The sequence below is a fragment of the Helianthus annuus genome, chromosome 11 (assembly GCF_002127325.2).
Source record: "Helianthus annuus cultivar XRQ/B chromosome 11, HanXRQr2.0-SUNRISE, whole genome shotgun sequence".
NCBI lineage: Eukaryota > Viridiplantae > Streptophyta > Magnoliopsida > Asterales > Asteraceae > Helianthus > Helianthus annuus.
The window spans coordinates 185466826-185600670 of NC_035443.2; the positions used below are offsets into that span (position 1 = coordinate 185466826).

Sequence of the window (133845 nt, forward strand, 5' to 3'; positions counted from 1 at the left end):
ATCCTGCGGACAAAATGGTTAGAGATAAAGAGAGTAATAACTAGACTATCATGATGAGGATCCTGAATGTTAATGCGATCATCCTCATCAAACGTTATCATCTTCCCTTCTGAGACACTTGATGTCCTAATAGGCCTTTCTCCATTATCCATTTTTGACTCCTTTGCATGTCTTTTGGCCGCCGAGAAGGATGTACCACAGATGTCTGATCCTCCGGAAATAAAGTTGATCACTTGTGCGTTTGCCGGGGGTGCTGGAGCCTTTTCAGGGATCCTTTCAGGATCCTGAGTCCTTTGCTTTTTTCTTCCCAATAATTCTTTTAGGTGCCCCTTGCTTAACAGATATCCAATCTCTTTTCTTAAAGCTATGCATTCTTCAGTTAGATGCCCGAAATCCTCATGGTATGCACACCATTTTGACTTGTCTTTAGTCCCGGATGGTTTATCATTCTTCCTGGGCCACCTAGCTTTTTCGCCTAGATTCTGCATTGCAAGGATTAGTTCATGATTATCAACGGAAAAACAATATTCTGAGATTGGAGGATAGTCTTCATCATCCTCTTCTTGGTCAACAGCATGCACATTCTGGTTCTCATTTCTATGGTAGGATTTGAATTTGTTGTTCTTGAAGGAGGATCCTTGCTTCTCCTGTTTTGAGGATCCTACTTGTCTCTCCTGGATCCTCTTGTCATCCTCTAGCCGGATGAACCTGAGTGCTCGAGTTCTTACTTCATCTAGATTCCTGCATGGTGTCATAACAAGATCATCATAGAATAATGAATCCTTAAGCAGTCCCATTTTGAAGGCTTCAACAGCCGTAGCCATATCCAAGTTGGGAATGTCCAAGGATTCTTTACTAAATTTAGTTATATAATCCCTTAATGATTCATTATGATTTTGAGTTATCCTGTACAAATCACTAGTTAATCTTTCAAATTTTCTACTACAAGAGAATTGGTTATTGAATAAATTAACTAAATTGGCAAATGAAGTAATAGAGTAAGGGGGAAGACTTAGCAGCCACTTAAGAGCTGATCCAGTAAGAGTGGATCCAAATCGTTTACATAGGCATGCTTCCTTCAACTTTTCTGGGATAGGATTGATCTCCATCCTCTCCCTGTATTGTGCTATATGCTCCTCTGGATCCGTTGTGCCATCATACAGCTTCATAGTAGGGATATGGAACCTTTTGGGTACCTCTGCATCACAAATTGGTGGTGCAAAGCGAGATACCTTGTGGCTTCCATCTGCAATCTCCGGGATAGGCTTGACTACCCCCGGAACACTTGAGATCATATCTTTAAGCTTCTGCAATTCCCTGGCCATAGCATGATTGACACCTGTATCCTGCATGAATCCATGGTTAGTGGTAAGATAATTATTTAAAGTGTTACCTCCCATTGGGTTCAAGTTAGTGAATCCATATTGCTGGGATTCTGGAATAACGGATGGACCAGTGGAAGCAATGGTCTGCATTGGAATGAAGTCTCCTTGATGGACATCTAGACTTCCTGTTTGCAAACTTTTTAGGGATCCTGGCATCTGGGAGGATCCTGGTATCTGGTATGATCCTGGAACGAAGGAGGATCCTTGAACCTGGAATGATCCTGGAGCAAAGGAGGATCCTTGACCCTGGGATGATCCTGGAACAAAGTAGGATCCTTGAAACTGCTGTGCTCCCGGATAGGCTCCCGAATTTATGAAGGATCCCATATGCTGGGGATAGGATCCTGCCGGCTGAAAGTGTGAGCCTGATGCCTGAGTCATTGCTGTCGAACCGAGGTGCAATCCTCTTGATTCTCCCATAATTTGCACGTCTGGAATTCCCGATGGCTGAGAAGTGATCATTGGAGTATCAAAGCTCAAGGATTTGGGCATCAGTGGGGAATGATCCTCTGCCGTTCTCTTTTGTGTTTTGAGATCTCCAATTTCCCTGAGGATCCTATCATTAGTTTCATCCTGCCGCTGCATACGATCCTTCATCTGCAAAATCAAAGTAAATACATCACTAGTACTGGGAATATAAGAATTCATAGGAGAAGAAGATGGAGGTTTAGAGTTAGTAGGAGTTTGTCTCTTCTCAGCATTCTTCTGGGATCCTGCCGGTGGAGGAGGTAGAGTGCTTTGAGACGAGGTGACTGTAGACATCGCCGTGGACATGTTTTTCAATGATGAAGCCATGTAATTCTTTGAAATGATTTCGAACAGAAAGTTTTCTTATGAATGAAGCACCAATTGCCCCACGGTGGGCGCCAAACTGTTTTGGTCAAAAATCACACAAGGATAATGTAACCAAACTTTATGTAAATGGGGTATGATGCTTGGTTAATTATAAAAGTAAAGGATCACTTTTATGAGAAATATGCAAAGACACAATGATTTATACGAGGAAAAAGCCCTTGATCAATATATGATCTCCGGCATAAAAAACCTCGGGTGATGGCAACTACCGATCACCAAACTTCAATATAAGAACAAAATGGTTACAACTTCGGATGATAATGAGCTGAGTACAAGGATCACTATTGTTTCGAGTGTCTAAGTGTGTGAGAGTTGCGTTGTATGTCGTGTGTTCTTCCAAATGAGGAAGAGTGGTATTTATATAAGTGTAGGTGACCTATTTTAGGTAAAAAGACTAATAATCAGCTCATTACCCCTTTAGAAATAAAAGACAATCTAGCCTAAATTGCCGCCCTTAAATCAAGCTAAGTTTCCATATCCTTTGCAACGTCTATCTCCGATTAAGCTAATGCCATAATTGTGAAGACGCGTCCCTTGATTATGATGCTAAGAGCGTATCCTGCTAGATGTTCCTGCAAAATAACATTGTATTAAACGAAGGTAACCGTTAGCATGAGGATCCTATAATGGTCCATGATCCTGATCCTGAAGTCTTGTTGAGGATCACTGTCTGTCAAAGAAACAAGGATCACTAGTTAGGATCACGTGTAAGGATCATGCATAATAAAAATCCAGCCCTAACAGTGAGTACCTGGATTCAGCATCAAATAAACTCTTACTTACATAATAGATAGGATGTTGTGTACCTTCGTGATCCTTAACAAGGACTGCACTTACTACGGTTGAGGATACCGCCAGATATAAGGATAACACATCTCCTTTGCCGGGTTTCATTAAGGCCGGAGCTGAGGACATATATTCTTTGAGGGCTTGTAAAGCATTCTCGTGCTTTTCAGTCCATTCAAATTTCTTGTTTTTCCTTAGGATGTCATAAAATTCTTTACATCTTTCTGAGGATTTTGATATGAACCTGTTTAGAGCTGCTATCCTGCCTGTTAGCCTTTGCACATCCTTTGCGTTGGCAGGGGATTTGATATTCACCAATGCTTTAATCTGTTCCGGGCTTGCTTCAATGCCCCTCTGAGTTACCATATATCCTAGAAATTTACCTGCTTTAACGCCAAAGTGACATTTCGAAGGATTAAGCTTCATGTTATAATTATCAAGGATATAAAATGCTTCCTCCAAGTCCCTTAGGTGATCCTCAGCTTTCTTTGACTTGACTACCATATCATCTAGGTATACTTCCATAGTTTGTCCAATTTGATCTTTGAACATCATATTCACCAGCCTTTGATATGTTGCACCTGCATTTCTTAGTCCAAAAGGCATGGCAATATAACAATATAAACCGGTTGGGATCATAAAGGCTGTATCCTCTTGGTCAGATGGCTCCATCTGAATTTGTTGGAATCCAGATGATGCATCCATAAAGGTAAACAGTTCATGCCCCGCTGTTGCATCCACCATGGAGTCAATGTGGGGTAATGGGAAAGGATCCTTGGGACATGCCTTATTCAGATCAGTGAAATCGACACATACCCTCCACTTTCCGTTTTTCTTTTGGACAACAACCACATTGGCTAACCATTTTGGATATTTTACTTCTCTGATCATACCTGCTCGAAGTAGTCTTTCTACTTCTTCCTGGATAATGGCATTCCTTTCTGGTGCAAACTTCCTCCTTTTTTGATGGATTGGTTTGATCGACCTGTCAATGCCAAGTTTATGGGTGATAATATCCTTAGATATACCTGTCATATCTTCGTGTTTCCATGCAAAGGTAGATTTTCTTCTTTTGAGGAAGGATATTATATCTTCTTTCAACTTGCCAAGGATCCCTGATCCGATATAGATTTTTGATTCTGGATCCTGAGGATCCAAGAGGATTTCGTCCACATCCTGTTCCCTTGCCTCCAAGACATTCCTTGGAGGATACTGTAATTACTATTGCTCCCTTGGCTTCGAGGTTGGCTTCATGGATGAGGTATAACAATCCTTAGCCTCCTGCTGATCACTGTCGATCTTGATTATCCCCCATGGGCTAGGGATTTTCACACATTGATGGTAGGTGGATGGGACTGCTTTCATATCATGTATCCAGGGCCTGCCAAGGATAACATTACAACAAGATAAACAGTCAATAACACAAAATTTTTAATCCTTCCACGTAGATTGGGAGTTTAATGTCCCCCAGAGTTTTCTTAGTTTCTCCACTGAATCCCACAAGCACGGATGATCTTGGTGTGATGTCTGATTCCGGGACACCCATCTTCTTTAGAACATCAAGCTGGATAATGTTCACTGAGCTTCCTCCGTCGATAAGGATCCTGCGGACAAAATGGTTAGAGATAAAGACGGTAATAACTAGACTATCATGATGAGGATCCTGGATGTTAATGCGATCATCCTCATCAAACGTTATTGTTTTTCCTTCCGAGACACTTGATGTTCGAATAGGTCTTTCTCCATTATCCATTTTAGCTTCCTTTGCATGCCTTTTAGCCGCTGAGAAGGATGTACCACAGATGTCTGATCCTCCGGAAATAAAGTTGATCACTTGTGCATTCGCCGGAGGGGCTGGAGCCTTTTCAGGGATCCTTTCAGGATCCTGAGTCCTTTGCTTCTTTCTTCCCAACAACTCCTTTAGATGCCCCTTGCTTAGCAGATATCCAATTTCTTTTCTTAATGCGATGCATTCTTCAGTTAAATGCCCGAAATCCTCGTGGTATGCACACCACTTTGACTTGTCTTTAGTCCCGGATAGTTTATCATTCTTCCTGGGCCATCTGGCTTTTTCTCCTAGATTCTGCATTGCAAAGATTAGTTCATGATTGTCAACAGAAAAACAATATTCAAAAATCGGAGGATAATCCTCATCATCCTCTTTCTGGTCAACAGCATGCACGTTCTGGTTGTCATTCTTATGGTAGGATTTGAATTTATTGCTCTTGAAGGAGGATCCTTGCTTCTCCTGTTTTGAGGATCCTACTTGTCTTTCCTGGATCCTCTTGTCATCCTCTAGCCGGATGAACCTGAGTGCCCGAGTTCTTACTTCATCTAGGTTCCTGCATGGTGTCATAACAAGATCATCATAGAACAATGAATCCTTAAGCAGTCCCTTTTTGAAGGCCTCAACAGCCGTGGCCATATCCAAGTTGGGAATGTCCAAGGATTCTTTACTGAATTTAGTTATATAATCCCTTAATGATTCATTATGACTTTGAGCTACCCTATATAAATCACTAGTTAATCTTTCAAATTTTCTACTACAAGAGAATTGGTTATTAAATAAATTAACTAAATTAGCGAATGAAGTGATAGAGTAAGGGGGAAGACTTAGCAGCCATTTAAGAGCTGATCCAGTAAGAGTGGATCCAAATCCTTTACATAGGCATGCTTCCTTTAACTTTTCTGGGATTGGATTGATCTCCATCCTCTCCCTGTATTGTGCTATGTGCTCCTCAGGATCCGTTGTACCATCATACAGCTTCATAGTAGGGATATGGAACCTTTTGGGTACCTCTGCATCACAAATTGGTGGTGCAAAACGAGATACCTTATGGCTTCCATCTGCAATCTCCGGGATAGGCTTGACTACCCCTGGAACACTTGACATCATATCTTTCAGCTTCTGCAACTCCCTGGCCATAGCATGATTGATACCTGTATCCTGCACGAATCCATAGTTAGTGGTATGATAATTATTTAAAGTGTTACCTCCCATTGGGTTCAAGTTAGGAACACTGGGTGTGAATCCAAATTGCTGGGATTCTGGGATGATGGAGGGACCAGTGGAAGCAATGGTCTGCATTGGAATGAAGTCCCCTTGATGGACATCTAGATTTCCTGTTTGCAAACTCTTTAGGGATCCTGGCATCTGGAAGGATCCTGGTATCTGAGATGATCCCGTAACGAAGGGGGATCCTTGAACCTGGGATGATCCTGGAACAAAGAATGATCCTTGAACCTGGGATGATCCTGGAGCAAAGGAGGATCCTTGAACCTGGGATGATCCTGGAACAAAGTAGGATCCTTGAAACTGGTGTGCTCCCGGATAGGCTCCTGAATTCATGAAGGATCTCATATGCTGAGGATAGGATCCTGCCGGCTGAAAATGTGAGCCTGATGCCTGAGTCATTGTTGCCGATCCGAGGTGCAGTCCTTTTGATTCTCCCATAATTTGAACGTCTGGGACTCCCGATGGCTGAGAAGTGATCATTGGAGTATCAAAGCTCAAGGATTTGGGCATCAGTGGGGAATGATCCTCTGCCGCTTTCTTTTGTCTTTTGAGATCTCCAATTTCCCTGAGGATCCTGTCATTAGTTTCATCATGTCGCTGCATACGATCCTTCATCTGCAAAATCAAAGTAAATACATCACTAGTACTGGGAGCAGAAGAATTCATAGCAGAAGAAGATGGAGGTTTAGAGAAAGTAGGAGTTGGTCTCTTCTCAGCATTTTTCTGAGATCCTGCCGGTGGAGGAGGCAGAGTGTTCTGAGACGAGGTGACTGCAGACATTGCCGTGGATGTATTCTTCAATGATGAAGCCATGTAACTCTTTGAAATGATTACGAACAGAAAGTTTTCTTATGAATGAAGCACCAATTGCCCCACGGTGGGCGCCAAACTGTTTTGGTTAAAAATCACAAAAGGATAATGCAACCAAACTCTATGTAAACGGGGTATGATGCTTGGTTAGTTGAAAAAGTAAAGGATCACTTTAGTAAGAAATATGCAAGTGACACAAAGATTTATACGAGGAAAAAGCCCTTGATCAATGCATGATCTCCGGCATAAAAAACTCGGGTGATGGCAACTACCAATCACCAAACTTCAATATAAGAAAAAATGGTTACAACTTCGGATGATAATGAGCTGAGTACAAGGATCACTATAGTTTCGAGTGTCTAAGCGTGTGAGAAATGTGTTGTGTGTCTTCCGAATGGGGAAGAGTGTTATATATACAAGTGTGAGTGGCCTATTTTAGGTAAACAAACTAATAATCAGCTCATTACCCCTTTAGAAATAAAAGTAAATCTAGCCTAAATTATAGCCCTTAAATCATGCCAAGTTTCCATATCCTTCACAACGTTCATCTCTGATTAAGCATATGCCAAAGTTGTAAAGACGCGTCCCTTGATTGTGATGCTAAGAGCGGATCCTGCTAGACATCCCTGCAAAGTGACATTAAATTCAATGAAAGCAACTGTTAGCATGAGGATCCTATGATGGTCCGTGATCCTGATCCTGGAACTCTGCTGAGGATCACTATCTGCCAAAGAAACAAGGATCAATGGTTAGGATCACATGTAAGGATCATGTATTATAAAAATCCAGCCCTAACAGTTACTATTTAAAATAGTTGTGCTTAGAAACTTCATCATATTTTAGGTACAAAAATATAATAATACATTTTTAAAAATAATCTGTTCAAACTAGACTTTATTTTAATACGTCAACTTAATTGTAGTGTTATCTAATGGGTCACCATGTGAGTTCTGACAACTAATTATTAAATTTAAAAACAAAAAATGAATACTTAAATGAGCATGAATGAAAGAACCTATAGCAATGTCATCTTTTAACTAACATACCAGAAGCCCAAGTAATGGGAACAGAGTCGGCCCATTAGTGAAAAAAGGTAGGGCTTTGGCCAGTGGGTTTGGCCCAATAAACGATTATTTGTTTGATTCTATTTCATCTCACCCAACACCATTCATATTTATTAGATTTTGTGTTCATATTGATTATGTCAACCTGCTATGCACACCATTTGTATGATGAAATGCTTTAATGAAACCCCCTTCAATGAGATATGAAGTATCCATTGTATTGTTTTGAACCTGCTTTAAATCTACAAAATGCTTCTATTGTTTGTGTGATGTTCTTAAAAGGACAGTTCAACCTTCTGAAATTGGAACCTTCGGTTTCATGAGATGATATAAAATGTTTTATAGAACTTTGCATGCTAAATATTTCTTTTTGTCTGTTTAGGTTTGATCGTTGATGTCAAACTAGTTCTTAGGTTGTAAGGAGCGCTTCCCTACCACAGCCAATCTTCTCTACCTCACATTTTGCACTCAAACATTAGGGGTGCTCCCCTCGTGCGGAGTCCATTTTTTTCTTTTTTTTTTATTTTTAAAATTTATGCATCAATAATTAAAACATTTTTTAAACAAAATAAAAATACTTTATAATAACAAATACATTGCATTAAATTAAAAAAAGGCATTACATTAAATTAAAATAAATAAAGTCACAATAAACTAAACTAGTAAAAAAAGAGGCGTCCACTCAGGTTTGAACTCGATCCTCGACTAGCCAAACCTTTTTTTTTGGCATCACCCTTGTTTTGTTTATCTATGAAATTTGTAGTTTGGTTATAAATGTTTTTGAGTTATGAGAAAATGAAATATGAGAGAGGAATTAAAAAAAGAAAACAAATTATTTTCTTTTAAGTTATAACGCGTATAGAATCATTGGAGATGAACAACGTTAAAAAAAAGCATGGATTCTGTGCGGTGACTAACATCCGAAGAGGCTTGTTCACCGGTCACCGATGGGGTCGGTAGCGGTGTCGGTGTGCCCGCGCTGCAAACCCACTCACCGAACCCCCTCCCCGAGAACACCCCGGGTAACTCAATCAAAAATAAGAATATTGGCACTGCAAAGGTCTCCTAGAAGTGCATGTATTTTAACCAGAAATCATTCTTGTCGTCAAATTTTTCCAAATTAAACCTCCAACTAATATCATCATCATTGGCAGGGTGACCTTGAATGCAATTTCAAGTCTTATAGTTTCGAATGGTGTCGTCATTTATTAGTGACGTTTTTTTTTCGTGATATATGGAAGTATATTTAGGTTTTTTCTTCACCTAAATGGTTAATCTTTCTAATCTACACACGTTGAACAAATTATTATAATATTGAAAAAATACATATCTATCATTTTATATTAGCCTAAGTAGGTACTCTCAAAAAAACATTATTGGAAGCTCACCTCATGATCCCCACTTGGAATCAGGGAAGAAAAACAACAAAACGTAAGCATCACTAAAATATAAATATTTATGGATTGTGACCCGTGAAGACTTTAGTTATGAAGACTAATTTGTCCTTCCAATGTAAGCATCAAAGAATGATAAACTATCTATGCATTGATTATGATTTGTAATACTATATTACTTGATTGTTTGTACATGACCGACTTGTTTGTTTTGTTAATTTCAACACCAGTGGCACGTTGCACCATAGTTGACCAACTAGGAGCCAAAGTTACAGCTTTTGAACACAGGTTTAGAGTTTGTGCGCATATCAAAATTCGGGTTTGTGTTCCGCATATCACCCGGACAGAGATATCAAATGATTGTTAATAGTAAAACATTTGAGATCTGGAATGTATTGAGCAAAAGGTTATGCAATCGAGAGGAGTATTCCATTAGTGAAACTAATAACCGATGGTTTCATGGATGGAATCTATGTAACACGTGCCACATGAACTTTAAGAATTGTGTTTAATGGAATAAACAAAAGTAACAAAATTTAAATAAAACGTGTAGTTTTTGACACATTCCATCCGTTACAATTAAGAGAATTGTTGTAGCTCAAATAAAATAGTAAACGTAGCTGCCTATTTTTTAGTGATTGACATATGATATTAAGTCATATGCTACCATTAACTATTTATTGTGTAAATATCATCACTACTTGATCAACACGAATCTCTAGTGGATGATATATGTTCTTTTAGTCTCATCTTTTTTTTTTTATTTAGGTGATTAAAGACAAGACTGATTATCACTATGGATCCATGAAATATCACGAAAATACAGTTTGAAGACAAAAGTTCTGGGTGGCTTTCTTTTAAATGTCTTGGTATTTCTTGGATTATAAACTGTTAAAACCAATCAAAAAAACAATATCTTTTAAAAACTAATATAATGAACTCACAATCACAATAATTTAATTCTTTTAAGTTTCTAATTACCTACTACACAAATAATTTAATTCTTTTATGTTTCTAATTACCTACTACTTAGAAAACATCAAAACAAATAGTGTAATAAAAAAATCATTTGAAAACAAGGAAGGTTTCAATGGTTTCACAATACAAAATGGTCAATTTATAATATTTAAGAAAAAAAAAAACTTTTGGGTGGTCGACCTACACTTGAGCCACCTATAATACAAAAAAAAATGACCGGTCAATAGTCAATTTATAATATTTGAGGGAAAAAAACCTTTTTGTGGTTGATTGACACTTGAGCCAGTTATAATATTATGCTGATAGGTTGAGACAAAAAGCAAAGTGTGTCTGATCACAGATTTTAGCGAAACAACTTGTTGGCCATTTACCTTCTATTTTGATTTAATTTCCATTTGAAGACCCAATTTGACACAAACATGTTGAAATCCAAGGAATTTATATAAAATCAAGATAAACATTACAGAAAATTAAAGAATTACAAGTATACTAGCTTAATTTTGGTCTTCTAGAAGTGCATGCATGTTAACCCGAAATCATTATTGTCATCAGTCTTATCCAAATGAAACATCTTTAATCCCATTATATATCATCAGCAGTGATTTTGTATGCAATTTCAAGCCTTGTAGTTCTGAATGTGTGGTCAATTGTAAGTGACGCCTATGTTGTGATAAATGCAAGTATATTTATGTTTTACCCTTACTTGAATGGTTAATCTTTCTAATCTACACATGTTAATCAAACTAATGTTACCAATTACTAAAGTTATTACCAATGTTGTAAAAGTCGCTAGGCGGTCCCTAGTCGGCCGATTGGGGAGTTGGGAGTAATCGGAGTACTCGGAGAGTACTCGGGGAGTACGCGGACATGGTAAATATAAAGAAAATTAATTGTTATATATTATTTATGTGTTAAAATAAGCATAATTCATGTCAACTGAGTATAATTTAAAATGAAACATGTTTAAAGTTCAAATATTTCTGAATACAAGTCCGACTAGTCTGAGTACAAGGCCGAGTAGTCCGAGTACAAGGCCGAGTAGGCCGATTTTGACCGAGTTTGACCGATTAAACGTCAACAAACCACGTCGTCCACCTAGACCGACTAGGCCGACTACGTCCGACTAGGCCGACTAGGCACCGGGTAATCCCGAGGCCGACTAATTGAGACCGCCTAGGAGGAAGTCGCCTCGGAGGGGGTCCGAGGACCGAGTACTCGCCGAGTACTCGGCCGAGTAATCCGACTTTTACAACAATGGTTATTACATATCCACGTTTATATATTAGCCAGCCTGAGTAGGTACTCTCCAAATAAAATTATAGGAGGCCCACTTACCATAATCACTTCATAAACCAAAGGAAGGAAAACAGCCAAAACGTAAGCATCACTAAAGTATAAAATAATTATGGATTATGACCTTAATCTACTACACACATAACATTGAAGATAAAAGTCTCATCGTAAATCATAATAAACATATGGACTTGTAAGCGGTTTCACATTAAAAAAATAACAATGGACTGATCAATATTTGAGACTTTGTCCATTTAGGCTGCAGGGTATGGTTGGAGCCCCTACAGCTCCATCGTGCAACCTTAGTGCCACATCACCAATAGAGTCCCTCTTTAACATCCAAGCTACGAGATAAAGCTCCGTTTTCATCAATCCCCCCCCCCTTTCATTAATACTCTCCAGCTTCTAACATAAACACAACCTCATTATTGCACGCTATTCTAACCACATACCACCAATATCGCCCCCATTAGTGGTGGCAAAATGGGTGGGTTGGACACGTTTGGGTAATGGGTTAGGATGGGTATGGGTTAGGATGAGTTTGGGTTTGGATGAGTTTATTAAGAAATGGGTTAGGATGAGTTTAGGTCAAGATGTGTTTTTGTCAATTTGGATTTGGGCATGATAGACTAAAAATATATATAAATAAAAAATATCAAAAACAATTAAAAAATAAAAAAAATCAAAAATAAAAAAATAAAAAAATAAAAAACCGCCTTTTTATCAGTTAGTTATTCGTGTAAATTAAGTTCTTAAGCCATTAAACACCAAGAAATCACTGGAGATAGACATAATCTTTTTATCTAATTTCTAAATAAACAAGCAGCAATATTTGTGAAGGGAAAAGATCAAATAGGAAGTTAATTTTCGCTAGGAAGGATAGGAAGCCATAGGATTATGACATGTGGCAAATTTTAAAATAAAGAGAAAGGGTATTTTAGTCAATCCAACTCCTTCTTCTTCCTTTTTAAAAACCCAGTAAATTCAAAAACCCACCATTTTCAAAACCCACCATCTTCAACTATTTCTTCACTTTCTATCTCAATAATCACTACATTATAGTGCGATTTTCATCACCAATCAATGATTCAGAACCCGATCAACGTGTTCTTTAGCTTTTTTTGAAGAAAACCCAGTTTAATTTCATAAAAAAATCTCGTTTTTTCCGGTGATTTTGGAGATAATCACTCGATTCGTTCGATTCGAGCGTTGATAAGTGTTTCTATCATTCAAAATTTGTCAATTGATGAAGAAATCGGCTTCGATCCATGTAAGAAATTCTTTAATTTCATTTTCATGATCTGGGTTTTTGATTTAGTCATTGCGTTTTACAATCTTTGCGGGGGTCCGGGGGCGGCAGCCCCCGGTAGCGGGGTCCCAGGGGCGGCAGCCCCTGGCGGGGTCCAAGGGGCAGAGCCCCTGGCTGGGGTTGAGCTGCACTAAAAACGCATCAGAAAATTTTTTTTTTTCGATTAAATTGCTGTACTAAAAACGCATCAGAAAAATTAATTTTCCATAAATTGGCTCATTTCGAAGACAGTAATTCGTAGACAATTCAGACAGTTCACAGTGACACATTTTTTAGGTGTTTTCAGTCTATTGCGTTTTAGAATGAGTCATTTTTAAGTGTTTTCTGGCCATTGCGTTTTACATATAAGACATTTCTTTGTGTTTTTGGTGCATTGCGTTTTAGGTAAAACACATTTTTATGTGTTTTCTGGCCATTGCGTTTTACAAATAAGACATTTCTGTGTGTTTTCTGGCCATTGCGTTTTACAAATAAGTCATTTCTTTGTGTTTTTGGTGCATTGCGTTTTAGGTAGAACACATTTTTATGTGTTTTCTGGCCATTGCGTTTTACAAATAAGACATTTCTGTGTGTTTTCTGGCCATTGCGTTTTACAAATAAGTCATTTCTTTGTGTTTTTGGTGCATTGCGTTTTAGGTAGAACACATTTTTATGTGTTTTCTGGCCATTGCGTTTTACAAATAAGACATTTCTGTGTGTTTTCTGGCCATTGCGTTTTACAAATAAGTCATTTCTTTGTGTTTTTGGTGCATTGCGTTTTAGGTAGAACACATTTTTATGTGTTTTCTGGCCATTGCGTTTTACAAATAAGACATTTCTGTGTGTTTTCTGGCCATTGCGTTTTACAAATAAGTCATTTCTTTGTGTTTTTGGTGCATTGCGTTTTAGAAAAATGTCATTTTTTAGGTTTTTTTTTTCATTGCGTTTTACGTAACTGGTGGTTTTTCTATTGCGTTTTACGCAACTGGGTTTTAATTTTTTTTTTTTAAATATAGCAATAGTATACTCGTTTTAAAGAAAAAAAAACGCTCGTTTTTTTGGTGCAATTTTTATAAAAAAATAATGTCGTATGAAAGAGTTATTAACGTTTAAAAAATGGGGGGGAATTGGAGGAGAGAGAAACTATTGGCTTGGATTGACTAGAATGCCCTTGAACAAACTCACGCGCCTCTTTTATTCTTTTCAATTTCCCTGATTTAATCTTAGCCCTTGATTAACTTAATGAATGGTCAAGATCACTTCCTATCCTTCCTAGCCAAATAAACTTCCTATTGTATCTCCACCCTATTTGTGAAATAATCCCCTCTAGCTTTCTATCTAACTAAAATTATGTAGCGCAATGCACATTATCAACCCGAAAACTTATTTTGTCCTACTTAATAAATCAAACAACCTTAGAATTGAACCTTTGTAACATTTACAGAATCAAATCACCTAGACACCTAATCTGATAAAATAACATTCATTAAAAAGTAAACAAATACTTTAAATTCTAATAAGCTTAAATTTCCGTACGTCTCAATGCACAATATTAACCAGAAAAATTAATTTTCCTACTTAATAAATCAAATAACCCCAGAATTTTAACCTTTGTAACATTTACAGAATCAAATCATCTGATAAAACAACATCCATCTCATAATCCACATAAAATTAAACAAATAAACAAACACTCTAAACCTAATAAACTTAAATTCCTGTATGTCTCAATACACAATAGCAACCAGAAAACTTAAATTTCCTACTTCACAAATCAAACAACCATATAATTTCAATCTCTGCAACAATTACATAACTAAATCACAAAATCTGACAAATATAACATTCATCTCACAATCCACATAAAATTAAACGAATAAACAAACATTTGAAACCTAAATCACCTAATAAATTAACATTCATCGTGCAATCATATCAATAATCCAAAAAAATCCACAAAATAATAGAAATTAACACAATATACCTCAAGAGAACAACCGATCATCGTAACAATCGCTGCAGTGAGATACGATCAAGTGATAACCTAAATCGCTGCAGAAGTTATTGTTAGGCTCGACCGAATGCAGTCTAATTTGGTTATTTAGTTGGACTGAAACGAAGGCGGCGGGCTGGCGGCGATGGTCGTGAGCAGAAGTAGTGGTTGATGGTCGGAGTATGGTGGTATGGAGGTTGTTGGATGGTGGTGAATTGGGCGTGGGAGATGAGAAGAAAAAGGAGGTTTACCCAGGGAAATCCAATTCTGACCCACGATGTTATTTTTTTATTTTTTAAAGTTATCAATCTTGACTCTCTTAACAATTCTTGTTAACCCAAATTAACCCATCTACTACAAAAAAATAATACTCATCATAACCTAAAGTTGAATGTATGTGTTGATTTTGCCACGTCTAGCCCCCATGAAAGCACTAGTGGTATGGTCACGAGTACTATTAGCCTTTTTCGGCTGAGGTGGCATGGGGGTGGCGTGACGCCTCATACTGCGTAGCCTTATAATAGTACAATGAAAAAAAAATATGGCATTTTGGTGTTGATGGCGGATTTTGGAGTGCAACGGTAAAGGACTTTTGGATTTAGGTGATGATTTATATGCTTATTTTTTTTAATTTGAGCTTTTAGTTTATAATTTCCTTGTTGACATACTTGTACTTGTAAATAAATAATATTGAGAGTTAAATGCTTGGTTGGTCCTTGTGGTTTGCAAAACTTTCATACTTGGTCCTAGTAGTTTACTAATTACACGCGTGGTCCTAAAAGTTGTCAAAAATGAACTCGGTTGGTCCCCTGACCTAACCTATGTTAAATTTTTCAGTTAACTATGTGTGAAATTACTATATTACCCTTAAACAATTAAAAGAAATAAAAAATATATATATATAAAGAGCCACTACTCATCTTCTTCAACCTCTCTCTCTCTGAAAAATACTCTAACACCATCTCCTGCTCCACCTTCACACGACCAATCAAGCATTTAACTCTGAAAATTGAAAATGAAAATATCAATTCATATTTCATTTGATTCAATCAAACATTTCTGCATATCCCCAATGATCACTCCTCCAGCAACACTTTCTAAAACCCAAACCCTTCAATCTCCACCAACAAATAAAAACTTCAAAATTCATGGAACCACAATCGCACCAATACCCTAACACAAACCCTAACCACCTCCGATCGTACGGCAATGATCGGACAACCACCACAACAACGGCGGAAATAGACCGGCAACTGTCACACCACCACTCTGAAACCGGCCTCACCGCCGGCGAACTTCCGGCACTCGATTGTAACCTCACGTCGCTCTGTGATCATATTCAATCGGAAGGTTTTAATCACGGATCGTTTCCGGGTGTAATTGTTAAGGCTATGGGCGCTACGTATCATCTTCACCGTTAGATTCTCTCTCGCAGCTCGTATATTAGGTTACGGATTTTCAGTTTTTGAAGTTTTTGTTGTATACAGTTGCATTAGGTTGTTGATTGTTTATAATTTATATGCTTTTATTTAGTGGTGATTAGTAAGAATTTATACAATTTGTGGTAGAGGTTGTTGCAAGTTGTGAAGCGGAGGAGGTGATGGTGTTAACACTCTGTTCCCGAGACTCATTTAACAGGGGGGGAGGGAAAAGAGATGAAAATATGAAAAACCATGTTCCTGAGTTTCATTTAACAGGGGGAGGGGAGGGAAAAGGGAAGAAAATATGACCATATATTCATCCTCCCAAATTGGAGAGATTGGGAGAGAAAATTTTTCTTCCCCTCACCTCCCCCTGTTACATGACTCGGGAACATAGTGTAAGAGTTTTTTTAGAGAAAGGGGTTGAAGAAGATGAGTAGTGGGCCTTTATATGTTTTTTTTATTTCTTTTAATTGTTTAAGGGTAATATAGTCATTTTACATATAGTTAACTGAGAAATTTAACAGAGGTTAGGTTAGGGGACCAACAGAGTTCATTTTTGACAACTTTTGGGACCGCGCGTGTAATTAGTAAACCAGTAGGACCAAGTATGAAATTTTTGCAAACCACAGGGACCAACCAAGCATTTAACTCTAATATTGAGCTTGATGTTTAAATAGCGTTTTTAGGATCTAAAATTTTAAATCATGAAGTGTTAAAATGTGATCAAACTTGTTGCCCTTGATTTATTAGAGCTACTTATAATAACATGCCAAGTGCATAAAATCGAGTATACACTAAGGTGTGTTTTTTCATCACCTGAATGGTTAATCTTTTCTAATCTACACATGTTGAACAAATTCTTATAATATTGAAGAAATACATATCTATCATTTTATATTAGCCTGAGTAGGTACTCTAAAAAAAAACATTATTGGAAGCCCACTCATCATGATCCCCACTTGGACTCAGGGAAGAAAAACAACAAAACACAAGTATCACTAAAACATAAATATATATGGATTGTGACCCGTGAAGACATTGGTTATGAAGACTAATTTGTCCTGCAAATGTAAGCATCAATGAATAATAAACTATCTATGCATTGATTATGACTTGTAATATTATATTACTTGATTGTTTGTCCATGATTGACTTGTTTGTTTTGTTATTTTCAACACTAGGGGCATGGTGCACCATAGTTGACCAACTAGGAGCCAAAGTTACAACTTTTGAACACATGGTTAGTGTTAGTGTGCATATCAAAATTCGGGTTTGTGTTCCGCATATCATCCGGACAGAGATATCAAATGATTGTTAAGAGTCAGTGGCTGTTAAGAGTATAACCATTTGAGATTTGGAATGTGTAGAGCAAAAGGGTATGCAATCGAGAGGAGTATTCTACCAGTGAAACTAATAACCGATGGTTTCATGGATGGAATCTTTGTGACACATGCCACACTAACTTTAAGAATTATGTTTAATAGAATAAACAGAAGTAACAAAATTTAAATAATACGTATACTTTTTGACACATTTCATCAGTTAGTTACAATTAAGAGAATTGTTATAGCTCAAATAAATAGTAAACGTAAACTGCCTATTTTTTAGTGATTGGCATATGCTATTAAGTCATATGCTACCACTAACCATTTATTGTGTAAAAATCATCACTACTTGATCGACATGAATCTCTAGTCGATGATATATGCTCTTTTAGTTTCATCTTTTTTAGGTGATTAAAGACAAGACTGGTTATCACTACGGATCCATGAAAGATCACCAGAATACAATTTGAAGACAAAAGTTCTGGATGGTTTGCTTTTAAAAAGTCTTGGTATTTCTTAAATTATAAACTGTTAAAACTAATCAAAAAAATATCTTTTAAAAACTAATATAATAAACTCACAAGTCATAATAATTTAATTCTTTTAAGTTTCTAGTTACCTATTACACAAATAATTTAATTCTTTTAAGTTTCTAATTACCTACTACACTCTTTTAAGTTTCTATTTACCTACTACACAAATAATTTAATTCTTTTATGTTTCTAATTACCTGCTACTCAGAAAACATTAAAACAAATAGTGTAACAAAAAATCATTTGAAAACAAGGAAGTTTTCAATGGTTTCACAATACAAAAAATGACCAGTCAATTTGTAATATTTCAGAAAAAAAGGACTTTTGGGTGGTCGATTGACACTTATAATACAAAAAAAATACCAGTCAATGGTCAATTTATAATATTTCAGTAGAAAAAAAAGACTTTGGTGGTCGATTGACCCTTGATTCACTTATAATATTATGCGTGTCTGATCACAAATTTTAGCGGAACAACTTGTTGACCGTTTACCTTCTATTTTTTGCTTTTAAAAAGTCTTCGTATTTCTTAAATTATAAACTGTTAAAACTAATCAAAAAAATATCTTTTAAAAACTAATATAATAAACTCACAAGTCATAATAATTTAATTCTTTTAAGTTTCTAGTTACCTATTACACAAATAATTTAATTCTTTTAAGTTTCTAATTACCTACTACACTCTTTTAAGTTTCTATTTACCTACTACACAAATAATTTAATTCTTTTATATTTCTAATTACCTGCTACTCAGAAAACATTAAAACAAATAGTGTAACAAAAAATCATTTGAAAACAAGGAAGTTTTCAATGGTTTCACAATACAAAAAATGACCAGTCAATTTGTAATATTTCAGAAAAAAAAGACTTTTGGGTGGTCGATTGGCACTTATAATACAAAAAATACCAGTCAATGGTCAATTTATAATATTTCAGTAGAAAAAAAAGACTTTGGTGGTCGATTGACCCTTGATTCACTTATAATATTATGCGTGTCTGATCACAAATTTTAGCGGCACAACTTGTTGACCGTTTACCTTCTATTTTGATTTAATTTCCATTTGGAGACCCAATTTAACTCAAACATGTTGAGATTCAAGGAATCAAGGAGGAAAATTCTTCATAGCTTCAAATTGCTATAAAATCAAGATAAACATTATAGAAAATTAAAGAATTACAAGGATACTAGCTTAATTTTGGTCTTCTAGAAGTGCATGCATATTATCCCGAAATCATTCTTGTCATCAGTCTTATTCAAATGAAACATCTTTAATCCCATTATATATCATTAGTAGTGATTTTGTATGCAATTTTAAGCCTTGTAGTTCTGAATGTGTGGCAATTGTAAGTGATGCCTATTTTGTGATAAATCTAGTTTGGTAAATGTTCATGAAAAGTTCGTGAACACATGTATTTCTTAACAAACGAACACGAACAAGGTCTTGTTTGTGTTCGTTCGATTTGTTGGCAATCCTTACCTTATGTGCCTGCTTCAATAGTTTCATGCATGGCTCATATTATTGAAAATATAGTCATTAAAATTTTGAGATAATATTTATCTTTAGCAATAACAGTTCTTTTCCCCATTCTGAATTTGAATTCCCAATTGACTTCCCGCAAGCCTAGACTAAGAACTCAAGCAAGTAACACTTACATACCGTACATAGTATTGAAAACATCCTCAGTAAAATGTTGCTTATGTTTGTGTGCATTGTGACAATAGAGATTAGGACCTAACAATGTAAGTGTTTTCATTGGATGTCTTATATTGTTGGAATATCATTATCTCCGGACAGCTTAACACTTTTTAATAATTGCAAGTTACCATTTTATATTTAGCTAGGGTATCCATCATGTGCTAATCAGCAACTTTATCTAATGTACACTATGTTGGTACGTTTATAATAATCGTAGTTGTTGCGAGTAGACTGTACATTTATATTATAAAATAAGAAAGGCATCTTGTAGTTGTTGGAATATAATATTATATTTATCTCCGACTGTGATAATTGCACGTTACCATTTTATATTTCTACATCATGTGCTCAGCTCCAATAATGTAAAAAGTCATATCATTATAAGATATAACGTAAATGGATTAGGATCCAGTGAACAATTAACATAGTCACAAAGATGAATTTAATTATTCATCTCTCTTTTTCTTTCCTTTTTTTTGGAACGGAAAATTTGGATCAGTGACGGACCACTAGAGTATCATCGTGCCACTAGCGGAACCACCCGATTATATATATCTACACTAGGCATAATGTCTATACATCAATTCAGGAGGAAACCCAATAGGAAAAAACCCCCTGTGAGAATCGAACCAATGACCTATTGGTCCCAAAGCTTTATCCCACCATCAAAATGCCAATAGCCATAGGCATTTTTATTCCGATTATATTTTGACATTTTTCAATGGAAAAATTAATTCATTGGTATATAAAGAAAAGTTATTTAACATAAACACATTTTTAATCTCGTTTTCCATGCAGAATGGTCCGTCTGTCTTCCCAAAAAAAACGCCTTTCTAAGCCTGGAAGAAACTTGAAAGAGATGATAAAGCTAAGAGAGTTAAGAAATGAGAATTTAAGAAATTAAAAGTAGTTAAGAAACTGTTACAAGAATTGGGGAAGGTAGACAATACAAAAAATGAGTAAATCCACCAAAGAGCAATATTGGAGCCGATCATTTTTTTTCAACTTGGCTTCTTATTTCTTAGTTGAACAAAAGGAACAATAACTTTTTATTATAGAACTAATTAATTCTCTCAACCACTAATCTATACGTTATCTAATTTTTTTATTCAAGACAATAAGAAACACACACACACATATATATATATATATTTAGAAAACAAACGCACTTGCGAATTTATCGCTTGAGCAAAAATAAAAAAAACCAAAAATTGAATATATTCATAGAAGAAAAAATCAAAGTGAATTGCTTATTTGGTTTTTGGTTGGGTTATCGGTTTCACTAATTTTGCTAAATAAAATGCATAATAACGGGTTTAATTGGATAGCCAAACAGAATAAGTCAGTTTAAACAGATGAACACGTTTGATTATACATACATCTACTTTGGATCGATTCGATTATACCAAAAAAAAACCACCGTAAAACACCATAGCTACTTAACAGTGGCAATAACTCATCTTCCCATTTTAAAATTACTTATGTGACGAAAGTACCTACCTATATGCTAACGAAGGGGAAAATTAATTGATTTTTTTGGCAACCGATTTGCGTTTGTATACACACACCATTATATAATAGACGTCCCTTTCAAAGAAAATTGTTAGAAAACTCCACTGATAATCCCCACTTACATCAAAGGAAGAAATAAAACAAAATGTAAGCGTCACTACATAACATTATAAAACTTTGCATAAATTATTTTGTATTAATAAATAAATTCATACCTAATTACACTAACAAATATGAAAAAGTGATTAAATTGTTTTTATTAACTCATACATGATATAATATATCTCTGTTAGAAGACAAAAAGAAACACATATATTTTAAGAAACACATTTCCTTGTCGCATGACTCATCTTTCCACTTTGGAATTATGTATTCGACCAAAGAAATTACGTATATAATTGTAAAAGTGAAAATCACGGCAATTGGTGAGATAGAGTGATTGGTGAAAGAAGGCTAAACTTCTATTGGTTTCACATTGTTATTTCTAAAATGGTTAAATTTGATTATTAAAGGCACACAAAAGGACGCAAGAAGGAAATTTCTACTTTTAGAGATCTAGAGAGCACAACTTGGCATGGATATGCTAAGGGACGCAAATTGCCGTTTACACTAGTTAAACACTCTAACTAATTAACGCAAATGTAGAATACTAAAACATAAATTTAATATCTACTCATCATCGTCGTTGAAGTATGAAAACTTCCCTCAAACTTACGGATACAAGTACGTGTCAAAGCCCCTAACGAGATAAAATAATACTTTATTTTGAAACCAGTTTTCAGTAATGTTTATAGCAGAATATTCACAAAAACAAAATTTAACGACATTGTGTATTTAATTTTTTTTTAAAGAGCTAAAGAGCACAAGTTATTGAAGAAAAATAAAATCAACTAATAACTAAAATATTACTGAAGAAACCATTCAAAATTTCTTTCTACATGACTACACTCATAGTACTCACGCTATTGTGGTGTGATGTCCACTCTATAGCTATGAGGCCACATCATTTCCCATGGGTGTCGTGATGACCGCGCTAAATACCCTAACATACAACCTATATTGGAAAAAAATCAACCAAATCAATGACAATAAATAGTTTTTTCAACCACCATGTACTAAATCGACCCAACTGTTACTACTAGCCATTCAATTGTTTATGTTCTATGCATCTCATTTCGCTTCTACCTAAGGCTGCTCAGAATGTAGGACAAGATAGGAATGATGAAGTGGAGCTTGGGTACTGAGTGCAACATCGTCCAGTCCCATATTATATAATAGCAAACAAAACCATCATGGTTCTGGATGGCCATCATGTTCATCCTTAATCTCTTTCTTTCTCTTGATTTATATATTTTAATTATTAAATCCTTAATCTCTTTCTTTCTCTTGATTTATATATTTTAATTATTAAATCCTTAATCTCTTTCTTTCTCTTGATTTATATATTTTAATTATTAAAAGAATGGTTTTAGAATGTCTGGGATTTTGAGTACCCATTTCCATGATTTAAGGATGAAAAAATGGTTTAGTGGACCTAATGTTGACAAAAGATGGTGATGGTGATTTTGTCATTCCTAACAAGTAACACTTATTTGCAAGAGATTAAAGAAAAGGACAATTTCTATAGCCTACACCAACTTTGAATTAAGGCTATGTGTTATGGGTTTAATATTTTTTTGTCTATGTCACTGTTACGTATACAAGAGTTCTCATTCACTTGTTTTCACCTTTAGTGTGTAACGGTTTCATAAATTTTCACTATCTTAACACATTAAGAAAATATTTAAGTTATATAAAAATATTGCTTTTAAAAAAAGAAATGTGTTACAAGGTGTGATGTGAATTTTTGTGATTGGAACATGAAATTAACTCCTGATGTGGATTTTTGGTGTAGTAACCATGAAGCTTCACGTTTGAATTCACAAACCTTAGGGACGGTGTTTGGGCGTGAGTGAGGGTTAACTATAGATTCAATATTTTTGTCTTACCAATTTGACTCTTTTTTTTCAAATAGAACGATATCTATAAATAATTAAAATTAAATCCATATTATATTATATTATATTATATTATATATAAACTATAAAACAAAAGTTCCATCCAACTAAATACACAACAATCCTTCAAGTTTTCAACTTAACCAAACCAGTCCCTGTCTCTAAATTTTAGACTAGGGATGAGTACTCGGTACCGAAAGTATCAGGTACCGAAAACGAAAAAAGTGGGTACCGGTACCGAATATACCGGTACCGAAAACGGAAAAAGTGGGTACCGGTACCGAATATACCGGTTCGGTACCTGTATTTACCGGTGTTTTACTCGTAAACAATATAAATTCACGTTTTGACGTAATTTTTTTTTAAACGAGTTTGGTCAAATATAATACGTTTTCATGCTTATTTTTGCGTATGTTTTCGGTTGGTCTATGTCTTGACGTAAACTGTGTGTGTTCGGAAACGAGTCTATTCAAATATAATACATTTTCATTTGGAGGTATAAATTTGAGTTATTGTACGTTTTGACGTCACTAAGTCTTGATGCAAAGGTAGTGGCGATGTAGTGGTTAGGTGGAACACTTACTAAATGAACCAACCCGGGTTTAATTCCCTTTTTTTTGTAACCTTAATGTTTTAGATCGGATATGTCGAAACACACGTTTTTAAATGGTTAATGTATCACATAACATGTCTCAAGCTATAAACAACTAAGTCGTCGCCGCGGTAACGCGCACTGTTTGCAACAATCTAGTAAAAAGAAAAACATAAAAATTAAAATTGTATTATGATATTAAATTTGGAAAATTGCAGGAAGGTACCTGCAACACTCCAATACTCGTGATGTGATGTCCTATTTAGTACCATCATTTCCCTGCTTTTTCATTGACCAACTTTGCCTTTTCCCCATCATTCCTTTCATCCTCTCACATCCTTAACCTGCCACTTGATCACTTGCTTGCCGCTGCAGTTACAGATCCGGCTGTTGCTGCTGCTACAATACATTATCTACTTCTCTTTCACCACCCCTCGCTGCTGCTATTCAGATCTCGTCCGCTGCTGCTCGTTTTCATATCCGTTTCTACTCATCACCAGGTTCAACCCATTTTGACCCCGGATTACAACACTTTTGAAATCTTAAAGAGAATGACATCATCAACTTTTTGAAATCTTAAATAGAATCACATCATCAACTTTTTGAAATCTTAAAGAGATTTCATTGATAGTCTGGTTGCTCATATGTATAAGTTACATTCTCATTCATTTGTAAGTTGTAGTAACCCACTCACTGATTTCTCACTCTTTTTTTTTTTACTTTATAAACAGAATCATGACAACAACAATTCCCAAGTTTGCTCACTTACTAATCCCACTTGAAGACGTACTAAAGGCCACCGACAACTTTCATCAGGATAACATCATCGGACGCGGTGGATTGGGACATGTATACAAAGGACAACTCCAGCGGTCCGGGGAGTTGATCTCGATTTCTGCGCTGAGGTTAAATCATAAGCACCGTCAAGGAGTCGTCGAGTTCTGGACCGAAGTTTCAATGCTTTCTGATCTCAAGCATCCAAATATAGTCTCTATTGTCGGATTTTGTGATGACAAACATGAGAAGATCATTGTGACCACGTATGAGGCCAAAAATGGAAGTCTCAGGAAGCATCTAAACAACCGGAACCTCACATGGACGCAAAGATTGAAGATATGTGTAGGCGTGGCTCATGCGTTGAGTTACCTCCATTATGACGCGGGGCGTGGCTATGGTGTTATACATCTTAACGTCAACAGCTCCACAATTTTATTAGACGAGAACTGGGAACCCAAGTTATCCGGTTTTAAAGTTTCGATCAAACAATCACTTAACCGAATGGACCAGGTCGTCCTTTCTGAACCTATTGGCACAATAGGGTATTTGGACCCAGAAATTGGAAAGACCAAAGGTGTGACCTGCAAGTCGGATATCTACGCATTCGGTGTTGTTTTATTCGAAATATTGTGTGGGAGGAGAGCATATATTAAGGCGGGGGAAAATAAGTTTCTAGCTGGATTGGCCAAGTATCATTATGAGAACCAAACATTGCAGGATATTATCCATCTTGATCTAAGGAATCAAATATTCCCGGGATCACTTAGAAAATACTCAAAAACGGCATATTCTTGCTTAATGGAAGATAGAGTACAACGCCCGAATATGCTCAATGTTGTTGATGAACTTGAGAAAGCACTTGAGAAAACATTGAAGTTTCAGCCACGACATGAATATTTTGTAAGTCCCTTTCTATTATTTTTTTTCTTTTACGTCTATTACTTCCCATCGTTTTAATTTGGTTTACTCTAAAGAATAGCACTTTAAGAAAGAATAAAGAAACCAAAGTTATCATATAACTTCAGTTAACTTTTACCCAATCGATATGTAGTTAATTATACTTAAAATTATTTGTTAGTTACATTTAAAAATGAATTTTGTTAGTTACATTTAAAAATGAATTTTAATTCTAGTTTACGGTAAACTTTCCATATAACAATTGGTTACTATAAAAAAAAAAGCATTTTATCTTTATTCTTTAGTTATCAGTATTGATATAAGTAACTTCTAAAAATTGTTATATTTTTTTTCCTGAATTGCTTCTCTGTATTATGAAAATGTGTTTGGTACCCACCCATATAACAACCACCTCACCACCGCCACTTACCACTACAAACAAATAGAACCAAAACACATTATTTTTAGAGTAAATTTCTGTTTTCGTCCTGAGATTTGTCAATTTTAACTACTTTAGTCCAAAAATCTAATTTATAACAAATCCAGTCCTGAAGTTTGCATTTCTTAACGCTTTTCATCCCTAAGGGTGTTTTTTCATTTAATTCTCAGGAATAAAAACGTTAAGACATGCAAACCTTAGGGATGAAAAGCATTAAGAAATGCAAACCTTAGGGATGGTTTTGTTATAAAATGGACAAACCTAAGGGACAAAAACAGAAATTTACTCTTATTTTTAAGAAAAAATTTCATTCTATATTTGTAAATGTACCTTTTGTTTACCAACTTGAAGAATTATCCTTATTGTCCTTTTACGTTTAGTTTGGTAGATGGACTTTTGAAGGGGATGCTAAATGCTTTCCGTGATTTTCACTTAAAATTTCAACACTACTTCCCTTATTGCACCATTACCCCCTTGCTAGTTTTCAAAATTATACTTAAGAAACCTCAACTCAATCCGAAAAACTAAACGAAAGTAACACCACCTTCTGTCGAAGTTAAAAAGCAACACTTGGTCAGGAAGTTTCATATTATTTGAATTAAGACCGGCAATAAAAACCTATTTGGGTTTTTTGAGTTATTTTAAAAATGAGTATGGGTCAGGATGAGTTAAAAATAATTAAGGGTGAGTCAGAATAAGTTATATGATATCTTTTTAAAATAATTCGTAGGTTAGAATGGGTACTACTGGGTAAATGGGTAACTCAAAAAAGAGCATTATAGGCAGATTCTTCATCCTATTTGAGTATTGTAGACGTTGGCCTAACAAATAATAAAAATTTTAAAAATAATAAAAAAAAAATAATTTTCTAAAAAGTTAGAAAGATCAAAAAAATCTATAAAATAAAAAGAATAATAAAATTCTAAAAAAAACAAAAATAATTAAAAATTCCAAAAAATTCTAAAAAATTAAAAAAAATCTAAACAAATCAAAAAATAATAAAAAATTGAAAAAAATCTAAAAAATAAAAAAATAACAAAAAATCAAAAAAAAAATTTAAAAATTTAAAAAATAAAAAATATAAAAATATAAAAATATAAAAATCCTAAAAATTCTAAAAAATAAAAAAAAATTCTAACGAATAAAAATCTTAAAAATAAAAAAAAAATCTAAAAAAATCCAAAAAATTGTAAAAAAAAAAAAATTAAAAAATCAAAAACCCATCTTTGACCTGAACCCATTTCTTAATATACCCATCCTAACACAAACCCATCCTAACCTATACCATCCTAACCCATTACACAAACCTACCCAAACCCATCCTAACCCATTACCAACCCATTCATCAATACCACAAGGATCTGAAATTTGGTCTTCAAAGCTTCAGATCCTTGTGGTGTTGATGAGTGGTCAGCTACAACTCAATCATCTTGATCTTCTGATTGCATCAATGTCGTGTCATAACTTCACAGATTGGTCAGCTGACGCATTCTCTTTGCCTTTAGCTGGTTCGGATGCCGCATCTGTAGACACAACAGAGCTAAACGCGTAATGAGAACAATCGCTAGGGATTTAATCAATCTTAGAGAGTTCTCAAATGAAAACCTCACTAAGAGTTGATTTCAAACAATATAAGCACACGACACACATGTGATCAACTCTCAAACAACTACCAACCGACAACATTTTGAAAGTTTCAAAATTGTTCAATTTTAGATCTTTAACTTTCAAAACTTGTTAACTTCGACCGTTTATGAAGATGCAATTGTTTTAGGCTTTTAATTAGGTTTCGGGTGGAATAGATTCAAGTTCCAACATCAGTCAATCAAAAATAGGATAGAAGCAAAATCTTTTTGGCTTTTATAAAAGTTTATATTAAAACACACATAATTTTTTTTTGTTATTTTTTAATATTTCAAATGTAAAGACGGAAAGCAATAAATAAATATTTACAGACATGGAGACATGCAGAAACAGAGAAATATAAATAAATATTTATAGACATTCTTTTTGCGAGTTTCTAGGGTAAAAGAATTATATCAGTGTACGGTCATGCCAAAACACTCTTGTTGTTCAATAAGTTAACATTTAGATAAGTATCCTATAACGATTATCGGTATTGTTGTCCACTTAAAATATACAATCAGATGTAACCATGTGACTTGAGGATACGTTAAGGTATGATTTATACTTACCGACCTGTGTTCATCCACTCACGACACATTCCCGTATCAAGGTATGCACGAGAGTTCATCTTTCTTGTGAGTATACCATCTATCATCTGTTTTGACATATAATAATGTGAGAAACTCACTTATTTTGTGGATGAAAACGAGCCCTATGTGATAAAATCACTTTTCTGTGCGGAACTTGATTTTCGGATGGATGCAGGGCGCGAGAGCAAGTCCGTGAACAGGTTAGTACCAACGTACCGACAAAGAGACGAACTTGACTCTCGGATGATGGATGTGATATAAAATCACTTATTCAGAGATGGGTGTGATATGTTCGGCAATCTATCAAACAAAATTTCGATACCAAGGCCACATGCCAATGAGCGGTTCCCACACGGTCTTCAATCGATTATGTTTATATCACTCTGCACACTTTAAAATGATTGTGAGCCTACTAATACATCTTATATAGAGCTACTTATTGTTTTTCATTTTAAGTTCAAAGAGGTTTCAACAGACCACTGATTTACTATCATTTTCTCTTTTACTTATCTAGGAAACTTTTTTTTTTGTTTTTCTATTGTTTTTGTGTTTTTGAAAATTTTCAATGTTTTTGTATTTTTCTTGAAAATTACTCCCCCTGAAATGCAAAAAGTAAGATAAATTAAAAACACAAATAGGTATTTACAAAAATGAGTTCCCGATGTGGATTAACTCATGTTTTACCTCGATGTCATTTACCAAAATTAATTTAATAAAAAATGATTTATCAAATTTTGGAAAAATGAGTTGGCACGTTGGTAATCGGTGTGGACCAAAACAAGATTGACGAGTTTTGTAATGAAACAATCACGTGTGAGGTGATATTTGAGATCAACGTGTCTGGCCAAGGAGTGTTGTACGAGATGTTAGTTGATGACTGTCGTGAGTGTCATGCAAAAACCTAAATAACCTAGATAGCTAGGGTAAGCAGGGTATCGAATCCAGAGGAGTATGGTGGAAAGTGTTATGAATTAAGTATTAAAACTAATTGCAAAGTTCTAAATCAGTTTGTTTGATGGTCTGATTAACTAAGAATTACTAAGAAAATGAATTTGTAAACAATTGGGAAAAAGGTGATTCCTCCAAGCTTCAGATTCGAAGTAGATTCAAGTGATTGGTTTTAATTGAGAAAATCACATAGACATGATTCAGATAGTTAATTAGCTGATTGTGATAAATGAGGGCTAAGTCCCAATCCCTATCTAATATATCCCCATAAGTAGAACTCTCGGGAATTGAAAGAATCAAAACTATGTTATAAGTAAAATCAATCGTTTACAATCAAACTAATAAGTCAAAAAGCAAAAAGCATCGAATGCTTAGATTCCTAGTCTCAATTACAAAGCAAAACCAAAACCAATCATCCACTTATCGGAGGAAACCACGAAAGAATTAGCCGCTCATCTCGATTATATGATCTTCGAATGCTTGAGAAACGGTTAAATTCATCTTTAAACTAGTTAATTTGATGGAAAGTGTGATGATCGGAAGTGAAATGTACCAAACTTTAACCCTTGAATCTCCTAAAATCGTCCCCAAGAAGTGTGTATTTGTCACACCCCAACCGATGGCGGAAACGTCGAAGTGAGACGAACGAGATTGCTCAAAGACTTCATAACATTATGTGACAATAAATTAAGTTCAAAACCGATTTCATTCAGAACCATAAATTGTTAAGTACAATGAAAGAAGTACAAGTACAACATCAAATGACAAATACAATAAGTTCAACACAACAAAATAACCAAATCTAGTAATTCATGTATATTTCTAAGTCGTCCCTAGTAGGATCATTTTGAGCATCATCATCAACCTGTAACACGTTAAAAATATGGTTCAACGCAAAAGCATTGGCGACTACGCAAGTGTTAAATTATGTCCAACAACAAGTTTCACGTGTTTTTCCGTAACCCCCACCATAACCTACGGTGCCTGGTTATGGCTCAGACCTGCTGTTTTTCTTGTCTGGCCGGACAGTAACCTACAGTCCTAGACCTTAAACTACGGTCTAGAGCTGTTGGTCATTTTTTTTGCTTGTTAAATCTGATCGTAGGTTACAATCATACAACCATAGCCTACGATGGGATTCTTCAACCCATTTTTCTTCATACACAACTTTCATATAATGACCAAATGGTCCCTGGACTTCATTCTTTCTCATTTCTTGTTCATCCAAGGTATCTTTCAGCCCGAAACAAGTCTCGAACACTCTCGTTTGTGTCACACCCCAACCGATGGCGGAATCATCGGGGCATGGCACTGAGCGAAACAGATTGTCCAGAAGTTTCCACAACAACTATCATTACTATTCAATTTATATAATACGTCCCATACCGTACCTTAAATAGTAAACAAATTATTACAGATAACATCAAGTCAAATATTCTGTTCCGACAACTCAGATTTCAAATATAAATATTGTTCAAATGCTTCTTGAGACTTGATCTGCAAGATCTACAGACAACTATGCTCTAGACGCTTATTCTAAGCTCACCTTCCTAGTAGATAAGCATCCTAATTGTCTGTCACATACGTTAAAATAAAGTCAATACATAAAATGTAAAGGTGAGCATACAAATTTGATAATAGCATAATAGAGTTCGAAATAGTTTACGCGTAACCAGCACGTATACCGAGGAAAATGAAGCATGTTAATTATTGACATGGATCTATCGATACCAATGACTCCGGTTTAACTGCCCGAGGCAGTTCGCAATACATGATTACCACCGTAATCCATGCAAGTAATTGTCCTTAACAACCCCCGTGTGAACGGGTACTGAGTCCAAACTATAGTACTATCTTCGTTAAGGCAGGTAAACATCATTCCACGTGTAAACATAACAACAAGCATTCATTTAGTCACGTAATACATGCGGTAACAGTTAGCGTTTAAAGTAATTGAGTAGTGTGTTCGATTGTGATTTAGAATAAGTACGTATGTAACACCCAAAAGTGTTGAAAGCAAAAAGGGGTCGAGTATACTCACAGTGATTGATGGATTGAAGGGAGCACTTGAGAGTAGGGTTAGCCTGAATAGTTCGATAGTATAACGATAAGCAACGCGTAATCGGAAAACAAGTATTGGAGGGTCGGACAGCTGGTCGATCGGACGGTAGTCCGATCGGACAGCTGACCGTTCGGACAGTTGTCCGGTCGGTCGGTAGGCCGATCGGATGGCTGTTCGAGTGGATTGTTTCTTCCTTTGAGAAGGATGTGTTTGTGTATGATGGTTTGAGCTTTCGAGGTTTTCGTTGTAGTATTTGAAAACATTGAAGTATCTTTACCTTTCAGGTCGGTCGATCGGATGGTTGTTCGATTTAGCAGCTAAGTTCTTAGCAGGGGGTCACCTGATCGGACAGTTGTTTGATCGGGTGGCACTCCTAGTGCATTGAACACGTTGAAAATCGACCAAGTGTTGGAGTATAGTATCTCATGATCCGAAGAGTAATTCAAATCGGACGGTTTGACCAATCGAACAGCAGTTCGTTCAATACTAGACTTCATGAAATTGTTTTAAGTGTGGGGCCATGTGCTAGCCAATCGGCTGGCCCGGTCGATCGGCTGACTGTCCGATCGACTGGCTGTCCGGTCAGACAACAGTTCGATCGGTCAGCATCCTGACCTGATCAGCCTGTTTGTCTAAAACTTGGCTGTTCTGATTATTTGTCGTTATATCGAAGTGCTTTGACAACAAGTTGAACCATATAACCCTCGTTCTTACTTGTTCCTCCTGATCGGACATTAATCACCCAAATCCGGCCGGTGAACCGTTCGGAACAGAGTTTAACGTTCAACCCGAAGTCGGTGAATCTCGTGGATGGAATCCGGATCTTGAGTCATGCAACCACTGGAATGATTAGCAAAACGACACAAGTTTCGTTTCTATTAGTTTTGAAAGCATTGAGTGTAAAAGAGCTGAAAGAAAGTTGGAAAACCATCTTTTAATCCTTTTCACCGTGTAAATGTTTAGTTCTATGAAAGATCTTGTTTGTTTATGTGGAAATCGGCTAGATCCAAGTGATTCTTGGTGGATTGAAGCCAAAACATGAAGTTCTTCATGAACACCATGATGACATCATCCTAGAACACTTGAATCTTGATTATTTCACGGTTAGAATTCAAGATTCGAAAGATAGAAAGGTGTAGGAGTGTGCATAGATCAAGAAAGTACAAGATTTAAGACGAAAACTTACCGAAATCGAGAGAAATCTGAGAAAAAGAGGGGAGCACGAGCTGGTTGGTCAGAGCTTTCCAAAAGGAGAAAGTATGACAATGACAGGGGTATTTATAGGCTGCCAAAAGAGGAAAGGGTTGGCCGATCCGATCGGACAGCCTGTCCGATCGGAAAACAGTCCGATCGGCTGGGCTGTTCGATCGGCTGAGAGCCTGATCGTTCAGCTGCCTGATTCGAGTGTTCGGTGCGACGATTTTTGATATTTCGATTGAGGACGATGCGTGTACGATAGAGTTTCCTATTCAAATTACTTTTAGTCCCAACCACTATATCTAACATACAATCATCTATATCTCGCACTGTCTCTTCTCCACCAATTTATCATGATTCGATTTTGATTGAGTTTCGAGTTTCGATTGATTACCACACATAACATAAAGTAGACATGCACAAGTAACACATAAGGCACACACACACGTATAGTAACACCAAAATTCGCGTGATTCGAGTCTCGAGTTCGATGATGACTAGATTAGCTTGATTTTCTATTAATTGACTTTATCGCATTGTTACTTCCTATTATTCACAGTTGTAAAGCGATTCGTATCGATAACTAAACTTCGATTAATTCGATTTTAGCATATACTCCACATAATACAACTAACGTAACATAAACATAAAATAGACTAACCACGGTTAAAGGAGTCAATTTTGACTTTGACTTTGACTTTGACTTTGACATTCGGTAACACGGGGTGTTACAGTTTGTCTTGTTTATCATCCATGGATGTTCCACTTTGTCTCTAACCACTTTAATTTCACCGAATTAAGTGATTAACGTGTAAAGCCGTAATTTTATGTAGTTAACACATTCAAAGCACATAATCACTTAAAACGCACAAAAACACATAATATAAACACTTTAGCACTCGGATTTCACCCTCTACATCATTAGTAATTTGTAAGGAAACTTAAATAATGACAAGGATAAGAGATTAGAAATTCAAAACCGTAATCCTGCAACTGCTTCGTGCATTGCAAGGAATCTGAGGGCTCTCCCAAACTGGATATCTACCTGGTGTGGATTTCAAGGTCGATTTTGCAGCTGCCTCAATTAACTCAAAAATCTCTTCACATCAACAAGATGATAAACCCCCTAGCCCAGCTGGTAAGTGGCAAGGGAGCATGTAGGAAAGCTTGTACACATCATCATTGGTCGGTCCATACATGATGTCTTACACATGCTTTTGTACTAGCAAAGGTCTTTGTCTTTCTCCTTGAGAAGTAGTGTGCGGTTGTTCAATCCATGCCAAAGTATCCACACACCCGGTTGGTTTGTTCAGTAAACACATTTTCTTCAACACACCGTAGCGAAAAGTACACTGCACATTCATCTTGTTGGTCTTAAACTTCTTGTGGAAGAATAAGCTACGAATCTTCGAAAGCTTTCAGACGTGCGGCAAGCATGTAGATTTCGTTGGAATCTATCCTCTTGACCCGATCAAAACCTTGAACAATCGAGTTTTGACACGTTTTGCATCTTGTCCAAGTTTTCAACTTCATTCATCTACATTCTTTCACCATCCTTCCTTCACCGGACATTTTGTCTTATTTTCCCTCCATCAATGGCAACATAGTCTCTTTAATTTGATCATTGTGTCGGAGTCACATGTTGGCGATCAGGTGTTGGATGCTCCACTATCAATAATCCTACAACTATCAGTAGTTCCTCCTAGAACTTCCTGCACACTCACTGAAAGATCAGTTGGAGGGAGGGGGGACCCAAGCCTTCATTGACTTGGGTCGTTAGACATCATCGAGAATTGTGACATCGATTTCCCGATGATTCGGAATTGACTAAGCTCCCCCTAAAACTATTACAGATTTTGGTTTCCAAATCTATTTTTGTTTGCCATTTTTAACATTTGGTGTAACAAACTGTGTTTGGACAACCTTAGGTTTTAAAACCTTTTCAACTTCCTTTCATTGTTTTCTTTTCTGTTTCAGTTTTCTTTCTTTTTGAAATCGAAAGTCTTGTTTCGGTGAAACAGATCATGATCTGTAAGAGTTTTCATAGGGGGCATCAACCTTTCCTTTTCCCTTGGTGAGATATGGACAGTTCTTGACAATGTGTCCATACTCACCGCATTCAAAGCATGATCTCCACTCAACAAACTTTGGAGTATCATAATTTTAAGAGCTTGATGAAGAACTTCATGATCTTGAGGTACTTGGCCCTACATCACAACAGTTTGTGTGTTGTGTGTAGTTGTTCTGACTATTTCTTCTCAAAATATGAACTTGTTTAACAAAATCCGTGTTGGATTTCTTTTCGAAAGTTTCAATTTTATCAGTCCCCCGAGATTTCACGAAGTTTATCTTTTGAAACTGCTTCTTGTTCTGAGCTCTTTTGCCCTTTCGACCCTGATTCGCTGACTTCTGAGCCACTTGATGTGATGGCTTGTTCGATGGTTTTCTTGTTTAATTAGTGCGATCTTGATGATTTTCCTATGTTGGTAACTTTTGGTTTCCATATTGTTTTTGAATTTCAGCTTTTGGGATTGGAGGACATTGTGTTACCAAAACTCATGCACTTGACTTTCCCAAAAACTTACCGGTCGATTCCTCAAAAACTTTGCTGATTAAAGATTGGTTTACATTCTTAATTGGAATTTATCTGAATATATTCGATCATCTTCAACCAGAGTATACAACATATTCACACCTTCTGATCCTTGCGAAGAAGTTGACTCTACCGGAATTGTCTTAGCAGGTTTAACTGGAGTATCACACAAAATTTGATTCTCAAGAGGAATATTCTCCTCTTTGGTCACTGCATCGGACTGCACCGGTTCGTCATCTTCTGACTCATCATCTGATGAATCAGCATCCTCAACAATTATTGGAGGATCCTGATCCTGTGCAGTGGTCGAACATTCTACATCAACAGATTGTGCCTAATCGGAGTCGTACTGTGTCGTTCTCTGAGTCGTATGACAGCGGAATGTCGCTATGCCGCTTTTGAACCGAACCGTGCCACATCCACACAAAAGTGTATCAACATTACTACAGCATCAAACTCTATACTATTGTTCGCTGGGGCGGACTTAGGTGAAGCCCAGTGTGGACGGGCGCACCCCTTAAAAAAAGTTAGTGTATTTATTAGGCAAAAAACCCGACCTCACCTCTTAAAAATATCCTTGAACCACTCATCCACACCCCAACATATAATTCATATAATTCATGGGTCCGCCAGTTATTGTTCGTTAGGGGTTTTCCTTTTTTTTTCTTTTTGGTTTTTGTCTTTTTGCATAACTTGGGTTTTCCTTTTTTTTTTTTTGGTTTTTGTCTATTTGTGTAACTCACCCAATCAACTTTCATCATTGTCACCAACAACCCTCAACTCTCTAAAAGAAAAACGTTATTTTTTTACCCCCTCAAGTTTAGGTGCTTATTTTTTGTGTACACGCAGATACAAATTTAAGTTGGTATACATTTTGACGTAGACTTTTTAGTGTATAAATTCAAGTTGGTATACGTAAATTTTATCCCCCGAGGTTTTTCGCAACTTCACCCTTCCTCTCGGACTGGGGCTTTTGCAAACCCTAGACAGTGACGCCATCATGAATCTGTTCACCAGTTGGATGATGTCACAGAAATGGCCTAATATGAAGCAACTGTTTGAGTTTTGGATTTGACCATATAACGAAGGGAAACCTAGTAAGCCTAATGTTAGCTTGTATAATCATTACCTGAGGGCTAATCCTATGCCGGTGAATTGTTGGATCTGGTTGCACAAATAGAAGACTATACGATTGAGTCTAATACGGCGTCATTCAATTTGGTGTTCAAGGTCTTGTACCAGGTTAAAGAGTCTGAAGTTGCTGTGAAATTAATCTATACATAATTCCTGATTTGTTTGTTAATGTTTCTCAGATTGTGAATATCCGTTTATGAGCAATTATAATCCCCAAAGTGTGATGTTATGGTTCACTTATATTAGTCTATAGGTCATTCTAAGCTATGAATATTGATTAAAATGGTTAAGAACAACAAAGATTCTAACCTAATGGTTTCCCGATGTAAAATTGTAAAGCTGATTAGGACAATGCTACACTTACGGCTGTTTGGATGTGTGGTTAACTGATTAAGCAGCAATAATTAGTTTTGGGGAAAAGTGATTATAATCATGCAATTTTTTTATTAGGCTACGTATTTAGAAATGGATAAATTGTTAGGTTTTTTACTGAACCTGATTATAGCTTTAGTGAACTGCTTAACTAGTTATGATTCTTGAAATTAAAATTATCACGTATAAAATACACATCCAAACCCAAGTGCAACGCGCGAGGTGGACACCGTAGCGCAACATGCCTTTGTTGAAACCACTAGTGTTTATTAAATGTGCAACTCAGAACATAGATTGGGTATCTGGGCGGGTGTAGCCCACATGCAACAACTATTTGACAATTTTCTTTAATTAAATTTTGTTATTTTATGTTATTTTGTTAATTTTGTGATCTTTATTAAATAAAATAACATGTATAAATTCTAGTGCTGTTCATGAGCCGAGCCGAGCCGAGCTAGTGCAAGCTCGGGCTCGGCTCGATTATAAACCGAGCTGTCTCGGTTCGGCTCGGATTTGAAACCGGGCTGAAAATCTAAGCTCGGGCTCGGCTCGGCTTGGTTTGTCTCGATTTTAAAAATAAAAATTAATACATAGCTCTTAAAATTCAGTATTCTAAAATATGGGTCAAGTTATTCTACAAAGACTTCTAATTGTAAGAAGTGTAAGAAGGATTTATAGATGACAAGTGTCCAATAACCTAAAACTAAACCCACTACAACACCACCAAAAACCTAAACACCCACCCCCACCCCACCCCACCACCACCCAAAAACCTAACCCCCCCTCCCCCACCACCACCAAAAAACCTAAACCCCCCACCCCCCACCCACCCACCCCCACCCCCCGGCAAAAAAAAAAAACAAAAAAAACTATACCTCACCAAAAAACCTAAACCCCCCACCCCCACCCCCCGAAAACCTAAAAAAACCTAACCCCCCCCCCCCCCCCACACCCCCCAAAAACCTAAAAAAAATCTAAAAAAAACTAAACTCCCGCCCCCACCCCCTCGGCCAAAAAAAAAAAAAATTTTTTTTAGGGTGGGTGATGTGGGGGGGGGGTTAGGTTTTTGGTGGTGGTGGATGTTTAAGGTTTTTTTTTTAGTGGGGTTTTTTTGTGTAGTGGGTTTTTTTAGGTTATTGGACACTTGTCACTCTATAAATCCTTCTTACATTTCTTACAATTAGGATCCTTTGTATTTGATCCTAATCCTCTAAAATATTATTCAATACTTCAAAAGAACATATTCAAAATAAGTTCAACCTAATACATTACAAGCCAAAATCACGTTTAACAACGCAAAATAAGTTTTATATTTCAAGTAAATACAATATTTGTTCATTCACACGGCAATCAACCTTTAAATATGTCATAGATATCAAACTACAAGCCTAAATACATGTAAATAATAATCACGTTTTTATAATACATTATATGTATATAAAAATAAAATATATTATAAGTAAAATAATTCGAGCTAAGTCGAGTTGAGCTACCACGCGAGCGAAACCGGGCCAATTTGGCTCGTCACGAGCCGAGCTAGACTCACTTTCTAACCGAGCTGGCTCGGCTCACTTTCAAACCGAGCCATATCGAGCGAGCTTTTTCCAAGTTAAATCCGAGCGATCTTCGAGCTAGCTCCGAGCCGCGAGCTTTTTTAACAGAACTAAATTCTTGTTAATATTTATCAAAATCATATTAAGCATGAACTTCAGATTCTTTTTGTAATAACTCATTTACTTCCATTTTTTTTTTGTTTTATTATGCAAATAAGTTACCCAAAAATAAGACATTTATCAGATACAAAACTAACAGAACAATTTTTGTTAGAATATATATTTATTGAGAAAATAAGCCACACACAGCGGTAGTTTCGAATGTCGTCTGTTTTCTGTAGCGATAAAAAATAAATTATCCATAAAAATTCATTCTCGTAATTTGCAATTCTCTTTTGATGTCACACGTTGCAGGGGAAGAAGTTAGAACACTTGAAGATTCAACTCGTTGATATAAAGTTGGCCACACATAATTTTTCTGACACATACAAAACTGAATCTGATGTTAACCGTACTTGGTATACAACAGAACTCAGCCATTTTGATAAAGACAAAACTTCCTCCATAGAAGGGAAAAGTAAAAATGAACTACCCAACAGATGTAACACTGTAGAAATAAAACGCTTCCTTCCTAGAGATGACAAGCATGAAGAAGAATTATTTTTTACAGAGCTTGAAATGCTTAGTAGCGTTAAGCATCACAACATAGTCACTCTTATAGGATTTTGTGTTGAAGGTTTCGAGATGATACTTGTCATGGAGAAATTTTCTAATGGATACCTGATGAATCATTTGGGTAACATCAATAAAATGCGTATTTTGACTTGGAAAATACGTTCGAAAATCTGCATTGATGTTGCACAGGCGTTGATGTACCTCCACTCTAAGATGGATGACAAAAAAATGATAATACACAGTAATATACATAGTGGGACAATTGGGTTGGACGAGAACTGGGGGGCAAAGATTGTAGACTTTGATTATGCGGTATTCCTGCCTCTAAATCAAAACGATGAAGCTCTGTGTAAAAGAATAGACATTATGCAGTCAAAGTATCATGTGGATCCAGAATATGCAAAGACCAGTAAGCTAAAAAGAGAGTCGGATGTGTATAGCTTTGGAGTAGTTATGTTTGAAATTCTATGCGGAAGAGTAGCTTGGGACCAAATTTACCTTAAGCAGGGTGAGAAAGGGCTGGTTCATGTTGCAAGACAAAACTTCTCCAATGGGACAACAGAGGACATCATAGATCCTATACTAAAGGAAGAAACTGGTAAACAGAGTCAGGGTCCAATTGGAAGAGCTAATAAGGATTCTTTGTACACATTTTTAAAAGTTGCAAACCAGTGTGTGGCGGACAGTCAAGACCAACGTCCAACAATGAAAGTTGTTCTTAATGAACTTGAGCAAGCATTGGTCTTTCAAGTAAGTCAGGTATGTTTATGTTTGTGCGTAATCATAGGGTGCATATTATCTTAATGCATATGAAATAAGTATTATGCATATTCAATGATACAATTTCGTTTAGCTAAATTATTACATAGAATGGGTCCTGAAAATATCCAAATAAGACAAAATTGAAGAGAAGAACCCTGTCATTTAAACACAAAACCTTTCAAAGATTAAAGCCAACCTATGATAATACTATTGAAACTTAAGCTAAACTTGTTACAAAGACATCAAAGTTATCCACAACTGAAATTGTATGTCCATACTTTTTGTTAAATTAAGTAAATTTCTACTTTATAAGAACCCAATCTCTAGGGCTTCCATTTAAAGAATTGGTTAGCGAGGCTGCCTCTTGGTTGAGGCTTATGGAACTTAGATGGGGACCTCCTATGATGAAGGTTATGCCCTTGCTAATTGGCAGCCTCTTGCGCTAAATAATAATGTGTTTTCGTCACTTTCTCACCTTTTTATTTGGATTTGAAATATTGCATGTTCCATAACTTTATATGCATTGTTCAACGCAAAAAAAAAAAAAAAAAAAACTAATTCAGTTTACATCCATATCCTGGATGAATTCTCGCCACCAATCGTTTTCGTGTATAGAAGTTACAATGGAATGCCCACTTTCTTTGATATTCATTATTTTGTTACCAAATTTGACTTGTATATGGTATTAATTCTATATTATGTTAATTTCCTTTTCATATTTATTATTTGGTTACCAAATTTAACCGGTAATTTATGTATAGTTAAATTTATGTGATGGTTTTTATTTTTAAGGTATCGTCTTTAGACATCAATTTCGTTGACATCTTATCATCTATTATATTATCAATGATTTCATTGTTTTATAGTTTTCCTTAGCAAATAGCTTTCACAGCCAATTTGTAGTTTCATCAGAAATTTATAGTTTTGAGCATTAATTTTAGAAACAATTACTATTTCTTAAAGGAGGAGCAAGTACAGGAGCCAAATAAGGACCAAGTTGTCGACGAACTTCAGATAACAACTTTTCAAGTTCCTGTAAGACATTCCTTTTTTTTTACTTCATCTTTTTGGTTAGTAATTTTTTAATGAACGATACTAAATTATAATTTGATAGAGGTAATGTGTCATTGTAAACTAGTAAAGTGCAACCCACGCTGTACCACGGGGACAACATGAAAAAGAATTTAAAGTATATAGCAGACGTTCACGTAGAATAGTGTCCTTCATCTTCACAACTTCGTTTTGAAAATTTAACATCAGTTTCTCCCTATTCGTTTCGATCTCACCGTCACCAGAGATTAGGTTTCCGATTCTGTTTCTTGCTGGCGGAGAAACCAAAATCTATAAACTTATAATCTATAACTGTTCATTATATAACAGGAGAGAGTTTCTGTATAGGCATCAGAGTAGTTTTCAGGATTAGAGACGGAGATTTCTGTTTATCGAGGAAGTGCGAGTGAGCAACCCTGAACTCTTTGAGTTTGAAACAGTAATTTTCAGGGTGAGGTTATAGATGATACCTGTTATACAAGAAAACTTTCCCTGAACTCTGTATTTTCCGATCAAAATCATTATAACTCGATCTAAACCGTTTTGCTCCAATCACAACACCGCCGCCGCCGCCACCGTCCGACGAATGATTACGATTGACGTTTGAATCCACGTTCACTTTCTCTGACGAAGAAAACTTGCAATAACTCTGTATTTTCCGATCAACATCATCGTAACTCGATCTAAACCGTTTCTCACACTCCGAATTCCTCTGTTTTGCTCCGATAACAGCGCCACCGCTGCCGCTTCCGGACGATTGCTTATGATCGAAGTTCACTTTCTCCGACGAAGAAACTTATAACAAACTCTCTGTTTTACGAACATCATCGTAACTCGATCTAAACCTTTTCTCACACTCCGAATTCCTCTGATACGTTCTGATTCCACCGTCGCTCTCCGACGAATGACTACGATCAATGTCATAACTAGATCTAAAGCTAGGGTTTTAGGGTAGTGGCAATGGGATGTGGTGGTGGTGGCGGCAGAAGAGGCGGTGGTGGCAAAGTGGTTAGGGTTTTAGGGTTAGTAAATTGGGGAAGAAGAGTGTATTTGCATTTTTTATTTATTTATTAAACAGTTAAATAACAACATGAATTGACCAAAATACCCTTAATTGAATAAACATAACCAAAAATTTTAATCTGGTTAGCACTAAAGGACGTAGAGTGTAACGGGTTTTGCAAATAAAGGATTGTAACTGTAATTATTGAAGTTAAAGGCTATCCGTTGCAATCCGGTACAAACATAAAGGACGAAAAGTGTAATTTACCCTAATTCCAAATTTCACTTTGAAATATCTACCCAATCTTAGCAATGCCCTCCATTGATAAGGCAACTTTCCACACTATAAGAAAATACAAACGGAAAACACAACGCTATAATTGGGAAATTTTTCAAAGAACCATGCCTTAATCAGAAAAGAAAACCCGAATGTACATGAATTTACAAACAGAAGCTGCTAAAAAAACGGGTAATTCAAAGAATACATTTTCGTTTCTGAAAGCAACAGTATCTATGATACACATCATGCCAGAAGAAAGAAGTTTATGTTGCTCATATCAATAGCTATCTTAGAGATGGCAAATTTTTGAAGCACAGATTGTGTTCTCACAACCCCCCCCCCCCCCCCCCCCCCCCAAAAAAAACCCAGTGAAGGTTTGCTCTACAATAGCCCAAAAGGCTTGATTTCCGCCAAGAAAGATTAAACAAACGCCTAAGAAGTTCCATATTATAATGTATGACGACAACTTTAGTTTTCCCAAATGGCTTAAGAAAGCAAAACTTCCAATAGTATATCATTCACTGATTGTCAAATATATAAGATTACGATACAACAACGAACATCAAGTAAACGTTTTTTGATGACTTACCAAAAGTTACACTTACCAAACTACAATATTTATAGATAGAGAAAGGAAACCAAAAAGGAAAAAGACACTTTTACCTGGTAACAAAATAACTTCATATGGTGCATGGGAATCCTCTAATTCATCTTTGTTAGAGTGTCTAGCATCGCTTTGTCATGTAGCTATTGTCTGAAATAAATTAAAAACATATATTACATTCACTAAAAATGGGTGTGGCTAGTAGCACAATCTACATGTTTTGACTACTAAACAGTTAGAAAATCATTTAAATTATTGGCCCAAGTGAATATATTCGTTGTTCTGCTACAGTACAAATTAAGCAAACAAAGAGATAATGTGGGTAATAATAACTGGAAATACGATTAAGATCTTTTACCTATATACATTTCATAACTTCTTAATATTCTTTGAAATGAGAAACTTACCCAGTGTAGATTTCATAACTTCTTAATATTCTTTGAAATGAGAAACTTACTCATTCAAATTAGGGATGAGCGCGATACCAACCGGTACCGAAAATCTCCAAAAACAGGTATTTGTACCGAAAATACCTGGGACGGTACCGGTATTTAAAGGCAAAAAACAGTAAATGCTGGTATCGGTACCGCAAATGTCAAAAGTCCGTACCAATAGTGATTAACTCTAAGTTAAAATAGTGATATAGAAAGTGAATAATTTCAAAAGTGACACACGTCTTATCAGATTATAGATTTCAGTCAATGTAATTACCAATAGATATGTAGAATACCGTTTCAGATCCAACATCATTCTTGATTAAATCATCTTCGTTGGCACTCCAGGTGCGACACCAGCGTGAAAACCCATCAAGAATGATCCTTAGTTATCAGATTGATACTTCGTTTAGAGATACAGAGATGAAAGCATACCGCTAGAAGGTTGGGATGGTGTAGGCGATTAGAGAGGATTAGGGTTTAATAAATGAAATCTAACATCTTTAGAGATATAAAGATGAAATCTTACCTGCTAGAAGGTTGGGAATGGTGTACCCGATTAGAGAGCCTTTTTGACGAAGAACACATCAGATTCAATGGTCGTGGGAGGATTAGCAGAAAGAGATCCAAGAATAAACCTTAATGTGTGTGTAGTACGATACAACTTGCAAAAGAAAATAAAAGGGGAAACGGTGCAGGTGGAAGCGTGGTGAAGAAGACTATTGAGATTGAGAACTTAGAACTATAGTCTTCATCGATTTTGACCCATATTACAAAACGGGTCCTCCTAACCCGTGCACCAAAGGAAAGGGAAGTGTGGTTTAGGCGGGAAAAACTAAAACGAAGTCTCTAGATAGCATCATTTGTCTCTTCTATAGTTCTCTTCTTTATTAGGTAGTATAGATGGGAAATAAATCTATGGGTTCTAAATCGTTAAAAAAAATTCGAACTCACTTTGTTCTTATACATATAAGAGTAATGGTTTACACAGTTTAACCATGTAAGCCCAAAAAGTAATCTTTTGACATATTAAACCTTGAAGTTGAATTATATAATGATTTTGGCCCTAGACACTAACTTTGTTATTTTTTACAGTTAACTGTAAAAGTAATTAGGTTATTATATCCCTTGGAGGCAGTTTTTGATAACTTTAAAGTTCTTTTAATATTTAATAGATTATTAATTCAATTACTCAAGTTTATTTTGTTATTCTGTTATTTTTACGATTATTATTTCACAAATACGTTTTAAATATAACAATAAATATGCATTTTCTTTAAAAGTAAACACCATTTTTAACTCATTTGTTATTTGACCCTTTTTACTAAACGGTCTATTGTTTTTAAAATTGTTCCATTTTAAATCATTCTTTTCAATTTGGTTTGTCTTTTAAAGTTTTTTTAACAATTCATTCTATAAAATCGTTTATTTTTAAACTTTTTTAAACAATTTCCTTTTTTTAAATCGTTCATTTTTTAAATTTTAAAAAACAACGTGTATAAAACAGAAGAAATGGAAGATTTGAAAAATATGAACTATTCTAATAAAAAGTTTGCAAAATATCGTTCATTTTTTAAACTTTTTTTTAAATGGTTTATCTGTTTTCAAATCTCCATTTGTTTGTTTCAAATTAATTATTTTTTTATCTGTTTTCAAATCTCCACTTGTTAGCTTATTTTTGTAAGTTTTTGTTTTATTATAAAAGTTTTTTTTAAACCACTCGTCGATCGTTTTGAAATTTCTTTAATTTTTGAAATCGTTCATTTTATAAAGTTCTTTTTTACCTAATGGCTATAAGTAAATTGAATACAAAATTTCAAACAAGTTTAAAAATGGTTCTAAAAGAACGGTTTAAAAAGAAACAATTTTAAAAATGAACGGCTTAAAAACGAAATTTTTAAAAAAGTTAAAAGAAACGGTATAAAATGAAATATTTAAAAAAATAAAGGATAAACGACTTTACAAAGGTTTAAAAACGATAGACGCTTTTAATAAAAACAAATGATTATTAAAACGACGTTTATAAAAAACAAACGGTTAATAAAAATGTATATTTATTTGTATATTTAAAACGTATTTTGTTAAATAATAATCGTGAAAATAACTAAATAATAAAAAAAGCTTGAGTAATTGCATTACTAATCTTTTTAATATTAAAAGAGCTTTGTAGTTATTAAAAATAGCCCTAAGGTATGTAATGACCTAATTACCTTACACTTAAGTGCAAAAAAGTAATAAAGTTATTGTTATGGGTCAAAACTGTTATAAAATGCAACTTTATAGTCTGATACGTCAAAAGATTCCTTTTTAAATTGAAAAAGTTAAACTGACTAAACCACAAGAGCCAAACAGTAATTTACAGTACATATATAAGTATAAAAAGGATAAAGTAGGCTAAACGATAAATTGTTTTGTATCATCATATAAAAATTAACCAACTTTGTTGTTACCTTTTGGCAATATATATATATATATATATATATATATATATATATTTCCGGGTTATTTACAGTAGTTCAGTTTTTAAAAACTTTTAATACCTTTTGGTAATATATATTTTTTTCCGGATGATTTACAGTAGTTTAGTTTTTAAAGACTTTTAATACTTTTAATATATGGTTTACTGAAGCGATGCTATTTTTTTGTTTTTTTAATGATGCATTGATGCATCCGTAAGTTTCGTCATGTCTATAGGCGGGTGGGTTAACCCATTTTTCCCTGGAATTGGTGGTGGACTCGGGTTACTCATGGAATAATCCGTTTGGTCCGGTGGGTGCCTCGAGAGTGCTCCGGATTGATTCTTGTTGAACAATAACACAAGAATCTCACCAACGATTAACACTCAATTCATTTTTCAAACAAACGATTCAAGAAGAATTACAGACTCAATTGAATTGTGCTCACCTAACCCTAATCCACAATCTACCTTTTATACTGATTAGCAACGGCTAATAACTGCCTAAACAGACATCTTAACAAACATCTTTCTAGATTGACACGTATGACCCCTGCACATTATTAAACATTCTAAACAAGAACATGACTTATGCAAAAGTTACACAACAGACCCTCTACTTACAAAAAATAGTCTAAAAGAAGTTAGACTTTCTCCAACTTATCCCAACAATCTCCACCTTTGGATAAAGTCTATCCAACATTGAGCAGTTCACAACAATATTCAAACTTTGTTCCAGGCAATACCTTAGTGAATATATCAGCAGCATTCTCTAAGGTATCCACCTCTTTAATCAGCACCTCTCTTGATTTCACCACGTCTCTTATAAAATGCAATTTCACATTTATATGTTTGGTCCTTTCATGATAAACCTGATTCTTTGTCAACTGCACTGCACTTTGACAATTACATAATACCACAATTTTATCAACTTCTATACCCAGATCAGTAACAAACCCTCTAAGCCACATGCTCGCTTTCACTACTTCAATTAGAGCAACATACTTAGCTTCTGTAGTTGACAAAGTTAGTATATGTTGTAATGTAGCCTTCCCGCTAACAAGAGTACCAAACAACTTAAAAGCATATCCAGTCATTGACTTTCCCTTATTCAGATCTTTAGCAAAATCTGAATCTGAATAACCCAAAACCTGTTCATCAAAACTCTCTTCCAAACACCACACCTTTATCTTGTGTACCTCTGAGATACCTAAGTATCCACTTGACTGCCTCCCAGTGTATTTTCCCAGGATTTGAAACATACCTGCTGACCATGCTAACTCCAAATCCCAGATCAGGTCTTGTGCAAATCATAAGGTACATTAGGCTTCCAACTACATTTGCATAAGGATACTTCTCCATAATTTTCTTTTCATCTTCAGTTTGAGGAGAGTCTCTTATCAAAGCTTAAAATGTTGAGCCAATGGTATTGAAACAGGTTTACTATCTTCCATAGCAAAGCTTTCCAACACCCTTTTAATATAGGACCTTTGATTCAAATACAACAATCCATGATCTCTATCTCTGAGAATCTCCATACCCAGAATCCTTTTAGCCGGCCCCAGTTCCTTCATATCAAACTCTTGGTTCAACAAATTATTTGTATCTTTGATTACCTGTTGGTTCTCACAAGCCATCAACATGTCATCTACATATAACAATAGATACACAGACTTTCCCTGCTCATACTCTCCAATGTACACACAACTGTCATACTTACTTCTATTGAAGCCATCAGAGACAATATAGTCATCAAATCTAAGATGCCATTGCCTAGGTGATTCTTTTAAACCATACAAAGACCTCAGCAACAAACATACCTTATCTTCATGTCCTTCAACTTCAAACCCTTGAGGCTGCTTCATGTATATCTAATTGCTCCAGCTCAAAATTTTTGTATGCAGTTAATGCCAATATTACCCTTATAGAGGTATGCTTTACCACGTGAGAAAAACTTTCATTGTAATCCGCACCAGCTCTCTGTGTGAAACCTTTAGCCACCAACCTTGCCTTGTATCTTGGCAATTCTCTTGGCATCCATTCTTTAACCTTCTAAATCCACTTACAGGATACAAGCTTCTGATCCTTTGGCTTATCCACTAACTCACAGGTTTCATTTTTATACAAGGACTTTATTTCTTCTTTCATTGTCACTTGCCATTTGTCTTTCTCAACAGAATTAATGGCTTCATTACAAGACAGTGGTTCATTTATACTATCATGTTCAATAACACTAAAGACAAATGCATAAATATCCTCTTGTGTTCTAAACCTTACAGGTTTCACTATTTGTCTTCTTGTTCTGTCTTTAGCAATGCATTGCCCTGATGACTGATCACTTGTATTCTCTGATGAAATATGACCACCTTGACCCACATTAGTCTGTTCAGAACTACTTTCAACATGTTCACTTGCTTCAGGTTCACTTGCCATAGGCTCTACCTCAACCTGAACTCTCTTGACTCTTTTATCAGATCCATTGATCACATCCTTGTATAACATTTCTTCTATGACTTTAACATTTCTGCTGTTAATAACATTTCTGAGCCTTGTTCTCTAGCTTACCATTATTTACATATGAATAAGCTAAAGAACCAAATACCTTCAAGTCTTCAAAATCTGTTACAGGTAGACCTGACCACTTCCCCGTAGGCACCATGATTTCAATGGCTGAAGATGGTGACCTATTAATGACATGTGCTGCAGTCTTTAAAGCTTCAGCCCAAAAACTTTTAGGTAGCCCAGATTGATGAACCATACACCTAACTCTTTCAAGTAGGGTCCTGTTCATCCTTTCTACAAGACCATTTTGTTGTGGGGTTCCAGGTATTGTTAGATGCCTAGCAATACCTTTGTTTCTACAAAAAATGTGAAACTCATTACTGTAGAATTCCAGACCATTGTCTGTTCTTAGTTTCTTGACCTTTCTTTCAAATTGTGTCTCTACATGAACTTTCCACTCCTTAAATTTTTCAAATGCTTCATGCTTGTGTTTAAAGGATACACCCACGCCCTCCTTGAGTAGTCATCAATCAAGGATAAGAAATACAAAGCTCCTTCTAAAGACATGGTTCTTGCTGGCCCCCATAGATCTGCATGAACATAATCTAGGACCTTTTTTTTGTCACAACCCCCGTCCCCTTACACAAAGACAGGAACGGGCGGTCGCGGCCAGTTTCGGTGGTATCCTATTATTGTCTAATTTGGCAACGGAATTTTCATTAGGACCGTAGTTAGGAAATGTTTTATCAGAGTAAAATACCACATTTTCATATTAAACACATGGGATAAACCCAAGTTTGCAGTACACTTAGTTTCATAGGAATAAATCTTATTTTTATTTAATAAAAACATCTATTTTATTTTAGGTAACTTTATTGCCACTTTTCCAAGCCTTCAGTGCTGTCCAGCTGGCTTCTATTTGGCTTTTACATATTGTTACCTGAAACGCGTTTAAAAACATTTTGTCATTGGGAAATACTGGTGAGTGAATCCAGTTTAATCAAGTTTAAATAAGAACCATTGTACAGTATTGAGGGCGGTCTCGCAATTACATTTGTTTCCAAGTTATACCAATTACCACCCACGGTACTATCAAACCTGACTTGTGGAAATGTTACTCCTTGACCAGGTGGTAACAAATTTTGTATACAAAACCCCAACATACCGACGATAATTGTATCCTTACAAATACTCAATAACTGCTTAATATATAATTAATTAAGTGAGGTTTTGTAAAAACAGTTTGTAAAAAGGAGATTACTCACATTGTTGTCTTAGATTTTCTGTAAGGGTTTCCTGGGAATTATCTATAAATTACACAAATGCACACGTGTTAGTATAATAACTCATTTTAACATTAGTAATACCCTCCCCAAGATGGCATTCCAACGACTACGTCGGGAAGAACCACGATAGTCGTTACGGAACCCTAGATCAATCGGGCAGAGTATCTAATACGTATCCAGGGTTATGATACTTACAACGGAGCAGAACCTCGTTATTTAGGGGGTATTATACCCGAGTATAGCTTCTACTACTTCAGAATTTGATTAGAAAGAAAAGAAATGAGCGAGTCGACTGAAAATCTGAGGCCTCCTTTATATAGTGTCTGATTTGGACCTTCTCGCGGCCCGCATAAGGGTAGCCAAGGGGCTACGCGGCCCGCGTCAAAGATGGTCAACGGCGTAGGTGATCCGGGTCACCTAGTAGGTTCAACACTAGTCGGACACGTGTCAGCACCGGGTTTTGCCACACTTTCGATCTCTAGCGGCCCGCGTAAGATCCTAAGGGGTCTACGCGGCCCGCGACAAGCCCAAAAATTGATTTTTAATTATTTTTAATAATATTTAAGGTATTCGGGGTCTGTTTTCACGTATGGGGTGTTTTTAGGAACATATTGGGATACTCTAAATATTTTTAGGGTGTCGGGAAATATTACGAGGGTGTCGGTTTAGGGTTGTTATATTTTGACCTATGAACCCCTCTTGAGAACTTAACCTTATGTGCCTTTCCCATTACACAATTCTCACATAAACCAAATTCATAGTCTACCAAGTCTTTTATCACACCTTGCTTTATTAACTCCTTCATTCCTTGACTACCCATATGGCCTAACCTTTTGTGCCATAACATGGCAGTACTTTCTTTCTTTTCTGCTACTGCAACTTCACCACACATAGCATGACCATCTAAGACATAGATGTCATTGGCCCTTCTTGTACCAGTTAAAACTACCATAGACCCTTTTACAACTCTGGCCTTTCCATGCTTAAGACTAACAGTATAGCCATTACTTTCACAGGTACCCAAAGAAATTAAATTCTTGGTCAATTTAGGAATATACCTGACATTGGACAACTCTACTTCAGTGCTATTGGTAAGTTTAAGAACAACTGTGCCATGCCCTTCGATCATACATGCCCTGTCATCTCCTAGCTTTACTGAGCCAAGATTTTCTTTCTTGAACTCCTTAAACAAACTTGTGTTTGGAGTCATATGATAAGATCCTCGAGAATCCATGATCCAATCATCTTTAGGACCATGATCTGTGACTACTAGTACATCTGCACTATCATATCCATCTAAAGATTCTTCAGAAGTCTGATGATGGCCTTGAGTCTTTGTTGAACTTGAAGATGAATCAAACTTCTTTTGCTTCTTGTTTCTTTGTGGGCAATCTCTTTTCAAGTGTTTCTCATAACTACATATGAAACACTTTCTTTTAAACTTTGACTTTGATCTCTCTTGCCCCTTTTGTTTGAATGACCTCTGTTCAGTTCTTCCCCTTACAACCAGACCTTCACCAACATCTTCTTGTTCATCAGACTTCTTCTTCAATTCTTTAGAATTTAAGGCAGCTAAACATCTACCATGGATAACGAATCCCTCCCATACATAAGAGTATCCACAAAATGTTCATATGAACTCGGTAATGAAGTCAAGAATATGATTACTTGATCTGCATCATCTATACCTACCTCAATGTTTTCTAAATCAATAATGGGTTTATTAAACTCATCTGTATGATCTTCAAGGGACTTACCAGAAGCCAAATTGAATGTGTATTTCTTTAGATACAACCAATTAGCCAGTGACTTCGTCATGTACAGGCTTTCTAGCTTGGTCCGGATTCAGGCAACTATAGTCTCCTTTGAAACCTCCCTGAGTACTCTATCTCCGAGACTCAACACAATCTCGCTATGAGCCTTTTCCATTATCTCCTTCTTCTCCTTGTCTGTCACTCTCTGATCTCCTGGAAGCTTATCTTCCCCTTTTAGGGCATCTACAACCCCATTATGAACTAATAGGGCCTTCATCTTCATCCTCCACAGACCAAAATCGTTTTTACCGTCAAACTAATCAAGAACAAGCTTTGTTGTTGATCCCATCATGAATAATCAAAATTTCTGATCAATCTTCAATGAAATTCTATCAAAATCGAGCCACCGTGGCTCTGATACCAATTGTTGAACAATAACACAAGAATCTCACCAACGATTAACACTCGATTCATTATTCAAACAAACGATTCAAGAAGAATTACAAACTCAATACCTAACCCTAATCCCCAATCTACCTTTTATACTGATTAGCAACAGCTAATAACTGCCTAAACAGACATCTTAACGAACATCTTTCTAGATTGACACTTATGACCCCTGCGCATTATTAAACATTCTAAACAAGAACATGACTTATGCAGAAGTTACACAACAGACCCTCTACTTACAAAAACAGTCTAAAAGAAGTTAGACTTTCTCCAACTTATCCCAACAATTATGTTGGTCGTTCAAAAAAAAGATCAATTGAACTATATCTATATATATATATATATATATATATATATATATATATATATATATATATATATATATATGAATAAAAAAGAGGTTATAAATGAACTATATATGAATACAAAAAGGATAAGTCCTTACTAATATATAACAACGTTAAGAGTATAAGTCAATGAAAATGTAATTGTTTTTAACATCAAAACGAAGCCATTTTATTCAATACCACCAAACATACAGCCACATGATCCACCCTAGCAAGTAGTTAAACTAGCCAAAAACAGAAACAAAAAACAGAGTAGTTGCAACCCATAACTTGTAACACCAAAACCTTTCCGTTTCTACCCAACCATATCCTCCAAATTGTCATTAAGAAAACTGCATACATGGCTTCCTTTTTGTTCTTCGACCCTTTCGCCGACTTGCATAAGTCCAGCATTTGATTCAACGACACAAACTGGAATGGAACTGGAACCTCCAGCCATACACATATACGTGACCACACTATTCTGGCCCAAATGCACTCAGCAATGACATGATATGGTCCACCGATTCCAACCCCAAATCATCTCTTGCATCTCCCATCTCCCACAATTATACATCTTCTTGCAAGAGCATTGTATGTAGGAATACTTTTACTAACCATTCTCCACACAAAACAATTTACCTTCAGGAATGCTATGGAGCTCCACCTGAAGTTTCAATATAGAGAACTCCCCAGCCATGTTTCCAAACTCCCAACCTTTTAGATTCTGATTCATCAACATATCTCTTAGCCAAGCCGCTTGGTTAATCTCTTCGATCATGTCGAATAGCCTTCTCAACGCAATGTCCCAAAGTATTCCATGTTCGGTCCTTCTATAACTTTTATTAACTCTGACTGATTTTACCTTACATATAGAAAACACATCGGGAAACTAGTCATTTAGCTTGCCGCCTGGAATCCAGTTATGAAGCTAGAATCTAGCTGACTCTTCCTTCCCCACTGAGCATACAAACTTTATTTCCAGATTGATGCCCCTGTTGCAAAATTCTCTATTTATTGACCCAATAGCATTCCATACACCAGGCAGAGTTTTCTTACTAGGAACCAGCCCCCCGAGCTCCTTCCTTTCATATTACATCAATAACATTAACCCAAAGCGGTTCCCGGATGATTTGTAGCGCCACCACCATTTTGAGAGGAGGCCTCAGTTCATATATTCAAAGTAAATGTAATTGTCGTACCATTTTTTTTTTCGCAAAATCAAATCAAGATATGATACAAACATACATACCTTTTCATGCTAGCCTTCACGCTGGTGCGAACAACACTTCTTTAGCTTTTCAACATTCGAATGGCACAATTACTCAAAAAAGAAAGTAACTAAATGATGGATCTTCCAACTTCATGCTAGATTTGAGCAAAATTCATGAAGTGTACAACCAAAATAAAATAATATATGGATAAGAACCCTTAAACCAAAATCGACGATGTAGAAATTAGAATCACGTATTGTTGGGTGAATTGGTGTGGAGGCTCGATCAAGGGAGGGCGGCCGACCCTAGCTTTGAGTCGGCCCACACATCTTTATTTGGCAGTTAAATTAGGGTTTCAATTTAGTCGGCCCTAGTTATCTCTATGTGGGCTTGGGCCTAACTTGGGTTTCCAAACGCTAGATTAGTCTCTATATATTGATATCATTGTACTTGTAATTCCTTGAGCACCTGAATGATAAAGAAACCCTAGTTGCAGCAGAGTGGACGTAGGTCAGCCAACTGAACCACTTTAAATCTTCGTGTCGTTTATAGCTTTCGTGTGTGTGTGTTCAGTTTCGTGTGTGTATTCAATCCTAGTGATACTAACAACTGGCATCAGAGCTTTGGCTCTTGATCGGGATTACACGAGAACCACCACCATCAGTTCTTTCGCCGTCAGCCACCCAGACAATCATCGCCGCCACCCTAGCGACGCTAGGGTTCTGCCACCATCGCAGAAGGAGTTTTGGGTTCTGTTTTTTCAAAAGCTTTAACAACCAGTCATGAAACCGTTTTCATTTGAAGATTGGCCCCTTTCTTGAAGCTTATGGGATTCAGATGGGACATCTATTGAAGCTTATGGGATTTCGATGGATGAATCCCAAGCCCTTGTCGATTGGGTGCCCACTTAGGTTTAAAAATAGTGGGTTTTTGTTACTTGCTCACCTTTTCATTTTGATTCAAAATGTGTTCATATTCCATAACATTATATACATTTTCCATAAAAAACTACTAATCTTCAATTTACAACCGTATCCTGGACGAATTATCGCCACCAATCGTTTTCGTGTGTACAAGCTACAAATGAAACGTCTCATGTATACAAGCTACAAATGAAACGCCCAATTTCTCTCTCTGATAGAATCTATATGCATAGCATTTTAATCAGACAAGGCATATGATATTGTTTCTATCATCTCTTAATTTCCTTGTCCGTACTCATTAATTTTCTACCAAATTTGACGTGTAATTTACTGTTAAATTCATTTGATGGTTTTAACTATATATTATCTTTGAACACCAATTTTGTCAACATCTTATGATCTATTATATTAGCAATTTCTTCGTTGTTTTATAGTTTGTTACTTACTTAATTAGTACATAGTTTTTCATCACCAATTTGTAGTTATTATTTCAAATTTACAGTTTTGAGCAGTAACTTATTTTTCTCTGAAATGATGTCTTAAAGGAGGAGCAAGTACAACAATTGGGTAAGGATCAAGTTGACGACAAACTTGAGAAAGCAAGGCATGAAATTCTTGTAAGACACTAAGACCTTTCTATCTTTCTTACTTCATTTTTTTGTTAGTGAAATGTTTATAAAAGATAAAATCCATAAACTGAAATACATTAGATAAAATTTGAATATCATAAATTTGGAACAATCACGTTTATCATTTACCAAATACAGAACAATAGAGATACTCAATTATTATAATCTGGATTAGAAACTTGTTTATTACAGAGGGTTGAGTTAATGAGATATTAAATAGTTATTAATAAACCTTAAAAATAAAATAAATAGTTGAGAAAATAAGTATTAAGAAAATAAGAGAGACTCTAAGATGGAGTTAACCCAGTAGACTAAAATGAAAACATTAAAAACCTTTGGACAAAACTTAACCAGCAAAATAACATAAACCAGAAAAACTAAAATAACGTTTAACACAAAAATTTAAAAGTCCAAAATATTTTTTCTAATCAACCCAACTAATCCTTATTTAAATAACAAAATAAATAAAGTTATACACCTGAAAAGTCGTCACACCGGAAAAGATGATTTGAAAGTGGTTGTAACTATTGCTATCACCGTTTTGCCAAATACTATTTGTTTATTTAATGAGCCTTTATTTAAAGTATTACAGATAATAATTTTCAAAAATTTTTATTCTTTATTTATAGAGGCAGTGAATATGTGGATTAGGATGGGTGTCTTTTAAAGGGGGAGACTATTTGCACACTTGGTGCGCAGATAGTCAGCCTAAAAAAGGGTTTTTTGTCCTATATGCAAACCCTGCATTTCAAGCTATGGCCAAAGCGCGGCGTTTTAGTCCGGTTAACTAGACAAAACAAAGACTGATGGGTGCCTGACGGGTCTGTTGACCGGACCAAAACGTCGAGCTTTGGCCGTGTTTTGGTCCTGTGAACCAGACACCCTGCCAGTCTTTTGTCTTTTGTCTGGTTGACATGACCAAAATGCAGCCAAAGCTCGGCGTTTTGATCAGGTCAACAGACCCGTCAGTCTTTTGTCTGGTTGACCGGACTAAAACGTCGTGCTATGGCCACAGCTCGACACTGCAGGGTATGCATATAGGACAAAAAAATCTTTTTTAATGTGCATATATGCATTTGGGTGTGCCAATAGGTACACCCCTCAAAAATTCTTGAGAGGTAGCCTATTTGAAAGGTGACTTTCCTTAAGTAGAATACTGCCATCAACTTGTTGTAAGATATGTATGCAAATAAAGAGATAAGGTTGGTCAACTTAAGTCAAACAAGCAATGTTTTTATATTATTGAGTAAACTCTCAAAATGGTCTCTAAGGTTTGGTGACTTTTGTCACTTTAGTCCAAAACTCAAATCTTTTGAATTTGGGTCCCAGTGGTTTTAATTTTGTTGTCATTTTCATCCAAAATCTAGTAAGATTTTCAATTAAATCCAGTTTTTTTTTTTTTTTTGTCTTTTTTCTCCCTTTTAATGAAGGGCAAAATGATTAGATTTTTTTTAATTCGTTTTATAATAAAATGTTAAAATATCAATTTGCCATTCACTAAAAGGGGAGAAAAAGACAAAAAAAAACTGGATGTTAACTGACCAGATTTTGATTTTGGATGAAAATGCCAAAAAAAAATTGAAACCACAGGGACCTGAATTCAAAAGGTTTGAGTTTTGGAAAAAAAGTGACCAAACCTCAGGGACATTTTGACAGTTTACTCTATATTGTTTTTCTTAGGATTCAGAAAGCAAACATGTTTGCTAAATAAATCAATTGATATTAAATGAAAATGGTAATAAAATTGAAATGTAGAGACACAGATTCAAAAGGTTTAAGTTTTGTACTAAAGTGACAAAAATGACTAAACCTCAGAGACCATTTTAGCAGTTTACTCCTTTAAATTAATAGCACTAATAATTATATTTTATATAAATTATATGTAGAAAGAATATAACAAATAATAATAAATATAAGACATGAAAACACGTATTACAAATATCCCGACCAAATTAGGAATTTCGTCCTTGAAATTGTTCCGTTCGCTGAATGGACGAGGATACTTTGCTTTTATTTCTTTAGTCAATTCCCATGTTCTTTCTGGTCCTTTTTGACCTTGCCATTGCACTAGCCCCATTGGTATAACTTTCCTTCTTAATTTTCACACTTGTGTATCCAAAATCTTTATCGGTTGTTCTGTAAAATAGAGTTTCTCATTAACTTGAACATCTTCTAGTGGAATAGCTTGAGCTGGGTCAGCCAAACACTTGTGTAAATTAGACACGTGAAAGGTATCATGAATTCCTTTCAATGTCTCGAGTAATTCTAACTTGTATGCTACAGCTCTGACTTTAGAAATAATTTTATAAGGACCAATGTATCTTGGGCCGATTTTCCTCTTTTCCTAAATCTCACAATGCCTTTCCATGGAGAAACCCTTTAACATAACATAGTCTCCAATTTTAAATTCTAAAAGTCTTCTCCATCTATTAGCATAACTTTTCTGACGATCATAAGCTTCTTTTAATTGGGGCTTAATTTGTACTATCTTATTAGTTGTTTCTTGTATAATTTCTGGGCCAGACAACTGACTTTCTCCTACTTCGGTCCAACAGAGTAGGGTTCTACACTTTCTCCCACATAAAGCTTCAAATGGCGCTGCTTTGATCTAGCGTGGTAAATATTATTGTAAGAAAATTCAATTAATGGTAGGTGAGTATCCTAACTACCACCAAAGTCAATTACACACCCGACTTCAATTGATTCAAGTGCCTAATTCTTTCTAGAAACAAGTCCAAAACCTTGACGTGAATCGAATATCTCTATTATTGACAGTGGCACACCGTGTCGGTTAAGAATTTCATTTATATACATTCTAGCTAAACCTTTCTAAAGAGTAACTTTCATTGATGGGTAGAAAATGTGCTAATTTGGTTAGCCTATCTACTATAACCCGTATTGTATCATGCCCTTTCTGTTTCTTTGGAAGTTTAGTGACAAAATCCATGGTTATTCTATCCTACTTCCATATTGGTAGTTCTTTTTGTTGCAATAATCCAACATGCTTTTGATGTTTAACTTTCATTTGAAGGCAAGTCAAACACAACACTACGTATTGAGCAATAGATCTTTTCATTCTAGAACACCAATAATGACTTTTCAGGTTCTTGTACATCTTATCTGATCCTGGATGTATTGTATATTTGGACCTATGGGCTTCGTCTAACAACTTATTTTAGGTATCACCAATCCTTGGTATCCAATTCTTTTATCAAACCTTAGAATTCCATCTTCCCCTTTGTCATAAACTTAAGTTTCCCTTCATATGTTCTTTCTTGAGATGGTCATCTTTTAAAGCTTTAATTTGAATCCGATTTAAACAATTGATTTTAATATCCAATCTTAAGGCTTTTACCACTGGTTTGATTCTCTCCTTCGTGCTTAATGCATCATCGACTACATTAGCTTTGCCTGGATGGGAATCTAAATCCCTTGAAATTATACCAACAAAACACACTTCATTTTACAATTTTAGTCCTTAATTAATTCCATCCACCTTCTTTGTCTCATGTTTAAAATTTTCTGGTCGAATATGTGTTATCGTCTATATATATCACACATTTGGTACCATATAAATAGTGTCTCCATATCTTAAGAGCAAGCTCTATGGCACCAAGTTCGTGGTCGTATGTGTAATTCTTTTCATGAATTTTTAGTTGTCGTGATGCATATGCTATTACCTTTTCCGTTTGCATCAACACACACAACCTAGACCATTATAAGATGCATAACAGTAAATTACAAAATCTTCATATCCTTCAAGTAGTGATAGGATCGCAATAGTGCTTAGCTTCTATTTGAGGGTATTGAAGGATTCTTCTTGCTTGGGACCTAATGGAATTTTGCTATTTTATGTGTTAAGGCTGTCAATGGAGTAGCAATCTTTGAGAAACCTTGAATAAATCTTCAATAGTATCCCGCGAGCCCAAGAAAACTCCTAATCTCCATAGGCGTCTTTGGAGCTTCCCATTTGGATCTTGCTTCGATCTTTGTTGGATTAACTTGAATCTCCCTTTTGTTTATTATGTGCCCTAGGAATTGAACTTTTTTCTTTCAGAATTCACACTTTGAAAATCTGGCATATAGTTTCTCTTTTCTTAAGATTTCTAGAATTATTGTTAGATGCTTAGCATGATCTTCTAGAGTTTTAGAATAGATAAGTATGTCATCTATAAAGACAATGACAAACCTACCTGGATACATTCTATAGACACTATTTATTAGGTTCTTGAATGGCCGTATCTAGTTCTAAAAGCAGTCTTAGGTACATTTTCTTCTTGAACCTTTAGCTGATGATATCCTAATCTAAGATCGATTTTAGAAAAATGACTCGCTACCTGAAGTTGATCAAACAAATCATCTATTCTGGGCAATGGATATTTGTTTTTAATGGTGATCTTATTCAGCTTGCGGTAATCAATGCACATACGCATCGTTCCGTCTTTCTTCTTAACAAACAGTACTCTAGCTTCGCAGGGTGATGAACTTGGACGCAGAAAGCATTTATCTAATAGTTCCTGGAGTTGCTTCATTAACTCCGTCATTTCCCAAGGTGCTAAATGGTACGATGATTTAGCTACCGGCTTAGCTCCCGGTATTAAATCGATTTTAAATTTTATATGTTGATCTGGTGGAAGACAAGACAATTCTTCTGGAAACACGTCTAGAGAGAGTGGTGTAGCGATGGCGGTGGTGGTGTGATGGTGATGGTGATTCGATGGAGGTGCTGCCAAACCAGATTGTAAAGAGAGTTTGTAGAGAGAGAGACAGAGAGAGTTTGTAGAGACAGGGAGAGTTTGTGAGTTTTATTTCTATTTATTTATTTAAGCGTATGTGGTAAAAGGACCAAAATACCCTTATGTGGGTCCACTTGTTCAGATTTAACCATGAAAACTAAGTTATGGCTAAAGGACGTAACGTGTAAGAGTTTGCAAACATCGAGTACGCTTTTTAGTACTTTTTAAAGACAAAGGACATAGTTTGCAATATGATGCAAACATAAAGGACGATTTCAGTAATTTACTCTTTTCTAATAAGATCCCTTCAAAAATACACATCAAGAGTGTTGAAAGTTTCAGTTGTTAGTAACTTGGTTAGAACCTCATCTATTATAGAGGTTGAATAACTATAGTTTTATTTACTAAATAATAAAAAACTTATATCTTTAAAAAAGTTGTGTATTGCACTGCACGGGTTGAATAAGCTCGTGTTACACATGTAGAATAAATATAATGTAATCACTTAACACATATAGTCTTAAAGATATGTTTAAAAAAATAAACTTTGATGTTGTATTTCTTATTAAAGAGGATTAAGATGTATTGGGATATTATTTTAATCACAGAATCAATAATACAATCTTAATTAAAATATGGTAGAATTAAGACGTATTGAAATCCTCATTTAGTTACATATATACATTCGAGACTAAAAATATCTAATAAATAAATTGCAATACCTTACATTGGGGAAGATTCATTTGAAAAGAAATTTAATGTGAGAAGAAAAAGAAGAAAGAACATATTAGTAAAATACTATTTCATTTATAACTCTTTAATTAATTAGTCAACTAATCATTAATTATCCTACATATAATCAAAAAACCTACACTTATCAAAATTTCCTACATATACCCTATAGATTATAGAATTTTGTACTACACAGTCGAAATTCATCCTACACATCTCGAAATATATCCTACACAACTCGTAATTTATCCTACACAACTATTAATTTATTCTACACTTTAAATTAGATTGTTTTTTTAAATTGGAAAAAAATATATATATTTTGAAAATGAGTTACAAATTTAATTTAGTTAGTTATTAAAGGAGAAGAATACAAATTAATGATTTTTGTAAGTTACCAATATACCCTTGTATTAAAATTAAATGCAAATATTAAATGAAGTAAAATGAACCATTCTTATTGGTAGAAACTTTTTTCTTTTTTCTTCTTAAAAAAAAATTATTCTCATATGAACCCTTCATTATATTATAAACCTTTTTTAAACAATGAAGATAAACATTATTTAAATTATTTATACATGAGAATCTTAGTTATTGAAATATATATATATTTTTTTAAATCGTTATCATGATGTAGGTCTGAAAAGAAAGTTATCCACTTAATCAATCACAACCGCTAATAAAGTTTAGAAATGTTAATCAAGGTCATGAATTACAAAAAAAGTTGGATATTAAAGTGTTTATAGCATTCATATTGGTAAAAAAGAATTGGATATTTAAGTGTTTAGAGCATTCATATTGGAACCTCTATATCTATCTATATAATTTAATTAAAAACACATTTTACTGGCTTATTTAGTCGGGATAGGCGGGAAAACTCTATGAAAGTCATCACATGGCGCTCCATATGTCCTCAATTTTATTTTCTTTATTATATAATATAGATAGATATATTGTTTTTATAACATTTTTTCCATATAATTGCTTACAAATACAACGTCCTAATACCACCCAAGTTATTGCTAAACCAGAGAAAGAATTGGAACTTTGATTAACACATAAAATTCTAGTAAGACCCTCAATGTTTTTCCTTTCATTGTTCTATTATCTCAATTCAACTTATCCGGTTTAACTCACAACTTGGTTATAAATATATGAGTAAATTTCAAATTTTGTCCTTTATCTATATACCTAATTTCAAACGGTGTTCTTTATCTTTAAAATTGACGAGTTTTATACTTATTGTTATAAAATATTACATGGTATGTCCATCACCCCTAACATGTATTTTTTTTCTCTGTTAAATTAGGTAACACAAGGGTATATTAGTCTTTCTATCCATTAATATAAAATTTTTTAAATAAATAAAACAAAATTGAATTTAAAAAATTAATATAATAGTATATATATATATATATATATACACACACACATAGTATACACCTACTTCTCTCTCTACTCATCTCTTTCATCAGTTCTACACCATCAACCACCACTGCCACCATTAGCCACCACTACCCTCAACACCAACCACCATCGCCACCATCATCCACACCACCCCCACCCGTCATCACCAAGAACCCTAATTCCCAAATTTCCAGATCACAATTACTGCCTCTTATATACATATATGCATACACAACCAACCATTACCGCTTCTTCCAAAGTCAGATATGCGGTTAAGTTTGGGATTGGCCGTAGATCTAAATCATGTTGGTGTGGGATAGGTGGTGGATTAGAGGTGAGGTTGGTCGCAGATCTAAATCGCGATGGTGTAGGATGGGGGTTTGAATCCTAGGGTGGGATTTGGTTAAAATCTATTGTAACTGATAGCGATTTTGTAAGTATATATCATCTAGGGCAAACAATATAAGGACTTCACATATTCATGTTGCTAAAACAGAAAATAATGACAATGAGTTTGACATGTATAATGTTTGAACCCCAATTTGTAAGATAAAAAACAAAAAGCCTTGTATTATTTTCACAGAGTGATAGTGCCATCGATTAAGCTTTTGGTAGATGGATTTGCCGAGATGGATATGGTTCATGAGAGAGAGAATGAGAGTTGAGAGAGAGAGAGAGAGAGAGATGTGTTTCTTAATAAAATGGATAGGTTTTTAAGTTATTCATATAATTTGTCCTTCAAAAGGTGAAATGATAAAATTGTCCTCATGTGCAAATTGCAAATTACATGATCAAAATTAACATAACAGAAAAAAATTAACTAGGTTAGGGGTAAAGGACATACCGTGCAAGATTTTGAAATAATAAGTACAAAACTCGTCAATTATATAGACAAAGGATACGGCCTGAAATTAGGTATGTAGATAAAGAACAGAATTTGCAATTCACTCTAAATATATATAATAGAAATAAAATATAACCTAATTTATTAAGATATCCATGAAATCATAGAAGTTTATATACGGTCTACCATAAAGTTACGTGACAAAGGGATGAGCTCGGTTCCAAATATACTGATACCGAAAGTACCAATCCTGAAAATCTTAAAAATGGAAAGTTTTCGGTACGGAACGGTGTTTGAACGAAATCAACCAAAAATACCAGTACCGAACTGAAAGCACTAATCCTCAAAAAACGCAAAACGTCAGTAATTGGCGCCGAAAATTGTTCAGTACAATACGGTACATGACCAGCACCTGTTCGGTTTCGGTTTGATACTATTTGTTGACACCTAAAGTAACAGAAAAGAATAAATAGTTAAATAGTTTAGAGTTCGCATACATGATGTAAATAGTTACCAAATACTATTTGCTGATCCCAAAAAATCACCTCGTATATGAAATTAATTGAATGTTTCAAGCTTTAATGCCTTCGAGTTTAAAAAATGACGTAACTAATGGAAAATTCAACTCTTAGACTTATTGGTGAAGGGGGGGGGGGGTGTTCAAATAAGTCTCACACTACAAAGGTTGCTGGATTATTGGGACCTTATGTGATATGTGGTATTGGGTATCATCAAAGAGCCCCCCGCCCGCCATCCACATCAAGCCCCTGTGCCACGCACGCTATCCCCACCAAGCGCGCCCACCCGTCGCGATGTTCGCGACCCTCTTGTAGCTAATGTGACACCATTTGCGCCCCCAATGGAGCCCCATAACACATATTACCTTGAAATAAAAAACGAAAAAAAAGGTATTAAACTAACATGTAAGTTCTCTTATTCTTATTAAGTTAAGTTGTCTTACAAAATGCTTGTTGCTATACGTTATCATCTAATTATTTATAACAACTAATTTTTCATTTGATTTATGAATCAAGTTATATACGTTGTTTAATTTCAAGTGTTACAATAGATACTTCCTCAACTTTCCTTTTACAGTTTATTATTTAATTTTATTTAAACTACATAAAAATTAATATATATATAATCCTCTTTCTTACCAACAATTAACTTAATTTATTGGTCTTGCAACTTATTTCACTTCAATAATACTAAAGCAACACATATTATTAACAACAATATATAATTTTAGCAAATCTATTATTAGGATTATTATAGGCAACGAACAATTAATTTGACCAACCTTAACCCATAAGATTTATATTGGTTTCATATTATGACTCATTTTATTTGGGCCTTATTTACTTATTGGGCTAACTATAAATGATTCGTGGGCTTGTAAAAAAGTGGTGGGCTGGACCATTGTAAGCCAACCAAATGTAAAACAAAGGCACATGAACCAGAAGCAAAGCAGGGGTCGTCTGCCGTTCAAAAAAAAAAAAAGAAAGAAAAAGGAAAAAAAAGCAGGGGTCGTCTGGTTCTAGAGTCGAATGATGGACATGTGCTTACCTCAAACCTCGCTGGAACTTTCACTGTGGTGCGAAGAGGGTGGAATTAGATGGATCTTAACTTCATCTTCATCTGAAGAGATATTAACTACGCAATTTCTTTCAATTCCCTTCTTGTTTTTCTATCTTTGTTGTAACTACTCAATTTCATTCAATTCCCTTGTCGCATATTGAATTTGCAGGTTGGGAAGAACTTGGAACACTTGAAGATTCCTCTCACTCATATTCAATCAGCAACCCATGATTTCTCAAACGAATACAGAATTTCATATTTCTCAAATGGCAATGCTTTCTACAGGGCAGAACTCGAGCATTATGATAAAGAGAATCCATCATCCAAGAGACACAACACTGTACTTATCAAACGCTACCCTTCTGGAAATAAGTTGTATGGAGAAAAAGAGTTTCTCACAGAAATAGAAATTCTTTCAGGTGGAGTTAAGCATCCCAACATAGTCAATCTGCTTGGATTTTGTCTTGAAGATTCTGAGATGATCCTTATCATTGAAGATTTTTCTAATGGATTCCTTGATAATTATTTGGGAAACCTCAAAGACAAACATGTTTTGACTTGGGAAAACCGTTTGAAAATATGCATTGGTGTTGCACACGCATTAAGGTACATTCACAATGAGATGGAAGGCCAAAAGATGATAATAAACCGTGATATATGCAGTTACAACATTGGGTTGGATGAGAAATGGGGCGCAAAGATTATTAACTTTTCGTGGTCCGTATTCCTGTCTCCAGATCAAGAAATCAAAGATCACAATCTCATCGGTGTTGGGAAAAGGTCCTACAGAGATCCAGAATATGAGAAGACCAATAAGTTAAAAAATGAATCAGATGTTTATGGTTTTGGAGTAGTCTTGTTTGAGATTCTTTGTGGGAGGTTAGCCCATGACCCAATTTACCTTAAGGAGAGTGAGAGAGGGCTGGCCCCTGTAGCAAGACGAAGCTTTAGCACAAGAACACTAGAAGAGTTGATAGATCCTATAATAAAGGAAGAAGTTGGTGAAAACAAATTTGTTCTAAATAGAGGACCCAACAAGGATTCTTTGCACACGTTTATTACAATTGCACACGAATGTGTGGCGGAAACTCAAGACCAACGCCCAACAATGAAAGACGTAGTCAAGGAACTTGAGAAAGCATTATTCTTTCAAGTAAGTCATTGTTCTAAATTCAGTTTATCAATGCCTAGAAGTAATCTGGTGACAGTTCACTCTTGTATAGAAAACAAAAATTAGAAAGCTTTATGAGGTTGGGTTCAAATTACATAAAATTCATTGTTAAAACTCCTTTCCACCTTATAATTTCTAGCATCAACCTATCAAGTTTACTTTTTAGACATCGTAGGAATTTATCAATTCTACCTTTTAGACTATCAAGTTAGGACTTTGCTAGAATTGCTTATACGGAAATATAACGATAAATAAAATTCAACCCAAAACCTTTAGAAAACACACAACAGTGCATATTTAATTCATAAGGGACATTTATCATCATATTAAAGTCATGTTGTTCAATGTTTGTGATCAATGATATGACCCAATTATCAATTTGCTCATCATTTATAGTTTTTCATAATAGTTAGAAAAAGATAATACCAATTTAGTTTTGTATAACCACTTTATTATAGTTATCAATATACTTATTTTATTTGGTGTGTCATGTTTACAGTACAACAACAAGGATAACCCCAAACTGTCACTTGAAGACATAAAACGGGTGACACAAAACTTTCATGATGACAATTTCATCGGTGGGGGAGGATTTGGTAAAGTTTATAAAGGAAACCTTCAAGATGGAGAAGGAATTAAAACCATTGTTGCAAAGCGATTGGATACGAGGTTTGGTCAAGGAGAACAACAATTCTTTAGTGAGCTCCAAATTCTTTTGGATTATAAACATGAGAATGTCATTGGTCTTGTAGGATACTGTGATGAAAATGACGAAAAAGTCCTTATCTATGAGTATTTGTCCAAGGGAAGTCTTGATAGGTATTTGAATGATACTTCTCTTACATGGGTTAAACGACTTAATATATGCATTGATGTTGCAAGAGCGTTGGATTTCCTACACGGAGGAGTAGGAAAACAAGCAAAGGTGATACATAGGGACATCAAAACTGAAAACATCCTGTTAAACAATGATTGGAAAGCAAAACTGGCTGATTTTGGGCTTTCGCTAATATGTTCAATAAATCAGGAAACAGACTATATCATCGATCATGCGTGTGGCACAAAAGGATACGTGGACCCACTTTATAGACAATCGGGATTCCTAACCATAGAATCCGATATTTACTCGTTTGGTGTTGTTTTATTTGAGATTTTGTGCGGGAGATCAACATTTGAAATCCAAAAACATGAGGGCCACTATCTACCAGATTTCATTGAAAAAAGTTTTAAAGAAGGAAAGCATGGTGAGGTGGTGTTCAAACAAATGAGGGAAGAGATCATGCCCAAATCATTAATTACATTTCAAGAGATTGCCTACAAATGCCTACATCTTGATAGAGAAAAACGACCGACAACAAAAAAAGTTTTGATGCAACTTAAGAAAGCATTGGTATTTCAAGTAAGTTATCCCAGATTTATGAAAGCAAGGTTCCATTAACTGCACTAATACAAATTATGACTTTAACTTGTGTTCATCAAAAGGTTATTAATGGTATGTTTATAGATTAATCTTTTAACGACAAGAACAAACACACACATGTGTGTGTATATTAGAAACTGTATTTATTCCAAATGTTTTAGTGTATTTTTTACGTTTTTATAATATCTTTATGGTAATTTACTTGAATTTTGTAATTTTTTTTGTTATATTTGAATATCTATAAAATAATTGATAAGCGGATAAAAAAGTATGCTATTGCTTATGTACGTGTGTATTAAACTTAAGAGTTTAATATATTGTGTGTACTATTAGTCGTGACTACCTTTAAATCATTTATATTTATTCAATTTTTAAGCTTATTTAATTAAGTGGAATAAAAAGTCAGGGACTGAGGTTGCTAGATCTTATATATTTATGTATGTGTGGTTGCTCATATATCTTATTAGATCTTACCTTCTCTTTCATTTGTAACCCATTGTTTTAACACTCCCTTCTACTTGATAAACAGAACATGGCATCAACAATGAACCAGTTTGCTCACTTACAAATCCCACTTGAAGATGTGGCGAAGGCCACCAACAACTTTCATCATGATAACATCATCGAACTTGGTGGAGTTGGTATCGCATATACAGGACGACTCTTGTGGTCTGGGAGGTTGATGGAGATCACTGCTCGGAGGTTTGATTGTAAGCATGGGGAAGGAGACCTCAAGTTCTTGACAGAAATTTCAGTGCTTTCTGATCTCAAGCATAAAAATCTAGTCTCTATTATTGGGTTTTGTGATGAGATAGATGAGAAGATCATTGTTACCATGTATGAGGCCAATGGAAGTCTAGGGCAGTATTTAAACAGCCCGAACCTAACATGGAAGCAAAGATTGAGGATATGTGTAGGTGTGGCTCGTGCGTTGAGTTACTTACATTATGACAAGGGACATGATTATGCTATTCTACATTGTAACATCAATAGCAACACTATTTTGTTGGACGATAATTGGGAAACCAAGTTATCCGGTTTTGAATTTTCCATCAAACATCAGGTGTGCCTTTGTGAACACACTGGCACATTGGGGTGTGGGGACCCAACAATTGAAAAGACGGGAGGTGTGACCCACAAGTCGGACATCTACTCATTCGGTGTTGTTTTATTCGAAATATTGTGCGAGAGGAAAGCGTTAATTCATAACGAGGTTGATAGGTCTCTAGCTCAGATGGCCAAGCATCATTATGAAAAGGGAACATTGCATGATATAATCCATCCTCATCTACTAAATCAAATATTGTCTCCGCAATCACTCCTCATATACTCAAAGGTAGCATATTCTTGCTTAAATGATGATCCAGCACACCGCCCAGGTATGCACCATATTGTGGCTAAACTTGAGAAAGCATTGGAACTTCAGTTGCATCATGAAAATATTGTAAGACCCTTTTTCTATTTTATTATCTATTTTTTTGGTATTCATTATTTTTGGATGGTAATTTTTCTTTTGTTTTAGTATCTTTATTTTCTATTCTACTTGAAAGTAAGTCAAAATAGGATGGTAAAGAATCCAAATTGAACAAAAAAACCGAAACATCAAGGATGGGTAGCATAGTTTTATTTTTTGTGGGTTTGGATATGTATGGTATTAGGTGATACCGTCCAATTAACCGCATTGAATATGATATATGAATTTAAGAAATATAGTAAATAATATCTTTAAGTTGTTACAAACTTAAAATTACTAAAGAAATATAATTTTTGTTAGAAGTTTGTTTGAGTACACAATACTTTAATTCGATTTTTGGTGAGTTTATGATTGGATTATGGGTAATGGGTGTCTCAACGGGTAACTTTTACCGCATGACCATACGAGGTATACTCAATATGTGCGGGTACACCCTGTAGCCCACAGGTAATGTATACATGTCTGATACCAAATATTAGACACAATTTATAATCGGGTATGAAATTGAGATTACCAAAACCGACCCTTTACCATTCATAGTGAATCAGATGGAGTGGCTGGGTTGACGCGTTGGTTATAAACTTTTTATGTATTTATCACCATGGCAATAATAATTTATACTTTAAAATTAACTTTTTTTATGTTCAACTTTTTTGACTTGCAATCTATTTAAGCATGTTATTTTTAATTACTTAATTTATTAACAATTTACTTAGGTAATTATTAATCTTTTATTATTATAGTACTTCTATTATTACTAGTCACTACCTGGTGTAGTTAAATTTTAATTTTGGTCTTTTATCTATACTCGGCTGTAACCCATTGAATGTTTGTTTCTGGTATAATTTTTATTTTGGTTATCATTTCCCTTTGTTTGAAATAGAAAACAAAAAAAAAATTATTCAAGGCTTTGGTGTTCTTAAAAAACCCATGTTACATATCATTGGTTTTAAAAAAAAAGGCAAGATTCTTAAATATCTAAGCAAATCACAGTTGGGTTTATGAACAACACCATTTTTTATTATTATTCGAGAGGTGACAAAAACATCCAGGCTAGTTGTTTAAGATTGTGGGGTGTGGACTCGACATCTGGAAAATGTGGGCTCCACGAGTTCACACCCAAAAAAGTGGAGTGTTGGAGTGGCGTGGCCAGGCCCACGTGAGCTGCCATGTGGTTTTTTTTTAACGTTGACAATTATATAAAAAAACACAACTTGTATTAATTTAAAAAAAGTTACATAAAAGACAATTCTAAAATATAAAAAAAAACCTATTTAACAAATCCTAAAAAATAAAAAGGAAAATTGGTTTTTAATAAACCAACCTTTGCCCCATTGGTAAATAATAATCCAACCTACAGAATTGGTATATAATAATCCTACCTATCAACATGTTGGTAGTCAATGAACTTCCGTTAGTTTTTTTTAACTGAAGTTAGTTTTTAAATTTTATTTATTACACAAACAGTCCCTGTAGTTGTAATTTACTAGTTTTAACTATGAGTTAATAGCCAAAATGGTCCCTGAGGTTTGTTCTCTCTCCAAACACCCTTCTTTCTCTTCTCTCTCTCTCATCTCTGTCGAACACCACCACCACCACCACCACCATCGCCTCAAATAATTAATTAAATATCGGGTGCAACAAACTAATTATTAAAAAGTGGAGTAAAGTATACCTATATATCCATATTTTCCAAAAACTCAACGATTACGGTGCTGTGGCGGTGCGGTGGTGGTGGTGGTGGCGGTGCGGTGGTGGTGGTGTTTGACAGAGATGAGAGAGAGAGAGAGAGAGAAGAGAAAGAAGGGTGTTTAGAGAGAGAGAGCAAACTTCAGGGATCATTTTGGCTATTAACTCATAGTTAAAACTAGTAAATTACAACTACAGGGACTCTTTGTGTAATAAATAAAACTTAAAAACTAACTTCAGTTAAAAAAAACTAACGGAAGTTCATTGAGTACCAACATGTTGATAGGTAGGATTATTATATACCAATTCTGTAGGTTGGATTATTATTTACCAATGGGACAAAGGTTGGTTTATTAAAAACCAATTTTCCAAATAAAAAAAAACTACTTATTAAATCCTAAAAAATAAAAAAAATCAACTTATTAAATCCTAAAAAAATAAAAAAAATTACAAAGCACGGTAAATATTAAGGTGGGGAACCCACTTAAACTCCGTATTCCTGTCGTGCATGTACTCGATCTTTGCGATCTCCACTCAATCGTCGTAGGTCAAGTCGCCCGCAGGGACACGGTCGAAGCAAACTTTAAACCAATCCAACCTCGGTTTGAGCTCACGCATTTGTGTTGACACGCGTTTAAGTTGTGACGCGTGTTCCCGACGTGTTGTTCGTATTGTTGGAACGCTCGGCCCCAATACGCAGTTTGACCGCGTTGTAGAGTACGTTGTGCATCCACAATCGATGTCACTAGTGCTATTTCCTTCTCTTCGGTCCAATGCACCATTTTTGAGTTTTTGGTTTGGGTTTGGGTTTGGTGGAAGAAGAATGGGAAAAAATGTAATTTTTGGTTTGGGTTTAGGTTTGGGTGAGTATTTATTGTCATGCTTATTATATGCAATGGAATTTTTAATTTAATTAAACTTTACTAAAACACATGATTTGGATTCCTTTCAGACTATCATTTAATATACATAATTTAATAGTATTTAAGTATTTAACTAATTCAAAATTTGTGTTATTTACAAACTGGTAACTATAAAAAGTTTATGGGTTTGGTAAAACGAGTTGGACCATCTTCCAAGGCCCAGTTATGATGTCTTGATGATAAACTAGGGCACGCGAAACACAGGGAAAAGGGAATCAGGGGTCGGCGCCAGACTCACTTTAGTTGAGGTTCTGGTCTGCCACCCATTTGCCTTGTACAATTGTAGTAGTGGCTAACTGTCAATAGATTCGAATGTCCTCTTTAGTATTTCTAAAAGGAACATAATTTATTCTCTATTAATATTCAGTTTTGTAACTCTCTTTTTCCCTTTGTCACATATTTGCAGGAAAGGAAGTTTGAACACTTGAAGATTCGTCTTTGTGATATTAAATTAGCAACAAATAATTTCTCAGAGACATACGTAATTGCATCTGTGGATAAAGAATGTACTTTGTACAGAGCAGAGCTCCACAGTTTTGATATAGAAAATCCTTCATCTGAAAAGGGGAAGAATAAAGGAGATCATCCCAAGGGACATAACATTGTGGTTATAAAACGGTACCCCTCTGGAAATCAGTGTTTCGGAGAAGAAGAGCTTTTTACAGAAATTGAGATGCTTTCGAGTGTTGAGCATCCGAACATAGTCACTTTAATTGGATTCTGTATTGAAGATTCTGAGATGATCCTTATCATTGAGAATGTTTCTAATGGATACCTTCAGAATTATTTGGGAAACAGCAATAATATGTGTATTTTGACATGGGAGAAGCGTTTGAAAATCTGCATTGATGTTGCAAACGCATTGGAGCACCTTCACTCTGAGATGGAAGACCAAAAGATGATAATACACCATGATATATGTCACTTTAACATTGGGTTGGACGAGAACTGGAGGGCAAAGATTGATGGGTTTTGGTGGTCTGTAATTTTGCCTCCAAATCAAGAAGATGAAGCTGTCTATATCTGGTGGCGTGGCAGATCGCACTACATAGATCCAGAGTATTTAAAGACTAATAAGTTAAAAAGAGAATCAGATGTATATAGTTTTGGAATAGTTTTGCTTGAAATTCTATGTGGGAGGACTGCCTTTGACCCAATTTACTTGAAAGAGAGTGACAAAGGGTTGGGCCCTGTGGCAAGACAAAGCTTCTGCACAGGAATTCTAGAGGACATGATAGATCCTATACTAAAGGAAGAAACCAGTGAATACAGTTTTGTCCTAAAGAGAGGACCCAACAAGGAGTCTTTACACACATTCATGAAAATTGCATATCAATGTGTGGCAGAAACTCAAGTTCAACGTCCGACAATGAAAGTCGTTGTCAAGGAACTTGAGAAAGCGTTATCATTTCAAGTAAGTTAACATTCCAAACATTAATCTTTTTTATACACATGCAAAATGCTTGTTAAAAGTATTCATATGTACCATAGTATTTGTACTCAAATCATTACGTTTTTATTGAAAAAACACCCTTCAATTTTTAACTTCTAGTGTTCTTATCCTAAGCCCGTTCTTAACTATTGATGAAGTTATCAAAGCTTCTCTTTAAACTTACTCTTTTCCCTTAACTATTGATGAAGTTATTAATGCCCTGATGTAGCATCCCCGGGGGCTGCTATTCTCTAATCACAATTTTATGATTCATTTGTCTTTCTAACTGTCCCAGTTGAATTCAGAGGTAAAATCTGATTATGTGGAGGTGAAGAGTCATGCTTCCGTAATTGAGACACAAGTAGTTGAGCTTTCCAATGAATTGAACAGTATGAACATCACGGACAAATCTGAAAATTTTGAAATTCATAACAAGGAAAATATGTTACATGACCAAACGGATGACGCAGCTGAACCTGACTGTTGTAAGTTTGCTATATTTTAAAGTTTTAAAATTGATTTATCAAGTGGAGTCTTAAGCTGGTGATATGTGGGTACAGGAAAGTCAGACTCTCAGGAAGCAGGCTGCTACACGTTCTTGGCCAAACATGTCAGAAACAAGTGCACAGATATGAAAAGGAGGCTAAGTTGCAGGTTCTTTTGGTTGGTGTATTAGGTGGGGTTGGCTGGACAGCAGTTCGCATTGAAACTAGTCATGTTTATATTGGTTAAGTTTAAACAGGCTAGGTGGATTCTGTTGGACTTTTTTGCACATAAGTTAATCTGTTTGTATAAGTGAATGTCATGTTGATGCTTCTCTAGTTCTTTATGTACTTGTTTATATTTATAATTAACTTTCTTTTACTTTTTTTTAAACAAATATCAACTTCATATTTTTGTTGTAGGAATTTGTTTGTGCAATTAAAACTCTCAGACAACCCTGTTAATATTGGATAGAAAGCTGGTAAAGAAAGCTTATGGAGTTGAGGTCAGATCTGATGCTGTAACTGGACAATTGTATTATATTGATCACATTACTAGGAGTACCACCTAGATCAAACGACTTCGTTGCTTTCCGTGTTCTGTTGGTTTCGATCAGGCAGCTAACTGGATTAGGAGCAGCTGTACAGTAAATTGAGCAACTTATAATCAGCTAAATTGTTAGAAGTCAAGTGATTTGAGCAATGATTTTTGAAAGGTCCAATAAATTGAGCAAACAGCTGCTATTATGTTCATTAATTTTGTGAGTTTAGGCGTGAGCTGTTTGATGAAAAGTCCAAGAAGTTGTCAACGGACATGAGTGTAATGGGAACTCTGATTAAGGTGTTGTGCGGAAGATAAGGATGCAAGACCAACCATGAGCCATGTGCTGCTGCATGTAGAAGAAGAAGATGATTAATAAGGTAACTGTTTTAGTTATGATTATGTTAGCTAGAGTTTGTCTTTAAACCGAGGACTAATTTTGGCGATCTACTTAATTAACGTCAGCTACAGCAGCATCCCTTTGTTCACAACTTCATCATTGTTTCTTCATCACCTGCTATACAAGAAATTTCAGTTGTCACGCGTGATACTGTTACATTATAAATATAAATTTTATTTGTTAAATTTATGTTGGTGACTAGTTGGACAGAAACTACAGTTGAGCTATTAAGACTAATTAGGACTTACTAATGGGTCAAGCTTATGGTTTGTGCAATGAACAAAGATGATATGCTATGACTCTATGCCTTGATCAGGGTCCTTCATCCCTTGTCCATTGTCCGTTTTTTACTTTCAGATAACTCATTAATTAACCTGCTTCTCCTTTTACCATTTTCGTAGCAAACTTTAACCCAATAACTCCCATCAACATGACCATTGACCACAAGAATTTGACTTCTATCTTTTGACCGTTGAGTTGAGTTGAGCTGCTTAAGTAAGCAAATCTCAAACATAGAACAGCAGATAGCAATCAGCAAGAACTCTAATTCCACATAAGGCAACCGAGAGACTGATCAACAGAGTATATAAGCATCCCTTTTACCAGTAGATACCTGCACCATGACAATTTTTAAATAATAATCAAAAACCTGCACAGGAAAATCATGTATGAGCAAGAAGGGTAACCTCCACCGCTGCCACCGTCGCCACTAACCGCCGTAAAACAAATATAGCAAGCGAACCTGTTCTGACCCAACCCGTTTTGGCCCGAACCTAATTCATTTCACATTTTTTTATAAAAGCTGCCTATTTTGACTCGAACCCAATTTGACCCTTTACACAACCAAACCAAACCCAACCCAACCAGCCCGATACCATCAGTCATGATAATGACATCCTAAGACATGAGAAAAATGAATTTAAACCATCACATACATAACCCAACCGAACCCACCCACTTTGACTGTCTAGGATAGTTGTAGATTTAAGACTCGCCTTTTAAGAAGGGGAATATGCGTTCTCTCCAAGGCCGGCCCAAGCCCAAGTATTTTGAGGCTTGGGCTTTAGGCCTCTAAATTAATAGGGCCTCCAATTATTTTTTAAAAAAAATTATAATAATATTTTGGCTCTGAACTTATCTTTACATATACAAAAATATATAAAAATACAAAAAAAAATCGCCAACAATAAACCTTTTAGTTTATTTTGTCGGTCCCAAGCCCGACTAAAGAAGGGTTTTTTTTTTCTCAAATAGCGTTTTTTTTTTTTTTTGGAAAAAGTCCTCGAGCTTTTAGTTTGCTTTAAGCCAACAAAATGGTTGAGCCGGCCCCGGTTCTCTCATAAACATACCTGACCAACTTTGAAGACCTCATCTAATCATTCTATATTAACATGTCCATTGTACAATTAATCATACATGTTGAAGGCTGCAAAAAAAAAAAAAATAATAAATAAATAAATAAAAAATAAAAAAGAGAACAGTCACACAAAGAAGTTTTATTCAACAACAAAAAGTGAATGTGTATTGTATGCATGAAAACATGGAACCTTACTCCTTACCTTCATTATTTAAGTTGTGCAAAAACAAAATCAATAATAAGATAATTGCAACATAAGTGCAAACTTACTAGTGTATAAATCGAGCACCATCAATCATCCAGGGCTGTTTAAAAGATCCATTTGCCTCTGCACAGCCTTAACTCCAGATATGTTATCAATTTTGGAAAACAGAGTAATGATTGTTGAAATATGTAGATATTATATTTCATATTATATTTCATATTATTGTAATTCATGTGTTACATATTATGTTATAAATAATGTTGGGCTATTGATCATATTGGGCTAAGTTATTGTTTCAGGAGATTCTTTACTATGATGGGCTTATTATGTCAGTTGGGCTTCTGTTTAGTTCGTTATGGGCTGAGGGGCTAATGTGAAGAGTTTATCTTAGTTGAAGGGTCTTTCTGGAAATAAAGGTTGAGCTGGTATATAAGGTAGAGAGAGAGTTGATGCGATCACTTGTTCCAGATATTTCTAGGGTTTACTCTCTCTCTCATCGTTGTTCGCTGTACTTGTCTGATCTTGTTGATCGGTGTTGAAGATCTGATGATCTGTGTTGAGGATCTTCTTGTGATCTCTGTGTAGAGATCTTGGTTGTATTTTGAGATCATATTGATCTCTGTTCTTCTTTCATTTTGTATTTTTTCTTTCTGTATTTTGTTTAGTTTCAACAGATCTTTGTTATCTGTTGAAGGATTGTTAAGATCTCATAGTTTGTGAGATCTAGGGTTTGGTTGGGTGTTTTTAGGGTTGGATAAATAATAAAGATTTTGTCGCTGTTTTGTCACTATATCTTGGTGTTATTGTGTTGTATATCTTGGATCTGTACCTCTGAATTTACTGAATTTACTGGTTGATGGGCTTATTATGTCATAAAGTAAAATTTGTTGAGGGAAATAAAAACTTAACTGAATTTACTGGTTGACTTTTGTTTATAACCTGAATTTACCATATCAATATTAAGGTTTCCTGCCACATAGATCAGATGTTGGCTAGCAGCAATATGATTTTGACTATTCCAACTGCTGTTGACTTTGACCCTCCACCCATTGATTCCTAGCTCTATGTTTCATCAAATATATATTAAACTAGTACTAGTAGTCTAGTATCTATTATATATAGATGGGTGTTTGTTATCAATAGGATTAATTATGTGCTATTTACTAACAACAGCAGAGGTACGACTTTTGCTTATAACCTGACATAATAAGCCCATCAACCAGTAAATTCAGTAAATTCAGAGGTACAGATCCAAGATATACAACATAATAACACCAAGATATAGTGACAAAACAGCGACAAAATCTTTATTATTTATCCAACCCTAAAAACACCCAACCAAACCCTAGATCTCACAAACTATGAGATCTTAACAATCGTTCAACAGATAACAAAGATCTGTTGAAACTAAACAAAATACAGAAAGAAAAAATACAAAATGAAAGAAGAACAGAGATCAATATGATCTCAAAATACAACCAAGATCTCTACACAGAGATCACAAGAAGATCCTCAACACAGATCATCAGATCTTCAACACCGATCAACAAGATCAGACAAGTACAGCGAACAACGATGAGAGAGAGAGTAAACCCTAGAAATATCTGGAACAAGTGATCGCATCAACTCTCTCTCTACCTTATATACCAGCTCAACCTTTATTTCCAGAAAGACCCTTCAACTAAGATAAACTCTTCACATTAGCCCCTCAGCCCATAACGAACTAAACAGAAGCCCAACTGACATAATAAGCCCATCATAGTAAAGAATTTCCTGAAACAATAACTTAGCCCAATATGACCAATAGCCCAACATTATTTATAACATAATATGTAACACATGAATTACAATAATATGAAATATAATATCTACATATTTCAACACCCCCTCATAATTCATGCAGTAAACATATTATGTAATCCCAACTTTTCACACATAACCTCATGTTGTGCTACAGTTAATCCCTTAGTGAATATGTCTGCAATCTGATTTTCAGATGCAACTTTATTTGGGTCAATTATGCCACTTGCAATTTTTTCCCTCAAAAAATGCAAGTCCAACTCAAAATGCTTGGTCCTTTCATGGAACACAGGGTTTTGAGAGATAGAGATAGCAGACTTGCTATCACAAAACAAAGTAACAGGTAATGAACAACTTATTTGTAATTCAGAAAGAACATTTTTAATCCACATAACTTCACAAGTTGCTGAACACATGGCTCTATACTCAGCCTCAGCAGTTGACCTGGAAACAAATCCTTGTTTCTTACTTTTCCAAGAAACAAGTGAGTTGCCCAGAAATATGCCATAACCAGTAACAGACTTCCTAGTTAACAAACATTTTGCCCAATCTGAATCAACATAAGCTGTAATATCAAAATTACCTGTTTTTTTAAACACTATACCCAATCCTGGACTTTGCTTTAAATACCTTAAAAGTCTTAAAGCAATGTCCAGATGTGCCTGACCAGGTTTATGCATATATTGACTCAAAAACTGTACAGCATAACTAATATCAGGACGGGTTAAGGACAGATATATTAACTTACCCACCAACTTCTGAAATCCAGTAATATTTTCTAACAAACTCTTGTCATTTTCAATTTTATTTGTTATAACATGAGATAATTCTATAGGAGTACCAACTGGCTTACACCCAAGATAACCAAACTCATTTAAGAGTTCAAGACAGTATTTTCTCTGAGACAAACAAACAGTTTTTTCTGAATATAAAACTTCTATACCAAGAAAATATTTAAGTAAACCCAAGTCTTTTATCAAAAAACTTTCACTCAAACTCTTTTTTATACTAGCAATTTCACTAGAACTATTACCAGTAATGACTATATCATCTACATAGACTAACAGAACAACAACAACATCCTTTTTATTCAAAATAAACAAAGAATGGTCACATAAACTTTGCTTAAAACCCATATCAACAAGAACAGATGTAAGCTTTTCATTCCACTTCCTAGGTGCTTGCTTAAGTCCATATAAGGACTTAACAAGCTTACATACTTTGTTCTTATCTTCATTAAAATATCCCAAAGGCAAAGTCATATACACATCTTCAGACAAAGTACCATATAAGAATGCATTATTTATATCAAGTTGATATAAAGGCCAATCATTGTTCACAGCAAGTTTTAATACAATCCTAACAGTCACCATTTTTACAACAGGAGAAAAGGTTTCTCCAAAATCAACACCCTCCCTTTGATTAAAACCTTTGGCTACTAACCTAGCCTTATATCTCTCAATTTCACCATTGGACTTATATTTGATTTTATAAACCCATTTACACCCTATGGGTTTTCTAGCTTTAGGTAGATCAACAACAACCCATGTTTGATTCCTATTTAAGGCTTCCATTTCACAATTCATAGCCTCTACCCATTTAGGATCTTTTATTGCCTCATTATAAGAACTAGGTTCTACAGATTTATTAAGTGATGACACTAAACACATATTTTCAACAGACAAATTGGAATAATTCACAACTTTTTCAACACCATATTTGACTTTCCCTTCTACAAGAAACTCATCAAACCTTTTAGGGAAAACACTTTTCCTAGAATATTTCCTAACAGACTGTCCCTCAGATAGGTTAGTCTCATCAACTGATCTAACAGTGTCCTCTGCCTCACCAGTATCACCCCCACTACTACCTAACTGTCCATGACTACACTGATTATTATCATTATTAGGACCAGTGGCAGATGTAGAGGGTGACATTGGTTGCTGATCATCACTGTGTTGATCATGAGCACCAATTGTACCCTCTTCATCATTGGGAGTTGCTGGAACTTCAGGTGAAAACGTTTCAGTAAAATCAAAAAAATTGATCTGATTTAACTCAGTTTTATTAGAAAACTCTTGATTTTTATTTAAACTAGACTTAAAAGGATATACACTTTCATAAAACTTTACATCCCTAGAAAAATATACCTTTTTATTATCTAAACACAACAGTTTATATCCCTTTTTTACATTTGAGTAACCAACAAGAACACACTTATCAGCATGATAAGCAAATTTATCAGATTCAGTTAAGACAGTACCAAAACATAGACACCCAAAGTTCCTTAGATGAACTAAAGAGGGTTTAAAACCATATACAACTTCATAAGGACTTCTACCATTTAACACAGAGGAGGGTAACCTGTTAATTATGTAAACAGCAGTCAAGATGCAATCAGACCAGTATTTAAGAGGCAAGTTACTTTGAAACATCAAAGCTCTAGCTGTGTTTAACAGATGCCTGTGCTTCCTTTCAACCACACCATTCTGTTGTGGTGTATAAGCACAGGTTGTTTGATGCATGATTCCTTTATTTTTACAGAAAATATTCATTTGATTGTTTACAAATTCAGTTCCATTGTCACTTCTTATAACCTTAATTTTTCTTTCAAACTGTGTTAATATCAGTTCATAAAAACTGCACAAGTTATCAAAAACTTCAGTTTTATTACTTAACAAATAACACCACACAGTTCTGGAAAAATCATCCACAACTGTTAAAAAATATTTAAACCCTTCATAACTTGTGACTTTATATGGTCCCCATAAATCAAGATGTATTAATTCTCCTACAGACTTAGTTTTATGATCACTGATAGGAAATGGAACTCTAACTTGCTTAGCCCTATGACAAACATCACAAGGACCATGTTCAATACTCTTGACATCAAAACTATCCTTTAACACAGCTAGGACTTGATCAGAAGGGTGGCCTAATCTACTATGCCACAAACTTGCCTTAACAAAACTATTAAAACACACATTCACATAATTACCATGTTTACCAACTAGATATAGACCACTATCCTGACTACCAGTCACCAGGATTTTCTTTGACTTGAAATCCTGTAGAACACAACTATCTTCATTAAAAACTACCTCAACATTATTATCCCTTGCTAGTCTATGAACAGATAACAGATTAACATGATAGCCAGGAACATAAAAGACATCTTTCAAAACAATATCTTCCATTAGTTTAATATTACCAATCTTTAGCACCTTAACATTAGTACCATTTGGATGACCAACTTTTATATCAAATTCAGACACATCAACCACATTAAACATATCTTTATCACTATTAACCATATGTTGACTTGCCCCAGAATCAACCACCCAACTGTACACACTACCAAAGAACAAAGAACTAGAATAACTAACACAGTTATTAAGAAAACAGGACTCACCTCCTACACCTGGTGAATCCACATTAGACTTTTCACCAACTAAACTTAACAGTTTAGCAATTTGCTCAGCTGTAAAAGGTAAACCAGAAGAAGACTGACCAGAAGATGAACCCACAACAGCATTAGATTTACCTTTACCAGTTGTATTATTAGGTTTTTTCTTAAACCCTGGAGGATAACCTATGATTTCAAAACATCTTTCAACAGTGTGACCTAACATATTACAATGTGAACACTTTAGATTTGGGTTAGGTCCTCTTTGATTAGCTGTTCTTTTCCTAGGATCAACATTCTGACTTGGTTTAGACACAAAAGCCACATTTTGTGCCTGCCCTTTTGACCCATTACTTGAAAGCCTATGTGATTCCTCCCTAGAAACCACAGCAAATGCAACCTTGACAGATGGAAAGACTTCCCTGGTTAACAGGTTTGTTCTAACAGGTTGATATATGTCATCTAATCCCATTAGAAATTGCATTAACTTTATCAACATTGAAAAATCATTATAATCTTTTGCAGCTTTACAAGAACATGTGGGAAGTTTGAGCATAGCATCAAACTGTTTCCACATAGTGGTCAGCCTATAATAATAGTCTGCCACAGATGACCCATTTTGTGAAATACAATTTATTTTTTTAAACAAATCATAAACCACAGACCCATCCACCTTGTCATAGGTTTCCCTTAAATCCTCCCAAACCTCAGAAGCAGTTGAAGAAAATACTTGACCCAAAAATAATTCTTCAGAAACAGAGTTTAAAAGCCAAGTTAAAACCACAGAATTACACCTATCCCACTGACTAGCTAGTACATGATCCTCTGTGGATCTTTCACATTTACCAGTTATAAAACCATATTTATTTTTAGCTTCTAAAGCCAATTTCATAGCACTAGACCAGATAGAATAGTTCTCTGTACCCTTCAACTTAATACTCACAATTGTCAACGCACTAGAATCACTAGGATGGAGATACAAAGGATCTCCAATATCTAACTTGCTTATTAAGGTCTGAGAAGTACTAGGACTTGGGTCAGGTTCACCCATGATACCAACAACAACATAGAACAATCACAAACAATAGCACATAGACAGATACACACCAAGGCACAAACAAAACAAAATATCACACACGGCGAAGCTGTATCAGTGTCCAGATTCCAGGTTCATCACTCAAGGTGCCTGGACAGGTCTTAATACAGGAGCCAAACCCTAAGACTAATCAAGAAACCACAATACAAACAATAAAAAGAAAACAAATAGGGTGCCGGTCCTCACTACCCCGACTTCAACTATATCAACCAACAACAAGAAATAAAGAGAGATAAGAAAGATCTCACAGTGGGTGCAATAAACTCCAAACACTTGAATAATGTAACCTTCTAGGGTTACTATTATTCAAAAAGAAGACAAGATAACTGGTCAGTTTGCTCTGAATCTTTCTAGAGACTCAGAGACCAACACAGCCTTCACTAATCCTTAGATCCACACCACAGATACTCCCAAGATCTGAACAAACTCACAAGATCTACAACCAACAACAAACACAGATTAACCACAAATACAATACAAACTAACAGCGAAAGACTTTAGATCTGTGACACAGAGCCTGAATGCTCTGATACCATGTAAAAATGGTACAGATCCAAGATATACAACACAATAACACCAAGATATAGTGACAAAACAGCGACAAAATCTTTATTATTTATCCAACCCTAAAAACACCCAACCAAACCCTAGATCTCACAAACTATGAGATCTTAACAATCGTTCAACAGATAACAAAGATCTGTTGAAACTAAACAAAATACAGAAAGAAAAAATACAAAATGAAAGAAGAACAGAGATCAATATGATCTCAAAATACAACCAAGATCTCTACACAGAGATCACAAGAAGATCCTCAACACAGATCATCAGATCTTCAACACCGATCAACAAGATCAGACAAGTACAGCGAACAACGATGAGAGAGAGAGTAAACCCTAGAAATATCTGGAACAAGTGATCGCATCAACTCTCTCTCTACCTTATATACCAGCTCAACCTTTATTTCCAGAAAGACCCTTCAACTAAGATAAACTCTTCACATTAGCCCCTCAGCCCATAACGAACTAAACAGAAGCCCAACTGACATAATAAGCCCATCATAGTAAAGAATCTCCTGAAACAATAACTTAGCCCAATATGATCAATAGCCCAACATTATTTATAACATAATATGTAACACATGAATTACAATAATATGAAATATAATATGAAATATAATATCTACATATTTCAACAACAAATATGAATTTTCTTTTGATCTCTCATTTAAACCAATCAAATAACACAAGTTAAAATCAGTAAGATGGATCATCTAATATTCATCATCATCCTCCACATCGTATGCCTCCGGGTTAACCGGCTTGAACTTCTTTCCAACCATACTAACCCCGACAAGCTCCTGTTGATCATCATTATCCGCCTCAGCTTCATCGGATTCTCCCTTGTTACTCCGATCTCGTTCCGCAACATCGGTCATTGTGGGCGCTTTTGCTCCACTAGAAACCTTGCTGGTGACTTCATGCGCAGACATGATATTGTGCACAGCACCTGAAAGCCCTGGTGCTTGACCACCGACACTGGTTGAACTCAACCCGCGATCGCTAATTTGATTAGTTGACTTCATTATTGGACGTACATCTGACTGTACCGGAGACACCCAGTGCTGACTGGTTGCGGTCAACTGAGGTTCCGAGTGTCCGTTAAGAATAGATGAGATGGTTGGAGCTGTTGGCTCGGGAGCATAGCTTACGTGCTTCGTGGGATCGATGCTGGCGGAACGTTCGAATGTAGCTGAGAGAGTAGGTGAGGAGCCGCTGTAATTCATTTTTAGCAGGAGAGGAAGGTTTTCCGGTGATGTGGGGTGTCATGAGTTTAGATGGTATGTGTATATATGGAACTAAGCTATGACAAGTCAAGGTCAATTACAAGAAACTTCCTATATATTTATATAATCGTTTTATAATAAATAATTAGAGAAAACACGTTACATTGTGCATGAATATTTTACTTGGTACGTGATGGATACATGCCATAATTTATAAGATTTTTACAATGTGTGATTTTGGTTTCAGAGTTAGAGTTATGGATATAAAATTAATACAATAAATGTGGGAAGGTGGGTTTGATATGAAAAAAAGAAGGACGATCTACATTAACAAATAAACAATTTAAATATAAAATGTTTTATTTTCAAATATAATAACATTATCTGATAAAGGTGTGAAAAGAAAAAAAAATTCTTATTATGATGTTTGAATATAAGTCCACTTGTAATTAACAACTAAAAATAATAGATAAATATAATTGGTTATAGCTTTTATGATGAATTTTTAATACTTATTCAATAAACTAAACACAATCAGCATATATTCACTCAAAACAAGGTGCATGCTACAAAATGGTATTAGACTAGAGGGTATGGGCGCCGGCTGAGGCCCGGCGCCGGTCCCCCACACAACCCCCTGGTTCCGGCTCGGCAACTTCGGCTTCCCATAGTCAGAGAGGACGGGCAATTTCTCTCACAATAACCTATACATACATACATATATATACATAAAGGGGCTCATCCCCCACCCCTTAGGTCCATCCCCTTGATACCTCTCCCCATACCTTCAAGTCTTACTATATACTAACAATTTAGGTATGTTCTTATCTACACTAGCAAAATAAGTCTTCACTTTAGAGATATTTATTAAAGTGCCATTTCTTTCGTATTGGTGAGTCAGATGTTTTTTTTTTTCTGTTTTTGTCTTATAATATGGTTCACATTTTTAATCATTCATGTTTTCAGGAGACAATTTACTATATGCCAAATAAATTTTCATTTTAAAGATATTTACTAAAGTGCCATTTAGGTATCATCTCAATTTTCATAAGGTGAATCAATCGAATATGTTTTTCTTTACTTTATAATATAGTTTACATTTTTCTTTGGGTCTTTAAGTTTAAGTCATGTGGCGGTATAAATTCGGTTTTGATCGCCGTTTACTTACTACTTACATGGGTTTACGACCCCCGCGCCCCACAACGCGGGGGTTAAACACTAGTTAATAGTAGTTCATGCTGATGTTTTATGCACGTAATAGCTAAAGGTGTTTACTCGGCCATAGAAATGTGTCTAATCAAACCGAATTCAACCAACTGAATCTATAATTGAATGATTAAACCAGTTATAGTTATAATTTGGTGTAATTTGGTTCGCTTATCTAAATAAGCAACATTTGTGGTATTGATTGTCACACCCCCAAAATACGACATGCGGTGACCACGCTAGGGGTGTGACGCACCAGGATCTAGCCACCAACCACATTGAACTAACATCAAGTTATAAAACAAAGTTTCCATTTATAATGATAAAACATTCATAAACATAATCCAAGTTTAACATGTTCAGCGGAAGCAAATAGTAAAACACTGATCAAATGTTTCAAAAACCAATGTATGTGAAATCAGTAAACAAGTCTTGTATATCCAAGGAGTACGACCCATGACCACTCCAGCCATCCAGACAGCAAGTTCCTTGTCCATAGTACCTAACGACCTGCGAGCATGCAACAAGTGTATCAGACAGCTGGTGAGTTCATAGTTTTACGAAAACGTTGGTTACCAAGTGTTTAGTTCAGCTCATTGATTATAATGTTGATAATAACTCGAGTATCGTACAAGATGGCTCCAGATTATTTTGCCCTTCCCCAATGCCCCTATCTAAGCATTGGTCATGACTGGGTCATTAGTTCACGCCCGTCCTCTTAGGTACGGCGTGAGGGTGCCAAACCTAAATAGCGCTATCAACTATTACGCCGTTAACTCTCAGGTAACAAACAAGATGGGACTTAATGGTGATAGGAATTGAGTATATTATCCAACATCCCAGTTTTTACCCAATTGACTTATTCCTCTCAGGAATACCCAATGATTGTCCCACCCACCGGGATGCATGCTTAAGTGGAATTAACTCACCTTTGATTTGCTCGGTATGTTAAGTTACCCGTCCAAGTTGGTCAACCCAAACCCTACCGTTGTTACCAATCAAATCAGTTTCACAATCAAATAAGCCACGTATTTAACACAGATTGCATTCCTCACAAGATCATTGTATAACACGTATCAAGTACCCAATTCATATACAAGTACACATCCCATGTGGATATCACAAGTCAAGACATAACAGATAGATGTTCTAACCACACAAGACAAGTCTAATCTCTTATTCTTAATCAGTATTAGTATCATGCAACAAGTAACATTTGTAAACACAAGTGTCCATTAACCATAATGCATCACCACCATCACTGTTTATTGTTCTGTTCAGTCCAAGGCACGACGAAGGATCCCCCGGCGAAGGTATATCCTTCGTCGGGTTGGGTAAGGCGAAGATTCATACTTCGTCGGTAATGGTCATGACGAAGTGTAATGCCTCGCGATTTCGATTTTCTATTTATAGCACAGTGTTTTGTACCTTCTAATTTCAGTCATTTGTACTCCCGTTTATTTCCAATTTTATCTCGAGACTTGAATCATAATGAAAAATTTCATCGTTTTGATCATATGCTTGTTTTAATACTATGTTATGTTATTACACGTTAAACTATGTCAAACACGTAAAAACAGTGGAAAGATATCTTAATCTTGGCTCTCGAAACAAGTAATATCAAGAGATTACCCCAAACCGAACAAAAATCGGGAATTCGTACGTTAATTCGGTAGTTTACCAGAAAATTCGGGTTAAATCGAATAATTACAATATTTATTAATATTAAATAATTAATTACTATTTTAATTAATTACATAAATAAATTATTTATTTATCATACTTTATAGAATAAATAAATAAATAAAAGGAACTTTTTTTAGATATTAGATAGATTAAACCTAACTAGGTTAGTTTAAACCTAACCGGGTTAGTGGAACCTTTCTTTTGTAAACAAGTATTAACTAAGTTAGTCTTTTAATGAAGAAAGCAGTTAACTGGGTTAGAAACCCCAGTTAACTCAGTCAATTAAACAAAAAAAAAGGAAGTAAAAAGGGGGGGGGGGGTTCTGTATAACCCGCCCCTTTCTAGGCTCGAACCAGCGACCTTGCGGATAACAAACAACGTCTCAACCACTCGGCCGGGAATGCCACATCCAACATATTTTGGAAACCAATTAGATTTAAGCGTTAATTACGTATAACTCATTTTTAAACTTAACCGCCAACCATGAACGTCGACCTGTAACTCTCATTCGAAATCACCGGAACAGAATGATTGATACCACGTTTCCTTATTCGATTCAATCAATCGATCATTTCCTAAACCCACGAATTCATTTCTTAATTCGGTTCAATCATAGATTGTTTCCGAATTCGTGTTGGCCTATAAATACCGTGTTCCTCCTCACCAAATTCACACCTTCATCATCACCTCAACCATCTCGGCATCACCCCCCCCCCCCCCACCGTTGCAGCACTCGCCGGAATCCTCAAGCGCCGTCGGAGAAGTCTCATCTTCGACGACACCGGAACTCTCTTGCCGGAGACCACCGCCACTGCCACCGGAGCTCCGCCGACATCTCGACGGAGAAGACGACTTCGTCCGGTTCGTTTCTCCGACTCCATTTTTCGGTTTCATTTTCTGTTTTCCGGCCATGCATTTTTTTTAGTTGACAGTTATTGTTCCATTATTATTCAATGCTATTATTATTATTATTATTATTATTATTATTATTATTATTATTATTATTATTATTATTATTATTATATAAGGTTATATAATCAAAGAAAACAGTTTATTATTTATAAAAATCATAAATTATTGTTAAATCAGAATTATTACTATTATTATTATTATTATTATTATTATTATTATTATTATTATTATTATTATTATATTCGGTATTAATATAACATATAATCAGAATTAGTATTAATATTATTATTATTATTATCATTATTTTAATAATATTGTCAATGTAAAATCAGTATTTATTTAATCAGTATATATTTAATCATATAAAAATTTAGAAATTATAACTATCCGATATCTAAATAAAATTTAGTAATTATTATAATTGTTATCAGTATTTATTTTATTTAATGTAAATTCAATTACTTATAAAATAAATTATTATCATTATAGAAACTAATATTGTTTTGAAATTATTACCAAATATAAATTCAGTATTTACATTTATAATCAGATTATATAATCAGAAAATTTATATCAATATTTAGATCAAAATTTATTATTATCATTATTACTATTATTATATAGGTATTAATTATTTCAGTATAATATTATTTGAATTATAAAATAATGTTAATATTATTATTATCGTGATTTCAACTATTATTATTATAATTAATAAAAATTCCAACTTATTAGTATATATATATTCCATTAATAATACATATCATTTATTTGTAAGAAAATATATAAATTCTAATGATTTATTACTTTTACAATTATTATCATGGTTATTATAAATATTAAACACATATTTTATTACTAAAATTCTAAATAATATTATTATCATTAACAAAATCAGAAAGTCCTACCAATTACTACTATCTTTGATTCGTCAACCTTAATTAACGAATTCCCAAAATCAAATAGGGTAAATCTCTTGCAACTCTTGGATTCAACCCTTTCCTTTACCAAGAAATACGCAACGCACTCTAAGGTGAGTATACATGACCCATTTTCTATTTTCCACTTTTGGGGTGCAATATGTATTCTATATCAAACATCACAATCACATCAAACATTTTATGCACACTCTATCCTTACCCTATGTGATACATTTTAATCATGTTAGACATGTTATACTAATGTAAACATTCATGACTATGTGTTCATTAACTTCGTACAAGTCTCCCCTAACAATGGTAGCGCTATAGGTTGAGAAACGCCCCTCCCGTTATATTAACGGGTATTGTTAGGTTAATCTATGTTAAAACCACCCACCCATACTCTTTTGGGTAGGCACTTTAATTGCGTTAAACTTTGGTTTGGACACATAGAGTAACATCGTTTCGAGTATATACTTTCAATACGATATTGTATTTCACATGTGGATATGAGCAACATTTAAAACACGTATTATGCTATGTATGAAAACTTGTATACTCGCCAACATGCTTTTTGTTGACTTTATTTTAATACATATTGCAGGTTGAATGTTCAAGAATCAAGAAACAAGCTAGGATGGCTTTAGAAACCCATTTTAGCATTTTAGTTAATGATTAAATTTATGTTTGTTTATTTGAGACAATGTACCTTACTTTAGAATTTAATAAAATGATTTAATTTATATTGTCACATTTAGTGTTATGTTGTTTTGAGCAATTTGTTCGTCTCATCCCGATGTTTCCGCCATCGGTTGGGGTGTGACAGATTGGTATCAGAGCCATAACTATAGGGAATTAGGATGCCTTGCCTAATCTATAGTTTAGGAGCTTTTTTCACTATGTGTTGCTTAAAACAACTTCCCTTCTATCTTCTTTGCTTCCCTCTACTTTCTTTTGGACTCTTAATATACATGCCTTTCCTAAGGCTAACACAATACACACTTGGAGGCTTTGAAGACACTCTTACAAAACAATCGAAATGATTCATCAAGATAGGGGTGATTCCCACACTTGATGATTTTCACTCTGCTATACTTTGATTTTCGCATGAAATCTACCCTCAAGTTAGGAGTGATATCCAAACCTTGATGGGAGTTTTCCATTTCATATTCTAGTGGACCCTTATCTTAGGATAAGTACCAACCACATTAGGGTACGGTGTTATCAAGTTAGAGGTGATACTCGCATCTTGTTAACTAGTCCCACTCCTCGATTTTCGCTCTCGCCAAAGTTTCGATTTCCCAATCGATTAAGGACGTGTAGTGTAACACCTCGAATTTTTGGGTCCAATGATGTGTTAACACGTGTCATTTTATTACACGTGGCATCTATAATAAATAAAGGACTAATTTTGACAAACCTTGAAAGTATGTAAATTCGAGGATTATAAATGTCAACAAGGGTAAATATACTGTATAGTAACCCTAAATAATGCTTGAACCTTCAAACGAATAAATCATGGATTGTACGTAAGCGAAATACGAAAGAAAGTGAGAGATTACAAGCTACAGGGGTTAACTGTGTCAACATGTTTAAATTATACCTCTGAGTGACCCTTTAACGTTCCCAAGGCGTTGTAACGGTATTATACACTCACTAAAATATAATATATAAATTTCGCGAAGTTTCGTTATGAAACGAGAAAGTTACGACCGGATTCGTAACAGAAGGGTTAAAAGCGCCAATAATATAAATTTAAGTCTTCTGAATAATAATTAAATTTAACCGAGGACTTAACAATACGGGTAAATAACGCGAGGTCCCTAATCGTAATTAATCGAGGGCCTTATCGCAAAGTTACCCCTTCAAACCCGAAGGGTCAGGTAATTAATTACAAAGATTTTTAATCATTACATAAAGATTTGAAAAAGATTTAATTTTAACCCCTTACGGACCGTAAAGGGTGTGCCTTACGGACCGTAAGGAGGTGAATGATTAAAATAGATCCGCCTATGGCTTACGGACCGCAAGGCCGAAGCCATACGGTCCGTAAGCAGCGCCCAGCGACAAACTTTTGGTTGTTGGCTGTTTTAAGCGCCAAGACATGTAGTAATGGGTTCTTCAGAGGTATGGTTGCCCCCTACTCGACCCATAAGCCTCTAGGACACCTGCCATTCATCCATGGACACTAGTAGAGTGTGTTGTGATGATCTTGGACCTTGTTCTTGGTTATAAATAGGACCATTGTGCTCATAACCTTCATCACACTCAAAACACATTCTCTGGTCATCATTGGAAGCTTTCAAGCATTCTTCTCTGCTCTATAATCAGCTCTCAACTTCTGTAAGTTGCCTAGATCATTTATAGTTCTGTTTATGCTTAGTATATAACTAGAAACCAAACCGTCGCAAATACGGTTTGACTATTTAATAAATCCATGATGGTTCTGTCTTATGACGAATCAAAGGTAGCTATGACTTGGTATTAATGTGGGTAATAAACCTCTAAAAGGGATCCCTCTGATCACCACTCTAACTATGTCAAATGTCGAGTCAAACATGCGGTTAAAAAGTCAACAGAAAGCTATTTTTGCGATTGATGCATAATCTGTAATGTATATACTATGGAACCTGTTTAGACATTCATAAAACATGATATTAAGTATAAAAACTTGTTTGCGCTCGTTTGAATCGATCATTTGCTATATTGAACCGGTTCGGAGCCGAATGTCGCAAAAGTTTGACTTTTGCTTTGACTTCAGTTCTGACCCGTTTTAGTGAGGTATAGATATGCCTTAGGACTCTCTTAGGACCAGGTTACATGATGGTATAAACCTCTGTGATCGGTTCATGAGTTATCCGAGTCTTTTACGCGGTTCCGTTAATCGCCTAAAAGTTGACCGTAACGCCACTTTGAAAATGAAACGAGCATTTCGGACACATGAACGGACCAGAACCTTGATTATTAAATTATAAGCATGTCCTTAAAGTTTCACGTCAATCCGAGGTCTAGAATGGGAGATATGCTAATTAGCGCAATTTAAATAAACTTTTGTAATAAACGGCGCAATTAGCATAACGCCTATCTAAACCAAGATTTCGTCACCAAAACTTTTACCCACGGTATTAAAATAATATTTTGGGAATTTTAAAGATTTTTAATAATTTTTACCTCGCTCATAACCTGCGGTTATGGCTACGGTTCGGTAAATACCGAATATGCCCTTTTTGGCCAAAACTTGAGTTCTACAAGATCTTTTGACCCGATTCCAGTTGCTACTAATTTTAAATAATAAATAAAGTATTTTAGACTTTATAAACTGTTCGGGAAACTCAGATTTCCTGTAGAACTCGAAAAGCCCTTTAAAAGTCTTTAAAATGACCGAAAAGCCCCTACGGGGCGATATATTAACTTAAACTCGTTACGGGCATCACGGAAGGTATCCTACTGATACCACAACATCTTTAAGGCATATTGACTTAGGAAATAAGCGTAAGACTCTCATGGTTAACCGTTTCGCCTATTGCGCACACGGTTCGGCTTATGAAACTAGTTTTCATAAAATTAGCCGATACGGGTCAAATTATATTATTTGAACCCCAAAATCCAGAGTGTGAATCATAAACCCATATAAAACAAGTCTCTGAACTTGTTGGGTCAGAATCACGCTCCATTCTCGGTTTTCGCCTTTTTCGCGCGATTAAACCATATTTATATTCCGGAACCAACCGGTCTAGGCTACGGCCAATATAAAGACCCGTTAGGATTCTAAGAGGTTAATTAAAACCTTCGTTCCAGATTAGGAGCCCCAGTAAAAGCTATCGGTGATTTAATCAAATTAAGGATTAATATTTGCAAAGGTAAATACTTTAACTTATTTCCCCTATACGGGCTTGGGTTACGGTATGTTAATACCGCTTGATTGAGCATTATATTTTTCCATCGCTTAGGTGGTTAACTTAATAATATGATCGGCTCATTTAAACAGTTTTGTTTCTTAAAAGCCTTTGGGGGGTTAATGACCGTTGTCCCGGATATCCTTGGCATCATTTTACGAAATGGCCACGACCATCGACATCCCGGTGTAGGCGTACACCCGGTATATATTGTCGACATTAAATTAAAAGACGTAGCCGTTGGTTTTTATACTACGGCTTTACGCAATGTGGTGTGTCTATTAATCTTTAACCCGGCACGACCCGGGCTACTGAACGCATAAAAGAACATGTAAAACGTTCACAAGATTATTAAAATTTTCCCAAGTTATAAAAGAGTTTGTGCCTTGTGCATTCAAATCAATTTTAATAAACATTTTCAAATGTGTCAGTTGAACGTATTTACCAGTGTAAACTGACGTATTTTCCCCAAAAAGATTAAGTGCAGGTACTATACGAAATGGGCTGGTATTGGCTTCCTAAGCATCGTAAATAGTCTCGCAAACTCGATGCAGTGTCTGAATGAACAATATTTTATTATTATTCGATCCGCTGTGGATATATTCGACTTCTGTAATACATTTGATATTACTACCAGAGGTTGAATTTTTATATATTTATCTTTAAGCTTCCGCTGTGCATTTATATAACTGTGTGGTTTGACTATATTGTTGCCAACATCGTCACGGTAATCCCCCACCGGGCCCACCGGTGATACACGTGGAAATCGGGGTGTGACAGGTTGGTATCAGAGCCAACGTTGAGTGAATTAAACACTATCCTAAAGTGTTTAATCTCAATGACACAATTGCACATACTTGAGTCTAGACAATAACTTAGGACAAATTCGGATTAATACTCCTTTTTGTCTTTATTTGTATTATGATTTTTAATAAGTTTTGAAGCAGGAAAAATGCCACCTGTTATCTTCAGAGGACGAGGAAGGGGAAGACGAGGCCGAGGAGAGATCGTTACTCATAACGATCATGAAGCTGGACCGTCAGGTACACGACCTCCTTCAATGACGAGGAGCGAAGAACCTCAACGACGAAGAGACATGTATGAACCAGCAAGGCATTCGACCTCGCACAGTTCAACACCATCTTATCGACACTCATTCGGACCAGATTCCAAGAACGATCCGAACAACCCCCAGCCATCCTACATACCTCTACAGCGCTCGGTGTCTCACCGTGCTTTTGGTGATCCTACCCCATACTTTCGAGGTCAGTTCAATCCGGCTGACTACATACAGGAACCCGCTGGATTTGTTCCGCTTGGTCCTCAAGACCACTTTTCTGAAGATCACATGGACGAAGACAAGGATCCGACCGAACCAGCTCGTGGTACGCCCACGCATCCGATTGAGATCTCCGATGGATCATCATATCATGGTCCACAATATTGTCACAGCCCCCGATCCCTAGTTCCCGGGAACGGGCGGCCGTGAGCCAGTTGCGGTGGTATCACGTTTATTAATTAATCCAATTTGCAGCGGAATTTTCATCAGGACCGTAGTTAGGAAATATTTAAATCAGAGTAAACCACCTTAATTTATAATATCAAACACATGGGTAAAACCCAAGTTTTTATTACAAACTGAATTACAGGGATAAATCCCACTTTATTGAAATAAAACGCTTTCTTTTATTTAGGTAACTTTTATTGCCACTTTTCCAAGCCTCCAGTGCTGTCCAGCTGGCTTCTATTTGGCTTTCACATTTCGTTACCTGAAACGCGTTTTAAAAAGGTTTTGTCAGTGGGAAATACTGGTGAGTGAATCCCAGTTTAATCAAGTTTAAATAAAAAGTCACAGTGAACAGTATTGAGGGCGATCCCGCAATTACATTTGTTTCCAAGTTATATCAATTATCACCCATGGTACTGTCGATACCCGACTTGTGGTAATGTTACTCCATATCCAGGTTTCCTTATCCAGGTTGTAACAATTTTGTATACAAAACCCCAACATACCCGTGATAATTGTATTCTTACAAATACTCAATAACTGTTATTTGCATAGAAAAGTATGCAAGGTTTTGTAAAAACATTTAACAAAAAGTGGATCAACTCACATTGCTGTTTTAGGTTATCCTTTATGATTTCCTGGTGAATATCTATAATTTACACAAATGCACGTGTGTTAGTATAATAACCCAATTTAACATTAGTAATACCCTCCCCGAGACGGCATTCCAACGACTACGTCGGGCAGAACCACGACAGCCGTTACGGAACCCTAGATCAATCGGGCAGCGTATCTAATACGTCTCCAGGGGTTATAATACTTACATCGTAGCAGAACCTCGCTATTTTAGGGGGTATTAGACTCGGGTATAACGCCTGCTATTTAAAAGCTAGAGAGAAAGAAAAGAATTTGAGCGAGACTGACTGAAGGCCGTTGCCTCCTTTTATAGGGCTGAAATCGCGTTCTCACGCGGCCCGCGTGAAGTTTGGCCTGGTTCTACGCGGCCCGCCTGGCCTAGGGCCTAGGCCTTAGCTGATCCGGGTCATCCTATAGGTTCGACACGACTTGGACACGTGGCCGCTCCGGGTCACGCCACAAATCCGGACACTCGCGGCCCGCATTGACTTAACCCACCATGTACGCGGCCCGCTTGGGCTTAAGGTTTTGGTGAATTCTGGTTACTACTCGCGCGGCCCGCGTTAAGTTTGAGGTGAGGCCCATGCGGCCCGCCTCAACTTAACTTTTATTGTTATTTATTTTATATAATATAATCTAATTTGAGGGCTCGGTTTTCACATACGGGGTACATATAAAGACACATAGATATATTTAAAGATATATTAGGGTATCAGAATTATTATGAGGATGTCGGTTTTACCGAGGGTTGTTATATCCTCCCCACCTTGTTATAGAGCTCGTCCTCGAGATCTACTGGAACAAGTGTGGATATTTCTTTTTCATTTCTGATTCAAGTTCCCACGTATACTCGGGTCCTCTTTTGGAGTCCCACCTCACTTTGACCAAAACTAGTCTTTTATGCTTGAGATTCTTAATTTTCCTATCTTCAATTTGCAGTGGCTTTTCTAAAAACTTGAGTTGTTCATTAACCTCTATATCCTTAAGTGGTACTACGAGTGATTCGTCGGCTAGACACTTTTTAAGATTAGATACATGAAACACATCATGTATTCCTGCCATTTCCTCTGGTAGTCGTAGCTGATAGGCTACAGGTCCTATTTTTCTGATGATTTCAAAAGGTCCAATATACCTGGGACTTAGCTTTCCTCTTTTGATGAATCTTACTACTCCTTTCCAGGGTGAAACTTTCAATAATACTTTATCTCCTACTTGAAATTCTAAGGGTTTACGTCTGTTGTCAGCGTAGCTCTTCTGGCGATCACGTGCGGCTTTCAGTCGTTCTTTGACTTGAATAATTTTATCAGTTGTTTCTTGTACTACTTCAGGTCCAGATAATTGTTTTTCTCCAATTTCTGCCCAACAGACTGGGGTTCTGCACTTTCGTCCATAAAGTGCTTCGAATGGTGCAGCATTGATACTTGTGTGATAACTGTTATTATAAGAAAATTCTATCAAAGGTAAGTGTTCGTCCCAATTACCTCCGAAGTCAATTACACAAGCTCTAAGCATATCTTCCATCGTCTGAATTGTTCTTTCACTTTGTCCGTCTGTTTGGGGATGATAAGTTGTGCTTAGATTTAATCTGGTTCCCATTGCTTTTTGAAAACTTGACCAAAAATGAGAAGTAAAACGACTATCTCTATCAGAAACAATTGACAAAGGAATGCCATGTAAAGAAACGATTTCATTCACATATAATTTGGCTAATTGTTCCATGCTAAAGGTTTCTTTCATTGGTAAGAAATGAGCTGATTTGGTCAACCTATCTACAATCACCCAGATTGTATCGTTACCTTTTCTTGTTTTAGGTAATTTAGTAACAAAATCCATTGTTATCAACTCCCATTTCCAGACTGGCATTTCTAATTGCTGTAACAAACCTGAGGGTTTCTGATGTTCAGCTTTAACTTGTGAGCAAGTTAAACATTTAGAAACATATGCTGCTACATCCTTTTTCATTCCTATCCACCAGAAATTTTTCCTTAAATCCTGGTACATTTTATCACTTCCTGGATGCATCGTATATTTAGATTTATGAGCTTCTTCTAATATACGGTGACGTAAGTTTCCTAATTTAGGTATCCACATTCTCTTTTGATGGAACCTCCAAATCCCATCCGTTCCCGGTTCTAATTCTTTAATCATTCCTTTTAATTTTTCAGTATCTTCCTTGATTACTGATTCTTGTGCTCTTCTGATCTGTTCATTTAAATCTACTTGCAGATTTAATTTAAGAGAACGTACCCTTTTTGACTTTTCATAATATTTCCGACTTAAAGCATCAGCCACCACATTGGCTTTTCCTGCGTGATACTGGATATCACAGTCGTAATCACTAAGCAATTCCATCCAACGTCTTTGTCTCATATTCAACTCTTTTTGCTTGAAAACATATCTTAAACTTTTATGATCTGTGAATATGGTAAACTTACTACCATAAAGATAATGTCTCCAAATCTTAAGGGCAAAAATTATAGCTCCTAATTCCAAATCATGGGTTGAATAGTTTTCTTCGTGACTCTTAAGTTGTCTAGAGGCGTAAGCTATAACCCTTTGACGTTGCATTAACACACATCCATAACCTAACTTAGAAGCATCACAGTAAATTACAAAGTCTTCATTTCCTTCTGGTAATGCTAATATAGGTGCATGGGTTAATCTTTGCTTAAGGATTCTAAAAGCTTCTTCTTGTTTTGGTCCCCATTCAAACTTAACAGATTTACAGGTTAACTTAGTCAAAGGAATGGCTATTCTAGAAAAATCTCGAATAAATCTTCTATAATAACCGGCCAATCCTAAGAAACTTCTAACTTCAGTTGGTGATTCAGGGGTTTTCCATTTAGTGATTGCTTCGATCTTTGCTGGGTCTACATGAATTCCTTCATGATTCACTAAATGTCCGAGAAATTGTACCTGTTCTAACCAAAACTCACACTTTGAAAACTTAGCATAAAGCTTTTCCTTTCTTAACAAGCTTAAAAGTAAGTGCAAGTGCTTTGCATGCTCTTCTTTACTTTTAGAGTAAATTAGAATATCATCTATGAAGACAATTATGAATTTATCCAAATATGGCTTACATATTCGGTTCATCATGTCCATAAATGCAGCTGGGGCATTGGTTAAACCAAATGGCATGACAGTAAATTCATAATGACCATACCTTGTTCTGAATGCGGTTTTAGGAATATCCTCTTCCTGTACCTTTAATTGATGATATCCTGATCTTAAATCGATTTTAGAGAAAAATCGAGCTCCTTGAAGTTGATCAAACAAATCATCGATTCTTGGTAATGGGTACCGATTCTTAATCGTGACTTTGTTTAATTCACGGTAGTCAATGCACATACGCATTGATCCGTCCTTCTTTTTGACAAATAATATCGGTGCTCCCCATGGCGATGAACTCGGCTGTATGAATCCTTTTTCCAACAATTCATCCAATTGTTTCTTCAGTTCCTGCATTTCAGCGGGTGCCAAACGATAAGGTGCTTTGGCAATTGGTGCTGTTCCTGGTAGCAGATGGATTCTAAATTCAACTTCCCTGTCTGGCGGTAATCCTGGCAATTCTTCTGGAAATACATCTGAAAATTGGGATACTACTGGGATATCTTTTAATTCTTTTCCTTTAGTGTTAGTGATTATAGAAATCAAATACACTATAGATCCTTTTCTTATACAACTTGCAGTTTTCATCACAGAGATGAATTTTGTGGACCTAAAGGGTTTATCTCCTTTAATTGAAATCTTCTCACCTCTTGGTGATTTTAATTGGATTGTCTTTTGATCACATAAAATACTGGCTTTATTGGCTATTAACCAATCCATCCCTAACACAACATCAAATCCAGCCAGATTCATTGGGTAAAGGTTTGCCATAAATTTTTGATTTAAAATTTCTATTCTTGCCCCCTGCAAGATTTCAGAAATCTTAACAATTTCTCCATTTGCGGTTTCTACTAGACATTCTTGTGGTAGTTTAGTTAATGATTTATTTAGGAGTTTGCAAAATGAAGTATTAATAAAACTTTGGTTTGCACCAGAGTCAAATAATACTTTAGCAAAAATATCATTAACTAAAAACGTACCAGCAATGACGTCTGGAATCATCTTGGCTTCGTCTGCAGTCAACACGAATGCTCTAGCATTTTTAGGGTTCTTGTTGTTTGCAGCTGGGGTCAACTTTGGGCAGTTGGTCCTAATATGACCTTTTTCTCCACAATTGTAACACATTCCATTACTAGGTTTTTTTCTGCAATTTTCTTCCTTGTGACCTGGCAACTTACAGAAATTGCAGAAATTGGAGCATCTCCCAGAATGCTTCTTCCTGCAGTTCCTGCAGTATGGTGCAGAGGTAGAACCTATATTCCTACGGTTAGAATTCCCAGAACGGAATTCTTGGGTAAGCCTTTGGGTTAAGTTTCTCCTCTGATCTTCTTCCCTAGTACGGATTAGTTCATCTGTCAAGGTATTAGCTAGTTCTACAGCTTCTTCTATGGTCTGAGGTCTAGCTGCCTTGACTACATATCTAATTTCTCCAATTAGTCCCCAGATGTAACGGGAAATTAATACTGGTTCAGGTGATGCAAGGTTTGGCACTATCCTAGCATATTCAAAGAATGTGGTAGTGTAACCTTTACTGTCTACCCCGGTCATTCTAAGATTCAGAAATTTATTTGCTATTTGCTCTTTTTCGTTGGGAGGGCAGAATTTCCTTTCTACTATGTTCTTAAATTCCTCCCACTCCATGTTATAAACCCTATCACTTCCTCTGGTTTGGAGAATAGTGTTCCACCATTCTAGGGCTGCATTTTTAAACAGATTTGAAGCAAACATTATTTTATCTTCTTCAGCACACTTGCTTATTTTCAGAACTGCCTCAGTTTTCTCTATCCAGCGTAAAGCTGCAATGGGTCCTTCATTGCCCGAGAATTCTATTGGTTTGCAGGACCAGAATTCTTTGTAAGAACAACCAGTTGACATGGTTCTTCTTCTTTTAGGAATGGGCGCTTGAAGTACAAGTTCATTGTTTACGCTGTTTTCGGGTTCAGTTGGTCGCTTACTGCTATGCTTACTTTTATTATTCGCTTCTTGAACAGTTTGAATAATAAAGGGCATCGCATCTATAATCCCCTGTGCCACAATATGCTGAATGGCACTGTTATCCATTTGGTTTCCGTTGTTATCGTTGTTCAGATTCTCGTTAACCACGTTATTGTTACTCTGGTTATCGTTATTCAGATTTTCTTGATTTTCCGCGTCGGCCATCTGAATTTTAGACATTTACCAAATATTAATATCACAAATAATATTTGTATATAACCGATCACATAACACGCACTTTTTAACCAAAAGCGTCGAACATTGCGACTTTTACTCTATTTATATAGTATGCATCAATACACACCAGTACAGAAATAAAAATTACAGTACCGACTGAAATGTAAAGCTACAATACTAATAGTATGCATCCGTAGTTTTTTTTTTTTTTTTTTTTCTAACACATATACACATATACTATTATTATATTATATTACTACTACCGTTTTACCATCACATTCACTGATATGGATTCATCCAGAATTCCATATTGCGCTCGTCATACTTCCAGACGAGACGCTCTCCCACCTGTCGCATTCTATCACTGCTTTCTAAAATTTCCTCCCCAAAAGTCCTAAGTTCCTGGACATTTTCTGCACTCATTGGGGGTGCAGGTTCTAGGACTGGGTTTGGAATTTGTGGTGCGGGTGCCTGATACGGGGCCTGGTAAGGGTATGGGTTTTCTAAGATTTCCCTAACATAAGCATCAGTAATATTGTAGGGATCTTGAGGATCTAACCCTGGATAAGCTCCTAAGTTGGGCATTGGCACATTTTCCTGTATTGGGTTTTGTTGCACGTAGTCCTTAACATCGTCCCACCAGGGGTCATAATTGTTTGGGTCTAGAGGATCCGGTGCAGGTACCCTAGGTATCTCCTCCGGGTTGAAATCAGGCATTTCTATCTGGTTTTCTATTTCCATGGGTTGATCAGGATTTTGTGGTTGGGGTGCTAGCATTTGTTCTAGGTTTGGATCAGCAGCAGTGGTTGCTAAAATATGGATATTAGCGATACCCCTATTGAGCATATCCTGATTATAAGCATCAGTTTCTCTTTTTGCTGCGGCTAACACTCGCTGTTCCTGCAACTTTTTCATTCTTTTCCTACGCTCGTGCGCTCCCCTACTGAACCATCCCCTCTTTTTCTGAGGAAATGGCTCTTCAGACTGAGCCTTAAACACAAAGATCCCTTCTTCTGTGTCAGCAGAATACCCTGAGAGGGCAGGCTGAGAAGAGGAGGTGCCTTCGCTCCTAGGCGAACCAGACAGTTGACGATAGGCGTCAGAAGGTCCTTGGTCACTCATACTGTAAACTAACAAATAGTCAGATAACACAGAGCAAGAAATACAATTATACACGTATTTCCATAATTTATTTCCTAACACTTTGAATTTTGATGTCAGCAGAACACTTCTGTGGCTGAATCAGTGGCATAGCTCTGATACCACCTCCTGTCACAGCCCCCGATCCCTAGTTCCCGGGAACGGGCGGCCGTGAGCCAGTTGCGGTGGTATCACGTTTATTAATTAATCCAATTTGCAGCGGAATTTTCATCAGGACCGTAGTTAGGAAATATTTAAATCAGAGTAAACCACCTTAATTTATAATATCAAACACATGGGTAAAACCCAAGTTTTTATTACAAACTGAATTACAGGGATAAATCCCACTTTATTGAAATAAAACGCTTTCTTTTATTTAGGTAACTTTTATTGCCACTTTTCCAAGCCTCCAGTGCTGTCCAGCTGGCTTCTATTTGGCTTTCACATTTCGTTACCTGAAACGCGTTTTAAAAAGGTTTTGTCAGTGGGAAATACTGGTGAGTGAATCCCAGTTTAATCAAGTTTAAATAAAAAGTCACAGTGAACAGTATTGAGGGCGATCCCGCAATTACATTTGTTTCCAAGTTATATCAATTATCACCCATGGTACTGTCGATACCCGACTTGTGGTAATGTTACTCCATATCCAGGTTTCCTTATCCAGGTTGTAACAATTTTGTATACAAAACCCCAACATACCCGTGATAATTGTATTCTTACAAATACTCAATAACTGTTATTTGCATAGAAAAGTATGCAAGGTTTTGTAAAAACATTTAACAAAAAGTGGATCAACTCACATTGCTGTTTTAGGTTATCCTTTATGATTTCCTGGTGAATATCTATAATTTACACAAATGCACGTGTGTTAGTATAATAACCCAATTTAACATTAGTAATACCCTCCCCGAGACGGCATTCCAACGACTACGTCGGGCAGAACCACGACAGCCGTTACGGAACCCTAGATCAATCGGGCAGCGTATCTAATACGTCTCCAGGGGTTATAATACTTACATCGTAGCAGAACCTCGCTATTTTAGGGGGTATTAGACTCGGGTATAACGCCTGCTATTTAAAAGCTAGAGAGAAAGAAAAGAATTTGAGCGAGACTGACTGAAGGCCGTTGCCTCCTTTTATAGGGCTGAAATCGCGTTCTCACGCGGCCCGCGTGAAGTTTGGCCTGGTTCTACGCGGCCCGCCTGGCCTAGGGCCTAGGCCTTAGCTGATCCGGGTCATCCTATAGGTTCGACACGACTTGGACACGTGGCCGCTCCGGGTCACGCCACAAATCCGGACACTCGCGGCCCGCATTGACTTAACCCACCATGTACGCGGCCCGCTTGGGCTTAAGGTTTTGGTGAATTCTGGTTACTACTCGCGCGGCCCGCGTTAAGTTTGAGGTGAGGCCCATGCGGCCCGCCTCAACTTAACTTTTATTGTTATTTATTTTATATAATATAATCTAATTTGAGGGCTCGGTTTTCACATACGGGGTACATATAAAGACACATAGATATATTTAAAGATATATTAGGGTATCAGAATTATTATGAGGATGTCGGTTTTACCGAGGGTTGTTATAAATATCAAGGCCCAGACAGCTTCATGGCCTTGTTTGATCAACATGAGTGGTATTATACACCATCCCATCAAGCATCGCAGCAGCAGCAGCAGCATCCGCGAGATCCTTCCGAGGATCCCCACTTCGAGGCAGTGACGCCACCGCCTCCCCCAGCTACTCAGCCAGTAATGCCCGATCCGCCAAGGCGAAGAAGATCAGGCGCAAGAATGTCTACCCGTGGAGGGGAATTCCACTTTAACACCCCTCGACATTCAAGTGGTAGCCATTATCCATCCGTACCGGAGGAAGGGCCTTCAAGCCCAGTTCAAGAGGCAAACTCCGCACCAGTTGCGCCATCCTCGCCACCATTTGGGGACGACCGCCCGTTACCTCCGTACGCAACGAACTATAACCCGTTTGAGCCAACGTCGCAAGCTCACTATAACTATAATTATGAGCGCGACCCATATGTGGTAGCGGCGAGGTATAACGCCCGCTATCCAGACGGGAATAGAGGCATACCGGATTACTCAGCTCATGGGTATCCAGCACCACCAAGACCTCCAGTTCCTCAACCACAACCACGTTTCTCTCCTCCTGAGCAGGAAGAGATACTCCAACGACTAGATCGTGTGGAGAGAGAGTTTGAGGAAGAGAAAAAGAGCCACCGAGGATTTCTCAAGGGCTTAGCAAATCTACTAAAGGGCAAAAAGAATAGGGATGGCAATGGGTCGGGTTCGGGTCGGGTATTGGTAATCCCATACCCATACCCGGTTGTAAAATCGTGTCCCATACCCGACCCAATACCCGTCGGGTATATGTCGGGTAAATACCCGTCAGGTACCGGGTATACCCGCGGGTATCGGGTATACCCATTAGTTTGTTAAAAATATACATTGGGATTTCCAAATACATATTTTACCATTATAATTATTATATAATTTTATTTATGCAACAACTATTATAAATTAAAATATACATTACATACATATAAGTTTTAGCATAAATTAATAATAACTTTATAATATTTATACACTTATATGTATATACTTCACAACATACAAAATATAAATACTATCATCAAATACATATGCTAAAAGAAAATTTACCTTTTCATATTATGAACATACTAAAATAAATCACTAATAGATAAGGGTTAATGGAAAATAAAAATATAGATTAAAAACTTCAGGTATATGATCGGGTATATAGTTCGGGTAAATGGGTATGTGGTTTCGGGTAATCGGATCGGGTATCACCTAATCCCATACCCGACCCATACCCGCGAAAATTTTTAAAACTAAACCCATACCCGGCCCAATACCCGTCGGGTATCGGGTATACCCGTCCCATTTGTGTCGGATTTCGGGTATACCCGTCGGGCTCGGGTATTTTTGCCATCCCTAAAAAAGAAGAAGCGTGACCACTAGCCCTTATGGTTATACTAATGTAATTTCTACTTTTGAAATAAGTCCCTGCGTGGACATTTATCGTATTTTAGTCCCTACATGGACTTATCCGTTAAAACCTGCAAGGACACATGTCATGTACTAGTCCCTGTATGGACCTATCTTTTAATTAACCTTATAAAGGTATGTATTGTTTTAAAGACCCGTTTAGGGCAATATGTGATAATATTTGAAATTTATGGAATGCATTTTATGAGTTTTGTTTTAATATGTATGAAATAAATCAAAACCATTCCTTTTCAATTGATCTGCCTAAATAAAGAATCTTAAGGGTGAAACCTAGCCTGGTGTCTTTTAAGATCCGGTCAAGATGGTAAGACCTAATTAAAGGATTCAGATTCCCAGTTAACCTTTGTAAGCATGTTAACAATCATGGCAGATGCGATTCGTTAAAATCGCACGCGTCATTCTTACATAATAATCCTTCTAAGGATTCCAAAGACCCAACTAAATGATTTATAAATCATGGGCTAGATCACAATAAAGGTGATCAAAATATAACACATCCATTAGTGATGTAGTGCCTACGGGCCAATCTTATTAAAACACATCCATTAGTGATGTAGTGCCTACGGGCCAATCTTATTAAAAACATCCATTAGTGATGTAGTGCCTACGGGCCAATCTCATTGAAACATCCATTAGTGGTGTAGTGCCTATGGGCCGTAATAATTGTCTTATAAAGACAAAGGACAGTGGTGGTCTATGACTCCCTGCCAAAAGAAAGGGGTAATAGAACCACGGTTCAACCCTCTATGCCGTTGATTCTCTGTAATCTCAGGCTAATATTATAAAACATCCTCATGATTAGGCTTTATGCCGCCAATATTATTGTTATAGCTACAATAGGATATAATCAAATCCTAACATTAAATGTGTAATAAGTTAACCAGATATGGTCTCTGTTACCATGGTTAACAAATTGTCATAAAAGACAATTCCATAATAAGCTTCTAAATAAAATTTTTGTTATCTTCTGTAACAGATTCAAGTTACAAATGGCGGATCCTAACGGAGTAAACAGCCATACAAGCGAGGATGAATACGATAATGCGCAGGTGCATCTGACCGGCGCGCAGCTAAAGGCTCTAATTGATAATGCTGTTCAGGCGGCTCTTGACCGCCAGTACACTGAATCCAACAGCAGATCTGTAACAAAACCACTCTCCAAACCAAAGGCACACTCCAAACCACCCTCGCAACCCAAGAAAGATGACGACAATCATTCGTCTACTGAGCACAGCGTTCATCGCGATCGCGAGTATACGGATGCATCTGGTGCCAAAGGTTGCACCTACAAATACTTTGTATCTTGTAAGCCCCGGGAATTTACAGGGGAGAAAGGTGCTGTTGACTGTATCACCTGGCTAGATGAGATGGACACTATTGTGGACATCAGCGGGTGCGCAGAGAAGGACGTGGTGAAGTTTGTGTTCCAGTCATTTAAGGGCGAGGCCCTGGCATGGTGGAGGGCTTTGGTGCAGGCTTCAGGTAAGTCTGCTTTATACAAGATGACCTGGGAGGAATTTATTTCTCTCATAAAGGAAAACTACTGCCCTCAGCACGAGGTTGAGAAGATAGAGGCTGACTTTGTGTCACTGGTGATAACGAACCTGGACTACCAGGCATATCTGACGAGCTTCAATACGATGTCTCGCCTGGTCCCATATCTCGTAACCCCAGAGTCAAGAAGAATCGCCCGCTTCATTGGGGGATTATAGCCTGCAATAAAGGCTAGTGTGAAGGCATCCCGGTCGACGACCTTCAGGTCAGTTACTGACCTCTCCTTGTCTCTCACGTTAGATGCGGTCCGTCTGAGGACCATAAGGAGCAAGGAGGCTGAGAAGAGGAAACGTGAGGATGATACCTCACGAAGGTCAGGGAAAAAGCACCGTGGAAGCGGTGACGGCAAGAGAGGGGCTGAGACGAAGAAAGAGGGGCAAGCTGGTGAAAGACCCCACTGCAAAATCTGCAAGAAACCCCACTCTGGGAAATGTAGATTTGCATCGAATTCACAGTCACAATCAAAGACTCCTTCTTGTGGACTATGCAAGTCCAAGGATCATAAGACTGTGGAGTGCAAGAAGATCAAGGATGCAACCTGCTATGGTTGTAATGAAAAGGGGCACATCAAGAGTAACTGCCCTAAGTATGCCAAGAAGGCGGAAGAGACCAAGAAGTCAAATGCGAGAGTTTTTCGCATGGATGCAAAGGAAGCGGTTCAGAACGACAATGTGCTTACAGGTACTTTTCTCGTAAATAATATATTTGCAAGAGTACTATTCGATTCTGGCGCTGATAAATCCTTTGTAGACCAGAAATTTTGCCAACTACTAAACATGCCTATCAAAACCCTTGATGTAAAATACGAAGTAGAGTTAGCCGACGACACGATAGAAACCGCCTCTACTGTTCTAGAAGGATGTGAAATGTCCATTAAGAACCATTCTTTTCCTTTATCTCTACTTCCCTTCAAATTAGCGGGTTTCGACATAGTCCTAGGCATGGACTGGTTTTCCCGTAATCAGGCCCAAATTATTTGCGGCAAAAGGCATGTAGTGCTAAAGACTCCGAGTGGTGAATCTCTTACCATTCGAGGAGATACGCAGTACGGATTGCCTGAGGACGTATCTATGCTCAAAGCTTCAAGGTGTTTGAACAGAGGCTGTGTAATTTACATGGCTCAGGTGATAATAGAAGAACCTAAGCCAAAGATCGAGGATCTTCCTGTCATTGCTGAATATCCCGAGGTTTTTCCTGAAGAACTACCTGGTTTGCCACCAGATAGACAAGTGGAGTTCAGGATAGACATCATTCATGGAGCAGCTCCTATAGCAAGAGCACCTTACAGACTAGCTCCGACGGAAATGAAGGAACTAAGGACCCAGTTGGATGAACTGCTGGCGAAAGGTTTTATCAGACCTAGTTCATCTCCCTGGGGAGCACCGGTCCTATTTGTAAAGAAGAAGGACGGGTCGATGCGCTTGTGCATCGATTATCGAGAACTAAACAAAGTTACCATAAAGAATAGATATCCTTTACCAAGGATAGATGATCTATTCGACCAGCTGCAAGGAGCAAGCTATTTCTCGAAGATCGACTTGAGGTCGGGCTATCATCAGCTAAGGGTCAGAGATGAAGATGTACACAAGAAAGCGTTTAGAACTCGCTATGGTCATTACGAGTTCCTAGTGATGCCTTTTGGGCTCACAAATGCACCGGCTGCGTTCATGGATCTCATGAATCGCGTTTGCAAGCCGTACTTGGACAAATTTGTCATCGTCTTCATCGACGATATCCTGATATATTCTAAAAGCCAAGATGACCACGAGAAGCACCTCCGTTGCATTCTCGAATTACTACAACGTGAGAAACTCTACGCCAAATTCTCGAAATGTGAATTCTGGCTAAGAGAGGTTCAGTTTTTGGGTCACGTTGTGAGTGAGCGTGGTATCCAGGTGGATCCCGCTAAGGTAGAGGCGGTCATGAACTGGCAGGAGCCAAAGACGCCTACCGAGATTCGTAGTTTCCTGGGATTGGCAGGATACTACAGGAGGTTTATAGAGAATTTTTCGAGGATTGCTGCGCCCTTAACGTCCTTGACCAAGAAGAAAGAAAAGTTTATTTGGGGCCCAAAGCAGCAAGAGTCCTTCGAGATGCTAAAACAGAAGCTAAGCAACGCTCCTGTGTTGACATTACCGGAAGGTACTGATGAGTTCGTAGTTTACTGCGACGCATCACACACAGGCATGGGGTGTGTGCTTATGCAGAAAGGCAAGGTGATTGCCTATGCTTCAAGACAACTAAAGGTGCATGAAAAGAATTACACCACCCACGACTTGGAATTGGGTGCCGTTGTATTTGCACTAAAATTATGGAGGCACTACCTTTATGGTATAAAATTTGTGATTTATTCTGATCACAAAAGCCTCCAGCACCTGTTCAACCAGAAGGAGTTGAACATGAGGCAGCGTCGTTGGATGGAGACCCTGAATGATTATGACTATGAGATCAGGTACCATCCCGGTAAAGAGAATGTAGTCGCTGATGCCCTGAGTAGAAAGGAAAGGGTAAAACCCATTCGCATTAATGCCAAGAGCATTGAGGTCAAGAACAATTTGATAGAAAGGATATTAGCTGCGCAACGAGAGGCTGTGTTGGAAGCTAATTATCTAAATGAAAAGCTAGGAGTGACTGAGGAGCAGTTGACTCTCAGCAAGGATGGAATCTTGAGACTGAATGGAAGGATATGGGTTCCGATTTATGGAGGACTACGAGATGTTATCCTACAGGAAGCCCATAGTTCCAAATACTCGGTTCATCCTGGCGCAGACAAAATGTATCAAGACTTAAAGGCAAATTATTGGTGGATAGGCTTGAAAAAGTCTGTAGCCGCCCACGTAGCAAAGTGCTTGACTTGTGCTCAAGTCAAAGCCGAGCACCAAAAGCCATCTGGTTTGCTACAACAGCCTGAACTTCCCGAGTGGAAGTGGGAATGTGTAACTATGGATTTTATAACCAAGTTACCAAAAACCACGAAAGGGAATGACACGATATGGGTCATAGTCGATAGGCTGACTAAATCAGCTCATTTCTTACCCATCAAGGAGACGTATAGCTCCGATACGCTAGCCCAACTTTATGTTGATAAGATTGTAGCCTTGCACGTCATACCTGTGACTATTATCTCCGACAGAGATACCAGGTACACATCTCATTTCTGGAAGAGTTTCCAGCAATCTTTGGGCACGCGTTTAAACTTCAGTACGGCTTACCATCCACAGACGGACGGTCAAAGTGAGCGTACTATCCAGACGTTAGAAGACATGCTTCGTGCATGTGCGATCGATTTAGGTGGTAGCTGGGATAAGAACCTACCCCTAATCGAATTCTCCTACAATAACAGCTACCATACCAGCATAAAGGCTGCGCCTTTCGAGGCATTATACGGTAGAAAATGTAGATCGCCTGTTTGTTGGGCGGAAGTAGGAGAGGTCCAATTATCGGGACCAGAGATAGTTTTCCAGACGACGGACAAGATTGTCCAAATTCGGGAACGTCTCAAGGCTGCCCGTGATAGGCAGAAAAGCTACGCCGATCCAAAACGTAAGGATCTTCACTTCGAAGTAGGTGAAAAGGTGTTGCTTAAGGTGTCACCCTGGAAGGGGGTGATGCGTTTCGGCAAGAAAGGTAAACTGAGTCCGAGGTACATAGGACCTTTTGAGGTCATTGAACGTGTCGGATCGGTTGCCTATAAACTGAACTTGCCTAAAGAGCTCAATGGAATTCATAATGTGTTCCACATCTGCAATCTCAAAAAGTGCTTCGCCGATGAATCATTGGTGATTCCACACACAGATGTGCATATAGATGAGAGCTTAAAATTCATAGAGAAACCATTGTCGATTGAAGATCGACAGGTAAAGAAGCTTCGCAGAAAACACGTACCGATTGTAAAAGTCAAATGGGATGCTCGTAGAGGTCCTGAATATACGTGGGAAGTCGAAGCTACAATGAAAGAAAAGTACCCCTATTTATTTGAGTAAATCTCGGGTCGAGATTTATTTTAAGGGGGTGAGGATGTAACACCTCGAATTTTTGGGTCCAATGATGTGTTAACACGTGTCATTTTATTACACGTGGCATCTATAATAAATAAAGGACTAATTTTGACAAACCTTGAAAGTATGTAAATTCGAGGATTATAAATGTCAACAAGGGTAAATATACTGTATAGTAACCCTAAATAATGCTTGAACCTTCAAACGAATAAATCATGGATCGTACGTAAGCGAAATACGAAAGAAAGTGAGAGATTACAAGCTACAGGGGTTAACTGTGTCAACATGTTTAAATTATACCTCTGAGTGACCCTTTAACGTTCCCAAGGCGTTGTAACGGTATTATACACTCACTAAAATATAATATATAAATTTCGCGAAGTTTCGTTATGAAACGAGAAAGTTACGACCGGATTCGTAACAGAAGGGTTAAAAGCGCCAATAATATAAATTTAAGTCTTCTGAATAATAATTAAATTTAACCGAGGACTTAACAATACGGGTAAATAACGCGAGGTCCCTAATCGTAATTAATCGAGGGCCTTATCGCAAAGTTACCCCTTCAAACCCGAAGGGTCAGGTAATTAATTACAAAGATTTTTAATCATTACATAAAGATTTGAAAAAGATTTAATTTTAACCCCTTACGGACCGTAAAGGGTGTGCCTTACGGACCGTAAGGAGGTGAATGATTAAAATAGATCCGCCTATGGCTTACGGACCGCAAGGCCGAAGCCATACGGTCCGTAAGCAGCGCCCAGCGACAAACTTTTGGTTGTTGGCTGTTTTAAGCGCCAAGACATGTAGTAATGGGTTCTTCAGAGGTATGGTTGCCCCCTACTCGACCCATAAGCCTCTAGGACACCTGCCATTCATCCATGGACACTAGTAGAGTGTGTTGTGATGATCTTGGACCTTGTTCTTGGTTATAAATAGGACCATTGTGCTCATAACCTTCATCACACTCAAAACACATTCTCTGGTCATCATTGGAAGCTTTCAAGCATTCTTCTCTGCTCTATAATAAGCTCTCAACTTCTGTAAGTTGCCTAGATCATTTATAGTTCAGTTTATGCTTAGTATATAACTAGAAACCAAACCGTCGTAAATACGGTTTGACTATTTAATAAATCCGTGATGGTTATGTCTTATGACGAATCAAAGGTAGCTATGAGTTGGTATTAATGTGGGTAATAAACCTCTAAAAGGGTTCCCTCTGATCACCACTCTAACTATGTCAAATGTCGAGTCAAACATGCGGTTAAAAAGTCAACAGAAAGCTATTTTTGCGATTGATGCATAATCTGTAATGTATATACTATGGAACCTGTTTAGACATTCATAAAACATGATATTAAGTATAAAAACTTGTTTGCGCTCGTTTGAATCGATCATTTGCTATATTGAACCGGTTCGGAGCCGAATGTCGCAAAAGTTTGACTTTTGCTTTGACTTCAGTTCTGACCCGTTTTAGTGAGGTATAGATATGCCTTAGGACTCTCTTAGGACCAGGTTACATGATGGTATAAACCTCTGTGATCGGTTCATGAGTTATCCGAGTCTTTTACGCGGTTCCGTTAATCGCCTAAAAGTTGACCGTAACGCCACTTTGAAAATGAAACGAGCATTTCGGACACGTGAATGGACCAGAACCTTGCTTATTAAATTATAAGCATGTCCTTAAAGTTTCACGTCAATCCGAGGTCTAGAATGGGAGATATGCTAATTAGCGCAATTTAAATAAACTTTTGTAATAAACGGCGCAATTAGCATAACGCCTATCTAAACCAAGATTTCGTCACCAAAACTTTTACCCACGGTATTAAAATAATATTTTAGGAATTTTAAAGATTTTTAATAATTTTTACCTCGCTCATAACCTGCGGTTATGGCTACGGTTCGGTAAATACCGAATATGCCCTTTTTGGCCAAAACTTGAGTTCTACAAGATCTTTTGACCCGATTCCAGTTGCTACTGATTTTAAATAATAAATAAAGTATTTTAGACTTTATAAACTGTTCGGGAAACTCAGATTTCCTGTAGAACTCTAAAAGCCCTTTAAAAGTCTTTAAAATGACCGAAAAGCCCCTACGGGGCGATATATTAACTTAAACTCGTTACGGGCATCACGGAAGGTATCCTACTGATACCACAACATCTTTAAGGCATATTGACTTGGGAAATAAGCGTAAGACTCTCATGGTTAACCGTTTCGCCTATTGCGCACACGATTCGGCTTATGAAACTAGTTTTCATAAAATTAGCCGATACGGGTCAAATTATATTATTTGAACCCCAAAATCCAGAGTGTGAATCATAAACCCATATAAAACAAGTCTCTGAACTTGTTGGGTCAGAATCACGCTCCATTCTCGGTTTTCGCCTTTTTCGCGCGATTAAACCATATTTATATTCCGGAACCAACCGGTCTAGGCTACGGCCAATATAAAGACCCGTTAGGATTCTAAGAGGTTAATTAAAACATTCGTTCCAGATTAGGAGCCCCAGTAAAAGCTATCGGTGATTTAATCAAATTAAGGATTAATACTTGCAAAGGTAAATACTTTAACTTATTTCCCCTATACGGGCTTGGGTTACGGTATGTTAATACCGCTTGATTGAGCATTATATTTTTCCATCGCTTAGGTGGTTAACTTAATAATATGATCGGCTCATTTAAACAGTTTTGTTTCTTAAAAGCCTTTGGGGGGTTAATGACCGTTGTCCCGGATATCCTTGGCATCATTTTCCGAAATGGCCACGACCATCGACATCCCGGTGTAGGCGTACACCCGGTATATATTGTCGACATTAAATTAAAAGACGTAGCCGTTGGTTTTTATACTACGGCTTTACGCAATGTGGTGTGTCTATTAATCTTTAACCCAGCACGACCCGGGCTACTGAACGCATAAAAGAACATGTAAAACGTTCACAAGATTATTAAAATTTTCCCAAGTTATAAAAGAGTTTGTGCCTTGTGCATTCAAATCAATTTTAATAAACATTTTCAAATGTGTCAGTTGAACGTATTTACCAGTGTAAACTGACGTATTTTCCCCAAAAAGATTAAGTGCAGGTACTATACGAAATGGGCTGGTATTGGCTTCCTAAGCATCGTAAATAGTCTCGCAAACTCGATGCAGTGTCTGAATGAACAATATTTTATTATTATTCGATCCGCTGTGGATATATTCGACTTCTGTAATACATTTGATATTACTACCAGAGGTTGAATTTTTATATATTTATCTTTAAGCTTCCGCTGTGCATTTATATAACTGTGTGGTTTGACTATATTGTTGCCAACATCGTCACGGTAATCCCCCACCGGGCCCACCGGTGATACACGTGGAAATTGGGGTGTGACATGTAGTAACTGGAAGGAAAAATATCGTTAGTCGCTCCTCGATGAGAGTATTTGTCTATTAGGCCAAAGCACGTTTCCTTAATTCGAAAAGGACTTCGATTCACTTTGGAAGTGTCGTATGTTACGTTCCGTGACAATCCATATTTTACGTTAAATCTCTTTTTATGTTATCTCAATTACTATGTGTTTTTACGTTTGAGCGTTACGTTCATTTCTATCTAGGAGACACATTTCGCACTATTGTCGTAACCTAAAACAATTAATGATACTCTCTCGTGAACAAATTAAATTTATTGTGCTTTTACTATACATGTTACACTATGTGAAAAATTTATGACATCTCATTCATTTTATTCTATGTGAACAACAATGTGAAACAATGTGCTACATGATGCATTCATAAAAACAACTTCTTTTAAACATTATGATCAAGTCTCACCCACATTTCATTTGGAATCCATAGATGTCTTCATCGCGTCAACTCTCAAGCTCGTCCAGAAAGTCAAAGGCCAATTCTCAAAAGAAGATGATGGCATTCATGGCCAAACAGTTTGCTCGCCTTATTCCCAAGGTTGTGACTGAGATCCAAGCTTCCAACACCCCAAACTCTTCCGTTGACTCCAAAATTGCCCAACCTAAGCCTATTACCTTTAGCTACAAACACTTCGCCTCTTGTCACCCAAAGCCCTTCACTGGCACAGAGGGTGTGACCGCGATGTTCGAATGGTTTGACAGCATAGAGGTCACCTTCATTAACAGTGAATGCCCTGATGAACTCAAGACACGTAGTGCTACTGGTGTCTTTCAAGCAAGAGCCCTAGAGTGGTGGACGAATGAAAGGAACATTCGTTCAAACGAGCTGGCATATGCATTGTCATGGGAGGAATTGAAGCAGCTCATGATGGAGGAATTCTGCCCTCCTCACGAGCAACAGAAGCTTGAAGAAGAGTTTTGGTCCCTCAAGCAAGTTGGAGACGATAATCTCGCGTATACCATTCATTTCAAGCAGCTGAGCTTTGTTGTACCTCACCTGGTCCTCACCGTTGATAGGATGATCAAGAAGTATATTCGTGGATTACCCACTGTCATGAGGGACACTATCGAAGCAGCCCAGCTCGACAACATTGAAGCTGTTTATCGACTCGCTGCTAGTTTGAACGATAATCGCGTTCGTGATAAACAAGTCGCAACGACCACGAGGGTAGCCAACCAGATTATCACTGACCACGAAGCCCCAGCAAATAGCAACGAGGGTAGGAAACGAAAATTTCAAGGCTCAGAGACGGGCAATAGGGTTCGCGTATGCTACAAGTGTGGAGACACAACACACCTTCGCCCACACTGTCCTTTATGGAATCAAGAGCGACAACCAGCACCAAACGGTCCCGCTCCCAATGCCAATCAAGCTCAAGATGCCAACATCTAATGGTGAAATCGTCAAGAGCAGCGTGGTTCTTCAACATTCCTATTTCCTCGGCCAACCATTGCATCGTTCTTCTTCTTTCAGTTTTTCTAGGATTTCGAGGACGAAATCTCCTAAAGTAGAGGAGACTGTAACGCCTCGCGATTTCGATTTTCTATTTATAGCACAGTGTTTTGTACCTTCTAATTTCAGTCATTTGTACTCCCGTTTATTTCCAATTTTATCTCGAGACTTGAATCATAATGAAAAATTTCATCGTTTTGATCATATGCTTGTTTTAATACTATGTTATGTTATTACACGTTAAACTATGTCAAACACGTAAAAACAGTGGAAAGATATCTTAATCTTGGCTCTCGAAACAAGTAATATCAAGAGATTACCCCAAACCGAACAAAAATCGGGAATTCGTACGTCAATTCGGTAGTTTACCAGAAAATTCGGGTTAAATCGAATAATTACAATATTTATTAATATTAAATAATTAATTACTATTTTAATTAATTACATAAATAAATTATTTATTTATCATACTTTATAAAATAAATAAATAAAAGGAACTTTTTTTAGATATTAGTTAGATTAAACCTAACTAGGTTAGTTTAAACCTAACCGGGTTAGTGGAACCTTTCTTTTGTAAACAAGTATTAACTAAGTTAGTCTTTTATTGAAGAAAGCAGTTAACTGGGTTAGAAACCCCAGTTAACTCAGTCAATTAAACAAAAAAAGGAAGTAAAAAGGGGGGGTTCTGTATAACCCGCCCCTTTCTAGGCTCGAACCGGCGACCTTGCGGATAACAAACAACGTCTCAACCACTCGGCCGGGAATGCCACATCCAACATATTTTGGAAACCAATTAGATTTAAGCGTTAATTACGTATAACCCATTTTTAAACTTAACCGCCAACCATGAACGTCGAACTGTAACTCTCATTCGAAATCACCGGAACAAAATGATTGATACCACGTTTCCTTATTCGATTCAATCAATCGATCATTTCCTAAACCCACGAATTAATTCGGTTCAATCATAGATTGTTTCGGAATTCGTGTTGGCCTATATATACCGTGTCCCTCCTCACCAAATTCACACCTTCATCATCACCTCAACCATCTCGGCATCACCCCCCCCCCCACCATTGCAGCACTCGCCGGAATCCTCAGTCGCCGTCGGAGAAGTCTCATCTTCGACGACACCGGAACTCTCTTGCCGGAGACCACCGCCACTGCCACCGGAGCTCCGCCGACATCTCGCCGGAGAAGACGACTTCGTCCGGTTCGTTTCTCCGACTCCATTTTTCGGTTTCGTTTTCTGTTTTCCGGCCATGCTTTTTTTTTAGTTGACAGTTATTGTTCCATTATTATTCAATGCTATTATTATTATTATTATTATTATTATTATTATTATTATTATTATTATATAAGGTTATAAAATCAAAGAAAACAGTTTATTATTTATAAAAATCAGAAATTATTGTTAAATCAGAATTATTACTATTATTATTATTATTATATATTCGGTATTAATATAACATATAATCAGAATTAGTATTAATATTATTATTATTATTATTATCATTATTTTAATAATATTGTCAATGTAAAATCAGTATTTATTTAATCAGTATATATTTAATCATATAAAAATTCAGAAATTATAACTATCCGATATCTAAATAAAATTCAGTAATTATTATAATTGTTATCAGTATTTATTATATTTAATATAAATTCAATTACTTATAAAATAAATTATTATCATTATAGAAACTAATATTGTTTTGAAATTATTACCAAATATAAATTCAGTATTTACATTTATAATCAGATTATATAATCAGAAAATTTATTTCAATATTTAGATCAAAATTTATTATTATCATTATTACTATTATTATATAGGTATTAATTATTTCAGTATAATATTATTTGAATTATAAAATAATGTTAATATTATTATTATCGTTATTTCAACTATTATTATTATAATTAATAAAAATTCCAACTTATTAGTATATATATATTCCATTAATAATACATATCATTTATTTGTAAGAAAATATATAAATTCTAATGATTTATTACTTTTACAATTATTATCATGGTTATTATAAATATTAAACACATATTTTATTACTAAAATTCTAAATAATATTATTATCATTAACAAAATCAGAAAGTCCTACCAATTACTACTATCTTTGATTCGTCAACCTTAATTAACGAATTCCCAAAATCAAATAGGGTAAATCTCTTGCAACTCTTGGATTCAACCCTTTCCTTTACCAAGAAATACGCAACGCACTCTAAGGTGAGTATACATGACCCATTTTCTATTTTCCACTTTTGGGGTGCAATATGTATTCTATATCAAACATCACAATCACATCAAACATTTTATGCACACTCTATCCTTACCCTATGTGATACATTTTAATCATGTTAGACATGTTATGCTAATGTAAACATTCATGACTATGTGTTCATTAACTTCGTACAAGCCTCCCCTAACAATGGTAGCGCTATTGGTTGAGAAACGCCCCTCCCGTTATATTAACGGGTATTGTTAGGTTAATCTATGTTAAAACCACCTATACTCTTTTGGGTAGGCACTTTAATTGCGTTAAACTTTGGTTTGGACACATAGAGTAACATCGTTTCGAGTATATACTGTCAATATGATATTGTATTTCACATGTGGATATGAGCAACATTTTAAACACGTATTATGCTATGTATGAAAACTTGTATACTCGCCAACATGCTTTTTGTTGACTTTATTTTAATACATATTGCATGTTGAATGTTCAAGAATCAAGAAACAAGCTAGGATGGCTTTAGAAACCCATTTTAGCTTTAGAAATTCGAAATGGGCCTAAAAAAGATAACGGGCCAAACACACGGCCTAAAATAAAATGCCCAAAATAGTCCAAAAAACATAAAAATGCAAATAAGTAATGGAAATAAATGTTTTTTGGCCCGGACTACGACCCAAACCGCCGTAGGCGTTTGCAGTAAGATGGAGCTCGTTCTCACGTTCGTTTCGCCTGGTCGCACGCTTAAAACGGACCCTCGTAGCCCAACTTAGAGCCATTTTAGTGAAGCCCCTTTTGTTACACGATCTTGGGCCTCCAAATACAAAATAGCCCGCTCCTCCACACTTGGGCCCACATCATTATCGATGCGTGTTGATGGATGGGATGTTAGAGATGGTTATAATAGTTGTTGTTTGTAACTAACTTGTCGGGTTGAGAGGAGACAAAGTTAACAACCATCAAGATAATGAAGACCTGCTGAATATAAATTCTGCAAAAAAAAAAAAATTATTAAAGTTAACTTTTGTACAAAGTTAACGTTGACTTCAACCAAAAAAGTCAATATAGTCAACAACAGCAAAAGATGTTTTGATAATAAGCTACAAGCACCCACGTCTCCATTACCATTTTTAGTTAAGCATGTTTAATGCAGTTGATTTCAAAGCTTTCATAGTTGTACTTTCAGCATCTTCTGTAGTACTTTAATTAGTTTCGGTTCTTAAAGGTGTTTTACTAGGACGTGAGCAGTCAAGATTTCCAATATGTACTAAGCAAAGTTGCGATGACCTTTGTTGGCGAGAACTTTAAACTTCCAAGCAAGGATTCTCTATAAATTCTAAAGTTGATGACATGGTAAAATTCCAAGCAATTTTCCTATAGCGAAGTGATGAGGGCAATGAAGGATGTGAAGATTGGTGAATGGAAGAATGCAGTGAAGTTGTTCGACGTAATGCCCGACAAAATTAATAACATCATGTCTTGTCATTGGAGGGTTTCCGCAAACTCGGGAATTGGATCAACCGCACAACAAGGTGTTTGTTGCAGACGACTGGGTCAACACAACCTGGTATTTGTTTGTTCAGGCCCCAAAATCACACACGCAAACTCACAAGTAAATTGCTCTCAAATATAAAGAAAAGAACTCTACAAGAACTTGTAGAAATGAAAAGCTTCTTTATTAAAATGTGAAAGATGGATACATCACAATTGAGATAATACTACTGTTTATAATATAAATATAACCATCACATGCAAAAACTAAGTCCACGTTCTCCTTAAAACCAGCTAACAACCCAAATGTTCAGCTTGCTCCACACGTGCACATCTGTTTGACTCGGTCAAGCTACACCAATTTTGCAACAACCTAACCGACCTGTTAATGCTAAACTCGGTTTTGACCCGTACCCTTCACCCAACTTTGACCCGATCAAGATTATACCCAACAGTGTTGACCCGTTTAGCTAAACGTATTCACATAGTTGACACAAGACTAACCCGAACCAGTTTAGACTTTAAATCAGTCACTAACCCACCTATTTTGTAATGGATTCGTATTTTGTTGTTTTGTCAAGAAATTGCTGGCCTTAATCTGAAAAACTAAAATGCAAATTTTGTTGAAAAAAGGGGACCAAAGTCAGCAACTAAGTAGCCCAAAACTGAGTGATTCGCTTCATTTCAAGTCAAAATGAGTGGCTGCTGAAAAAAATAGTTTTCCATCACTTCTTTATTTCCCTTCCTTCATATGCATTGTTGACATTGGTCAACGTTGGGAACTACATTTGACTTCCCACAGTTCACTTTTGTTTTTTTTTTTTTGGACGGCAAAAAATACTTTATACACCAATTTGCCAAGCTTAGCCAAACATGCCCTAAGCCTTGTTCTTTCGCCCTGTGCTTCATCCACATAAATGGCATCGCCTGCGTTTCCCCGAAAATCCGATCGATTGACGCCCGCTTGCCTGAGAATATTAACTCATTACGTGTTTTCCATATCGCCCAACATGACGCTATAAAAATCAGTCTTAGCAGACTACTTTTGTGACCCGAAACATCGCGGCCTTGTATAAATTGAGCAGATCCCTTACATTAGAAATTGGATTCCAAGGGACCTTGCACCAGGTGCACACCTTATGTCTCACCACTGTAGCAACGTAGCAAGATACCAAAAGATGGTCCGCGTCTTCCTCCGCTTCACCGCAAAATCTGCATAACGTCGAGCCACAATGAACATTACGTCTTTGCAAACCTTCAAGTGTCGCCAATCGGTTTTGTTCAGCCCGCCATGCAAATATGTTGACTTTCTTCGGGGCCCATTTAACCCAATCGAAGGGGGCAAACGAGACCAAAAACCTGCACATCAAATCTCTGCACGACGAAACGGAGAACATACCATCTGAAGCCCTTTCCCACTCTCAGCGGTCCTTATTATTGGTAAGTAAAACAGATCCCAAAACAGTGTTGAGCTGGCCAAACTGATCCACTTCCACAACAGTCAAAGGCGCCCGCTTCCAATCCCAATGAGACTTTCTCACAGTTGACTTTTGTTATCTTTTCTTTTTGGTGCCACTGGTGTCATAAATGATGTAGGCTAGAAAATGTCAGATGTTGCTACATTTGACTTCCCACAGTTGACTTTTTTTGTCAATTGTAAAGTTTCACCATCAGTTGAAGCTATAGTGAGCACTGAAACAAACATATACATATAAACAAGATTATGGCTGGTGTTGACTTTTTGTTGTATAACTTGATGTTTTGAGCATTTTTTCCAACTTGTGTGCACCAAGATCCTCCTTTTCACTCAAAACTGAATCAGCTTCTTCAACAGTGGATTCGGATGCACCAATATCCTCTTTTTCAGTCAAAACTGTGTCAGGTTCGTTCAGTCTTTCCTACAACTTCATGGGTGTGATCGATTGATTGTGTTTCTCAATCTGGAGTCCCCCAAGATCCTCCTTTTCAATCAAAACTGCAACGTGCTCATCACAGCTTCTTCGAACCTGTTCTCTTGAGCCTTTTTCTAATTCGGGTGCTTTATGATTCTTTTTTTTTTTGGGTCAAAACTGCAACAGGTTCCTTGACAGCTTCACGAATCTGTTCACTTGGTGCACCAAGATCCACATTTTCATTTAAAACTGAAACGGTTTGATCAATTTTCATGCTCGATATCTTCACTCACACCCCCTGAATGATTAATTTAATATCTTCACTGACACCCCCTAAGCAATTCCATGATCCAGTTCAAACTTTTCAGTCTTGATTTCTTCAACAATTCGGAAACACGTTCACAATCAGAAATGATCTATTGCCTTATTTTATAAACTAAATGGTCAAAGTTTTCCTGCTTTGACCACCAACATATGCGGAAACTTCACGGGTCGTTTTGGTAAATACTGAATCATTAACTATCACAGGTTTGAGTTTCAAGACCCCTATCCTCCCCTGCCTCTATTAATGTTTAGCCTCTTCTCACTTGGACCAGATCATCTTGACTTGTCATCTTAGGATCTTACAGACAAAAAATTTCACAAAATTTGCAACACCCTGATACGATTCTAACAGAGCCCAATAAACACAACTGGACCCTTAACTCAATTGCAGCCCATACCCAGTCAAGGGCCCAGTCAAGAAAGCAGTTAATGAGAATTAGGGCTGGTGGGTAAATGTGTAGTTGAAGTTTAGGAACAGTTATCACTATTTATGTTTATTTATATCTCTTGTTCTAGTGGGGAGAATTGTCAATGTTTATGTTATCTAAATTGGGGTATCTATACCTTTGTTCTTGGAGATTAACCCATCTCGAATCGGGTCTTTTATCTTATAATATTTAAGTTTCCAGCAGTTAAATCTATCAGTTACGTTTGTTAGATTTCTGGGTTCTATCACACCCCAAGACCTTTTTTAAAAAAAAATGAAATCATCTAAAACCAAATCTAAACCGGTCAACTTAACCTTCCATGGTTCCACAGATATTGTGGGCTCACTGGTGTTTAAATACATATAAAATCAGTGTGAACACCTTGATAATAGCATCCTCCAACTATTTTCTTCGATAATCAACATGTGACAAATCATAAAGTTACATAGAAACTGATGGAACAACAGGAAAGATAGTATCAAACCAGTATGAAACGTTCTTTTATTGACAAAAGCTGGCAAATAAAAATAAAGTAGTATAACTGGTAATTGCATGAGTTTTGTGCTTGATATATATAAGCTTCAGGAACATCTACCGATAGGAAGTGCAAAAATACAGTCAATAATAAGATATTTCCAACAGAAGTAGAAATTTATTAGTGTAGGTAGAAGCTCCGCAGCATTCAGTGGAAAATCCAGCACCATAAAATATATAACATCACTAATTGAACAAAAACATAAATAACATCGCTGATCGAACGAAGAACATAATGTAACCATGATCTTTACTATTAAGTACTAACGTCAATAAAACCGATAACTAATAATAAATAAATCAAGAGACTTAACAAAATTATATGTTCCGGTCAATGGTTGTGTTCTTCTTCTTGTACGTCTGTATATGCTAAGTGAAACCAACTAATTTGATCTCATGAAACTGATTGAAGTACAGAAACAAAATTTAAAGCACACAACGATACAACAAAATATAGGGAAAGTCTATTTAGCAAAAACTCACACAGGACTTTTATCAAACACGTGGTGTGCATGCATATAAGATTACATATTATGATATTAGTGTTCACCCAGATCTTCAGCTCATGTCACTAAAAGAAGGCAAATACATGGGGCTCAAGAACATACATGTATTATCAGGTGCCACTAGTGTCATAAATGATGTAGGCTGGAAAATGTCAGATGTTGCTGCAGTTGACTTCCCAGAGTTGACTTTTGACTTTTCAGGGGATTGTAAAGTTTCCGTATCAAGTTGAAGCTGTAGAGAGCACTGAAACAAACATATACATGTAAACAAAGTAATTTGAAAATGGGTTTTCATGTTATGCTTTATCTTTAACTGTTTAAGTGATAATATCATCAACAATAACTGTGATACAAAAAAAACAAAGAAATAAAAAGGTCGCAGAGGGCTGGTGTGTGTGGTCTGATCTTGGACATCCATACAGGCCCTATAGTGAAGTGATGAGGGCAATGAAGGACGTGAAGATTGGTGAATGGAAGGATGCAGTGAAGTTGTTCGACGTAATGCCCAACAAAAATAACATAATGTCTTGTCATTGGAGGGTTTCTGCAAACTGGGGAATTGGATCAACCACACAGCAAGGTGTTTGTTGCAGACAACTCTGGTGTTGACCCGTTTAGCTAAATGTATTCACATAGTTGACACAAGACTAACGCGAACCAGTTTAGGCTTTAGACCAGTCACTAACCCGCATATGTTGTAATGGATTCGTATTGTGTTGTGTCAACAAATTGCCGGTCCTAATCTGAAAAACTAAAGTGCAAATTTTGTTGAAAAAAGTAGGGGTGGCAAAATCAACCCATAGATTCAACTTTGGGTTAGGATGGGTATTATTTTTGTAGTAGATGGGTTAAGTTGGGTTAACAAGAAATGTTAAATGGGTCAAGATGGGTAACTTTAAAAAATAACAAAATAATGGGTTTTCTAGCATTCGTTTCATTACTACTCTGCTTTCCATTTGAATCTACCTCATTGCTTGCGTTCTCTCTCTCTCTCTCTCTCTCTCTCTCTCTCTCTTAATTTCCCCCAAATCTCGTCAAAATGGGAGTGGAGAAACCAAAGCCAATCGGCGGTGTGTGGCCGACGATCAAGCCGTTCGTTAATGGCGGAGCTTCTTGTATGCTTGCTACATGTGTCACCCAGCCTATCGATATGATCAAGGTGTGTTGTCTATCACTTTATCCACTGTAATTTTCGCATTTCTAGTTCTTAATATGAGTTTAGATCTGTTTGTAAGATGTAGATCGGACTCTCGTAGGTGTATTGTTCGATTTGTTCAGCTCATTTGTGATAGAATTGTAGAAACTTGTAGGTGTTAGATCTTATGTTAGGTTTTCACTGAACATGGAGTTGAAAAGCGTTGTAGCTCTTTTAAAAGGGTTCTGCATGAAAGGCTTGATGAATGAAGCAGATAAGGTGTTTGATAAAATGCTTCAAAGAAAACAAGCACCCACTGAAGCTGTTTATAATGTTCTTATACATGGCCATTGTAAAGGCGGGCCGCGGGAACTTGAGGAAATCTTTTAAGTTATATAAAGAGGTGGTGAGTCATGGATATATGCCGCACACTGCAACTATTATCGCATTAGTAAAAGAACTTGTGAAAGGTGAAATGACTGTTGAGTCGAGTGAAGTTACGAACAAACAATTGTGTGTTGAGAAGTTGTAAGGTTACGGATGCTGAGGTGGCAAAGGCTCTTGTTGAGATAAACCAAAACAAGGGAACATGGATGCAGTGTTTAAGATTCTTTCTGAAAAGGCTAAGGATGGACTTCTTTCAAATAGTGGGAGAACTGCTTATGCTCAATGATCATCATTATTTTGCCATTTTTTGTCATAATTTTTTTGTATTTTAGGGGATTCATCTTGCTTATGTGTGTACATATTACATGTAATGCATTCTAATGTTATAACATATAAATTTTGACTATATAACCATTTGCATGGATGTCCATGATATATATATATATGTGTGTTGTGTACTTGTGTGTTTGCCACTCAAGTTTTAGTTGTCTTGGTCACTTTCATCTGGTATTGCATTATGTGTGTGTAATTGAATGATCATATTGAGTAGGGTTGATCAACAAGCAATTTTAGTCGAATTGTAGAAACTTGTAGGTGTTAGATCTTATATTAGGTTTTCACTGAAAATTTGATGGTACAAGTACGGGTCGGTACCGGTACCCGGTACCAAATGAAGTTCATCGTGACGTACAATCTTCAAAAAGCACGGAACCTTTTTTTTAACTTTTTTTATTTTTTTTAATTTTTTTTATTTTTTTTAAATTTTTTTGATTTTTTTTTAATCTTTTGTTTTTTTTTATTTTTTTAGTTTTTTTTCAATATTTTTGATTTATTAATTTTTTGATTTTTTTTAATTTTTTTTAATTTTTATTTATATTTTTAGCCTATCATGCCCAAATCCATCTTGACAAAAACCCATCTTGACCTAAACCCATCCTAACCCATTTCTTAATAAACCCATTCTAACCCAAACCCATTCTAACCCATACCCATCCTAACCCATTACCCAAACCTACCCAACCCACCCATTTTGCCACCCCTAGAAAAAAGTGAACCCAAGTTAGCAACTAACTAGCCCAAAACTGAGTGATTCAGTTCATTTCAAGTCAGTGGCTGCTGCCAAAAAAAAAATAGTAATGCAATTTTCAGATTACGGATAATTTGGCACGCCCCTACAGAGTAAGTTACGAGCTTCAATGTCTTTGTAATGCATAAGTTATAAGCTTCGATTGAGGTAAAAAAATCCACCAGCCAACTACCACCACTCGCCATCACAACCCGCATTATAAAGCCCCGAAACCAAATCTCGATTATTCGTGCATCCCCTTATACTATGTTTACATACCATATGACTCCTATAACATGTCAGAATCGTTCCTATAAAAATGATTGTTCAAACGTTGACCAAAACAACAATCATTAAACAAATACAAATACGAATTTTCTTTTGATCTCAGATTTAAAGCAAACACTATTAAGACAAATTAAAATCAGTAAGATGGATCATCTAATATTCATCATCATCCTCCACAAAGTATGCCTCCGGGTTAACCGGCTTGAACTTCTTTCCAACCATACTCACTCCGACATGCTGCTCCTGTTGATTATCATTATCGGGCTCAGCTTCATCGGATTCTCCCTTGTTACTCTGATCTCGTTCAACAATAGGGGTGAATGTGGGCGCTTTTGCTTCACTAGCAACTTTGCTGGTGACTTCATTTGCAGACATGATATTGTGCACTTCACCTGAACGCCCCGGTGGTTGACTTCAAAACGCCCCGGCTAGTCACTAAGTTGATTAGCCGACTTCATCGGTTGGCGTACATCTTCTTGTCCCGGAGGCACCAAGCTCTGACTAGTTGCGGTCAACTGAGGTTCGGAGTGTCCATTGTGAACAGATGAGGTGGTCGGAGCTGTTTGCTCAGGTGCATAGCTCACGTGCTTTGTAGGATCGATGCTGGCGGAGCGTTCGAATGTAGCCGAGGGAGCTAGAGAGAAGCCGCTGGAATTCATTTTTAGCCGGAGAAGAAGGTTTTTTTGGTGGTGTGGGGTGTGATGAGTTTAGAACTGAATTGATACCGATCGAAAGCACGCCGCGAAACGCCGGAATACATCTAGTTGTTATACAAATGTACAAAAATCTATATCGTTAATTAATTCAAGAGTAAATTTCTGTTTTCGTCCCTCAGATTTGTCCATTTTAACTATTTCAGTCTAAAAATCTAATTTATAACAAATTCAGCCTCGAGGTTTGCATTTCTTAACGCTTTTCATCCAAATAGCTAACTTGGTTAGTTTTTTCTATTAAGTATTGATTAATTGACCAAAATACCCTCAGGGACTGAAATGGAAGTTTATTCTTATATAGTATATTTAAAACTGTTTAATGTTTATAATATATATATATATATATATATATATATATATATATATATAGGACAAAGATCCGTTAGGAACCACCCTTTATTGCGAGAACCGCGAGAACCAATGTGAACACATGGCAAATTTGTAATTAAGTGACATTTAATCAAAACACACGCTCTCTTCTTATTTCAGCCCCTGCTCTCCTCTTATTTCAGCCCCTGCTCTCCTCTTATTTCATCAACTGTTCACCATCGTCATTCACAATCTAGGGTTTCGCTGGAGATTTTGCTTAATCGGCGACGGAGAACTACGGCGGTGAGTTTCATGGCGGCGATCTTACAGGGGATCCGATTGGGATACTGATTACGGCGTTGGGATACTGATTTCGGCTACACGTGGCTTCGCCTGATTCATCTCGTGTTGGAATTGAACCTATGGCATCTGAAGGTTTTAGTTTTCGAATCCAATTCAGATGTTTATTCTATGATTTCAATTTATGATTTGCCCTTGATTCGAATCTCGTTTTGAAAGATTATTTGGTTGTTTTGGAATCGAAACAAGTTGCAATGACAGGACGATGGCTGCTGTAAGTAATTCAATTTTACATATAGCATACTCCAGCATAAAGATCACAATTGCAGGGATGGTAGTCAGGTCTTAATAGGCAGTATTTGTACAGGCAGTATTTGTACAGTTTCGGTTGGTAGTGCTGTATATTTAGGTAGAGATGGTAAGTTATATGATTCGATATTGGCCACAAACAAAGTTATAGCAAGTAGATCATCCGATGAGCTTAGTAATAATTACCAAAAACAAATTCGTGTACTGATATATTGAGATCTACGTCTACCGGTGATTCACTGATTAAGAAAAGAATCTCTATGAGGAAGCGTTTCTTAAAGTTCAAAGAACGGGCCATCACTCTTAAGTTTAAAGCATTTCAGTATTCCTGGAAGGAATCTCTCCGCTTGCTCTCCGTAAGATCCGGTGCAAAGTCGCAGAAGAAGTTTGAATCGATCTCTCGCTTGGGATATATCGATTCTCAAAAGCACCGTATATCTAACCATTCTCGTTCATCTACTCCTGGTAAGAGATATACCAATTTCAGGTTATTATAATAATAAGTTTTGCAAGTTCTAAAATTTTACTTTCTTTTAAGTGGATGTTTGAGTCTGGTTCCAACAAAAGAGGTAGTTGAGTATGTGAACAAGATGCTTTTAGATTCACGTGTCAAGACCTGCAGGAACATACAGAAGATGCCGACATTTATATTAGACAAGAGGGAACGAATGGGCTCTAGGTTTATTTCGGATAATGGATTAGTGGAGGACCCTATTGATGTTGAAAAGCAAAGGGCCGTTGTCAATCTATGGACCGAAGAAGATAGACAAATGTTCTTAGATAATTATGCTTTGTTTGGCAAAAACTTCAAAAAGATTGCATCTTTTTTTCAACACAAAACAGTTGCTGAATGTGTTGAGTTCTATTACAAGAATCACAAGTCTGAGAGTTTCCAAAAAACAAAGAAGAATTCAAAATTTTGCGAAAAGAAAGTCGTGTGATGTTAATACCAACAGTACGTATTTGGTGACTCATGGGAAAAGACCAAATCGGGAAACGGGGGCCACTTCTCTCGACATGCTCGGTGCTGCTTCAGCAATGGTTGCTAATGTGAATGAACGGTCGAATGATTTTACTATCTATTGTAACGAGCAGGAAACCGTTGCAGCCGATGTGTTGGCTGGGATTTGCGGGTCGATATCATCAGAAGCTTTGGGTTCTTGCATTACCAGTTCAGTTGACCACCCGAAATTGGGTCGTTCTTCGCTAAACGATGTTGATGAGGAGACTTGTTCGGATGACAGTTGTGGGGAAGATACGAATGTTGGAGTTGAACCTATGGCATCATCCTAATTTGTTATCAATTATGTATTACATGTAATTATTTGTGATTTTATTATTACCCACTTAACATAATGTAATTTTTATTACTACCCATTTAACTTACAATATTAATATTAATGCCTAACTTACAATATGCACATGTGCATACATATCGACCAGTTGTATCTAACAGTTGAATCATCTTGTTTATTAATATACCATTGTTTATTATTATACATGTTACTAATATTAATATAAAACCGTTTGTTATGCCTTATATATAACTATATCCATTTGTAATACATTACATACTACATTGTACGTTATATAACTTTATGCACATGTGCATACCCATCATTTAATTTATTAACCAACATAATATAACATATTTTAACAATCGTGCACATCTATAACACATTATATATTACTAACACACATTTAATCATTACTAACATTTATTACCAACCATCTTGTTAGTTTAACCATTTTAATGCACATGTGTATAAACGACAACAACCAATACGAACTCCAAACATCCAAACATCGATTACTATATCAGCTAAAATACCAACTAATTACGATATCAACTACTATACCAGTTGTTGTCAACCAAAAGTATTAGTGTCATAATAGACCACTTCCAACCACATTTAACCAAAACTATAAACGACATCATAACAAAGTACCATCTGACGTGTTAAAACAAACAAAACAAAACAAAAAGTACTTGTTTCATTAACATAAATCACCAACAAAACAGAAATACTATATGTTCCTAAAGTTAATAACCTGTTGTGTTAACTCATACCCTCAAACTTATCCTCATTCTTCCATTTATCAAGCATATTCCAACATTTTTCTTGTTTCATCGCCTCTTTGTTTATCGTTTTCCGCATTTTTTCATCTCTCAAACCACGTGTTTTCTCTTTTGCAAGTTCCATAACAGTTTCCTTGTACATGTTTGCATCTGATAATAACAGTTTTGTTGATATCTTCATCCTCAAGTTTTTCAGCTGCATGTCTTGAATATCTTTCCGCGTACTAAAACCGCTTTCAAACTTGACATCGCTCCATTTGTACATCTCTATGTGTTGAAATTTTCTTTTCCAACTTTCTTTCCATTGCAATTCTGCAATGAACATGTGCATATACGTTAAATACCTTAATAATCTAGTATGACAAATTATGCGCATGCGCATAGTAACATGTTTTGTCATATTATGCACATGTGCATATATGTATATATCACACCACACTATCTTGTTACCACATTCTAACATAAAATAATCAAATATTATAACCTTTTTGTTTACCATGCATATACTTTTCCGTTGTGACTGCGTCTTACAATGATGACCCTTCGTCCCTCGACTTTAATACAAATATATCTTTTTTTCATTTTCTTTTCCAACTTTCTTTCCATTGCAATTCTGCAATGAACATGTGCATATACGTTAAATACCCTAAAAAAATCTAGTATGACAAATTATGCGCATGCGCATATTAACATGTTTTGTCAGTTATGCACATGTGCATATATGTATATATCACACCACAATATCTTGTTACCACATTCTAACATAAAATAATCAAATATTCTAACCTTTTTGTTTACCATGCATATACTTTTCCGTTATGCATATACTTTTCCGTTGTGACTGCGTCTTACAATGATGACCCTTCGTCCCTCGACTCTAATACAAATATAACTTTTTTTCATTTTCTTTTCCAACTTTCTTTCTATTGCAATTCTGCAATGAACATGTGCATATACGTTAAATACCCTAAAATAATCTAGTATGACAAATTATGCGCATGCGCATAGTAACATGTTTTTGTCAGTTTATGCACATGTGCATATATGTATATATCACACCACAATATCTTGTTACCACATTCTAACATGAAATAATCAAATATTCTAACCTTTTTGTTTACCATGCATATACTTTTCCATTATGCATATACTTTTCCGTTATGCATATACTTTTCCGTTGTGACTGCGTCTTACAATGATGACCCTTCGTCCCTCGACTTTAATACAAATATAACTTTTTTTCATTTTCTTTTCCAACTTTCTTTCCATTGCAATTCTGCAATGAACATGTGCATATACGTTAAATACCCTAATAATCTAGTATGACAAATTATGCGCATGCGCATAGTAACATGTTTTGTCAGTTTATGCACATGTGCATATATGTATATATCACACCACAATATCTTGTTACCACATTCTAACATAAAATACATTGTGCATAACTATTCACATGTTACTACAAAATATGCACATGTGCATATTAAATTAATATCACAATCTTTGCACATGTTCATAACTATATATCACACAAACTTACCTTAATAACAATACTAATATTAACAGTAAGTTCTCAATACTTTCTAACCTTTTTGCTTAACAACCGCATGCTCGTCTTCTGTCGCATCAGGCATCCTTTTTGACCCTTCATCTCTCGGCTTCAGTAGAAACGTAACTTTCTTTGTTTTTTTTTCCATTTTACTGCATACAAGGAGAATGTATATTAACACTAACACACGCGCATAACTATAACTAAGCAACTGTAATTATGCACATGTGCATACACACAACTATTAAACAATTTATCAATATATACACATGTTAACACATTGACCTGACAAAAACAATTTCGGTTACAAATTATAAACATACTTTATCATGTTATGCACATGTGCATTCTAACACGTTATGCACATGTGCATACCAATCAAGCATAGATATGAACCAAAACTATAAGTATAAACATAAGTTATCACATTATGCACATGTGCATTCCAAATCAAACACAAACACATATGCACACTACACGAACAAACAAACACAAACACATATGCACAACATCGGCTGTAATCTACACGAACAAACATTAAAACCTTCAGTCTTTTCAACCAAAATACCCCTGGAACTTTTACCGCAGGACCAAATGAATAACTGATGCGGCCAGCTGTTAACAGCCATACACAAGCCTTTTAAGGCTATATTAAGATCCAGCAACATCATAAATTCAGCACTATGCTTTAGGCTCACACTTTGCAGACGTACAAACAGTAGGTATGTTATCCGGTGCACCATTAACATAATACTCACAACATGCAGCAAACTACCAGCATTAATGATAGATCCTACATGTATGCAGCTGACTAACCCGGAGATCAACAACTCGGGAAGTAAATACGGATCCCAAAAGCACAGACAGTAAACCCAGTAGCCAGTACCTCGGACATACAATAAAGAGTGGATGTAATATAACTATGCACATGTGCATACATACAACAACATTATGCACATGTGCATTCCAAAACAAACACAAACATATAATCGCAACAATATTATGCACATGTGCATTCTAAAACAAACAGAAACACATAATCGTATTTACATGCGGATGTAATATATGTATGCACATGTGCATACATACAACAATATTATGCACATGTGCACTCCAAATCAAAACACAAACACTAACTACACGATGAACCGACCTGCATAAAAAATGTAGAGAAGACGAAAAGAGATTACCTGAATTCTCGCTGGAACACCGATTCAAGTCTCTGACTTCAAGAGCACCTTCAAGTGTCCCATTCTGTATCTAGATCGGTCGATTCAAGTCAATGACGTTGCGGTTGTTCAAGATAACATTCAAGTGTCACATTCTGTATATAGATTGGTCGACGAGAGACACTGGTACCCTCGCCGGAACCCTAGACACACAGTAGTCATGGTCACCACCACCAGACCATCACCACCGCCGACTTATGCCCCGCCGTGGAACCCGTGAACGCCGACTGCCGCTCCACCGTTAAATCCGTGAACGGTCGATGAGATACGAACGGACCCGTGAAATTTGTGGGATCGACCGTTGTTTACTGCCGTGAGAACCACCGTACACTCTTGTGCGCCGCCTGTATGCCGCCGTGAACAGCCGTGATCCCTCAATGTGTCGCTGCTGATGATGCAGATTCTGGTTTGGGAATGAATGAATTGAACTTGAGAAACCCTAAAACAGGGGACGTGTCTTATGTTAAAGTTCAATATAATTACAATATATGCCACCGTGTGTTTTTTTTTTTTGTTATAATTCAATATATTTACAATTTTGCCATGTGTTCACATTGGTTCTCGCGGTTCTCGCAATAAAGGCGGTTCTCGCATGAACCTTACCCTATATATATATATATATATATATATATGGTAGGGATATGGTAAAAAGTGTTTAAAATGTGAGAAGGGTAAGAAGTGTTTTAAACCATTGGATATTTGATCTAATGGTTGAGATCAATAGGGTATAAAAATGTAAATTGTGTTTTAATTAGAAGGGTCTTATGTAAAATTGAAGGGCAATAGTGTCTTTTTAAATGTTTCAAATATGGTAACCGTATCCTACACAACCAAAACCCCCATTATTCTCCTAAAAATCAGCAACTTTCCCCAATAAAAATGGTAACCGTATCCTACACTATATGAAGATATAACACTATGAACCCTTGATAAAACACTATATGAAGATATAACACTATGAACCAGAAAAATCAAGATGTCTGTACAGAATATAACACTATTGATTGTAGATAAAACACTATAAACCAGAAAATTAAGATGTCTGTACAGAATATAACACTATTGGTTGGGAATAAAACACTATGAACCAGAAAATTAAGATGTCTGTACAGAATAAAACACTATCGATTGGGGATAAAACACTATACATCTGTAAATGCTATAAAACACCAAAATCGAAGAAGGGCGCAGAAAGTAAACAACTGTATTGTATCTAGGGAAGGTATCTGGCGATTTCATGTGTTTATAATGGATGAAGAATGATGCGTAGATGATAATTTTGTTGGATCTTGCAAAAAAAATTCAAAATTCGAATCAATCCCTATAAAAACTCATTGCCAGTTTTTTTTTTCTTTTTTTTTTTTTGGCAGTTATCTTGGAAATCAATTAAATGTTAAGAATGTCAAATTACTAATATACCCTTTTGAATTAATTAGGATAAAAGACACTTGTCATTCTCAATTTATTTCTCACACTTCTTACAAAAGTTCCACTTTGTACAGGATCTCATATATATTGTTGAGTAAATTACAAGTTTTGTCCTTTATGTTTACATCAAATTTCAGGCGTTGTCCTTTTGGCCAAAACTTTACAGGCGCTGTCCTTTACCTTTCAAAATCTTACACGTTTTGTCCTTTAGACCAAACTTGGTTAGAAAACTCAGTTAAAAAATGTCATGTGCAGTGCACATGAGGGTAAAATGGTCATTCCCTCTAAACCCCATTTAAATAAAAAGAATTTCATTAAAACAATCCCTTTCATCGTCACTTTCATTCTCGGTATCCACATGAACACCTGATCTTCACTATCAACCTTAAAAATTCAATAACAAGAAATATAAAACTCAATCGCAAGGTGTTTGACAAAATACTTCAAAGACATAAATCACACAAACTACTATAAAAACCCAGTTTCTAACTTTTCTGCAACCATGACCCCCCCCCCCCCCATTTTCGTAAAATCAAGATTCATTGATCATCTGATCTTCACTATTAACCCAAAGACAAAAATCAAGTTCAATAACAACAAAAATATAACACGAACACAAGGTGTTCGACAAAATGCCTCAAAGACAAAAATCACAAAAACTATTTAAAAAACCTCACTTTCTTCAACCATGAGACCCCATTTATGTAAATTCAAGATTCATTAACAATCTGTAAATGTCATATTATAGAAATCAACACAGAATTACCTCAATTTCAAAACTAGGGGTTTGAGCGATCCGGTATTTATCGATTCTTTGGTGGTTTGGTTGAAAGATTTGGGAATCGCGTCCTTCATCTTCCCAACCTTCGTTTGAAAATCGAACATCAGATTTTGGCCGCCTCGATCTCACCGTTGTCGGAAACCGTATTCACCGACACACCTCCACCGCCTCCGGAATACTCAGCCGATCGTCTCTGATAGAAAGTGTAAGGAGGGAAATGACCATTTTACCCCATGTGCACTGCACATGAAATTTTTTAACTGAGTTTTCTAACCAGGTTTGGTCTAAAGGACAAAACGTGTAAGATATTGAAAGGTAAAGGACAGCGCCTGTAAAGTTTTGGCCAAAAGGACAGCGTCTGAAATTTGATGTAAACATAAAGGACAAAACTTGTAATTTACTCTATATTGTTTAATGTTTAAATTTTTTAGGTTGTTACAAAGTTTAAATAATCTAACCCACAAAGAGATGTACCAAGAAAAGACAAACACATAGATATTATTAATATATACAATAATAAATAATATATATATGGCCCATAATAATTACAATGCAATGTATAAAAATGCTATAAAAGGTTTGATGGGTTCATGATCAAACATGGTATTCAAAGGAATAGTTATGATAGTTGTGTCTTCAAGTGTAATAGCTTATTAATCAATTTGGTACGATACGACGGCAAATACAACACACTAACACAAACATCATAAAGCGCATAATCACGTGTTGTTTTATATTGAAAAAAAATAAACCATTGCAATACCATCAAATTATATATTTATAAGTTGTGTAATTTTTAAACTTTGTAACCCGCCAAAAATTTAAAACATTAAACAATAAATTAGATTTATATATACATATATATAGGGAGCCGCTAAAATGAAAACCACCGCCAGTTGTTTTACGTAAAACGTAAAACGTTTTACGTAAAACGTAAAACTTAAAAATATTTACGTAAAACGTAAAACGTTTTACGTAAAACGTAAAAAGTTTTTCGTAAAACGTAAAAAGTTTTACACAAAACTTAAAAAACCGGCGCGTTAAAAGTGAAAACGTAAAAAATGTTAACGTAAAAAACCGGCGTTAAAAAAAACGGCGCGTAAAAAACGGCGTTAAAAAATCGGTGTGACAACCCGAACTTTAAAGGCAAGTAACGTTCCATCTTTCGATCCTTACTCTTCGATGTCTTCGATAATACGTTAAAACTCCGTTAGATGGATCGGTACACTAACTTAATAGCTAAAACGATAGTCCG

General features: G+C 36.2%; 2 protein-coding genes and 3 long non-coding RNA genes across 5 annotated transcripts; 1 reads left to right on the plus strand and 4 right to left on the minus strand.

Annotated features, from left to right (window-relative positions):
* Positions 1-11668: 11668 nt before the first annotated feature.
* LOC118484330 lies at positions 11669-15101 on the minus strand. Its single transcript, XR_004873353.1, has 2 exons — positions 14854-15101; positions 11669-11986 (listed from the first exon to the last, which is right to left on the minus strand). It is a non-coding gene; the product is annotated as an uncharacterized LOC118484330 (long non-coding RNA).
* A 9127-nt stretch (positions 15102-24228) lies between these two features.
* On the plus strand, positions 24229-73490 carry LOC110891442. The gene is made up of 13 exons (XM_035980371.1): positions 24229-24442; positions 24674-25619; positions 38545-39564; positions 40531-40602; positions 54393-54464; positions 63943-64926; positions 65444-66343; positions 66894-67808; positions 70857-71864; positions 72178-72367; positions 72443-72558; positions 72788-73285; positions 73371-73490. Coding segments are annotated over exons 2-11 (6105 nt in total). The 5' UTR covers positions 24229-24442; positions 24674-24677; the 3' UTR covers positions 72445-72558; positions 72788-73285; positions 73371-73490.
* Positions 42409-43939, minus strand: LOC110891443. Its single transcript, XR_002565347.2, has 3 exons — positions 43467-43939; positions 43215-43374; positions 42409-42653 (listed from the first exon to the last, which is right to left on the minus strand). It is a non-coding gene; the product is annotated as an uncharacterized LOC110891443 (long non-coding RNA).
* A 5444-nt stretch (positions 73491-78934) lies between the features above and the next one.
* Positions 78935-80190, minus strand: LOC118484331. Its single transcript, XR_004873354.1, has 3 exons — positions 80080-80190; positions 79666-79735; positions 78935-79031 (listed from the first exon to the last, which is right to left on the minus strand). It is a non-coding gene; the product is annotated as an uncharacterized LOC118484331 (long non-coding RNA).
* Positions 80191-80259: 69 nt separating this feature from the next.
* Positions 80260-81124, minus strand: LOC118484208. The gene is made up of 2 exons (XM_035980206.1): positions 80369-81124; positions 80260-80292 (listed from the first exon to the last, which is right to left on the minus strand). Exons 1-2 carry the CDS (start codon positions 81122-81124, stop codon positions 80260-80262), a joined length of 789 nt encoding a protein of 262 aa, XP_035836099.1.
* Positions 81125-133845: the final 52721 nt, after the last annotated feature.

What these genes read in the sequence shown, in the direction of transcription:
- LOC110891442 (XM_035980371.1), top strand. Translation starts at nt 24,678, where the DNA reads ATGACAACAACAATTCCCAAGTTTGCTCACTTACTAATCCCACTTGAA. An exon ending in AGTTGCATCATGAAAATATT is followed by an intron (nt 67,809 to 70,856) that starts GTAAGACCCTTT and finishes ACATATTTGCAG; the next exon opens with GAAAGGAAGTTTGAACACTT. An exon ending in AGAAAGCGTTATCATTTCAA is followed by an intron (nt 71,865 to 72,177) that starts GTAAGTTAACAT and finishes TAACTGTCCCAG; the next exon opens with TTGAATTCAGAGGTAAAATC.
- LOC118484208 (XM_035980206.1), bottom strand. Translation starts at nt 81,124, where the DNA reads ATGGGTGAACCTGACCCAAGTCCTAGTACTTCTCAGACCTTAATAAGC. An exon ending in TGTCTAAACCAAGTCAGAAT is followed by an intron (nt 80,293 to 80,368) that starts GTTGATCCTAGG and finishes GTAATATGTTAG; the next exon opens with GTCACACTGTTGAAAGATGT.